Source organism: Acanthaster planci, linkage group LG08 (assembly GCF_054643075.1).
Source record: "Acanthaster planci isolate LZ-2023a linkage group LG08, COTS_SCS, whole genome shotgun sequence".
NCBI classification, from domain to species: domain Eukaryota; kingdom Metazoa; phylum Echinodermata; class Asteroidea; order Valvatida; family Acanthasteridae; genus Acanthaster; species Acanthaster planci.
In genome coordinates this window covers 5,845,867-5,970,113 of record NC_141784.1, presented here as the reverse complement: position 1 = coordinate 5,970,113, position 124,247 = coordinate 5,845,867, and the positions used below count along the sequence as shown (strand labels likewise).

The 124,247-nt window shown below is 41.1% G+C and overlaps 7 protein-coding genes and 1 pseudogene across 11 annotated transcripts; 4 read left to right on the top strand and 4 right to left on the bottom strand.

Moving 5' to 3' along the window:
* Nucleotides 1–7,611: 7,611 nt before the first annotated feature.
* Nucleotides 7,612–12,050, bottom strand: LOC110989650 (uncharacterized; annotated as a pseudogene). The gene is made up of 4 exons (XR_015426137.1): nucleotides 12,043–12,050; nucleotides 11,188–11,463; nucleotides 9,159–10,367; nucleotides 7,612–9,035 (listed from the first exon to the last, which is right to left on the bottom strand). The product of XR_015426137.1 is annotated as an uncharacterized LOC110989650 (transcript).
* A 9,024-nt stretch (nucleotides 12,051–21,074) lies between these two features.
* On the bottom strand, nucleotides 21,075–38,218 carry LOC110989643 (NADPH oxidase 5-like). 2 transcript variants are annotated; one of them, XM_087140172.1, is made up of 14 exons: nucleotides 37,693–38,209; nucleotides 35,857–35,977; nucleotides 35,351–35,501; nucleotides 30,893–31,103; nucleotides 30,579–30,778; nucleotides 29,612–29,815; nucleotides 28,859–29,049; nucleotides 28,489–28,683; nucleotides 26,903–27,035; nucleotides 25,111–25,640; nucleotides 24,642–24,854; nucleotides 24,234–24,446; nucleotides 23,296–23,556; nucleotides 21,075–22,112 (listed from the first exon to the last, which is right to left on the bottom strand). In XM_087140172.1, the coding sequence occupies exons 1-14, from the start codon at nucleotides 37,764–37,766 to the stop codon at nucleotides 21,981–21,983; spliced, it is 2,829 nt and encodes a 942-aa protein (XP_086996298.1). In that variant the 5' UTR covers nucleotides 37,767–38,209; the 3' UTR covers nucleotides 21,075–21,980. The 2 variants fall into 2 exon arrangements, with proteins under 2 accessions (XP_086996298.1, XP_086996299.1); XM_087140173.1 differs by lacking the exon at nucleotides 21,075–22,112 and having other exon boundaries at nucleotides 23,377–23,569; nucleotides 37,693–38,218.
* Nucleotides 38,219–55,496: 17,278 nt separating this feature from the next.
* LOC110989652 (alpha-1A adrenergic receptor-like) lies at nucleotides 55,497–68,590 on the bottom strand. The gene has a single exon (XM_022254197.2). The coding sequence runs from the start codon at nucleotides 60,653–60,655 to the stop codon at nucleotides 59,303–59,305; it is 1,353 nt and encodes a 450-aa protein (XP_022109889.2). The 5' UTR covers nucleotides 60,656–68,590; the 3' UTR covers nucleotides 55,497–59,302.
* A 2,251-nt stretch (nucleotides 68,591–70,841) lies between these two features.
* On the top strand, nucleotides 70,842–72,512 carry LOC147798324 (uncharacterized). 2 transcript variants are annotated; one of them, XM_087140157.1, is made up of 3 exons: nucleotides 70,842–71,430; nucleotides 71,804–71,896; nucleotides 72,040–72,512. In XM_087140157.1, the coding sequence occupies exons 1-3, from the start codon at nucleotides 70,866–70,868 to the stop codon at nucleotides 72,279–72,281; spliced, it is 900 nt and encodes a 299-aa protein (XP_086996283.1). In that variant the 5' UTR covers nucleotides 70,842–70,865; the 3' UTR covers nucleotides 72,282–72,512. The 2 variants fall into 2 exon arrangements, with proteins under 2 accessions (XP_086996283.1, XP_086996282.1); XM_087140156.1 differs by having other exon boundaries at nucleotides 71,801–71,896.
* A 10,236-nt stretch (nucleotides 72,513–82,748) lies between these two features.
* Nucleotides 82,749–93,897, bottom strand: LOC110989654 (methionine aminopeptidase 1D, mitochondrial-like). 2 transcript variants are annotated; one of them, XM_022254199.2, is made up of 7 exons: nucleotides 93,757–93,897; nucleotides 91,219–91,586; nucleotides 90,270–90,461; nucleotides 89,627–89,790; nucleotides 89,201–89,298; nucleotides 88,143–88,269; nucleotides 82,749–83,874 (listed from the first exon to the last, which is right to left on the bottom strand). In XM_022254199.2, exons 1-7 carry the CDS (start codon nucleotides 93,863–93,865, stop codon nucleotides 83,649–83,651), a joined length of 1,284 nt encoding a protein of 427 aa, XP_022109891.2. In that variant the 5' UTR covers nucleotides 93,866–93,897; the 3' UTR covers nucleotides 82,749–83,648. The 2 variants fall into 2 exon arrangements, with proteins under 2 accessions (XP_022109891.2, XP_086996281.1); XM_087140155.1 differs by lacking the exon at nucleotides 93,757–93,897 and adding an exon at nucleotides 93,392–93,725.
* Nucleotides 93,898–95,898: 2,001 nt separating this feature from the next.
* LOC147798323 (uncharacterized) lies at nucleotides 95,899–98,564 on the top strand. The gene is made up of 3 exons (XM_087140532.1): nucleotides 95,899–96,151; nucleotides 96,837–96,886; nucleotides 97,882–98,564. The coding sequence occupies exons 1-3, from the start codon at nucleotides 96,112–96,114 to the stop codon at nucleotides 98,077–98,079; spliced, it is 288 nt and encodes a 95-aa protein (XP_086996658.1). The 5' UTR covers nucleotides 95,899–96,111; the 3' UTR covers nucleotides 98,080–98,564.
* Nucleotides 98,565–105,371: 6,807 nt separating this feature from the next.
* Nucleotides 105,372–107,545, top strand: LOC110989655 (ovomucoid-like). Its single transcript, XM_087140464.1, has 3 exons — nucleotides 105,372–105,580; nucleotides 106,299–106,330; nucleotides 106,845–107,545. Exons 1-3 carry the CDS (start codon nucleotides 105,541–105,543, stop codon nucleotides 107,040–107,042), a joined length of 270 nt encoding a protein of 89 aa, XP_086996590.1. The 5' UTR covers nucleotides 105,372–105,540; the 3' UTR covers nucleotides 107,043–107,545.
* Nucleotides 107,546–119,005: 11,460 nt separating this feature from the next.
* Nucleotides 119,006–121,722, top strand: LOC110989649 (uncharacterized). Its single transcript, XM_087140520.1, has 3 exons — nucleotides 119,006–119,222; nucleotides 119,594–119,625; nucleotides 120,154–121,722. Exons 1-3 carry the CDS (start codon nucleotides 119,183–119,185, stop codon nucleotides 120,358–120,360), a joined length of 279 nt encoding a protein of 92 aa, XP_086996646.1. The 5' UTR covers nucleotides 119,006–119,182; the 3' UTR covers nucleotides 120,361–121,722.
* The last annotated feature ends 2,525 nt before the right edge of the window (nucleotides 121,723–124,247 follow it).

Sequence of the window (124,247 nt, the reverse complement as noted above, 5' to 3'; positions counted from 1 at the left end):
CTCATGTAGCAATACATGTACATAAACCTTAGTCAAAATCCATTATGATGAAATAAAGAAACGGTTGACTACACATCCCTATGGATAAATTTACCCTTACTATGTGCCCCCGTTAACTGTCTTACTGTGTAAATGCCAAATGACCTCGTGACTTATGATATAAGTACATGTACGTGTAAATCCGAGCAGTAGGGTAATCCATGAACCCAGTAATAACGGCCCTTCATAATTTACTAGCGTTACAACGTCCCATTATTCCTCCCAAATTAACCCTTATTCCCCAGATGACCCTTAAGCTTATTCTAATATCCCTTTATGACACATAATATGGGAGAATTCCTTTGTCTTACCAACTGTTGCATTCCTGGGGGTTTACTTAATGAAAGGAAAGATGTCGCGCATGTTCGTAGTGGATCATCGAGTGGATCTGGAAGAAGCGAACGGTGCATTTCACTAATCACCCGAAAGAGGGCGCTATAACAGTTTTACGCCGCTACAAGGGGTAATTAATAAAATTGCGTGCATCAGAAATTCCCCACTATGTGAATTTTATTTTTGCTAGCAACACACACACCAGGAATGTTTAAGGAAACGTCGTGATTTTACATTGTTTGACTGTATTTCTATGGACACTGCATGTGGAAAACAACCGTATACTCCAGCACACAGTCCTGATATAGGCCTGTATTGATATTCATATTTACAAGAATTTTTGTCGTTGTCTATATTTAGCCCTGAAAATCCCCGCATTTCTTTGGGAAAAGAACTTGCAATCAGAATGATAGATTGGATTGTATATATTTAGAAGATTGGAATACCATTTTATTTAATTTCACACACTGAATTTAGAGCTTCATACAATTTTCATTCATATCAAAACGTGACGTTAACCGCGTTTTTTGGCTCGTAACGTAATCAGTCTACAAGATGGTACACTAGCTCTGTCCTTTGGCCTTTTTGTCGACGATGTTTGTTCTTGTCTTGAGCAACGGTAGGTATTTATTTTCTGTCGACAAAATGCTCTCTTTCGTGTGCTTAGTAACAAACCAAACCAAGCAAATATTATTTGTCCGTGATATTGCAGCACAATGTGATTCCGACTACTGCAGTTTTTCAGCAGTCAGAGGAAGATGCATTGCATCGTCACAGTGGCATAAGGGTGAGTTGGTCTCTGCCCAAGAACAGAAATCATCATGCACGAAATGAAATCAATTTTTATTATTTAATTACATTTCCCCAACTTTGAAACGAAGATTTTACTCTACGCACTAAACTTGATATGGTCAGACCGTAGCCGAGTCTCATTGAAATTACGAAACTGAATTATTTTGCTTTGCCCCTTGTTTGCGGGGGATAAGTTTGTGCTCAATGAATTTGAAATTTTATTTTTTTATCTTTTTAGCGTGGTTTAAAACTGCAACATCAATTTTTGTTTTTTTACCACATAGACAAACCCTGCAGGAATTCGAGAATTCACCAACTTGTCGGGGAATGTTTGCGAACATACAATTGTAAGTTACATGTATCAGCTTCCTCTTTTTGGATCCCTTATGCACAGTGGTGTATGTAACCGAATTTGTATGGTAGCAGAACAAAGATTCACTCTGATTTTTTCCATTGTGCTTTTCAATAGGCACAAGAAGGCAAACAACATTAGACCAACAGGAGATGTCTACATTCAAGTTGTTCAATAGACAAACCAAAGTAATTGTTTTTTGTCATTTCAACCAGAGTTGTAATGACTCGAGTAGTGACTCGACTCGAGTCCTATTCGTAAGCTCCTAAACTCGACTCAAGTCCCAACGAGTAAGTGATTCGACTCGAGTCCTTTAACAAAAGATCTGACTCAGTAAAAGTTAATAAAAGACTGGTGTCCAAAAATAAAACCAACCGTCTTTGCGAACAAAAAATATTTGCAATGACTTCCAGTGCTGGTTTAAAATGGGTAAGATTGTGGTGTTACAAATGGAGAAAGTCAGAGGTAAATTGATGGGAAAATGATGACTTTCTCTCTAGTTTTGCTCTATTTAGCGTATTGTGTTGAAAAATCGATGATACGAGTTGACGCAAGCTAAATACTTGACTCAACTCGTCTGGAAATATGTGCTAAATGACTCAACTTGATTAGAGACACCATATTACAGTGACTCGACTCGATTAGAGACACCACATTACAGTGACTCGACTCGACTTTTGTAGCACCAAATTAAAATAAACAAATAAATAAAAAAGAACAGAATCATCCAATAAACAAAAGTCGTTGTTCAATAGGGATGGTCTGCAAATATTGCGGTATTATATTAGGGCATGTGGTTTATATACTCGTCAGATACGACACCAGCTGAAAATGACAGTAATAGTACTGGTTATGAGAAAGTAGCGAAGAAGTGAACATAGGCTTGTCTGTCTTAGTATTAAGACTTGCCTTTTTTTACCGCAGAAGGAAGCTCTGAAACTTTTTTGTGTAAACATTTTTGGTTGATATTATTCACAGGATGTAGATGACGTCATCGATCAGTTGAATGTCTTCCCTAGCTCAAAAGGTCCATCGGATAATGTGTATCAGAAGCTGACACAAGCATGGAAGGAACGGATGTTTAAGGTTAATTGACAACTTTTATCACAATTCTTCTCTTCATTATTCACAGCGTACGGGGAAACTTTACGATATAATTAACGATATTATTCTTTCACGTCACATGTGTGGTGTCAGCGAAAGTCCAAAAGACACTTCGTTTCTTATTTGTTCACGACTTATTAATCTGGTCGAATTATCATTCGTCTCAGACATGAATGATGTTCAAACTTTTCCAAGAAACCATCATTTTTGTAAGTACTCTTTGCAATTGGGGTAACTCAATGTTGCCTTTTGGAATTGCTTTTCATGAACGATCCAATTTTTTATTGCCTTTTCAACAGTTCCTGAAAAAAGCGGCAGCCAATATGGAAATACGGAGGAAATAAGAAACACTTTACATAATGCTGACGGTACGACGGAAATCCAAAGGCATTACTGGCTTAAACTAGTTCAACTGTTTATTTATTTGAGCTTTTTAAACTATTTATTATTCTCTCATAAATAAAAGTTTAAATTAATGTAAAGTGCCTGCTGTATTTTTATTCATATGAAACTCATCTAAGTTTTCGAAACTTCTCCGTATTCGATGTATTTTATGTCATATTTCTTATAACTCATTGTGAAGATTATTTTGTGGTAGAGTTTTGCCAGTTGCAATAAAAATAAACATTTCGTCTTTTGGTGAGACACAATGTATTTTTGTCTGGTTTTTCTGTTCATTTTTACTTTCAAGTGTCCTGAGGGGCAAACCCTTTGCACCTTATTTTATTACATTTCACACCAGCATAATTATTAAAAGAAAGAATTGTATAAATAATACAACACATGTAGATCTTGAAACGCACAACAATAAAAGAAAAACAAAATAATTATTCATAAATAAGGCAGATAGTCTCCTTATTCAACAATGTGCAACTTGACCGTGTATGAACATTTGATAATTCCCGCGGGAAAGTATAATGCTCACTGCGTAAATCATGCCCTGGCACATGGATACGAGACACCTTTATCGATTCTAATTGGTCAAGAGTCTGTGTGTATGCGGTTCGCCACGCACACACCAAGTTCATATAAGAATATTCTTTTGGACAACTTGCACACGGAATATACCATAATTTGGATTGGGGTGTTCGGGAAATATCCGTTCTCACTAACGTTCAACGGCTCAGGAGAATGAACACAAAACACACGTTTATGACCGGCCAAGCACTTTATTCCCTTATTAAAAGGCTATGCCATAGACATAAATTTGGAACAACTGAGTGTCAAACACGTCAACCAGGCAATCCTACCAAAGGAATAACTAGGCCCACCGATATACCAGGCTGATCCTGCCCTTAATTAAAAAGTAGGGGAGGGGCAACTGTAAAAGAACGTTCGAAAGCAAAGACCACTTAAACATGACAGAGGTGACAATAGCAACACGACACCCAACTGCAAACATATAATTGTACACATATCCCACGAGTGTCACCCTTTGTCAGCTAATCAATCTTTCTCTTGTGGCGTTGTTCAGGCTACAATGTCAGTAGTCCGTGTACTAATAACACGTCACTTCGTTGACTGAGAATATAGCCTGGTTTCTTTATCGACATAAGGAGACGCAGAGAGCATAGCTAATCAGTCTCTGATTCGCAATCACCGCGACGTTTCGACTTTGCCAACTCTCTGCGTTGACACGCTAAAGCAGAACTATGCATGCTGGCATGGAGTACAACGATGTCTCTCTTGTTTGTTACCACTAAATTCCATACTTCGTGAAAAAAAAGTGAAAAGGGAGGCATGACTTCGTTGTTTCGCAAGGCTGTCAAGCAGCATGACATGATCTGAGTTTAATTCTGAAAAGTGTACCTGCATGGTCCTGGAGTTGCACTGAAAGAAACAAGTTACAATTGTCATCTAAACAGAGATAAAAGCCACAAAATGAAACAGCTCTACTCTTTGCATTTTGTCAGCGTGCGAAATATTTTTTGATCAGCGGAATGGAGCAGTCAGGCGTGAAGGAAAATTGTCACTGGCTTGCACCAAGAGCTAGTAGTATCTGCACAATACATGTAAAACATTTCACAATTTACCTTGTTATTTGTTATTTGAAAAAAAAATACAATTTTTGGCGAATACGCTGGAGAAGGCATGTTCTCCCCGAGAAAGTTGAGTAATTATACAATTCAGAAATTGCCGCGATCCCTCTTATGTACGACGGAGACATATGTTGCTTAAAAAACCTTTTTCATTCTCACACGAAGATGCAGTTTGAATTGGCAATTTTGTAACTGGGTTAAATCTTCCTGGAATGTTTTATCTTTCAGAAAAACAGCGAGGTAGCAACTTGCCCCTTTAACAACTAGCCTCGACCCCTCTCAGCGTTGCAAGCTGGTGCCAGCAAGTACGTCATACCCTAGTGGTAGTAACAAAGTCTTTGGCAACAAAGGTACAATTCTTTAGGCGGAGTGGCTTGTAAAACTGGTTAATGTTTTTCTCTTATTTACCATGGGAACCAGTCAAGTCACAATCTCATAGATGATAGGTTATTTTTTTATTCGGAATAATATTTCCTTTAACCTGACCTAAATTGAAAATTTACATTTAGATTTTTTTTTTTTAAATATAATTACATTCCAGGCGAGTTTCCCCCAACCCTGCAATTTGATTTCCACTTCAAGCCCACAACCAATGAAATACACGTATATCAAAATGTAGTTAATCGTGCAATTGGATTTTATCTTCAAATAGAAATAAATCATATTTCTAGTGTTTGTCATTGTGTCACCCTCAACCCATTCGGGGGGAGGGGCCTTGCAATACCCAAGAGGGTAAACAAATGCTTTGTTTTTGAAAAATTATCAGTTAAAGGCTACTTCTTTCTGCAAGTTCATTCTTTTTATTCCAAAAGAGTGTGAAAAGCCACACCACTAAATATTTTCCAATTTTTTCATCCACCTTTACCTAAGCTACTTGCTGGTTAGGCCTATATCGATAACCATGCACCCTATCAAACTTCAATCAACGGGATGCAGTCATGCATATATATTTACTACAAGCTATCAACGTTTAAACCAGAAGCCACACCAAGTGCTGACTTTGGAATGCAGAGGCCTACTAATAACTCCTGGGTTGGATGGCAGAAGTCAGCGAAACGCTCAAAATTTAGTCTATACAGGCCTTTGGCGTAAGTGGATGTATACACAGCACTGGCGCCTATATGGGACATTAGAGCCTATACGGCCCGTAGACATAGTGTCTCCTGCATCTATTAAATAATCTAATCCTGATCAAGACTGGTAACGAGGTTGATAGTATAGCAACACAACGGGTAAGTGATGTCACCCTAACCAGAGAAAAGTTAATAATTGCCAATGCATCTGATCTATCTGCCAGAACATGGCCTAATTAACATGTAAACTGGACAGACTTTGCCAAGCTCACCGTGATTAATTTATGGAATCAAAGTTACCTTGATCCACATTTATAGTCTCACAGCTGAGCAGAGCAAAATACTTTGTTACCTATACCTTCCTTTACCTTATATTACAAAATAGTGTTTTTGAATCTCAACCTTTCATGCGTGTGTTTCAAACTTCTCTCACATGATACGTACAAAACCGTAAAATCAACTGCAAACTACTCATTTGAGTTTGAATGCTGTCAAACTTTCAAAAACGGAGACTACGGACTAGACATAGATGAATGACCGTTCAGGCAGTTTAAAAAGGAATGTGTTCATTTGAAAACTCGAGGGAAATATCGATCTGCTCCTTTAAAGAGCAGGCCCAACGGCTGAAAATGGAAGAAATCTGGCTGTAGTCTTATTGTACTTGGAACCCATTATACCCATCTATGTCACATAAAACCGGATTCAGCAATATTTTTGGTTAAAAACTCACTTTACCATGGCTAGCTTTCGTGAAAGAAGAGTGCCGTTATCCCTTCATTTACATATTATAAATACGGCTTTTGTCAACGTTGCACCACCGAAACGGTTGCCCGGCTGTTGCTTGTACACACTTTGCTGGCGCGGCCACGAAAATGCACATAATTATGGCAACGCGTGTGTCAGTTACACTGGCTCAAGCTCGCAGTCTAGTAACTGAAAGGACCGAGATATTCTCCTAAAAAACGGCTTAAACCGAAGGACCCGACATTAAGGGACAACTCTTGAGAGGGGTATAGTACTGATGAAGAAGTGATGAACTCGTCAGACAGCGGTTCTTCTTCAGACAATATCAGCTCACCAGACCAAGAAGAACCCGAGGACGACGAAGAATACAAAGTCCGTGGCGCTTAGCCTTACCTTCCAACCCACCGTGCCACCAGAGCGCCAACGGGATCCCGATCGGGCTGACGATGGGGCCACCGTTGGTGAACGAGGCGGTGAAGGAGACCAAGATTGTTTCATAAATACGGCTTTAATAGTGAGTTTAGAGTGGAGAACAGATGTTTTTTATGTTGTTATTTCATTCCGAAAAAAAAAGTGTCAGGCTAGGCCGTGCGCGAATTTTTTTACCAAACGGCATTGCAATGGAGTGTGCTTTGACTGCATCTGATTGGCTGGCCGCAACCATTACTTCATCCATTCATGAAAACGTAAACATCGCAGTTCTCGCGTAGTACGCAAAAGCTGTTCGCGATTACTGTCGCCGTACTAAAAATAGGATAAAGTCGCAATCACGACGCTGTGTTTCTTGCTTGTTTCAAGAAGTATAAAATGAAAGAAAAAGAAAAGCACACATACGTTTCTAGTACAAAGTAACGATACCCCTCTGTTATATGAATCCTATACGCACAGCATGCAGGAACGTTATGTTAGTCGCTGCACGGCGGCAAATTGTGATGTCGATTTGTATAGTTAGATTCATAACAGCTTTATTTAAAAAAAACTTCGACTAAGTCCGAATTCCTTGGCCATGCAAAAAATACGCATTTTCTCACTGCTTTATTTCCAGTATTTCATCGCTATTGTTTATATTTCATTCCACAAGCGAGATCTGAAATATGCTCAGTGCAATAAAATTTGTGTCACTAAAAATCTTGCTTGTATTAGACAACAATAAGCACACTTATATTTACATCATTCCTTTTTAAACATAAGAGAGGCCATGCTCTTGTTTTATGAAAATTGTATGCCGCTTTTATTGCATGTACATGTACTTCTATTCTAGTTTGAACACTGTTGATTCACCCCTGTATAATTTGAGTCTTCGAAAATACAAGAATCACAACAGGGAGGCGCAGCCTAACAGTTCCTATTTAATCCATAAGAAAGCTTTTCCACTGTGTCGCTGTTTCATTTATTAATCAGGAGACTCGCTGTCACGGACTCTAAAAAGCACACAGCAAACTTGACAGAAAATACTGCTGAGACAATCTGTCTTTGAGCCCGTTTCTTGAATACTTTGCTGCAAGAAAAAAAGGGAACTCAAAGTTCAGATTGGGCTGTTATATGGACTTACACAGAAGACAATCAATTTCCTTGAAATGAATAACACGAATTTTCAAGCACAATTACTAAAGTACAGGAATGGCCACATTTTGTTAAAACATTCCAGCATTTGCATTCCTAGTAAAGGTTGATGTGACTCGCATGCAATGGAGGCAACGGGTATATTGAATGTGCATGGGTAAGCATGAAAAGATCAACTGCCACTATTGTCCCAATGATTAAATTTGAGAGAAGAATTATTTGCAATTAGTACTCACAATACTAAGTCCGTGAAAACAGTACCAGTATGGTTATTATTTAACAAATGAAACAACTACTCTTGTACAAGTTAATCATTTCTGTAAGTTAATCCTTGTGACCATATTCTCGTATTGCTACATTTATCACATAATTGTTGAGTTTGTTGCTGGTACTTAAAAATGGTATATATTTTCACATTGTGGCAATTACATCTATGAAGTGGTATATGAATTGATAGTAATCTCAAATTCCAAAAGAACACTAATGCTCATGGTAAAATTACCATTTTGAGGTATGGTCTTTGCCAATATTTTCATTTGTTTGAACATACCTTGCCAGATTATGTGGTGCCCTTCTTGGCCTCTTTTTGGGGACAAGTTGGCCCTTGTCTTGTACTGCAGCTTTACATTTCCGACCGGTATGAAGACATCGTCTCCCCCCAAGATGTGTGCTTCTTCATGCAACAGCAGTAGGCTGTACCCCAATATGGACCCCTTTTCTACGAAAGTTGCCCCTCTGTTAATAACTTAATGACTGGGCTACTCCGCAGTATTTGCCGAATGACATTAATGCTGAAACTGTTGATGAGTGAGTTCTTGAGTTCTTAAACTGTCTGATGAAGGTGCGTACAGCTGGTGCAAGTTCTTCTGGGTTCTCCCTCATTTGGTCTGTGAGCTTTGATGCAAAGGAATGCAATCCTGCCTCCAAGTCATCTAGTCTAAACTCCTGTGCAGAACTCCCTAGGTCTTCGTGCTGCCTTGTTTCTTCAGTTTCATCCTCATTGGAAGGAATGTTCATGTTTACTGAGTCAGGCACTTGTTCCACTTCTTGCATTTCTGTTCTTGACATGGATCTTTCAGTGTGATCCATACGAAGGGGTGCAAATCAACCCTCAGGCACATGATCTTGTCCAGTAGCTAAGAAGGGTAACCTATGGCGCATGATCTCATCATTGATGGGGAAAAAATTGAAAGACTGCACCTGACGGAACTTAACAACTGCATACTTATGCTTATAAGGTGCACCGTTGAGGCCTGCATTGCATGTGCACATTGCCATTGACATGTCAACTTGATACTTCTTATCCGGATCTGACTCACTTTGAACCTCAAAGAGGGGGAACTCCAACTCATTCACCATCTCCGCAGTGATCTTACCCTTCCCGGGAAGATATCTCTTGGATATGGTTGCATCAATTCGTCTTTTGGCTAGATCAGATAACCGTCTTTCGTAGTAAGTGACCATTCTTGTCAACAAGAAATTCAAAAGCTGAACAGGATTGTACGCCCTTACACGCTGAAAGATCTGATCCTTTATGATTCGCATCGAGGCCTCCACATAGTTAGTTGTGTTATTCCCACGAAGAGGTAGGTCACGTCTGAAGCAGATTGCTCACAGCTGTCTTCGATCATACAGGTGTTTAGCATACTTCAGGAAGCAGCTGTATTTCTTGACAATGGCATCTCTGTTCATTTTGTCATACATCTCTTCAAGATGTTCAGTTGTGTCAGCATACACCATGCCTTTAACTAATTCCAACAAATGGGGTCGGTCTTCTTTACGGATGCTGTTTTTGCCTTCCCACAGAAATCACCAAGTGGCCTGAAGTACATGGAAGACACACAAGAGGGTGATTGAATTTGGAAATACTTCTGTAGACTCTGGCGTTCGCTGTCACTGTCATCAGTGAGGAAAACAACTGGGCCTTGTTCTCCTCTTCCATAGAAACCATCCTCTGGAATCATCCGCTGGTACAACTTGAGTGCTGCAACAACAGTCTCTTTAGACTCAGATGTGGTTATCAAACATCCAAGTGGCAATCCTCCAGCCACACTGTGTGTCAGAATCATAAACATTCTACAATCATATCTATCTATCCCACCTGGTGCATCCACAAATACAAGCTCCCCGCTACACTGATGTTTGGAGTGGATCCTTCGCACAAGGGGTGTGCACACTGCAATCACCAAATTGCCATTCACCTGATCCATTTTGCAGCACTCTAGACCCCGTTCCTGATTGTAAGACTTGATGGAAGCTTCAAGGTCATGTGTCATTTTCTCACCGGAAGCTGCCCCATAAGCCTTGTCAAAGATTTTCCTGTACAATCTAAATGTTGAAAGAAATAAGAGAAATAAACGTATGAAGTATAGTGTTGTTTGTCCGAATTACAAGAAATTTCGTAACGTTATTTGTACCTTTATTGTAGGTGTAGCGAATACAGCCTGTCCCACCAAAAACCTTTCAGTTGAAAATTTGACATGTTTGCAGAAAAGCTGGGGTAATATTAAAAATGTGCCTAATGTTATTGTCGTTGAGTAGAATAATTGGTCTTCCAAAAGCTTCTTGGTTGATTTGATTACAGGATGTTTTCAATGTTCATTAAACACACAGCCATCACAACAGTGTCTGACATGAAAACCAATTTGGGTCAATGATATATATCTCATGATCTTTCAGGAAATGAAAAGTGCACTTGCTTTAAATGCATTGGTTTCATTGAAATAAAGTTTTATGATTTTTTTTGGCTAGGTATAGACCCATGATTATTACTTTGTTTTGGACTGTTAGATTCCACCAGCCAAACTTGAACATCATCAAAAGAGACAGGTTTAATTATAAAGTTTTAGGTGCAATGATTGTTGTTCAGGGCTATGCGGTGTGAAGCTTGTTTTATTTTGGGATAAGTAAGTGTAAGACATCTCAACACCCTCAGGTGCATTGATATACCTTAAGCTGCACTCAAAAAGGGAGCATCATAATCTTTATCACACAAGACCTCAGAAATGTGTTGAACATGTTTTAGTCCACTTTGGTTCATGACCACTAAAGGTGATGACATTTGTAGTCAGCCAGTCAAAGTTTATGCCTAAAAGTGTAAGTTTTCTGGCCTTGGATACAAAATACCACATTTGATGTTGACAAGTACCTGTGGCAAAAATGCTGGTCAGGGCACTTTGCTCTGTTAGCGGATACATAGAGGTAGTCAGTTCCATGTTCCAACTGCAAGTCCAGCTTGTGGGTGTTCAGGGTGGATGAGGGTGAATGTCCCTTGGAGTACAGCTTAGTGAACTTGGCAATCACAGAGTCCTCAGAAACATCACGGAATTTGAAGGCATCAGCACAGACTAGCCGGTGGTTGTGGGTGTGCTGGATATTTATTATAGTAGCAAACCTTGGCAGATGAGGATCTTTGACTTTAGCCCTGAGAAATAAGATATAAAATGCATATCAAGTTTCGACAAAGTTTGCGATATGCACAATGGGATATTTCTTCAACCATTATGTTATAGCACAATAGTTGCTTTTTAAATCACTGGATTGATTTTTTTTAATATTCGGACTAAAAAATCATCTTTTTGTAGAGCTTCAGTTTAGAAAAATCATGAAAACTGTGTTCACAAACTTCACTTGATATGAGGTTTAATTAATAAGTTCACGTAGAGTCAACTTGTGAAACTAATTATTGTTTTGTTTTCTCACTTACAAGCATCTGTTCTGGTCATCTCGTTTTTGTTTGTAACATGTCGTGGTGGAAACATAGGGCCTTCGAGTTGGAGCTGGTATGAATTTATTCGGTCAATAGCCATGGGAGCATAGCATGAAAGCTCTGTCCTGGTACAGACTTCAGGACATCTGTCGTCTTGTCCGTGGCTAACATGAAACTTAATGCCTGGCTTACAGATTGTATACATTGTAGTATTCTTGGAAGGCATTAAAGGTCAAGGGTCACGCACTCCTCGTGATTGCAGTACAGCCACCCAAAACAGCGTGTATGTCTCACTCTCTCATTCTAAGCTAAACGCCTTAGGATATCACAATTGGCGACGAGTCCGGGATTTTTCCGTGTTGTGGAGGAACCCTACAACATTAGCAAAGTGAATTTTACCGCCGATTGTAACCGTGAACAGTGCATTTCCACGTCAGAAAGACTGAGTCAGTGAGTAACGTCAAAACGTTTCGTCTCCGTACATGTGTCTACGTAACACGCATTAACCAGTAGTAATATACCTCGCCGCCGTACAATAACTGTGATAGTCGACATGTCCGCAACTAATTTACCGTCATTCCCAGCCTTCCAGCCTCATCATGAACCATCTACTACCGGCGTACGGTGGAGGAAATACATAGTCAGGCTGGAGAATTTGTTTGTTGCATTCAAAGTCATGACGACCAACAAAAGCGGGCATTGCTTCTACATTACTCTGGCCCTGAAGTAATGGACATCTTCGAGACTCTATTGGACACTGGTTCTACATATGAATCAGGGCAAAGTGCTCTTGCAAAGTATTTCAAACCGAGCAAGAACATCGAGGACGAACGCTTTGTTTTTCGTGAGGCAAAACAACAACACAGCGAAACTGTCGCAGATTTTGCAACCCGCCTGCAACAACTCGCCAAAACTTGTGAATTCCATGACAAGAACAGTGAGGTGAAATCACAAATCATCCATGGTTGTACCTCATCAAAGCTGAGACGCTATGCACTTCGTGAAACAGAGCTCAGTCTCTCAAAGTTGCTCACCACAGCCCGAGCGTACGAACTGGCTGACAGCCAATCCAAAGACATGGAACAGCAATCCCAGCACTCGAGCAGAGACGCAGCCAACCGTATGACTTCAAAGCCTCATATGAAGGAACGTGAACCGAGAAAATCCTCACGGTCGTCCAAGCCCAGACGCTTTGAACCCTGTCGCAACTGTGGAGGTACGTTTCCTCACACACAACAATGCCCAGCAAAGGGGGTGACATGCCACTCGTGTGGTAAACTCAATCATTTTGCCAAACATTGTTTGAGTCGTGGCAAATCAGCCAAACCTCAGAGCAGAGCAAAGGAGCATCCAGTTGATCATACTGTCAGTACTACAAGCTCATCTGACAATGAGTATGTGTTCGGAGTATCGTCATTGCCACACACCAAATATCCGGTTATCACGGTAACAGTCCACGAAACTCCCTTGCCAGCCATCATTGATACAGGTGCGTCAGTTAATGTCATGTGTCTGGCTGTATACAACAAACTGTCCTCCAAACCGCCACTGTGCAAGGACAATGCAGCCAAAGTCTTTGCCTATGGTAGTTCAACACCCCTGGACATTGTTGGCCCATTTGACACTTCTATTGCTTATAAGGGGTCCCAAGTGAACTGCATTTTCTATGTCACCAAAACCATTGGAGACATGTTGATCAGTTTCCAAACAGTGTCTGCTCTCCGCGTCATCCATGTGGCCTACAACCTTCACCCCGACAACCCTCATAAGCCCATGGACAGTCTTGTGGAACAATTCGCAGATCGTTTCACTGGTATCGGTAAGTTAAAGAACATTCAGTGCAAGCTGCACGTGGACGAGACTGTCCGACCGATTGCCCTGCCACACCGTCGTATCCCGTTCCATGTCCGCAAGAAAGTTCAGAAAGAACTTGACAAGCTACTTCGCCTTGACATCATTGAGCCGGTAAGCAATGAGCCAACTCCGTGGGTCTCACCCATACATGTGGTCGAAAAACCTAATTGACCAGGTGAGATTCGTATGTGCGTGGACATGCGAAACGTCAATGCTGCTATTAAACGCGAACGCCACATAACACCCACCATCGACGATATCCTCGCTCAGGTCAATGGCCCTACCGTGTTCAGCCAAATGGACCTTAACGCAGGCTATCACCAAGTTGAGCTGGCCCCAGAATCGCGCCATCTGACTGTGTTTTCAACGCACAAAGGCTTATTCCGTTACAAGCGTTTAAATTTCGGTGTAAGCTCAGCAGCGGAAGTCTTCCAAAACACGATCTCCTCAGTACTCTGTGGTCTGGAGGGTACGCTAAACATCAGCGATGACATCCTCGTGTGTGGTCGCACGCAAGCCGAACATGACACACGACTTGCAGCCTGTCTACAACGTCTTCGCGAATGCAACCTAACACTGAACAGAGATAAATGTAATTTCGTTCAGTCACGTGTTGAATACTTCGGTCATGTATTCAGTTCCAGTGGCATCTCTCCCGACAAGAAGAAAGTCGAAGCCATCCAACAAGTTCCTGACCCCACCAACGCCAGCGAGGTCAGGAGTTTCCTGGCCTGGTAACGTACTAGAGCCGGTTTTCTACCAGACCTTGCCACTATTTCCGCCCCACTGCGCGAGTTGACTAAGAAACACTACACCTGGAACTGGGGACCGGAACACCAGCAAACGCAGATTCGTGAACGAGTCGTACACTGTTGTACCGTGGCATACTTCGACCCCGGCAAGAAGACTGAATAGCTCGTTGATGCTAGCCCGTTCGGCCTAGCCGGTATTCTTGCCCAACGCAACGACAGGGATGAACTGCCGATTGTTGCTCTTGACAGTCGATCTCCGACACCCGTTGAACAGCGGTATTCCCAGACGGAACGCAAAGCTCTCGCTATCACGTGGGCAATACTTCACTTCCACCTCTACGTGTACGGTAGTACCTTCACCGCCATCACAGACCACAAACCGTTAGTCCCACTGTTCAATAACCAGCACAGCCAAGCACCGACAAGTATCGAGCGCTGGTTAATGAAGTTGCAGGAGTACAACTTCACCGTTGAGTATCAGCAAGGAAAGCTGAATCCCGCGGACTATATGTCACGGCACCCCTATGGACATCCAAGAGCCACCAGCCGCGAACAACGCCTCGCAGAGGAACATGTCACTTCGTTTCCGTGAACGCCGTGCCCAAGTCGGTCACCCTCGGCAAAAGCCGCACTGCCACTCGCGACGACCCGGTTCTCCCGTCGACCATCGACGTGGTCGCCACCCATAGCTGAGACACACTCTTGAGACAACCCCACAACTAAGAGACTCTTGCGACCCTCAAGAGTCAAAGTGCGCAAAGAACTAACGGCAATAACTGACCGCGACCTGCTGCTGCATGGAAATCGTATCGTAATTCCACAAGCACTCGCACAATCGATTATCGACATTGCTCACGAAGGACACCAAGGCATGACAAAGACATTTCCATTGCCAAAGGTCCCCTATTGACAATCGTTCACAAAACATATGGGAGCTCTTCCTAAAAGGTTAATGAGTACAAACACTTGAACAGGAACGACGGGGGTCCTCGATTACAGGCAAATACATATTTAGCGTGTGTATGTGTAAGAAAAATTTTTATTGCTTCTACAAAGTCACTCACCTTAGGCGACGCTCTCTCAAGATTCTGACCCAATTTTAAAAATTGACAACTGTAAATTGGGAGAAAATGTTACTTTGAAGTTTGAATGTGCAGAGGCAGCGCTGCACACACGATGCATATTGCGAGTGAACATGGATATTGCGTGTGCACACATTATTAAAGCTGATTTTTTCTCTTTTCATGTGATACCCAACGATTCAATTCAACACCCAATGCTGTTTAAATGCCGAATCTGTAAACTACAGCATGGCCACAATCATATGACTTACCGATAGTGTATGATAGTTTTGAAAATCAGTCTGCACGGATGCGAACTGAGCCGCATGCATACAAGTCAACGCCTCCATGTTAGTTGTAAGAAAAATGTGGCGATGACTTATGTGAAAAAAATTGTACTGGATGTGACGTAATGGTGGCGCACGAGCCAATCAGATGCAGTCAAAGTACACTCCATTGCAATGTCGTTTGGGGAAAAAAATTCGCCACCGGGCGATGCGTGCCACGGTGCAATAGACCCTGCAAGGGCCCCGACCTCCAGCGCCTCTGGAGGGTGCACCACTACAAATAAATTCCCATAGACAGCAGTGATAAATCCCCATACTTCACAAATATTTTAAAAATACTCACAACTCTCACAGGTGTTCAGGCTGCACAGAAAAATGATGTTACACATGTCCTCTTTCATTTTCCTTTCAATTTTCGGGGGGTTGACCCATGAATTTTTGAGAAATTTTCACCAGAAGCAGACCACCCCTAAAATGCAGAAAATGTCCCTGTCCAGAAAAGTAGCCATTTTGAAAAACCCTCCCTCAGCAAAATGGCTCAAATAGTGCCACTTTCCTACCCGATTGCATCCAAATTGCTCAGAATTGGAAGCCCCGAGTCCGGCGCAGAGGTCCAGTCTCATATTTCTTGAATTCCTCAGTTCCATGGCTCTCAGGACCCTCTAATATAGAATATTTTGAGTGTATAACTTTTATTAATGAGCTCAGCGGACATACTTCTGGCCTAATTACCAAAGTGCACCCTTTAATAGCGGGCAACTTTCACATTGTGACACAACAGCACTCTTAAGAGAATCAGAATATATCCGAAGTCATTATGTAAAAAAAAATTGAAAAATATCGCCCCTGGGAGAAACCGCAGAGGTAAACGCATAAGGGTATGGCTATGCCATTTTGCACAATTTGAATAGGAAAACTGCATGCCTGTGTGCATGCCTTGTGCATGCCTTGTGCATCTTGAGGGTGCTTATTTCTCTCCTTCCCTCGCCAAATCTAGACAAAATTTCCCTCTTTAACACAAACATTCCATTTTGCGGTCAATCCGGGCTCATTGTGTTGTGGATATGCCCACTTTGGGGGCGGATCCTGGGTGGAAAGGGGGAGGGTTCTAATTATAAGTTTATACACACAGTTGGACTTTGGAAAGTGTATGTGGGACTTTCTGTATGTTACAGATGATAATGTGACATCAGGCTCTCTGGTATTTTGGCTCTTTCTCAATTTATTGCAACAAAGAAACACCAACAGAAGATCAACAGCTGTACACAATGGACACTGATGCTATGCATTGGTGTACGTAAAATCATACTGAAATCGGAGGATTCAGTACTAAATGTCAGGGTTAATCCCTGGTCGTGGCTGCCCAATTCTATAAAACTACAAGCCGAGGATATATGATTCCCAGGCCCTGCCCCGACCACAGCCTAGCCACAATTGTACTAGCCAGGTTACTGTCCTATCTTCCAACCCCCCCCCACATACACACCACACCCTAATAAAATAAAAGAAATCTTATTCCATGTCATGCTTGTCAAGTATATTTGATGTGCTCTGTGTTCATTATTATGGGGTTTGACAGTGAGTCTGTGTGGCCACATGCATTTTGTCATATGCTCACACACAGGAGAAAATTTATCAGACTTGCACAGCCAACTAGTTCTGCAGCAATACTGGGTTGATTGGAATGTACAGTCTGCAAATGTAGCAAAGGCTGGCGTCAGAATGGCCACAAATTGTCCCTGTCAAACTTACAGTCCATTTCAGATGAACTCACCAACAGTCTATATAAGGCAAACACAGGAGTAAATAGGAAGTAGTTGTTGCCAGAGATGAGTCTTCAAGGACCAGTCCAATGCAGTGCTGACAATTTAAGGATGTCACGCTGCTCCGTCCCGATGTTGCCGAGACGATTTCTCAGACAAACTCGAGTGCCAGAGTCCAACGGACAGTCACAGGGGTACGAGCAGCATGGCGGTTTGTTGACATCAAGCCTTCTGCAGTGGGCTTAGTTGCAATGCTGTCCTCATGCATACATGCACATGTACGCCACAGAGAGAGGAAATCCTGATTCTGATGGCCAGCCCACGTTGATGCCGACTGAGAAATGTTGGGGTTTGTACAACACAGAATTTCCACAGCTGATGGAAGGAGGCTCTTATCAGTAATGGACACAACTGTCCCTTCAAGGAATGTCCTGCAAATAAATCAACAAATGTCGTGAACATGGTGAAACTGTCACAAAAATGGGCACATGCAACCAGATCAAGAGCAATCGTGCAAAACCTACGTGAAGTGCAGGGTTGCAGGAAAGACGCCGCTTGCTGTGGCGAATGACAAAGTCAAGCGTCCTTTTGGCAAGGCAACCTTTGAAATTGTCCACTTTATTAGGCTGCAGACAAATTTTAGTGCAGTCATGTCAGTCTTAATGCACTGTGTGTTTTAACTTTCACCCCCGACATGCTGCCCGCCCTCTATATCCTCGACTTTATCAGCAGTCAAAATTAAATTTTCCCAAGCAGAAAATTGGGATTTACTTGATTTTATCTCACTACAAAACTTTGTATCTGGGTTTCCATCTCAATAATTATATAAATAAACTAGCCAGGAAGAAAAAAAGGACAGCAAGCAGAAACTAGAATGATTCGAATGACTCAATGTTGTCCATAGTGTATGATGGTTCACTTACCGGTAAACGTTTACTCCACTATGCTTGTTTTTTCTGCTCTTGTCAATAAAAACCTGGAATTCAAAAGTACAGAGTGCAAATTATTTTGTGTTCTGTTATATTTTGCTTCAATTTAATCTCAATGCGCCGAAAAAGCAGCAAAAAACATCTTTTTAAATCCCCATCAAAACAAAATGGCCGCCACCATTCTCCGGATCTATAGGGTGCACCACTACAAATAAATTCCCATAGACAGCAGTGATAAATCCCCATACTTCACAAATATTTTAAAAATACTCACAACTCTCACAGGTGTTCAGGCTGCACAGAAAAATGATGTTCCACATGTCCTCTTTCATTTTCCTTTCAATTTTCGGGGGGTTGACCAATGAATTTTTGAGAAATTTTCACCAGAAGCAGACCACCCCTAAAATGCAGAAAATGTCCCTGTCCAGAAAAGTAGCCATTTTGAAAAACCCTCCCTCAGCAAAATGGCTCAAATAGTGCCACTTTCATACCCGATTGCATCCAAATTGCTCAGAATTGGAAGCCCCGAGTCCGGCGCAGAGGTCCAGTCTCATATTTCTTGAATTCCTCAGTTTCATGGCTCTCAGGACCCTCTAATATAGAATATTTTGAATGTATAACTTTTATTAATGAGCTCGGCGGACATACTTCTGGCCTAATTACCAGGGTGCACCCTGGACGGGAAGACTAGCGAGGCCGCCCTCTAGAACGCCCAGAAGGAGCCCGCCGCTTGGAACTGGCGCGGGGCATTACTAATGAATTTGCTCTTGCAAAAACAGACACATTTTTCTCTTCTCCAACCAAACGCCGCAATGGCTCAAGCTAAAGTGACTGGAAGTAACTCTCTCCAGAGCCACTAACATCTTAAGGTCACTTAACACTTAGTGACAAGGGCCTCCAATGTCCCGCGATGATGAATTATTTGAAGCTGCAAATTATTTTGCTTCAAATTGATTGTGCGTCTATCTTAAACAATGACCTTTTCATGTTGCTAACATTCGCCATGGAACCGATTAAACAACATTCGTTTTATTTACCGACTGAAAGGTAACCTGAGCATTTTTCAGGACGACATCGTGTTCGTTTTGGTGACATTCTGCTGTACAACATAATTGTATATCTCCACAATCCATGTGAATCATGCTTGGCTTCGGAGGCCTATACGTTCACAAATAGAGTATACTAGTCTCAGCATACATTAGGTGTATTGATCATTTTATAAATGTGTTTTTCTATCCTAAACCGTAATACCAAAAAGTTAAAGATTAGGCTTGATCAAATATTCAAATATTGGCAAAAAGTTACCTAATGTGGTTTTCTAAATGTAAGTATATTGAACTAGAAATGGACTAATTATCGTGCAAATCGAGTTGTGTATGCTCTCTCATCGCTGAGATACACGCTAAAGTGCTTTGGTGCATGGATTGATGAATCAGTCACATGATGGTAACTTCCTGAGCTGTTCTATAGGCACCACAGGACGTGACTGGATGCTGTGGTTGAGTTCATCCCACACATGCTCCATTGGGCTTCGGTCTGGACAGAAGGCAGGCTATGGTTGGAGTTCAACTGACATTGCGCTCAAGATACTGGGTAATCACTGTGGTGGCATGAGGTTGTGCATTTCCATGTTGAAACAGGGTTATGTTTGGGTGTCCATTCAGAAATTGCGTCACTACTGACACTAAAATTTCATTCCGGTATCTCCTGGCATTGATGTTACTACTGATGACAGCTTGGATCTCAATTCCCACACTTCAGTGATCATCAACAGAATATAACCAGCAGCACAGTTGAATCGCATCAGTCCTGAAGACGGACAGAGCACTCACTGTCCGAAACGTCAAGTAACCGGTTCTTTTCAGAACCACATATACTCAAAGAGATATTTTCTACATGATGTATACGCAAACCCACTACCTTACATGTAGGTCATGTAGTAGTTCCTTGGTAACGTCGAAGGACATTCCTTTGTTATATTTACAGTGGCGCTTGTGTAAACAAGTGTGCCCTTCCCTGGGGAAAAAATTACACAGAAGGGCTAAAATGTACGAAAACGTGGATTTTCGATTCCACGAGCGGACACACATCTTTGACCACTGTGTTCATTTTAATTTCTTGGTTCGAGCAAACATTTACCTCTCCAAGATGATTTGAGGGTTTTACTTCATAAATTTGTTCCATATTGGTATTTTTGCAGTTTTGAAATAGAACAAGCATTTCGGGCTATTTCTCTGACACAACTTTTTCTTCAAAATTTGTATGTGTGGCTCTTCGTGAAAACGGTAACTAAATACGCCATTCCGGTGTAAGACTCTTCATGAATAAAGTACACATTGCAGATGTACATCTCTGTCATGTATATCGCCTAAAGTATAATGTCATATGGTGTCAGTCCCCCACCTGCTTTTCAACTCTTCATCTTTTCATGGCCATATTGTGGCGGGCATCCCCGGGCCTACCCTGAGTTGATGGGATCAAACCAAGCACTATTAGTGGCAGAGTTGATCTTCCCAACCTAAGGCTTTTCCCTAGACGAGAGACCACACAGAGCGACCTCAAGGCAAAGGGTGCGGGACCGTTTTGGAGGAAATATACCGCCGATTGTGACCGAGTGTTAATTAGTCTCTGTTGAATTACACAATCAACCTGTAAAGAAAGTAATCCTTGACAGAAGAACTGTCGGTACAGGACGTTCAATTTATTCAACAATAATCAACACAAATCAACAAATGAAATGTACAGTGAAGTGATTGGGAGATTGGTTTGGTTGCCTGTGTATTTACTTAATTGGATTGAACACTAATTTAGCGTAGGGCCGCAGCAGCAATACGCCAATGCATCAACTATGCACCATGCGCATCAGCCATTCACTGTGCACCAACCACACACAGCGCATCTACAAAGTCACACTGCGTCAGCAATGCACCACTGCATAAGCAACGCACCTCTGTGTAAACAATGCACACCGCTGTGTAAACCATGCACACTACATGCACTGCATCAACAATGCACACCGCGTCAGCAATGTACAACTTGTACAACTTCGTGCGAGCTTCACTTAACGTGCATGCGAGCCAGCGTCAGCAACGTACAGCTCTCACAGCTTTGTACTTGCAACGCGTCAGCTACACACACTAGTCAGCCACGTACAGTCTATACAATCAAGTACTTGCAACGCATCAGCACCACGCAACGCTTCGCACAGCGCTGACAATGCCTTAGCTCCGTGCCAACTCACCAACTTCACTCTGCGAAGTCCAACACGCAACCACCTATAATACGATCGCAGCGCTCGCTGCGGTAGCACGACCATGTGCACACAGCGCGCTGCGCTATGCCTAGCCAGCACACGTTACCAAGTCGCTAGCCAATCAGGTACGTGCACTGCAACTCATTAATAAAATTAGACTAGCTCTAGTCCTATACACTTTCCGTCACAATATCTTATTCCAAGGGGGGCAAAAGAAACCGTATGGAATGTCTCCAAGTCTAACGCCGGCCAACGCCGTTACCCTATCAGCACAATGTCGTTCACTGTTTTGAAACTAGAAACCTTATCTTGGAAAATAACACAATATAGCCTCTAGAAGTTCTCCTTGTGAAATATGAACCCAAATTTCTGGCAGTGCTTATTGATGACGATTCCTAAAGCCGGTGAACCACAGAAGAACACCGACACCCTTCCCTTATCCTCCTCCTGAATCTGCGTGAAGAGCTGCAATAAAACAAGAGATAAAAAACAATTTGGGCTTTATAAATTCCGCGTTTGAATATCGATATTGATTCCTACACACGACATTCCTCCAGTTACATCTCTATAGGATTTTCCGAGATTGAAAGTCATTGGCAAAATGTTATCGCATGTGAAAATAATGACACACTGATCTTTAAACTGATTTAGGCAACACTATTTTTCTCTAGTTTGATCACTTTTATTCGTAATTTATACCGCTTGTCATTTCAAGTCAAGTTGGGAAATTATAGAAAGTTAGCAGTACACACATTTGTCATCCAAACCTTATTTCCAACCTGTGCTGGAGTACTCGTACTCAATTCGAGCTCAGCTCAAGTACCAATAAGTATTTGACCTGTATGCGATCGTAAGTACTCGAAAACAGTACTCAGCACGTACTCGTAATTTTGTACTCGATCTCTTTTCTCAACTCGACAAAGTGCATAACTTGATCCCAGTCGCGCAGTACTCGAAAAGAAATTGGATTTTTTTCCGATACTAATTTTTCGCAGTATCGTTAGTGTACTTTAATGCAAATTTACATAATGCTTTAGTTTTACAATGTACTCGGATGTACTTGATTATCCTTTTTTGGCCCAGGACTCGATTAAAAAGTACTCGGACCCGGCCCGTATTCGGCACTGTGTGTACTCGGGAAACTCGGTATTCGAGCTTAGGTACTCGACTACATCACCGTTCCCAAGCGTAGCCCAATTCAAATTAATCCCAACTTACCTCACCCAGCCAAAATCATTGGTCAGATATGCCCCCAAAGGGACGCCAAGAAAGAAGCAAAATACACGCACAAACTCAATTCTGGTAAAGGGAGGAGCAGTATTGTCTTATTTTAAGATCACCATTGGTCCCTGAGAGTCCTTGTAACTCCATCGACAGTCATGCTGCTTGAAGCCAAAGTGAATTGTGACAAAAACAATCTTTGTCATTGTTCACTTTCTTACTTATGAATGGCCTTGTGAATGGACTTGTGATTTACTGAGGACTGGTACCACAAATCATGAAGTAACAACGAAAGTGCCAGGCGCTTAGTGCTTGCTGAAAAAAATCGCATACTTTTTAATGTCGCATGGTGTCCCTTTGGAAAGAGAGTAATTTGTACCTTGTGGTTCTAATTTTGTTTCTGTTTTGTTTTTGGTTTTTTTTTTACCTTATTCCAGTCTGGTCTTCCCGCCTGCAGCTTAGTTCGTAGTCCAGTCAACAAGTCCCTGTTTTCCCGCTCATGGACCAAGTCTAGCGCCATTTGGAGGCCAAAATTCGCCATGTCGAAGCGCTGAATGCCTGTCATGAATAGATGGATGTCCAAGAAACGATCCAACGAGTACTGACTCTGCCCCTGCTCCAGATTCAACAGCATGTCTACGAACCACTCAAAGGCCGTGTGGTTTCGATTCAGCCAAATAAAATCCACCTGCAACAAGAACCTTGCATTAGAAATATGCAAGCAAAATATTCATTGCTGTAATCAAATGTCAACGATTGAGTATGAATGGACCATGCCCGTTTTTAAAGTTACCATAACAATGATAACACGACGTCACATTTCGTCATTGCTCCAACGAGAACTGATGGTTAGAGTTGATTCAGTGCTGGTTCAAAAAAGAGGAAATAAGCATTTTCTCCGCCTCACAAATAAGGAAATTATATAATCCAAACTTTGTTGTTACATGCAGTAAATCAAAACGAATTAGTTTCTTTCAGAATGAAAAAAGAGAGAACAGCACTGGTTAGAGATATGCCGAAGATATAACAAGGTCATCTGATTCCTTGTACTTTATCTTTGTCAGATGAAGTAACACTGTCTGGGTCTGCGTTTTGTGAACTGTGTTAATGTTCACGGTTGCTGCTTTGACATCACAAACATATTTCTGGTTAAATGTCGCCCTAGCCCGACCCAGCATTTTCATCTTTACCGCCTCTATGGCGGTATACACTAGACGACCATCTGTAGTCGTGCTTCCTGAATCTAGTTTATGTATTGAACGCTATGGATGGGGATGGTGCCTGACTATTCAGCTTTAGTTGCAGTTTCTCCTAATTGTGAAAAATAGGTGGACGACCTGTAAATAAGTTAATGATGGCTCCTACCTTCTTGACCCTAAGAGCCTGTTTCTCTCGCTCTTCGTCCACCCAGGTGTGTTGACAGTTAGGGCAAGTCGTGACAATACTCCGATGTCTGCACATGATAGACTGCATGATGGAAGCAAACGGAGTGACACCGATACCAGCCCCGATCAACACGGCGTGCTCAGACTCAAAGACGCTGGTGCTTGGTGTCCCGTAGGGGCCTTGAATGTGGACCTAAAAAGAACCCCAACCAGTGCCTCTCAATCGACCTAGAATACACTCACTGACTAATGCTTAAAAAATCATTCCAAATGCACAGCAAATACCCTTGTTCAATTTGCATGCGCCTTACACCTAGGAAATCCCTAAAAAAAATCATTTGGAATACAAAAAAATACCCTAACTTTCTCACGTTCGTCTCTGACTTACTTGTATCTTGTTGTTAGTATTCATATCAAAGAGGATCTGTGGCCTGGGAGGTGCTTTTGAGTGTTTTCGACCGCATTGTTGAGTGATTGAAGTCATCATGTTACGACTGGTCTCTTTCACCAAGGCATTTGGCTTGCAGACAGCCTGTTTCCTCTTCTTCGATGTTTGTACAGATGACGTTGACGCTTCACAAATGCTTGAGCTACCTTCACTCTATATAAGTCAAATTAATCACTGAATGAAAGTAGACTTTTTGCATAAAAAAATATTAACTTGTTTATCAGTGACTTTTTGACTCTCCAAAGTAAAATTTTATTTAAGTGTTTCATGTTGGGATTACTTCGTTAACTAATTTCGCCAAATAACATTTGGCTAGAAGTGTTCAAGGGATCAGTCATTGGGCATAAAATTAATCAGATTTCTTTCACTGACCTCCTGACAGAAATAACGTTTAAATCTCCATTCTGACCTCATTTGTTGTTTCTGCGGCTACTTTTCCAACATGTGCTGACTGGTTTTCATGACGTCGGTCTTCCTTGATCTTGCATAGTTCCTCCAACTCCTCATCAACTTCTGGAATCCTGCGAGGGAGCGAGGTTTTCATCCATTGTACAACGGTTTGAGAATCAACCTCAGCGTTGAAGCTAACTCTGCGGATTTTCATGACAGGCGGTGGTTCTACCTCGTCCGTACTCGTAGGGGAGTAGTCGGTAGCGATCCTCACAACCGTGTCACTAACTTCACTTGCACATGGCTTGTTGGCATCACGTGACCGTGGTGTACCGTTGGAAGTCTTGCAGTCGTCTTTGGGTGACATCTCAAAGCCAGGGTTGATATGCTGACCGGCATCAGACGGCACTTTTCCTGCCATGGGCGGAAGACGGAGGGAAGAATTGACTCGCTGAGACTTCTTAATCGTGATGGACTGCATGTCATCGAAGAAACGGTAGAGACGCTTGGTCCAGTTACCAACAGACCGAATATGAAGAGACAGAATGTCTACGAAGAAAAGATAACATCTCAGAACTTAACAAAGAAGCATATTGCCGTGAAGGTATACCACACAACATCGTGTACGGAGTCCTTGGTATACAGTGACAAATATGAAAATTTTGTTTCATATCGAACTATCATCTCTGATTTTGACATTGCTATTTTATTGTCTGATTTAAACTCACTCTGCACATGGTCAGGTCGGTGAAGACTGCCTTTTAATATCAGCAACTTTAAATTTATGGATCTGTCAGGAAAGGTCAACCCCTATTTATATTATATTTATGGTTGTGTGTTATATACCACTACCTGTGAAAAATATCTAAGAATTGCGATAAGCGTAAAAATTAAACCGGAGCAAACACTGGCATGACATTTACATTAAGTCCATCAAAATGTTAGGACTCATTAATCGAAATTTCAGTAATTGCTCAACCGTCGTCTTGATGAAACTGTATACCTCTCTCATCCAATCTCGATCAGATTGCTCACGCATAGCGTGGGGGCCTTATACACTAAACGATTCTCGTATAGTAGAGCGTGTACAGAACCAGAGTGTTAGATTTATCTGCAGAGATTAGCATACAAGCTATACACTCTCGTCAATCATTTAGGCTGGACTGACCTCCGAACTAGAATGATGTTCTTTCGTTCCTTGCTTTTAATTTAACAAAAATTCATTAGTATTAATTCACTTAAAAAGTTTCATCCAGCCTCAAGAAATGGGCGAAATGCTAACAGTTTTGAACTTGACACACCTTTTTACTTTTGGCTTGTCTTTTGTATTTACCTTTATTTTTCTTGTGATCGTGTAATTTAACAATTTGTCCCCCTTTTAACCTAAATTGCCTTTTCTTAACGGTTGAACCTTATAGATGAAATCTTTTATATAAATTCCCTTATTTTCATAGGCCAACAGAATTATCATGTCTCTTCAATGTTTTCGAAAGGGATTCATGCATTTTGTTTTTTATCACCTTTTTTTCTTATTCACAAAAACTTTGTCTTATTTTATCTTAGTTATCTCAAATTTTACTCTGTTTTTATTCGGGAAGTGGTCTAGATTCTAACCTACTTGACTTGATTCATCTCCATTCGATTCCAGTACATAACTCTGACGCTAATCGATTTTACTTTCTTTACATTCAATTTTACTTTATTCTATCAGGTAGAATAGACTGCTTTCATTTTCTTGTCGATTTGTCTAAACTCTAATTCAATTTTATTCCGTTTCTTGCGGCAGTACTACGGTTGGTATCGATACTGACCTGCCTGTTCCGGAGCACTGCTAATCGTAAACGGGTGCCACTCGTTCCTCGCTATTTCAGGAATCTTGACAAAAACGTAGTCCCCAGCTTTGTACTTGAAGTTACGCGGCTTGGTCATGACTAAATGAGTCACCTGAAAAGAAAATACGCAAAAATACGCAGGTCGTTCCAAATACAAATATATAATATACATGCTTCCTGCAAGCTAATAGGTAGCCTTAATTAGGTGTGATATGATCTTGTACAAGTCACATTATCCCTTTAGACCACCCTGGAGTGTGGATACCTGTGAGGGCAGCGATGGTTATTGTGTTTGGCTGTTTGTGACTGAAATGGAGCATGGGCCATATTGTTCTGAGGGAGCTGAGATAGTTTTAGTCAGAAATGTTCATTTACTATGAGCCCGATAAGTAGTGATACTGAATGATAGATAGTGTTAGATAAATTTACGCCGTTGATATTATGTCAAAATACGGTGGCATTTTATGGACGACCATTGAGCTATTATACACAAGGAGTAAGCGCTTAAAGAGATCAAAAGATCAATGATGGCCACCGCCAGCACTGCACGTGCTGCAAGGACAAAGCAAATTACGCGCCGCTTATGGGCTACAAGGAACGCTCGGAGTTGCATTTGCAAAGGATTGTGGGTATCGTGCATGCATGTCCATAACATGTTCAACATGGCCGCCATTAGACGGAAACCACTGTCATTGGAGACTTAAATTCAGATAACTGTAGTGAATGTTCTGACATTTCAATGATAATGAAAGTCTGGTTACGTCTTAACATTCCCAAAAAGTCGCTCTTAACAATAAACAGAATTACCAACTAACACAAATTCTCCCAAAATACGCGACAACAAAACTGAAAGAATGTAGCTGGTCCAGAGGAAATAAAAAACACACAAACACATGGGAAGATTCATTGTTCTTCCTGTCATTGGCCACAATTGGCCAGGCATGAAACCTCGCCACGTTGTCAAATGCATTCCTGCGGCATGTTTCCACCTTCTTTAACCATAGGAACCACAAGGATTGCAACTTATGACAAAAATATCGCAGTTCATATTTTGGATATTTCTCTACCGCCAGAACCGCAAAGTGTCACAACCGACTTTATAAACGTCCGACTTTTGCCAAATAACCACCACCGATTCGGAATTTTCAAGCGCATCTGCGGGGATCACTCGCTGACTCATTAGGACTACTGAAGAGAACTGCGCATCTTCTTCGTGTAGTCTTTTCTACCATTTGTTTACTCCAGTATGCCGCAGCGAAACAGGGCGAGTCTGTGGGTTACGAGCTACCTGGTGGTGGCGATCACTGTGTATAAAGAATGTCTAGGGTCTTCAACACTAGGGCCGGCAACCGCGCTTTGTCAATGTAGCCAACTGGAGTGGTTAATCGGATTACGGTATGAAGGAGCTTCCTTCAAACTCCTTGTGTTTAATAGCTCCATGGGACGACTCACCTAACCACGCACATTGCAAAAAGCCATCCTTACACTCCGTTGGCAATCAAGATACAAAATACATGTACATAAATGAGTCTCCAGTGTAGACAGGCCAAGACGAAAAAACTCACCCCAGAGGGTAGCAGGTTTGCCTCCTTGATGTACGTCTTGCCGTGACGAAGGCGCCGGATGATTTGAAGGTTACTGAACTTCTCAAGAAGAAAGAGGATGAGTGGACAAACAAACCACGCCCAGAACACTGGACCGTGTAAGATTAGCAGGAACCAGAAGATAAAGTAGCAGATCTTGTGAGTCCAGTAGAAAATCTGTTGTAATATGGACACCAAAATATGGCTAAAATATAAATACCGCGGAGTCATTTTTAACGCCTGATAGACCTCGTAGTATGAAATCGCAATGTGTCATTTTATATTTCCTATTGCTTGTAAATGAGTGATCTGTCGAACTTATGGACTCTGGCAAAATCAGTGGCAGACTGACCTCAAAATGACCCGATCGCCTGACGTAGCTCAGTGACCCCAAGATGAGAACCAAGAAGACGATGTCTAGGATCCAACCTGTGATGAAAGCACTTCCAACAAGCTTGCCCACTCGGAGCCCGACTGGCAGGAGGGTAGGGTCGGTGAATAACAGTTCGACTGCCGTGAAATTCTTGTATGTCTCTAAGATCACTATCATAGAACCAATACAAATGTATTCATAGAGGTTTCTCATGTGAACGCTTTGGAAAGACTAGATATCTTCCGTGTGTAGCGCCCTCCAATAGGAACGACCGATTTTAACTTTAATTTTTCACAAGCACTGAGTGTACAGTTTTTATAAATATATACATACATATATACACATTCGCGTCATTTCACATTGAGACTTTTTTGTCAAAGACTTAAGAAAATACACAAAAAATCCAGGATTTCCTGATTAATACAGCATGTAAGGCCCTTAGATTCACATGGTGACTAACTTGTATTATTTGCTTATGCACAAGTGACTTTTTCGCTTTTATTTTGCAATTCGCTTCTGGGGGGTTCAAATCCTGTACAATGCCTAAGTCTATTCTTTAAGTGGGTCCTAACAACAATTTGGCGTGAGAGCCACAAAGCTTCAGCTGGGTACATATTCATAACAAGGTTTTGAACATTTACAGGACCTTTCAGGGCAGAAGTGTACCGGCACGCCTGGTTCACTGCCAGGGTTCCAAAATGCACCAGTGTACTTTAAGTCATCAGTACTCACATGCATTGCCGACATGACCCAAGGTGTGTGCGAGTGCTAGGATTGCAGCCAGGTACCCGATAAATTTGTGAAACATAATGTTGTCGTCAAAGGGTAGGATTTGCATCAGCAAGGTCGACGACCTCAGAAAACTCAGAGTTTTACGAAGCATCATGAGGACGATTATTGCGCAGTTGAAGTTCAAAGCCTGACCACAACCACGAGCTAAATGGAGAAACAAATGTTGAAAAAAGAAAGAAAAGAGCAAGTTCTTTATATATACAAATTAATATTACGGAACCACTGTCAATCATTTCATTGCAAAACATAATGATTGCTGCAAAGTGTCCGATATACAATAGATGGTTTTGATCGTAGGCTGCCAATAGACCTAAACCATAACAACATAACAAAGTGTTACTGCAGTGCATCGCGGGTGAAAAGGTTGGATAGCAATCAAAGATGGCGGGCACGATTGTCAGTCATGCGAGCCCCGCGCGATTTTAGACGGAGCAAGCATGCTGTCTCGCAGAAGCTTGAAAAAAAACAACTATGGCGTTCGTCGTGTGCTTGATACACACAATAACACATGAAAGATGACACGAACCATTATGGAAAATATAGGCCTTTACAATCTAAGGATCTTTTTGACAAGTTTCCAATGCTTGCTCATGTTGTTTCAGCCATGGCGCACGTGCTGTCGTCCCCAACTTTCACTCACAATGCACCATGGTAAACGTTGCACTACGTCATTATGTTTTAGGTCTATTTAAAACATTGTTTTACCATCAATTTGATAAAAATAGCAGAGTGTTCAACTTTAAAATAATCAGTATCTGAAAACCGAAGTTCAAAAACCGATCATTCAATATTCCTCTGTCCGTTAATATACCATTATTAGCGAAGAGATTATTTCTTATTGGTTCAAGGGTAGGCCTAGATTAGAAAGAAAAATAGGGATTCAATATGTCAATGTGACAACATTTACCAATCAGGAAACACCAGTTAGCATCAGGGTTAAATGAATGGCGGTAGGCGGCCTCTGCAAAGACCACACCAGTCACGAGGATTATGGTCAGAAGTAGTACGATTCGTTGGACATTATTCCGCAAGTAGTTGACCCGTAACCAGGGTATACCTCTGCAACCTCGTCTCTTGGGTCTCGTGTCTTTGAGCCAAGCTGCTGCACTATATCAGTGTTTGAAAAATATTATCAAAATGCCAAGTTAGATGAAAATATAATAATTAGGGATGTTCGGTGTATATAGCTTATAAGTCTGTCGAAAAGACCTTTGATTTTACCCGATGGAGAAATTTTCCAGTAGATCTGGGTACCGCTTCAGTGCTGTCATGAACTCATCGAATGAGATGGAGCCATCGCTGTTTTGGTCTGCAGTGTTAAACAGCGTTTCGGTCAGGTGATCTACTTTCCGATCACTGAGTTGCAACGAACTCTCCTCCACTCCCGTCTTCAACAGAGCTCGTAACTCGTCTTTTTCGATGGTTCCATTTTCTAGGAGACACAACGAGAGTCCACCTTTCAACTGAATAAAGGCCTTTTTTCTATTTGTGCCTACTGCCTGCAATATACTCTTGCCCAAAGAACGTCAATGAGCCGATTCAGTATTCAAATAATGCATGCTGAAACTAAAGTGCCCAAACAGCAGCACGCTCGCAATTGCCTGCCCTATCAGCACAGCCATACGCCGACTAATGCGGGGACTAAAGATGAAGGGAAGAGCAAAATTAGTCATTACTTTTTTCTTTCTTTTGAGGAGTCGACATGCTGTAAAACATATCATTTTTTTAATTAAACTAGACATTTATTCTCATAAAGCCTGAAAGTAAAAGGTCACTCAGCGAGCTTCCGGAACCCTTGCGCGGTCTGCCTATGGGGATTTTACATTGGGCCGTCCTATCACGTTATATTTTGAAAAAGGCATCTGGCCATGGGTAAAAAACGAATTTTATTAACGCTCTTTCACGTCCGGCGATATCGTACCTAGGTCTCCTTGTTCACGCACGTTTGTTTTCACTCGCCGTGCTTTCCTGAAAACGAGATTGTACAACCTTGCAAAGATTTACCTACCTGCAGTCGATGTATTCCAGATTCCGTTGAGTTAACATCACGCAGTTGTTGTCAGCAAAGGGTAGACAAAATATTAGAATCTTTCGTAAAAGTAGAACATTGCTTTATGTTTATTACTTTATAAATTATTAAAGTGTGTAAATATTTTGATTTGTTTTTATTTCGGCGTTTACCCACAGAATACCTTAAAATTTCAAACCGTAAAAGCAAAGCTTATTATTATGGGCCTTAAAATCAATTCATGGTTACTACTAATTAATTACTTTACACAAAGACAGACATTAGACAGACGAGACACTTACTCTGTATGTCAGTTAACAAATACCTAAGTTTAAAATAAAACATAAGAATAGTAAAAATGATAAGACATTCTGGGAGATTTAAGATATTTAGATTAGGCTAATCGATTCCGCAGTCAATAATTACCAATAGTAATCATGCAATGTGATTTTTTTGAAGTTCCGTTTGAAGATTCGTAAATTTTTCGAGGCTTTCAGATTCTCATTCAAACAGTTCCATAATCTTGCTCCTTCGTATCGGATTTTTTGTTGGCCAAAGATGTACGTATTAATGGCAGATGAAAATTTGCACTTTGGCGAGTATAATGAGCATTAACATCAAGATTCCTGGTGAAAAGCCCATTAACTGTAGATGGTACGGAACCAGCAACAAATTGATATAAGGGATCCCAACTGATGAAAATAAATGTCTTTGACTTTCAACATCTTATGTTTGGAAAAAAGTGGATCAGTAGGAGCATTAAAATCAGTAAAGTTGATCATTTGACTGCTTCTTTTTTGTAAAAGGAAAAGTCTATTAAGATTACTTAGGGAGCATGCTCCGCACGCAAGAATACCATTACTAAGATACGATAATATTAAAGTATTCTAAAGGGAAGTTAAAACTACAGGAGGGATGAAATGTTTGACTCTGTTGATAACTCCTATATTTCTTGCAATACTTTTACAAAGGTAATCAATATGTTTGACCCAGGTTGATTTAGAGTCAATATATAATCCTAGAAATTTTACACAATCGACTTTTTCCATGGGTACATTATTTACTTTAATGTGTGTCAGTCAAAATATTTTGAAGAGTTATAATATATTGACATGCGAGAGAGAAAAACCCCATCATATTTTTATAGGCCTCTTTGCATTGATCACTTGCTTAGTAATTTGAATAGCTGTCCAAATGAAGTGGGTTATTGGAAATTATCATATTCAAACTCTGGACTATAGCTATTGGATGATGATATAATCTTAATTTCTCTGAGCTACAACCTGAAAACCTTGGTTATCTAACGATCCAAAGGGAAACATATTTGCTCGACAAATAGGGCAAAACCAGGTACCATTACCAAGTGAATGATACTTATTTAACGAAAGTGAGGTACATTCTAGATGAATCCAACTGTCGAAAGCATTATAAAATATCCCATGTTGATTATTTTTAACTGGCAGAGTCCAAGACACACAAGGAAGCTCCACTGACATACAAAAGACGAACACGAAGAATGAAAATACTTAACAGGCCAACTGAAGAAATTTAAGTTTAGTTAGTTACACGCTACAATAATCAATAATACGGTGATTAAGTATACACTATACAAGGAGGGAATTATCATTATTGCGGACCGGAAAATCAACTCAGATCAATAGGGTGATCAATATACGATACTGCCCTGATGTGCTTAACTGGCTTCGGGTGCTGTGTATTTCCTCTCCTGGATGTACATGTCGCCATTACGGAAGACGAGTAGTGACTAGCGTCATGACGTCTCGCAGAGATGTTTTCTTGGCGACATCGGCAGCTGGGAGGTCAGGTAGAATGAACATTCCAGTGTTTGTCAGAGCTTCCTTGGCACCCATCAGTACAGAGTGGCGCTTGGTGCGGTACAAAAATCTGGTAATGATGTGACGGGGCTTGTCTGTTGTTGCTTTTGGGGCCCTGCCTGTGCGGTGGGCAGCCTCAATTTCCGCGTCCGGCAAATTGAAATGTTTAGTCAGGATCTTCTTGACCGTATCGTATCCTTCGGGTTTCTGGGATCCTACCAAACCGTATTAAACTTCTGGTATGTCGCTCCAATAGTCCGGTGGCCTCCTCAAAGTGTTTGGCTTTCGTCAGGCCTGTATTAATCTGTGTTGTCATTTTGGAAATCCCGTCAGACATGGATTTATTTTTGCTTTGGACTTCTTCGATGGTCGATGACGAAAACTGGATAGCCTCCTTGATCTTATTGTGCTTGGTTTCCAAGGTTTCGATTCTTGTCAGCATGTTTTCTCGATTGAAAATGAGAGAGTCCAGCTATTTGTTTAAATTTGCTGCCAGGGATTGTTATTGTGTCATCGTCTATGTCATTTTTTTCTCTTTCCTCGGAGCATATTTCGCGTCAAACTTGACAGTATATGGATGCAAGAGTTATACTTACAAAAAAGAGGTTCTTTGTTGACTGAAATATAGTTGGTTTTTTTATAGTTTACTTAGACGTGTCAGCTTATGTTAGCGCCCTCAAAGGTAAGGTTTTCGGGAGTGATGGGTCGATTTTTGGCAGGATATTTCTCTTTTAGATCAGGGTAGGTTTCAGTTTCTATAAATTGATATACTAGCAAATATTTTTCAAAGCCCTTTTTCCAAGTTGGATTTCTTAATTTTTAAGAAGAAACTGAACGAAAAATATTACAAATTCTAAAAACTTTACACGTTATTTTTCCTATCCAAGGGTTCCGGAAGAGCGCCTTCAGGGGTTAACTTTCAGGCTCTATTCTCTGCATTCCACACGGCGAGTTAAAACAAACAAAAGCAAATATCAAAGTTAAGAAACTCTTTCCTTTGTATCAATGGATCTATCCAACGTTGTTTTCTTTTTCTGATGAAGGTGGTGGACTTTGTCACCAAAAAACTGGGTCTAAAATAAACGGTTCAGTGTACGCAAAACTATGCTATCAATTTAAAAACAATGATAGGAATGCTGGTGCCCGTTATCATAATGGTACATAAGTACCACAAGGTAGATGGGATAGTAGAAACATTTCAATGTAACTTTTGTCCGCATACGCAAAATAATAAAACTCAAGTCAAGGAGCGTTAGGCTTTCCTGAATATCCTGAACTGTTTGTATCAAAATATTTACAAGTCCACCACGAAAACAGACTGCAGGAAGCAGACAAAACACTTCAGTTTGTAAAGAAAGTTGCTACAGTAATCAAGCAGTTACAATGTGTTGCATGGATATTATCAGGTAGTTGTGGCTACCAGGAACGTGCTTTCATTCTTGCTCTTTGAGGTGACAAATGTCCATTCTTCTGAAGCCGAAACTACCCGCCTACCAATAACGGGATTGAATGTGATTAGCGCAGCCAAAAAAAATTGGAGCATAAAACGTGCCAGGTTTCTTGTTTGTGGGGAAAATGCTATTGCCAGGTATATTGCCAGTTATTGCACGGTATAGTCCTGCTTACTTTGGGGGTTTGACGATTCTAATATATAAAAGAGCTCCCAACCAACAAACTGACTTAGTAGGACAAAGATGGAATCGGCTGCTCTTTTCCAGATATAAAAACTTACTTTTACGCCACGTTCTTGCAGTCCTTTTTTTTTCTTTTTCTTTTTTTTTTATCTTACCGAAACACATTGGAAACTTAAATTCTAGAAAGGTAGCTTGGCCTTACCGTCTAAGTCGTAGACGTCAAAGAAGAACCGGAGTTTTTCCTCTTTGGTTCCCTTGGTAAGAAGGAAAAGACCGTCCATCATTTCTTGCTGGGAGACCGTCCCACTGTGATCGTAGTCGAACATATCAAAGAACCGGTCGGCGAAAAATACCTGCCGTATTCAGACGAACCAAGAAAAAAAGACATCAAAATCTCTCTCAATTTAATTTCTTTTCAAACAAGCGTAGCAAGCAGAAAAGGGTTTAAACAAAATACTTTTTCGAAGGGGCCCAGGAAAGACGAATTCTGGTCAAATTATGATCAGTTCAGATCAAATTAGACTAGATTAAAGGAACAACTAAAACAGACTGGTATTTCATTATTTTCTGCATGTTACATTTTCGGTTGAATGGTTGCCAAAAGCCAATACAAGGGCTCCGTACAAACTACGTCCAAGCCCAGTAATTTTCTGACTGTCTCATTTTTTTTTTACCCTAAGATCAGAATAAAGAAATTAAACCGCTTACATTTCGTACTTCCAAAGCATTCTTGAAGCTCTCCCGGTCGATGTCCGTGTCTTTGCCCGCGATGGACGCAAAGCGCGACTCGGCCCACACCAACCACTTTGTGTCGGCATCCAAAACATTCCTACGAGGATAAAGAAGAAAGATTAACTAACAGTGGCTAAAAGGCAGTAGTGACGTATTCAGTATCGGTAACTTGCAATAATTCTGGCTTAATTCTAGTTTTGGTTTTATCTGCCTGCACAATTCAGCCAACAAGTTTATATTACATGTACTAAGATCCTTACACAGTCTTCTCTTATTCACGTTTGATACTCCAATGATGAAACAAAAGTAGCATATATGAATCTACAACTTTGGAAAATTGTTGATTTATTTCGTTTTAGATTTACCGATTTTTCAGCAAACATCGAATTTGTTCTTTGCCACTAAAAATGAGTTTATGAGCTTTAAGAAGGTCAGCAGATAAATTTACGAAATGGAGCTAAAAGAGGCCCATCAGTAGAAATATGTATTCAGGCTTGAACAAATCATTTCGTAAGTACTTATACTTGACCGTATGGTGCATATAGCCACTTCAAATAATAACAAAGGAACTATGCATCTGATAACGAGTGGTCAAGCGCTGACAGCCTAATTTAAGCTACAACAAAATGTGAAAAGAAGGCTTAAATATTCAGTGTTAGAAAAGAAAATAATTCTATAAAACAAACAGAAAAGAAAAAACTGATTATCGAACATTTTGAAAATACAAATAAAAAAACATAACATTTTATGTATGCTATATGATATAGGTAGAAACTGATCCCCGTGAGGGATTGATTGTTATCGTTATTCAGTTTTCAAAACCAACAATAATTAAGTAGCATGTCTACTTGAGCACGAATAAAAGCGTTCAATCTTTCCCTGGGCATCTTTGTTCATGCTTGTGTGTCAAATTACAGTCATTTGTTTAAAAAGTCAACAGTTTAAAACCACCTTGAATTTTATTGGTATTTTTGTCACTCGGCTTGCATTACACTGTCTCACTGAATGATTACTTGACATGATTTTACAGTGGTGCATAACATCGGTGTAGTGCTATATGCCCATTTGAATGATTGTTTTTGCAAAAGCAGGTCTTGTATGGCATTTTGTCCGCAAGGCAGCATGGGTAAAAAAAGCCAGTCTAAGTAATCAGAAATAAGGGAGGGCACACTGAATATTAGACTGTTAACATGTCAAATCATGGAAATGTAGTCAAAAATGTTCAACCAAGGTACCAAGGTTACACATTAAAAATAAAAATAAGTTGCCATGATTGATTGGTTTAAGTTTGGTTTTTCCTTCAGATTAATGCCTTTTCAGTGGGTGGTCCTAAACTTTTGCAAATGACTGTAGAATCTTCAAAAGCGCCCGCCCAGTGATTTGATGGCTTGGGAATTCAAAAGAAATCATAGAGGTCAACTGACGTCCCTCGACTTTGATGCTGGCTTAATTCAAGCCTCTACGCGATGAGGGTATTAAAAAATAAAGATAATTAAAAACAGCAAATTATCAAAACTTCTAGCTGTCACAAATCAATGCAATATTAACATTTTCTCAATGGAATGAAATTTTTTAAATCCACATCGAAATGAAACCAAAACTGAATTATATAAATAGATTTACTTCTAACAAAAGGAAAATTTAATGTAAGGTTCACTGAAGTTTCAAGGTGCATCTTCTAGAATTGCTGTAAAAACTGCATTGCATAAACCCCTATAATTCTTATGAACAAGTGCAACGTTGTAAGTGAAAATCTGTATCGAGTCCACTCTTACAGTCCCTAGCAAGAAAATTAAATTCTTGCACACTAACCTTCGCCAATATGGCGGTCGTCCGCTTAAGATACTAATCTTACGGAAGTGATCCTGCGATGTATATGGATCCATGCACGTGAAATGTCCCACACACACACACCAAAGTACACTGACAGTTGACCGACAAGAAATCCAGTTGGTGCACTTTGAGACTCTTTTCACAGCAAACAGGGTTCGGTCTCTTTTATACCCCAATAAAAGTCAGCGGTAATCACCGTGATCACCTTTCTAGATAACAACGTCTGAGCAGAATAATGAAGTCACCACCCCTTGGCAAACTTCGTTTCAGTGCCTTTTGACTTTCAGTAGTGTGTTTGGTCCTGTACACAGGTTCCTCCAACTCTGAAACTGCCTTGTAAGCCTGAAATTTGTCGATAAACAGTTTTCTTTGTCACCGGGCTTTGTAATCACTCCTCATAATCACTTATGCGGTCCCTCCGATACTATCAGACATGACACAGTCATTTATCATGTTGGTTGATAAATGGTGGATACTATATCTTTCAACGAAGTAGACAATGATAGAACTTCTGCACTGAGTTGATGCCCGCAAATTGAACAACAGTTTGGTAATTTTAATACACAGCAAGCTTATGAGGAAGGGAGGCGTGCCCTGAAGTACCACTGTGCTATGTTGGTAATTTCCCGTAATATTCAGAAGTCAACAGTGACCTTGATGATTTTGTGGCTTACAGAGCCTTGACAATGACATTCACCACTAAAGGATTACTGACTGCTCTCAAACTCTCCGGGGTCGCTCAATGCAATTTTTAAAATTCAAATCCTTCAAAATACACCATATGTCTTCCGTGAATGACATCACAGATTAGCGCCCTCAGTTGTCTGGGAAAGCAGTAGGCTATTTTGAATATCTGAAAAGTGCGGTGTTAACAAAGTGCAGTGTTTAACACTTAAACCTCAAGGCAGTATTGCCGAAATTGTTCCATGTATTAGCGTATAAAGTTGATAAAAACTGATTCTTCAAAGAAATCATTCCTGTCACAGTGAATGTTAATGTTAAACACGTCATTTGCAAAACTCGTATAGCAGCTCGCGGTTCCTGAGCGTTATGAGCTGCTGCTACTTCTTCAATTTACGACCCAGTAAATAGCTTTGCCAAGTCAACCACTTGGGTATAGTAGCTATATTTATCAATTTTTGTCGTTGGCAGACGCTGTAAAACTTCCCCAGTGGCAATTAATGCACTACTGACAATCCAATGAGCATGACTCAATCAACAAAAAGAAAGGCAAAGGCAAAAGCTTCCCCTTTCTAATCCCCTGCAATCCTCCATTGTTTTTGTAATACAAGAACCACCAAAGAGAAGCTTGGATTTGTCTTCGGGGATTTAAAACGCACTACATTGCAAGATTTGATATCCCTTATTTATACTCCTTTTCATGCCAGCTGTCCGCTTGGCCAAGCCACTGCATTTCAAATCTTCCCTGTGCTTATCCTTTCCAAATTAATCATTATAATTAGAAATGATAGGAAAAGTTTGTGTCGCATAAACAAAAGAAAATCACGTCGCTCCAAATGTAAAATTGGTTAGAATGATTAATGCTCCTTTAAGTTTAGAAGATATCGCACTATTTTGGGCAAGACTCAAAACTTCACATTCCAATGCGTTTTCAGGTTACGGATACGGAAGCGCAGTAAGTCCATGGGAATAAAAAAAAATGGGGGTTAGCACTTTGTTGTTTGAATTCATCCCCACTCTGTTTAAAGGGGCACTAGGATAGACCATAGAGTCTACAGGATGCGTGGTGTAATTCTGTAGAGTCTTCATCACATAGAATCTTATAGATAATTAAGTCACTCATTCATTAGTTTCATTTCTTACGGCACTTCTACACCTCCGTTTAATACCGAAACCAAAAATGGCATGAAACATTCTCTCTCACCTTTGTCGACGCGGCTTTTTCAAGCTGTTTTTCCTGAAAGTTACTGACATTTTCACAGTGCATCCAGTTGTGCCCGTCTAGCATCAAATGTACTGAACTCCCCGTTGTGAGCTTTTGGATGGGGCTTGCATCATTAAATCGTTGGGCCCAGTGAACCATCAGTCGTGAAAAATGCGTTTCTCGTCCACTTAAGCGGCAGTGTTGTTTGGTTGAGTTACCCTCCATATGGCATGCTCAAGCGGTCATCTCATTTCACATTGATATGAGTGGGCTTTAAGGAGGCTGGTCTACCAGACGGGAGTGAAGGACTTTTCTCTTTCGCATTACATGCTGCGAACTTACTCTGAATCTACACAAAGGAATAAAACAGGTTTTATCTGGGTGTTTCGATTTCTGTCAATGCAGTTTCCATTATACACTTTTGCCTTGTGTTTCTTCTTTGAGCTTTAAATAATGTTGTCTACAAATAGAATAAATTTAATTTTGAAAGCAGTAGTCTAGTCCAATCAGAAAACAGTTCTCATCGCTACAATCGAGTTTGATGTGCCCAGACTGATAAACATCTCTGTTCAAATAAACATTTTCGTTCTACGATTAATGAACAAAGTGAGTTTCGGGAGGTTAAAATTAATTTTAAAATCAAATGAAATAAATGCAAGTTTGACTATCCTTGAGCAAGCAAATATTTTTTCTCAACATGTTTTCCAATATTCGATTTGTGGACTACAAACCGGTGAACATTATTAATATTATGTTGACATAAAGAGCAGGTGGAAAAACGTATATTTTTGGTAATAAAAATTTGGAATAAGTGAGTGATTTTATAGTTTTGGAAACTTGTAGTTTTTGTTTGATTTGTGATTTATCTTGCCCCATAATTAATACTGACAATGTGCCATAAATTGGCTATTATATTTCCAAAATTGGATAAGAGTTTGAATAACAGAATGACCAAATTTGGGTAAATTAAAAGCCCAATCCTGTACCCAACTACTGATAAAAATAGGAAAATGGAGCAATAGTTGATTAAAAATTCCGCTTAATAATTGATCAACATTTGACCAGTTGTCAGAAATATTGACCGGGTAAATAATTAGTAAAAAATGCACGTTGCCCATGTATTGGTTTATTAACTTTGCCCAACTGTTGGAAGAGCTAAATTTGACCAAGACCTGGGGAAACCGTTGCGCCCAATAAGCACGGTCTACGTGTTGCTCAACTGTTGGTACAGTTGACTATCTGCTCTTATAGGTGGAAGGAAGCGAGTCGTGTCCGACCAAAAAGACGAGACTTTGCTCCAGAAGATATCCTCAAGACGCGAGAAGCAGGTCTAATTTTTATCATTTCAGCATTCATTTTCTTAATCAGCTTTCCTATAAAAAGACACCATTTCGGTAAATGTACATAGTCTTGGACAACACCTAGCTTTTTGACAGCTGTCACTTATCGCTTGCAATGGGCCGCAACAAAACACATGATGTTAAAGATTTGGCCTAGTGCAGAAAAAACTAAGGGTGGATCAGAAACCAAACTATTGGAGGGCATTGTTTGAGAGGGGATTTGATGTTAAGGCCAAAAAACCACTCCGGTTTTTGGTAGTGCTTGGTCCAAAAGTGGTGCCGTGATGCTTGTTTTTGTTTGTGTGTTTTGGGGTTTTTTTTCTTTTTTTGTTTTTAGTCCTCTTTTTTTCCCTTAGAAGTGATGTACATGCACATATACTTTAGAGCGCACGGCCTTGTTACTATGAGAAGTGTGAATTAACAACTCTGAATTAATAAAAAGACTATAAAATACGAAAAGAGGCGATGGCTTTAGTCATCTCATTAAAACAAGAGGCTTTATATTCTTGGCAAGATTGAGCTTGTTAAAATACAGTAGCACAACCACAATGGAAAAATTAGATGTGAAAAATAAATGTTCAGCTCTAGTTTCCGGTTTTCAGTGAAATTCTCATGAGGTAGCAGTATATGACATTCTCTGCACATTGTTTTTCTGTTTTAGCTTATAAGAAACAAGCTGCATATAACATATTGGTTAAAAAAAATCAGCATAGAAAATAAAATCTCCTCTCACTCTAATCTACCTTAGTTCTTGGCAAGGGACGATGCATGAGTTTTACATGTATCGTTGTCATAACGCAATGTCCATTGCCACTGCATGCGTATGTAACGCCACTGCCTCGCCGACACTGAAATAGACTGGCCCCTCACGGTTTGTTGCTTAAAAGCGTTTTTGATTTGTATACTTAAGCAGGATGCAAGACCACTTCGTTTGTCTGGTTCCGACGTGGGCCTCGGCTACGGCCAGAAATTACCACCGAGTATTTGGCAGCATCCGCGGCCAGTTCCCATAGAATCATGCGTAATATCAAGCCGCAGCCAACTGATTTGGACACGGCCTTTGTGTAAAAGATACACGAATGACATCATATGGTAAGAGTGCACGACTGAAATGTGTGGAGGCCTAGGAAGATTCCTTCACCGGACATATTACTCAACCCCACCCATTGAAAGCACATTAAAATTACGCGGTAGCAGAATTCCTGCCGATTAAGTAAGTTTGGCGGCTTTTGGAAATCGTTTTATGCAAAATAAAAAACTTCTTTATTTGCCAACGCGCAGGTCTACGGCGACTAGAAACCGGACACTTTTTTTTTTTTTGGCCTTAAAGTAATCTTTTTTTAGCCGGTCGTATAGAGGGGACGCTGTATGTAACCCACACTCACAAAACTGCCAATCCCACAGATCTTTCCTTCTTTTGATTAAACGCTTTTAATTCAACACTACTTTCTGAACCACAAATCAGTTGTTTAAATGTAATTACATTCTGTAATTCTATGATTATGAACACAAAATTCAACAAAGATGAATAAGGTGAATAAAATAAATAAGAAGAGCGCTCAATTTGTAATGAAACTGATATAGGTACACCAACCAGGATCCTGGATTTTTCTGAGTTCTTTCCGTGCTAGTCCTGAGTTCTAACACAAGGAACAGCCAGTCCAAAAAGATATCAACACGCACGTGTCACAGGTCAAGTTTCAGTTCAGTGTCCTGTGCTGTGGCAGCTAACGGAATCCGTAGACTGCCTCCGTGTACTGTGAGCCGCAGATGACTCGACCAGTCCCGTCTCTGAAAACAGCCTGATTATGGATTAGATATACATGCATAGTCCACACCACTTGCAACTGCACTTGCAGCTCACTTAATGGATACATGCAGGTAGCACCTGCTACCTGAGAGCCAAAGAACCCAAGCAGATATAGACATGTACATGAATAACATAATAAAAGCTCTAGAGAAATATCAATATATCATCAATGATTGACTTAAGTTCCGGCAAATATGCTTCCAAATGTAACGAGTGACAAAGTGCAGTAATCAAACTGAACTTTTCCTGCATCTAATTAATACCAAATTATGAATTATATATAACCCAAACTGTGATGTACATGTAGACATACCCCGTACATGTTTTTTTTTCAACCTTGTAAATATATATATACCTATGGGCAGGACATGACCTATGAACACAGGCATTTCCATTTACCGGCGGGTCCCACAGCTTCATTTGCAGCCACAAAAACAACCCTCAAATCCACTTAAATAATCTGCTTTATACCCCATGACACTGTAAGGCTTACCTGAGAGCCAACAGTGTCAAAACTTTACTGAAATAATGTTTGTCCGGCGAAAAATTTGGATTGCCTCAAAATCTCCGTAAAAACATGGCAGCCTCGCATGTTTCAGAGGGAAATTATTAACTGCACATGTCCCATTTTTAGGGTTGTTTGCATACGTAATGAGGGCTATGGCAATTTGTGCCAAGCAAGCAGCTGCTTCATTTCATGAAATTTACGTCTTATTTTCACTTTTTGGAAATAAAAATTCTTGCCCCAAAATACTTTCATGGTAAGATAAGGCCTTTTCCTGATGTGTTTTGTGAAAATAGAACTGAGAAATAGTACCAAAGTGGTAAAAACTAGAGATTTTGTGAAAAGTGCTTTTCGTATGCGGTAGTCAGTTAGTTTACGTTTCAATACGATTTTTGAAGACTCGAAGCAAAGAGTTGGAAGTTTTTCTGAGATTTTCAAAAGTGGGCCGTAGTGGAGTAAAGTGTGAGGGTTTTAGATTTGCTGACGGTTTTCTGCTAGATTTTTTTTCTCTTCTCGACCGGACGCGTTTGCATATCAACCTAACTCAGCACCGATTCCGTTTATCCCGCATAATCTTACGGCCTTACGAAAATGGAAATAGTTTATCATCTTAGTAACCACTCTGAGGCTAAATTTCATATTTATGTAGCATTTCTTTTCAAAATTTTGTGGTGTTTTATTCCGTTTTAGCCGTCTAGAGTACAAGCAAAGAGTTTCAATGTGATCATTTGTTAATAAGCTTTGTGCAAACGAAGTCTTCAAAACGAGAAGGCTCAACAGAGGATTGGCAAGTTGCTAAGGATACTTCCGTATGTTTCACGAGGGTCCGGTCAAGTAACCGCCGCGCACGGTCGAAGTCGTTGACTTCCACACGTCGAAGAGGAGTGAAACATATACGTACGTGCTCCAAGCACGCTTTTTTAAACTGCACCTGGTGAAAACACAAGAGGGCGCTATTACTTTTGCTAGGCTATGTGTATTGGTACTTTTTACACGCTGTTGGAGGGAAGGGAAATTACACAAACCCCATCATTTTGCGAAAGAACCCCCTCCCCATCCAAAATGGATCAAGCACGTGGCACAAGGTGTCCAACTGTTGGGCAAGATCTCTTGGGGAAAATGACCAACATTTTTACTAAAAACGACCAACATCTGGATAACTGAGTTTTACCCAACTTTTTGACCAATGTTTTTACAGTGTAGGCCTGCAGGCGTCTTTCCCTATGTGTCAACACCAGCTCCAAGCGTTGCGTATCCGTCAAAATCGCTCCTGGGGCAATTTTGATGGTCAAACGCAACGCACACATGCGTTATGTCAATGGAGTCAATTTTTATGTCCGCGAAAGTGAAACGCATGAAGGCATCGTGTATGTACGCAAAGGACACGAAACCTACTTATGCGCCTTAATACAACAGTTACATTTGGACTCTTCCTGCCCGTTTTCCTTTGCCTTGGCGTCCTTAAACTAATAATTTAAGCGGACCTCCTTAATAGATGGCCTGTCTTTACGCTATTTCTTCTTATCTAGATCATGAATAAAACTTTCCAAATCTTCATCAATAATCCTCAATTCTAGTGAGGCATAAACTGAGAATTGCACTTGACTCCTCATCATAATGTGAACTTAAATGGCTTGAAATTCGCATTCTTTAACAATGGCACTTCCTGCATTTGGTACACAAATTGTCTAACACTTGTTTTATTTTGTGTCGGGTACAAAACACTCAAACTTTAAAATTACACGTCCTAGCAAACTTTGAATTATAAGTGTTGTGCTGTACTGCACTGAGTGGAGACATAATTCTGCTAATTATATATCATTTCGGACCCACAACTTTTATCTTGGGGATATCTTTTACGAAAATTCCCAAATATCAGTTTACAGTAATTTCGCAAAGCGGTGCTGGGCTACAGTAAGACCGGGGCCCAGAGATTGGCAACCATTTGGGGGGTGATTGGGATGAGAGATTTATATTTGGAAATGGTGTTCCTACCTTTGATAAAAAAATACGAGAAACCTAGGCTGACATCGAATTACTTGGCTACGGCCGAAAATTACACACGACTGTATGGTAACTGGCCGCGGCGGCTACAACTGACTCGTGGTTAATTTCCGGCCGTATCGATTCAGATACAGCCTCACTGTTCACGAGGTCGTAATCTTTCCTGTCGTTGAAAACAAGTTGCCACCTTGCTTCATTCTGTCACGAGGCGGCGCTGTTTCTGTCCATTTTTTCCAGACAAAATATTGACTGAAACTGCGGCTGGCGCTGTGTTGGTTTGATAAAGTTGCAGAAATGAACCTCCTGAAGGTGCTTTCAAGTATAGCTTTCACGAGTAGACGAGGGTTCAACAGCGCCATCAGGGTTTAGCTTGGTTGAGTTTTGTATGGTAGAGCAATAAAGTTTGGAAGAAAGTACGATTCAACGGTGACCACACCTAAAAAGATGTAGAATCGGCCATATCAAAATCTGGGAGCCTGAGCGTAGAAAGGAATGAACAATAAAATGAATAGTGCCTATCACCTCTGATGAAAAAATTCAAATTATAATTGCTCGTTAGTGCATAACCAAAAAGGTAATTCAGAAAAATATCTGTGAATCCCACGAAAATTTAAAAAAAAATAAATACCGAAATGCAAACTGCTCCACTGAGGATGTGAGGCAAAAGAGTTTGCCAACCAAAGTTAAATTTTCTACAAACGTTGGCCCAGATGTTGGTCAAGATTTATAAACAAAAGAAAGGTCCGGAGCACCATCACCATGATGCCCGTAGTCCATTGCAAACAAAGTAATAAGGCCCCAGTTTTGTTTAGGAATACAAGCCCGTTGTCTGGTCCTGTCCGTGGCTTTTATTCTTCCTTTTTTACCATTCCGCTCATTTGGACTACATCAGAATTAAATAATCATCTTTGGCAGGCCAGTGGGGCAAAGGGAAGGGATATATGACAACAATCCAAAAATCCCTTGGCTGTGGTCAAGGGCGAAATCAGAACCATTTTTTTCACAAGCGGTCAATATTGGGTCTTTTTAGGCTTGAGCCAAAAATTTGGAAATTTTTTATCCCAGCTTATATGATCTGTCTGAAGAAGAGCAATTAAGTCGACACAAATATCGTGTTTTGTTATTTTTCACAAAAAGAGTTGTTGGCTCCTTTATGTCGGGGGGATGACCCCGTTGCCCTTTCCCAGACCGGCTGTTTGGCCCTGGTCAGTGCGTCCCCAACTTAATAAACACCCCGGCTCCTCAAATTACGCAAATGAGGCTGAATTTGCGCTAGATCCAGCCTTTTGGTTGGTTGAGAGGCTCGAAAACGGCGAAAAAGAGGCGTGGTTTTCTCAGGACAGGCGGGCTTCATTACTGTGGTCATTCGAGAAAATCGGGGTTGGGGACTAGATCTCACGTTACACCGTGATACAGATTGTGAGGACTTTCGCGTACATGCCAAAACCTTTTCGTCATCAGCACGGTATATTTACAGTTTCGACTCACTTGTGCCTTTCAGAACCACTCCTCTTTCATAAAAGAGACTTCGTTTTACACGGTGCATCCGAAAGCCTCCTACACTTCCTCAAACACCATGCAAAGCTTCAAATCTTACTGATGTGACCCCATCCTATGCTCAGCGCTCTCTCTCTTTCAAAAACACAAACGAAAACTCTCTTTTGTTCCAATACATGAAGATAGGTGCCTTCTATTAAATTTCATCAACAAACAAGTGTTTCAGCGGTGAACTCACTAATTGTTTTTTTTTTCAATTTACAACAAATAACATATGTAGTTGTATTTTGAAAATACCTGAGATCTCCATAAGGAAAAGTGTGCCCCCAAAAAATCCATTTCGTTAGCTTTATTTTCACTTTTATGCTCACAGTATACTCAATGTTGTTTTGGCTCAGTTCTGTTCGGTTCAGTCCGGTTCTGTCCAGTTCGGTCGGTTTGTTTTTGCTGTACTTTCCTGACAAATGGATACGACAGCTCTGTAGCTGGGATGTCATTACAGGAAAACACTTCTCAAGTTTTCGGTTCAAATCGTGAACCCAAACTCTGCTTATTACAATTTCTGGGTAAACTACGCTAACTGGCCTGCTGTCATGAACTAAAACAACCAAAGTGAACAAATATTTATAACGGCAAAATATGTAAGTTACTGGCAATTTCTAGTTGCCGAAATAAATGTAACACCAAGGTTACCTGCTGCTTCATCTGACCCGGACCAGCCAGCTGACCCTGGCAAGCTCGGTAGTTGAGTGGTTAAGACGTCTGCACTAGTAAGAAGAAGGTCGAAGGTTCGAATCCCACCCGAATAAGCTTGTGAATTTTTCATATGCTCTCGGACATGCATTGACATGCAGTGTTTATGAATATAAGTCGGTGTAAGGTCAAAAATAACCCGTAATTAAAACTAACACCAAGGTTTCTGCTTCTGATGACATCAAACCCTGCCTCATAAATAGGCAAATCTTTGTTAAAATGAAAAGTGATAAATTACTCAAATACTCTGTAATTGATAAGCTATAATTCTGACTCCCGTTGAAATACATTTTCTGTTGCCAATTATAATATTTGAGTTTACAATACGAGAAGACATTTGAGATTTCAGCAGCAATCAAACTGAATTTCTGCGAATATCAGACGACAGTAGTGTTGATAAATTATGATCGGCAGACGGTTTTCCCCTAAGGACTACCTTGACTACGCTTCGCAGAAAGGTCGTTAAAAGCCTGTCCCTTTGATTTAAAACATACATTGTATAGACTGCATATTTTTAATCAAGCTCGCACTATAAAGCAGAAAAATGTACCACTATAAACGCGCATTTTGGTTTTAATTGCTGATATATGATAGAAACTGTGTATTATTTTTATATATTCATTCGAATTTCTGGGGAAAAATACTTAAAAATAGACACTAAAGAAGAATCGTATATATCAATACTTTTAAAATGCAACATTTGGTAGAAAATTTAGCATTGTGAGGTTAAATTTCGAATTCAACGAAAATGTTGGGTTTTTCCGGCATAGGGCTCGCCTTGTAAAGTAGTTGTCTGGTGTCAGTATTCATTTTGGTTTGCCAGACACACTTCGGCCTACGCACGGGAATTTATTCCTCATGATTATAGCAGAAAATGGGAAGCACATTATGTTTTAAGTAATGAAATTAAGTCGATGGAAATAGGTCACGTCTGTGCTCATTCCAATTTATAACAGAGAAAAAAGACCCGCAAAAACCAGGCTAGATTTTCTTTTCTTTTTTTATTCGCTGTGCCAAAATTAGACGGAACGACGTAAACACTTCAAATGGAGTGCCTGTAGTCTCAGTCAACGGAATGTCTGGCTTTTTTCTCCTTCTTCCTTTATTTTTGTCAAAACCAGCACAACCTCAACAAAAAGAGATTGAAGCGGCTGCAAAATAGTCGTTTGAAGTTCTTTTACATATCGTGAATTACCTATTGTTTTGATTTGTTTTCATTCATGAGAAATTTTGCCTCAGATCAATAAAGATTTGAAACCTTCGTTTACTCTTCCCTGGGGTGACGAATTGAGTACCGTAGTCATCGTCCAGTCTAAATGCTAGTGGGGAAAATTAACAAGCGTCCTCCGACTGGATTCGAACCAACACCCTCCTCTTACGTATGCAAACGTCTGAAACAGTCAAAACCGTAAAAAAAAAACACTATGGTGTTACATTGATATGAATTTAACAGTCTGGGTATAAATGTTGGCCAACACCAGACTGATACCAACGGTTACTTCGGTCAAACACTGTTGAAGAAAAGTTTGGTCAGGAGGTGTAAATTTGAAAATCTGCCACTCCGTCCAGTTGGTATCACCGCCCATGCATCCCCTCCACAAAGACAACAACTGTCCAGATTAGCACGTCATTACTATTTCTTGGTTACTTTTTACCCAAAATGTTCACAGCTTGATCCAATTTTGTGCTGCACTTTTATTCAATTTGATGGGATATTACTGGGTTGGCCAGAACAAAATGTTAGATGGAATTAGGCCTATGTATGATTTTAAAAAATATTAATAAAAGTCATTTAAAGGCGGCAGATTATACTGTCGATTGAATGCTAAAACACTACTATGTTAGGTTTATACCATAATTAACATCCATCCACATTGGCGAAGTGTTTTGGTATACGTCTACAAAGTACAAGGCCACAAGGTACGAGACAGTATCGACAGTATTCATGCGTCTGCCATCTTGAGTTGAAAGTGAAGTTAAACTTTTTTTTATTTGGGTGACCTGAGAGTAAAATATAAAATTTCGTACAACTTCAGGCCATTTTTTGTTTTGAGTAAATTCAAAATTTGTGAAAGATTGTATCTAAATATTTTTAGCCACATGTTAACAAATTTAAGCTGAGGGTTGGAACCCGTAGAGTCTCGAAGCACTCTATCAGATTACATTGAATATGATAGATTCAAGGAACAAGATAAAATGACTTCCCCGAATAAGTTCTGTTCATCTTGAACACAGATTTTGCGGGTCACAACGCTTATCAAGAGGTAATATGAGTTCCTTACTATATTCACGTCGTTAATTCTTGAAAAAAATTAATATAGGCCTATTTCTAAGGTCAACGGCCTTTAAAACTGCATGGTATGGACGGTGTTAGGTTTGGAATAGTGGGCGTATCTGTTTGTTAACCCCCACCAGTCATGAGATTCCAGAAATCAACAACAAAATGAGGTAGCCTGTTTCAGTAACATGGATACATCATTATCTGGGTTAAATAATTACCGTCAAACTTGCATCTCGTCGGTCACGAAGCCGGACTCTGGTCGGCGCCTCTTGGCCAAACTGACAGCAATAGAGATTAATCGTCTGTAGAGTAAACATGTTTAAGGGTCTCTCAAGCACACAGACTGAATGCGCAATATCACGGAGTTGAAGTTCCACACACCTATATCATAAATTTGACTTTAAATTACTTACGTAAGAACGCACATCTGGACATCAAAGTTTATGTTATTACAAGGTTTCATAAACGTATCCTTGTTTGGACGATACTGTCCGTTTAAAGAATGGATATTAAAAATTTACCTGAAATTTTATCCTAATCCCAGAAGCAAAGACTTCTGCATTCCATACTAAATTTTCTTGCTACTGCCATCTAAATACATTTCCGTATTTGTTCCTTGGTTGAGGACCCATGGCGGTTCATCCCGGCTTTACGTTGAAGGTCACGATAAGGAAGAGGATACTCATTTTTTCCTACATAGACATAAGCCCCAAGGCTCCCTTTTCTCCCCTTCCGTCATGGCTGTGGATCCATTCAGTTGTTGCGAGCGCGCTGCTAAAATTGTAAGCTTGATCCAGAATGGCCATGTAAATCATGTAAATTTTATCTGTTCTCTCGAATTCACAATTCTGTTGTGTTTTAGGGCTATGGCGCTGGTAGAACTGACACCTTTGCAATCGCCAGTATACGATGCAAATTGGTGGTACTGCGTATATGTTTAATTGTGTGCCCATTATTGACAGCTCGAGCTTGCAGATTTCATGTTGTCCTAGTTAATTCTAAAAGAAGAGTGTGACTTCAATTTCAAAACAACATAGTGAGCAATACGGAGGCGGGCGAGTTCTCAGACAAGATGACCTTTGTGGAGTTCACCGCGTCGAAGGAGCGGCTTAAGTCCAATTAAGATTTGAGAGTCCTCGGCCACAGCAATTTTGATGTCATCGAAAATTAAGTGCAATCCTTCTCTGCAATATAAACAGAATAAGGTCCGTGCCTTAACTAACCTGATAATTGACAGTTACAGGCGCACAGTAGTGGGTGGGGTTTGCTGTACGCGTGTCAAGAGGAGGTGTGTTTTTTTAATGATAGGCCTACTTTGAATTTCAAAATTCACATCCAATAGCAGGTTTGGGATAACCGTTTTCTCGGTTTAGTTTCCACGGGTGACAGTTGATAAAAGAGATCAGCATCCTACTTAAGAGGAGCCCAGTTGCTAGTCTACTTGCAATCCTTTTCACGTTCTTTTACGGGGCACCTTCTTAAAACAATATGAAAATGGTTTTTCCCTTCCCCAGTATAAACGATGCCAGCTTCCGTCTTGTAAGCTTTTAGCTTATACGTTACAAAAAGTACGGGAAATGATGCGCTATGTAAATAGTTGACATAATATTGCATTACAAAAAGGTGAATTTAAAAATGGCGCAGAAGTTAATCCACCTCTTCTGTTTTACGTAAGCCCGATGCATGGCAATTAAGAGTCTGTCTTGGAATTGGTTCGTCTCTCTTTTCAGCTAGTAAGGGATGAACATGCTTTATTTGACAAAAGGAATGGCGTTGGATAGTTTTACAAGCCCTTAACTTTGCAACAACGGAGGCACATCGTTTGGCTCACTGATAATTTTGGCTGTTTTTTATCGAAGATACGAATTAGTAATTCTTTTTCATACACATCACAAGTTGTTTAAGTATTGGCCTATTTTGCGCTGAATGCCAGCGGAGATGGAGTCACATTCAACCAGCAGCTGAGACGGTTATGTTGATTCTAGAGCCGAAGGAAGGTTTGGCGTCTAAAAGCTCCACGAGGCGAAATGGCGGGAGTCGAAATATTAGATTATAGATCGATTTTGACTTGAATGTGGAGTCGGGGCAGGTGACTAAGCTTGGAAATGTCTTCCTTCGGAACTTCGTTACATATTTCCCCGAGAGGATTGATAGCTTATATTCGAAGGTAACATTTGGATTACTTGTCAGCGTTATTATATCTCCATTCCAGCTCTACATAGCTAGCAAAATCCTGTAAACATCATCCTTGAAATGCTGCAGTTCTGGACAATCACTCGAAAACACAGTCTACGGCGACAGTTTGTTTTCCTTTATCGGCATGACATGTTTTCCAACTTGCAGTCGCCACTAGTTCATTACAAAGCCACGTGCGAACATAAAAAAGAAAAAAATTGACTGCTAAATTCTTCGAAAATGAAGCGGAGAGGATTTCAATATTGATGCCACTCATCTATTCCAGGAGCACCGAGTCTTTGTCAATGAGGCCTGGGATTTCTTGGTATGGTTGGTACCCGCTAGCTTATCCTTTTATGGCGTTCGGTTACCGCTGGGAACCCGCCTCCCATCTTACACGCCTGAGGCGACCGCAAGATTCTCAATGTTCCCGCCAAAATTGTCACTGTGGATTACCGCTCACACATAAGCGTTCTTCTTGGTAGCAACCAGCCACCCCCCCTCCTCATCTGTCTTCCAATCAAGGAATTGCATACTTACATATGTGAAATATTCCACATTGCATACTCTGTGTTTTCCATTGAGTATAATTTGCGTAACACTCCAAATGATTCATTAAGTAAACGAACACTGTGTTGAGTGTAAAGGGGCAATATTGCCATTATCCAGAATATATGAAATTTTGCCACTGTTATTCATTTGTTTGGTATTTTGATCATTGTAACTAATAATTACATCCTGCACGATATACCAACGAAAAAATCACCGTTTGTCACGACATCTTCAAATTTCGGTTGTTCAATGACAGTGCCTTGATTAAAATGAGGAAAATTATCTCTATGAGGACCTCGCTGCGTGGCATACACTTCTGCACTGTCTGTTTTGATAAGGAATTCAACTCACAAGGTCATGCTGCTTACAAATCCAAAAATATATGAGTAGACAGGCAACACTGACAATGACGTCAGAAAAGGTTATTACGTCTTGCCATTGATGAAATTAGCTTCGGTAGTGCACTGCAAGTAACCGTTAAGTAGTTATGCTGAATTCCAAGTAAATCGTGCAGCGAGTCAAAATAGACAATGAAATAAGTCCAAACAATACACTGTAATATGATTGCCAAACCATATTCTGGTCAATAAACAGGACGTGACTGCTGTTAGGAATGTGCAAACAGGGAATATAAATCTAAATAGATAAAGCATTATCAGGATTACATATCGCAAAAGTTTCCTATGTGTAGAAATTAAGGTTTTCATGGTCGTGCTCGTGCCAACATGACCGACTCGAATGAAGTCTATTCTAGTAAGGTAACCGCAGTTCACCCTTTCTGGAGTAAATTGCCAAGCTCCCTCAATTGGTCTGACGTAATTCAGGAAGCGATTGGGAGGGCACGGTCCTGTCGCAAACTAATTGAGAGATTCGCCGGGGTTGATTACCACTGAAACTTCTCCGGATCCAAGCGGGCCGTCTGGACAGTCACTTCCCGTTAGGCGCCTTTCCCGCCCAGCCCGTTCTCATCCCGGGCGCTGTACTTGACGGCTTACAAAATGCAATGACCGTGAATGAATGGCCACCAATATAATACCACTTGGTATTCTTAAAATCAGCCATCAGTTGATTTAGCATGTCAGTCACAGGAGTCAGGTCATTGTGCGTTGAAGGCTCCGTTTACACGAGCAACTTAGCCAGCGCGATGGTGTGTCGACTTGATTTTTCTTTTTTGGTGTGTATGATAGAGGGAGTGATCGCCCACAGGCTTGCGTGTGTGAGAATAAACCAATGTTGAAAATATAATTTAAAAAATCGATTTATAAATAAATGATTCAAAATCATAATAAACGATGAAGTGTGCTAAAACGGGAAATAATCTCGCTGAATCGATGTGTATGTCAAGAAAAACTGTTTTGCAACTGCATGTGATTGGCTTGTGCGTGTAGGACTCCATTCGATAAAAGAACAGAGAGGTGTGAATGATAGATGACACGTAGGTGCTCCGTCGTTCCAAGCTCATCAAATTACATCTTTTAGTTAGATATCAGTCAACTGTTTCATGATAATTGGTTCCGGCAATTTCAAAAGGGTGGAACAGGAGAAACATTGCAACAAATGTATGGGAGTAAGGGACAATTTCCCACAACCCGAACTCTACACGTTCTCAATAAGTTACGCTCTGATATTTTGGGTGGAGTTGGTTGGAATTAAGGCTACTTTTGTCCTCTTCCTTGATTTGAACTTCCTTTTCGAGTTTACCTGAGATTTAAATTTAAATCCCCGCTGAGAAGAGAGGACAGTGTAATCGAAAGCGGCACAAAGATCCAGTCAGTCTTTGTCATCAGAGACTGTATACTGCCAAACAACCTATATCCTATCGACTACCTGCAGAGGGATACTGTTGGAGTCGTTTATATTTTACTTCCGCGTACGTCAAGAGACGGTTCATCGTCGGTATTTCTCCGTCGACTTCCTGACGAGATGAAATCAACGCGCTCATCAATTCGACTGCAGGGATTGAATTAGATTCGCAAATGCCTGACTCGAAGCTCTTATTAGCTGCACTAAAGCCATGCGCACTACTAAAGGAAAATAGTGTTTCCACTCTGAACTGGTGGGCTCTCTGCATGGCTAATGAAATCATAGGCATCTTGTAACAAGGGAGAAATGTAGAGCCTCACCTTGTGAATATATACACTGGGAGCTCGAATCTAGCTGAAAATAAACAGGGCGACAGGTTAGCTATCATCACACAACGTTGACGATGTTTGCGTTCGCTGCCAACTGCAGAAGATGGACATTTTAACGGGCGTTTCAATGAGGTACAGTTCGACGCAGAGTGGAGGATGAACTGCTAAAATTGTATGAATAACATCTCTTACGTGGAAATATCTTATGTATTGATAATTCCATCTGACTTTCTTTAGGGTTTTCTCCGAAGTTCGAAGGCAGATGGAGAACCCACATAAGCCTAAGTTTAATCCACGTGCTAATTATGCAGATCACAGTTTGAAGACCACTCGAAATCCACAACCCCAATATTTACGCTCCAAACAGTCCCCATTTATTTAAGATAACTGCAAAGGATATATTTTAATCGGGGAAAAACCGCGTCCCTGTTTTTCTTTCTTTAGTTGTGCAAACAGCGCCGCGCCCACTGGATCGCCTTGGGCTCGCTCCGCCGATTCCCACGAGATCTCGCGACTAGGGTGCCTTCCGGTGACATCGTCTACAAGAAAACAATAATTAACTACGATCCATGAGGAAATTCAGCGTCAACGTTTGACCGAGACTTGTTTTTCCTCTAAATTCTTCCTTTTCTGTGTTCTTTATATTTGTGATTCAGCATTTAGGGAATAAAAATTCATTTATGTCACTCGTTCGAGATATACTTCAATTTACCATTGACCTGTAAAATGATTCAGTTCACTGACTCATAATTCTACGCTGGAGTTTAAAATCGTCAACAGTTAAACCCAAGTGTGGGGGCTTGTTATCCATGCAACTTTACTCAAAACATTCAGCACTCACAACAAAAGTATGTTTCGTAGGTTATAGGTACAATTTATACACATTCATGCAGACCAATAAATCATCTAGTTATTGACTGCATCGCTCGTCCATGAAGCCTTTCTAAAATTAGATTAGCATAATGCATAATTGAAAAATTTCTGACATTGGAAACCATCCCCATAACAAACGGAAGCTACTATAGCATATATGCTCTAAAACGCCTTTGTAACGCGGGCAGGACAGAGCTGTCACTCTGACAACAATAAAGAATTTCCTTATATAATAATATTATGTTGCCACGATGGTTGTGCCAAGTACCCCGGGTGTACGTGTTCAAGATTAAATTCGTCAAGTTTCATAGGCATACATCGCATTAGGCGTAAGCCCTTGCATAGATGCCTTTTGGATGTTAGAGCACGGGCCGAACTGTTCAGTACCAGAAATGTATCCACATTTGCACCTGGTAATTCATGGTCCAAGTGAATAAACAAGACTTTATACAGTTACATCTTACAGATGCACCATTTATACACTTCACATTGCCGTTTTTACCAGTCTCAACCGAAAGAAGCTTTGTCCAACCTGTAAAAGCATTTATTTTCACATATTTCAGAAGACATGTTCCGAAGCGCTTCTTATCTTTACGACAACATTGTTATGCATTGTAAAATGACCACAGACACCATTATATAAGCGTTACACGCGATATTGTATACTTTTGGAAACTTCCACTTGTTTCAATAATTTATGTTTATAGTGTAATGCTGTTTCCCGGCCTCCTCATTTTATACAGCATATTCATCATGTTCCACATCAGCAGAACCAACAATCTTCAATCACCACATCCCTCCCCCGTGTACGACAACCTGAATCGATTCTCGGGAGTGTCAAAATGCTAATCACTTTCACGGGACCTCGTGCATTCTCGCCTTCCAAAGAAAAGCCACAGGAGTTACAGCATTCCAACTTTAATCATCATTTTTTCTTCGCTCCCTACTTCTTCCTCTCCGTGCGTTTTTCATCCTTCGTGTAATCATTACACTTCCACTTTCTCACGCCATTACATCCTTTCTCTCGTAAATTCGGCTGCCTATTTCTTTTCATTTTACTTCCTCATACATGTGCATGGCTATCCCTTGTGTCCCAACACATCATCGGTTGTTTACCAAACTGTGCCGAATGTCTCAAGCATCACAGAATAATTATGGGTTATTCAAGCACGGCATCTTTTTTCAGCATCGTCTAATTTTTCGCTCAAAAATCCTTCTCCCAAAGAGTCGCCATGCAGGATATATATTACGGTATACATCATTTGTGTCGAATTTTGGCCAAGTGCTCAAGATAATTCACACAGTGTGGGAACCACGTGAAACAAAATATTCCCTTATTATTAATACAAAAATGGCTTCATACAATATTCCACAAACTAAACACAACCTTGTACTCGCTGGGAAACATTTTAAAAAATGTTGGATTTTAACACCAATATTTAAGCCAATTACACAATTCGTAAAAATGACATATATTCTGGTTTTGTGTTCAGATTAACACTATGAGAGAACTGACAGATCAAACACTCTATACTGAATTTAACTCTCAGTTTCAACCTAAGATTTTTTAACATTTGTGACCCTTTGGGAAAAATTAAACAAACCAGAGTTACTATTTCTCCTTTTTTCTGAGATTCTAGGATTGGTTTACTTTCTTGACGTAATTGGAAACAAAATCAAAATGAAGACGCATATACAGGCACTTCGTGGAATTATTTACATTGCCTCAAGGTTGTTTTTAGAATTACTGCGACGACGATTATTTCAATCACAAGAGATTTGGTTAATTTCTAGACTTTCCTGTCTAGATTTCACAATCACGATTGTCTCGTTCCTGCTTTTTCAATCTGTATAATGGAATATTCACAGGTTTAGGAAGGCCCACATAAGTTGATATTTCATAATCTTACGATTAATTCCAGTTTGTCGCAAAAAAAATGAAAAGCAAGGTCTTGAAATTACATTTCTGTATAAATCAAAAAATGCATGCACATCTTGAAAAAGATAATTTAGAGGTTTTGAACCGTCATATTTTCGGAAATCGTAAATTATATGGGTGCCTGATTTCAAATATAAGGCGAAATCAATGCAATTATTACGGCTAATAACCGGCTCTGTGCTAGGAGACGAAGATGCATCGGCTGACAGCTTCTTCTTCTACTCTCCATGATTTGGTAAAGGCATATAACTAGAAAGTACTAATGGTGAGTTGTAATGCATTCGGTTGGGTCTATATCAATTCACACTTTGATACATAATGTTTCAGGAATAAATATTTCTTCAAGTCTTTATTTTGCAAAGAGGAATGTGTCTTTACAGCAATGAAAGGTTTAGAGGATTTATCATTCCAGGGGTAATTTTAATGACTGCAATCTTTCACAACAATTAATTTCGACTCATGATCTTCCCAATATAGTGCCTACCTATCTACCAATCAGAGAAATGAATGGATTTGTAATAACAAACATCCTTGTAAAACTTGGAAACAGAGTACGCGAAATTCAAAATGGATTACATAAGGATTTAAAACGCCTAAAAACTACGGGTTTTCTCAAAGCAATAATTTGTAAACGTAAAACCTGGGGATGCCATCACGTGTAATACGAGTAGATAATATTAGTGGATATCTCACGAGCATCTCACCGAAAATGTCGGGTTACAAATAATCCCTCAGTCTGCACAATCTATCGGTCTTTATCGTTATTTTACGGGGAGCGAGTAATGAAAAAAGCAGATGAATTGTCTGTGCGGTGGGACTGGCTTCCGTATTGATTTAACTTCAGCCGAACCGACTCAGAGTGCAACTTTCTGTGTAATAACTCACTGGAAATTCATCAACACGAAAACACGTGCCTCATCTTTCAACTGTACACACTGTGACATTATCATTATCGAGGTTGAAAAACAGGTGATCGCTTGTACACTCAGCAACTGACGATACATTTGGTTATGTGCCTAATGAACATTAGATGTCTCAAAATAGACTTGTAGAGAATGAAAATGACAACACCGCATCTTCCAGGCATGGTCAAATAAGCATGGCTGAGGTAAACATCATTGCAGATAATTGTTCGATCAATTGGTGATGACCATGTCATCTGCTTGGATGTGGTATGTTTTGATGTCGATGTCATCCGTTGACTTGCATGATATCTGTCAACACAAATCACGAGATGACTACAGTTGGGAAATGTTCAACTGCCACAGCCGATTCACTATCCGTTGCAACGCCGTTAATGTTTAAGCTGAAATTGTTCTTTAATTGCTTTATTTTGTCGTTATTCAACATTTCAAATGGAACTTATTACTCATCAATATGCCCGCTACACTGTCGACATATAAACTCACCAATTATTTCTTATTCTTAAAGATCATAGTTTTGATGGAAAGTTTTCATATTAATGTCACATTTATTTTTATGTTTTTTCATCTACACCACTAAACGAAATGAGAGCGTCTAACGTGGCCAATTTCCATCATATGCCGTTTTATCTTTATTTATTGTGGCTACACAAAAATAAGCCTGTCAAATAGAACAGTATAAGTTCTGTAGACAGACAGAGATAATGGTGACCCAACACTATACCCCGTTTCTTGCCCTTTTAAAGAGATCAAATACGATTCTTAACCATGAAGAATGTAGAATAAAAGTGTCGTACCTCAGGAACAAAGTAGACTACAATCATGAATCTTAACGTTAAAAAGCCACCTTAGAAAAACACAGACGCTGGAGATTGTATGGGGGAAGTTACGTCCCAATTTGAAAAACTCAGAGAGAAACGCTAAAATGACGAAGCTGACAGTGACAAACGGGCTTGATGACAACTTTCCGGAATGGACAATCTCTTCAGGTTGATACGCTCACAGTTCTTGCTATCACTGTTACTCCTGTCCATGTAGGTGTCACTCTCCACGTTCAGACGGTCCATGGTGGCAATCGAAGGCCTTTTCAAGTCATTGTCCCTGACGCCAGGCTTGGTCTTGGTACCCCACGACATCGCGGTGTTGATCACACTACGGAACGGGTCGGTGAGTAGCCCGTACACAAACGGGTTGACTGCTGCATGGATGTACATACAGATCTGCATGGCCACCCATAGACCGTGCACGGGATCTGAACTGAGGAAGGATCCTACTAACATGACGCTGACAACTGGAAGCCAGAACAGAAGATACGCCACGAAGACCAGGAAGAGAGACTTACCCAATCGGAGCTCCTCTGGTCTCATGTTGGCAATGACGGACGTGTAAGAGACTATAGACAGGCGCTTCTCAGAGCGGGAAGCCTGTATGATGCCCGAGTCCGAACCCCGTGGAGATCTGACAGGGAGAGGTAGGAACTCCACGTCTCGTAGAGAACAACGACTTCTCCGTGTCTCCCCGGACTCCGCTACTACGCTCTCTGTCAAGATGGTGGATGCGCGGAACAAGGCGTGTGCTGTGTTCTTGACTCGTTTGGAGCTATTCCGCACCGTGGCACAAATCCGGGCGTAGCAGAAAATCATGAGGACGGACGGTATGATGGTGGAGAACAGGACGAAGAAAACGACGTAAGAACGGCTGCTCGGCAGATCCAAAAAGCAGCTAGGCAGACCCACGCAGGCACGATACCTACCCCAGCCAACGATGGGCGGCGCACTGAATATAGCAGACAACGGCCATATCATGACATTGATACGAACCGTGCGTTTACGTAACACCTTTACAATTTCACTTCTGGCCCGGGATATTACGAAGTATCTATAGATGGCTATATTGAGCAAGATCACGACAATGACAGTGCACGCCCAGAGTGTTAAGAAAGCGACTAGAACGCAGGCGACATCACCGAATATCCAGGAGCCTTTGATCTCGCTAACCAGCGAAAAAGGCAAGCTGACACAGCAGCACAGATCAGCAAAGGCCAAGTTGATCAGGTTGACGTTAGATGCACTACGCATCTTGGGACGAATATAGACAATCACAATGACCATGATATTACCAATGAGTGCCAAGACAAGCACTACTCCGTACAAGAAGGAAATGGCAACTGCGACCCCTAAGGAGTTTTCTCGCACATCGCAGCCCTCAGTCAAGTTGGTGTACTCCTGCTCAATATCCATGGTCTCGGTATTCCAGCTCTCTACAGTCTCCATTGGGCCTATATCTCACTTAGTGTTCCCTGATGTTTGGTATCATTCCACCATCACAAGATGCCGTTGTTTCATGATGAGTTCAAGGTTTGTGCAGTCTGCAATCATGTCTCTCCGAGCGCAATGGTTAATCCATACACCTGTTCTCCAGCGTAGCGAATTGGAATTCTCATTTCCGCGTCGCCTTGTGAGCTTTCCACATCAGGAGCTCCTGACACTAACAAACGAAATGGGCCCAAATCTTGACAATCTCTTTAAGCCATACCAGCCTATGGTGCGAGCGACGGAGTCTGCAGCTGGCTGTGTGGAGCGACACAAGGGGAGACGGGTGCATGACCGTTTCGCAGCGTAGTGATAACGCGCGCATCAGTCAACCGTGATGGCGATTGTGCCGTGTCGTGTCTTCATTCGTCCGCTGGGGATAATAACGACGGCGGTAAGTGTGGGTGGGATGTTGAGCAGCAGCGTGGAACAAAGAGCTGACACGTGCGCTACCGCAGAACACGACTTGCTCCAATCCTGTGGCATTGTTCTCTTTGGTAATACAAACCGGTTCACTTGGGACAGGGCGCCTGATCAGTGGAATAGATTCGCCGAATAATTACAAATTTTCCTCGCTTCACTTTGTCAGAATACGGTGACGCTGTACGGTAGCCATTTGGACGTTTTGAGCCATATATTTAACTGGATTTCACTGAAACGAAGTCGCCAAATCGGCAGTAACAAACATGGGAAATGTTCGCTATAACCAGTATAATCATTATAATGTCTGGCTGCAGTGGACAAACAAAAATACTCGCTGAACAATATTTAATACTTTCCGACCGATGATGGTATACGGAGATATAAGCTGCAGGGACTTAAACAATATCTTTTGCTTTTATCATTGGATGGTTTGGTAACTCTCTTTTTCATACGAAATATTTATTTACCGTTTTTGTTCATAGTACAGACAAAAACGACGAGACGCCATTCTGAGGTGCCATTGACACTCACGCAGCTGTCTCAGCCTGAGGGTACGCGCGTACTTCGGCAATTGACTACTGTTTATTGGTCAAGGAGGAATTTCGCGCGCGCGCACCGCCTGCGTGCAAACTGAACAAGTTCTAATTCACTGCAGCGAAAAATGTGAATGGGTACATCGATAATATTGGCTAGACGTGAGTAGCAAAGACTGCTACAGTACCTAGACAGGCTGTTATACGCTGGTTCTTCTATTTGCGTTGAAGCCATGTCTGTTCCCTAAAACTCTGAGTGGTTTACTTCATGCACAATGCAGAATGACCAACAGCACATGCCAAAACTAAGCGCGTCTGGGGTCATTCAGGAATAGTTTGTCTTATAAGCTTAGCCACATCAAGATCAAGAATATCAATTATCTTACACTTAAATATTGACAAAAAAACTGGAAGTAACAAATGACAGTGCGCATGCGTCGTGAAGAAACGAAGGTGGCCATGATAAAAAGGTGGATTTTTCGTCAGGGCGCCTGCCTCACCCTCCATCCAAGGGCGTCAATCTGGTTTGGAAAGTGGGGGGGGGGGGACAATATTATTGATATAGTAAGTATCCCCCCTCCACGTCAAAAAAGTGGGGGTCATGTCCCCCCTTTCACCACCGATTGTCGTCCGTGCCTCCATCACGCATGCGCGAAAGTTACAAGTTGTGTATAAAAAAACCTGGTCGTGGCACAAGCAACTTCTTCGACGACTTCTCGAATGGTCTAGCATCGCGCAAAATGTAGCAGTGAGCGTATCGTGGTAACTTCTGCTCCCACTGCAAAGGCGAGGAATGTTATCGGGTCGAGCAGTTCCGGCCGTGTGCGATCCGGGTGATTAGTCACGTCGAATGGCTTATACGAAATACTCGTCCATTAATCAAGGCCGGGCCTAGACACGACGGGCTCCCCCCCCCCCCATGGCGCTCGCTGGAAAATCAGCTTTTAAACTTTGATATAAATAAAACATGAACTGTCGTTAATTCCGATGTCTTTTATAGATACTTCCACACTAAACACCAGCAATTGAGTATGCATGGTAGTTCGTATCTGTCGTGTGCGGCAGACCCTTCCATGTAATTCGTGAGAATTATCTGTGGATACCTAGACGATATTTGATTATGATGTAGAGAGGGAAACCGTAATTAAAGTGTTCTTAATATATTTTAATTTATAGTAAGCTGTAGCTCAGTGGTGGTTTGGAACATATTAGGTAGCGGTATGTTTGCTAAGCTCTAAATATAAACCACCTTAGCGGCAGCATCCTTTACATAAGTATAAAGCGGATTATTATGTACACCCTTCATTTTCAAGGTTTCAATGTGAGAAAATAAAAGGAGTTAACTATAATTGTTCAAAGTGGAGCACTTTTTAAGAAGGGTTGAGATAGAATTTTCTGACAAATTCAGCACCTCGCGAGGAGGTAAGCTTAATAAGGACCTAATTGGCTCAATGCAACACCACAGGAGAAAGGTCAACTTAAAGAGGTATGTTACCTTCCAGTAGATTATTTATGAGGGCTAATCGTGCGCGCAATTTCAGGAAAGAAGGCCCTCGGTGGATTTTCGTGGTCAGTGTGATTTTGACTGCATGACCCATGTATTGAACTCAAACTAGCTCCTTTTTACTTGTTTGAGTCATGGCAGATGTGACGTCACATAACGGACACCGCCATTTTCGTTAAGCCTTCTGTGCACTTGTAAATTTCATGCAACTGCGCATGCGTGGAGCAACCCTGTCTCGTAAATGGCTGTGCGACATGTCACTTTGTAGGATGAAATGCAGCGGATAGCGACGACGGTGGAGGTTTCAAATATTCCCGTACCATGATTAAGGCAGAATTACCAGCGCAGTACCTTTAAATCCTCGACATGATTGGAATGACCATTAGGCTGCGTTAACCGTAAATGTTGTTTTCTTTTCAATTAAAGATATTTGGAGACTAATGGCATCTCACGGAGAGACAGCATGACTCATATCGTTAGGCCATCAAGTGGTAGTCCCCTATGTGCCTATTTATCGCCTTTAGTTCCTGCGCTTCCAAGACCTAATGGGCTCGTGTCATGCGCTGGTGCCTGCAAAATCTTCTTGCCACATTGCGTTACCCAGGAACTTACCATTGCGACTGTCCACAGGGAAAGGACAGGGGGGTAAAAAAAACATCTAGATGATGTCTCGCGGCACGGCGAATACGTAGGCAATCAAATCCCGCGGAGTATGATTTTGGGAGCGAAGAAAAAATGCGTGCAATTACCTGGAGAGCTTGCAGCCAAATTTGCACAGTGCGATACTCCAGGTTGCAGATGTGGTAAATTAACGGGATAGGAGACGAAGCGCACTGAGGGAATCTGAACACACAACTGCAGAAGTCTGGTGATAAGGGGGTCCTTCTCGACTTGGAAACCGGGAAATTTGTCTCTGGGAGCGTTTGATTTATTTCATTCAAGTATCATTCTTTTCCTCTAAAATGAGACATGTCATGTGATAAACATAAATTATTGACGGCACGTATTTTGAAAAGCACCCAAAGGCGATGCACGATCCAGACGAAAAAGAATACCAAAGATGGCGACTGATTTGTCACGTCTGTCGATGGGAGATTTTCAGTAGGGAATTTAAAACTTAAAGACAGCAGGGATTTCTGAGGATGGAGAATGTGCGTCTTTATAAAAGGCTGAAGAGACAAACAGTATGTTTTGGGAAACGCATTCAGTTTTTGTGAAAATTTTAGTCAGAAAATGAGTTAAGATGACGTCACGGCGAACTGGAGTTATCGATCTGAGAAACAGTGCCACGGTATTATTAAGGTTACCAACCTTTTCAAGGCATTATCAAGGCCTTAGTAGGTACGCAGGCAGCTGAAGACATCCTTATGAAAATAGACTCTAATTTTCATTTCTACGGGATTGCACTTCACAGTTTTTCAGTGGTTCCACACCATGAGAAAAGGAATGGCTACCGACTACCAAGTGCAAAGAGACTATAAGGATTTTTTCCGTGTATAGTCTCGGTGTCGTGACAATTTTACATAGTACATCGTAATTTTATGGTTCATGGAAGGTTGAAGCATGAAAAATATTGCGCCACTTTGTGATATAAGCAAACCTCAAGCGCAAAATGTTCTGCTCAGAGGTTTCAATTACAAAAACCAAAGTCAGAAAGTTGGGCCTAGATCACATTGAGTATAGGAAGTTCCCAAACTATGAACCAGGATATATTAGGTTTTCTGGTCTGGGATTTTGCACGCTGCTACACGCCTACCGATACTGCCTCTGACATTTCATTATACAAGCACATGCTTTATAGGGTAACTCGTCTTTCAAAAGCTGAAGAATGATTTGACCTTTGGTAGACTGTTCGCTCATTGGAGATTACGCAAGCACAAACGCCAAGTAATGAGACTCAATTTAGACAAGCCAATTCTACCCCAATTAGTCTTGGACTGCAGTAATCCACGAGCCGCATTAAAGAAAATCTCATTTAAGATCTGTCACTCAACCTACAGGTCGACGCCATCACTGCGTGGGTCATCACTACCGACGCCCCCTCACTAATCGCAAGAGCTGTAAAATCCTGAAAACACACCCGAGTATGGCGCGCAAAGTTAACATTTAATCGAGTATGCAGATATTTCTATTCTTAAAAGAGATATCTCTGTTAAAGATAGAGATATCTCTACTAGGAATAGAGATGTCTCTATTAGAGTTATCTGTATTGTTAATGGAGATATCTCTTTGTATGTCCTGTTATAATAGAGATATTTCTATTAGGAATAGAGATATCTCTTTTATATGTCCTGTTATAATAGAGATATCTCTATTAGGAATAGAGATATCTCTTTTGTATGTCCTGTTATAATAGAGATATCTCTATTAGGAATAGAGATATCTCTTTTATATGTCCTGTTATAATAGAGATATCTCTATTGTGTTTCCAGTCCCGCACACTGGGTCAATAGAAAGGTCATTGTAACGTAACATACAAAATTTAACAGGGCAGAGGGTTGTGTAACGTTTCCAAATGTAAACAACCACGAGAGTACAAGTACTGAGACACGATCAAAGCCCCTCAAGATAATAGACAACACAAAACGTCGAGAGCAACCCGCTGAACTCGGAAGCGGAAACTTAATAGAGATATTTCTATTCTCTATTAGGTATAGAGATATCTCTATTAGGAATAGGGGTATCTTTATTATCTCTATTCTGCGATTAAATGTTAACTACGCACGCCATACCCGAGAGACTCTGCGATCTAAAATAGCAGCTAATTTTGATAGTGGCATGGAATCCCGAGTAATCGTCAAACCTCATTATAGAAACAGGGACTTTAAAGGCGTGCTTTGGTGTACGTAATTTCCATAATTAAATGATCAGATCAAATTTAACTTTTGGATGAATTGTTTCATTTTTTAAGCGTAAACAACGCGTAATAAGTGTTGCACGTTTGTGTTACCTAAGACCTTTTCTCAATCATGCTTGTTTGATGACACAAGCCTACGACCTTCTCCCAGCACAGACCTCTCAAACTATATACTCGACTACTGAGCATTCCAGTATGAGCAGGGGATACAAGAGATATTTATAGTTGATGACAAAGACATGTGAAGATCTTTTTTTTTTCTTTTTCTTTTTTTTTTTTGTAAAGGTCTTGCTTACAGTAAGCTTCGGCAACACTACTCACAAGCCATGAGCACACACTAAGACAGTAAAATCCCCGACGCCGCGTTTGTAAACGATCGACGATATTCATGTAGTTGTGTTTTACTATACCACCGAGGACCCGGCATTGTGTTTTCTACAGTTCCCGCAATAGGAAAAGCACAGGCACTGCCGAGGACACGAGACTGACCAACGAAGACATAAAAACATCGTTTGTTCCGTCTGTGTACTCTCCTCAGTGGTGGACTTCAATATGAAAACTGTAACTAAACACCTGTAGGCAAAATAAAGTATGATATAAAAAAAAACTGGGTTGGCCAAAGTTGAGTTTGGATCTTGCTATTTTATTAAACAAGTCCAGAAAGGCACCGAAGACTCTAAAACCTCATCACGGCCACCTTCTCAAATGTACAAATAAGTCCATACATCTCGTATGGTTAATAAAAAGGATCATAAAACAGCCCAAAAATAGCCACAATAGTTCGCATGTGACAGCAGTTGTTGGGTAGATTCAAGGCAAAAAACTTATCTTACAGTCTCTGTAATGGAAGGCATATTTCATGACGTCCGCAGAGTTTGTTGATGATTTGCAATATACAAACGAATCAGCGCCATATGAAGCATGAAGAAGGCTCTGCGTTCTAAACATCCGTGATGATGATAGATGCTTGGTCAAAAGACCCGTGACCAAAATAGGTCGTGTCAAGTGACGTCAGACGCAAAACAAGTCGAGTTCACGCCGGAGCGATGGGCGCGCTGTGGTCTCTTCCGCTTCCCCGGGTAATAAAGTGAAACATCCCGAGGCTTATTGTGAAACTGAAACATTGAAGAAAATCATTTCCATGAAAACAGACTTCCGAGCTTTGCAAGGATAATCAGTGATAAGCGATACGACCTTGTGCGGCTCCACAAATACCCTAGAAGGAATTGGTAACAGAACCTGGTTCTTAAGTACGGGAAACCCAATATACGGCGAACGCCAGGTCGCACCGCACTTTGCCGTCGATATTCCGGCTTGGATTTCATATGCTTTTCTTCGCGCCAAATTGTCGGTCAATTCTGTTGTGTGGATTTTGATTCAACTCGAAACACGCCTGTTTCCCGCCGGCCAGTGCTAAATTAAGTGTCTCAGTATTATTTTGCACAGAGAGGCAGGCCTACTTTCTACAGGATCTGGTTAAAATAACTGCTTCTTTGCTGAAAAGATGTCCATGTATGTAGGCTGAAGGCCGGCACTTCTTTCTATTTCGACCGTTCCGAGCTGGGGTTTAATGAAAGATTCAAATCATGTGTTGATCGTGTGTCCTCCCTCTGTTTGAATAGTCATGAATCTTTTATTCCGTGAACATGTTTGTGTTCCTGTCTGCTCGGCTGATATGTGCCTTTCGCTCCAGTGGGTGTGTTTCTGTATACAGTCAGGGGGTCAGTCACGATGTTTGCTTGCCCATCTGTTAGGTTCATGTCTATATACTGCGGTCTTCTTCGATCTGTCGTGCACATATATATGAGCCCGTTGATGACGGACACGAATTTACACAGACGTTTTTCGATTTCTTTTTTCAGAGAGATTTATAAAGCGATATATGTTTGATATGGCTGGTGTCTAATCTAAGAGTTTATGTATTCCCGATTGGCCTGTGTACTTTCAATGGCTGACTGAACTCACATGAAGCTGAACACGTTTTCGGGTAGGCCTATTTGTCTTACAAACAAGTTTATTTGGCCTACAGAAATCCTTACGTCTGAAAAATGTCTCAGGGTTTTTATGACTCACGTGTTATGAATGGAATTCTAAATGTAGTTTCACGAACATGGCGATCTTTTTCAAATGATCGCAAAACTCTACTCATGCATGCGTACCGTCTGTGTGATGACGCCAAGGTTCTGTTGAACGTCCACTCGACAGAAATATGTTACTCTTAAAGATTGCTTATTCTCAAGCAAAGGATGAATTTCTTATTTATACTTTGAAAACATATCGTGCTTAGCTTAAGTTTGGTAGACCGATTTCAGAGTTGGTTGATCATGATCAAGTAAACAACTGCGTTTTCAGGGAATCAAAGAATCTTTGCAATAGTTTCAAAGGCAGGTTGGTTCTTCTACTAGCGTTGTCATAAACTAAGGCAGCTCGTTTGCTCAGTTCAAAGCACACGGGTGGTTCGGTTTGTGCGTTATTTACATGTACATTGGTGCACACACACCAATGCTGCGGTTGCAAGTCGCTCCGGACACACCCTTCCACGTACATGTACATTGTACAGGTATGTGAACCACGCATGTACTTGTGAAAGGTGCAGACGGAGCTCTTCTATGTATTAACACAGTCACGAATCGAGGTCGGATTGTAAATCGAGGACGTCCTCAGTTCGCAATAAGGTGAAATTTGAGGCCGCAGTGAGCATTTATGAGGGTCAGCGAAATTTCAAGGCATTTGGAAGCCGTCCTCGGTGTACGCATTTAACACGCCGGGTGTTTAAAAACACCCGCTCGAAATGGACAGTTTCGGCGCATCCCTGGATGGAATAGCGCCCTCCCTAGCTCTCTTGCTACCCTGTCCGATCCGCATTGGTGAGCACAATAAACGTCGCCAAGTGCCGGGGACGCATAACCCCCAACAAATATAAAAGCCTCCAAACTGTCGAAAAGCATCATAGCGTCACCTTGCCATCACGCCTGTGGACTTCTGTAGCCGTTCTGAGATGTAGGTGTTCTTCTAGTGGAAAAATATGGTGAGTAAAAAACGATTTCATTTGAAGTAGAATGTTGAGCATGAACCAGACCCCATCTTGGTACGGTTTACTACATCATTAAATACATGGGCCCCCAGTTGCTGGCTATAGTAACCATGCTATTAGTTTAGAGCGTGGTTAAAGTTGGGTTGCTCCCCACCCCCCCCCCCCCCCAATTTTGTCGATAGGCTAATGTAGATCTTGCACCGCTGTTCGAGTGAATGTGCCAGTGGAATAGGTATACGTATGCAGTCCGAAAAGCTCAATCACATAATCCAGTTGAACAGGTTCCTTCAACACATTTTTCCAGCCGCAAGTGAAGACTTTTCTGTCGTCCATATGTGGTGGTTCTAGGCCTAATTGTGTTTAAAGTGTTAGTTCAGGGTGAGGGTTTTTGGGTGGATGTGGGCTCTTGGGAGCCCCGAGACCTGTCCCCCCCCCCCCCACCACCCACCACCACCACCAGTCCCATACCAAATTAAAAAGAAGACAAGCGGCTTAACGAAAATAATGTTCAATTTGTTTTTCTTGCCAGCTGACCTGCTCACCATAAGTGGAGACGTTTGGACAGTATGGCTGATTCGTCCCACCGGTTCCAGCAGTAGGGCCTACGTCATCTGTTGCTCCAAGTGATGACACGTCTGACGTCCAGCAGAACTGTGGTGTGACCGTAATGCAAACCAGTAATGAGGTTGGCTGCAGGAAATGGGACAAGAAACACTTCTGCTTTTACTGCGATGTACCCCAGGCCAAGCTCCCCCGTCATCTCCAGTCATGTCACAAGGAAGAAAGAGAAGTCATCGAGATCGCCGGTGAGCCCAACGCTGGTGTGCGTAAGAAACTTCTGTTGAAAATTCGCAATATAGGCAATCACAGGCACAATTGTCAGGTTCTTCGTGAAGGTCGTGGTGTGCTCGTTGTCGGGTACAGGCCAAATTGCAAGGTATCTCCCGATGCGTATGGACCATGCGTATATTGTTACGGCTATTATGTGCGTACCGATTTGTGGCGACACGTGTGCCCTTTGAAGCCAGCACCCACTCCACAGACTGACAGCACCGGTAAGAGGGCTCGTGTGGGTGGACGGGTCGCTCACAAGAGTGATTTGTTGAAACCTCCTCCTGTTGGCGTGTCGTTCCAGTTACACCAGGTTCTTAGTCCAATGAAGAGAGATGATGTGGCTTTGGTAGTCAAGAATGACACGTTGATTGTTGAATTGGCCAAGCGTGAATACATGAAACTAGGGCACGATGTAGATCAGCATGGCTACATCCGTAACAGGGTGCGTGAATTGGGTCGACTCGTCCTACAACTCCGAAAGAACACCCAGCAACCAAATGCATCACTCGAATCATTTGTCCATCCGCACCACCTGTCTGATATTGTGAAGGCCGTCCACGATATTGCCGGCTTCAGGGAAGACAAACAGTTGTACGATGTTCCGTCACTAGCGCTGAAGATTGGTTATTCCGTCAAGAAGTGTGCACTCGTCTTGAAAGGAAGTGCCCTAGAGTCCGGCCAAAAACACAAAGCGGAGCGTGCGGAAGAGTTTCTGCAGTTGTGTGAATTGAACTGGCGAGACCTTGTGTCCACACACGCACACAGAACGCTGTACCAAGGAAAACGCAACAAAGTCACCATTCTCCCGACAAATGCCGATGTAGTCCACCTGTCGTCGTTCCTTCATGAAGCTGGCAACCGGGAACTTCAACTCCTGCAGGGTGCTCGGGGCAGACAAATCAGGCCAGTTTGGCAGAAATTGAATGAGGTCAGTCTGTGCCACCTCATCATGTTCAAACCGAAGAAGGCAGGGGGAGGTTTCAAAAATGAAACTTGACGATTTCCACAAGCACAGCACCGCCAAACTGGAGGGGGAATGCCTGTTGAGTGATTTAGAGCGCCAGCTGTGCAAGATGTTCCGTGTTGTCGAAATAGTCGGCAAGAGAGGCAGAACTGTTCCCGTGCTCCTAAGCAATGAGGCAGTAGCGTGGTTGAGTGCCCTTGTCGCCAAGAGACATGAAGCTGGAGTAGCCCAAGACAACAACTTCTTGTTCGCACGGTGTTGTTATGGCGGGAGAGGCCACATACGAGGGAGTGACTGTTTAAGGGCATATGCAGATAAGGCTGGCCTTGACAATGCATCCAGCATCCGGTCCACCAAACTCCGTAAACATGTAGCAACTGCATCGCAAATTCTTGCATTAAAGGAACATCAGCTTGAAACTCTAGCCAACTTCATGGGCCACGATCTGCGGGTACATCGCGAATACTACCAATTGCCAGATACTGTACAGCGGGTCACCAAACTGTCCAGACTTTTCCTGAGTTTGGAGAGGGGCAACCTGTCTTCCCAGCAGGGCAAATCCTTGGATGATCTGCATGTAACTGGAGGTAAGGGCACCTTGTACTCAAACCATGTTTCCCATGTTCCGTCTACCCAACGCTTGGCTTCGAACCAAGTCAACCCAACCCAGACTCCCATTTTGTAGGGCATCGTACTGGGCCAGAAAGAATACCTCTCTTCCTATTAAATTTCCCCCCCCCCCCCCCCGGAAGAACAGACCAGTACAAAGAAAGACGGGGGACAAAAAATCCCCCCCATAAATGTATCTTGCGTCAAGAACTCCCAAAATAATGTTCCATTTTGGCCGTCCATCCCATCCCCCCCCCCCCATATCTCAACACCAAGCAGAGACTGCCAGACACCCGTGCATGTATGTGTGCTTTAACTGATTGATCTCAATTTCGGGTTTACTCTCAGAAGGCTTCACCAGTGAAGAGGACAGCAGCGAGAGTGGGGACAGCAGTGACAGCAGTGACAGCAGTGAAGACTCCTGCGATGGATCCGTCAAAAACGGTAAGATTTGGTCTGTCTGTCTGTCTGTCTGTCTGTCTGTCTGTCTGTCTGTCTGTCTGTCACTCTGTCTGTCACTCTGTGAGGCTGTCTGCTGAGGTGTCACCTACATTTCTAATGTCCTTTTCTTGCCTCTACATTAATAGGACAGCTTCCTGGTGTTGCTGCTGCATCTCGAACAAGGGAACCCTCTCCGCCATCGAGACGAGTGAAGCGGCGTCCCTGGACTACAGCGGAGAAGACAGACGTCCAAGAAGGCCTGCGCAAATTCTTCCAGTTGAGGAAAGTTCCTGGCAAGCTGGACATCGAAGCAGCTTGCACTGTGGCACTGCAGACCCGTACTTGGAGAAACATCAAAGACTTTTGTCGTAACACTATGAAGTTGTAGGCAAGTTCAGCTAGGATACGCCACACCAGCCATTCCCTCGAGACATTATACCACATTGATGCAGAACCCTATAGTGGTAGGCCAATAATGCACTCAAATTTTAGCGGCCAAAACAACCAAAAACTTGTGAGTGTTGTCCTCGGTGTTATAGGCTGCACTCACATGGACGAGAAGTCCTCCGTCTGATAGTTTGGAAAGTATGCCCTCCATTTGCAGTGTCTACATGTATACGTGTACATGTACAGTCATACGAACTTGCGAATTGCACGCACGTGCGCAATACACAATCTCTCCTATGCATCGTTCATTTCTGCATATTATCATTACGTGCGGAAGGTAAGTACGCACCAACGCATCCCCCACACCTAATCTGATAAATCGCTTGGACACTGAACGCATACTTCAGCAACCATCAACCTTGCTCGCGATTATTTTGCGTTCTGATTTTGAAACGATTCCATTCCCTGTCACTTCAGAGAATGCATCCGCAAAATACATGCCCACCATATAGTCCATCATGTCTGTAAATTTAATCATTGCCTGCGACCCTGTGCATCTGTTCCAGAATTTGTACGCATTCTTGCATCTTTTTGCTCAATGTATGCATTGATTTAACAGCCGCGGTCGACCAAAGATGAGAAGAGCACAAGATGATATTTATAACAAGGACAATTTTAGGTCCCAAGTCTTTGTTTTCCATTATTGATAATACAAGGTAACTATAGTAACAAGGTAATTTGCAAAGTTCCACAGACGTCGTTATAACACTACTGTGATTTTTTCCATTCAGTTGGTAGGTTATTCGAAGACAGACCATAAACAGGTACACTATCGTCAGGATTACTTATAACCTTCTCAAAGGAAACTCCATTTAGTTGAATTCTGGGGCCAAGTTCGAGCGACGACTATTGCCAACATAATTTTGCCTGGCACCAAGGATAAATAGGGCCTACATGTGTTTTGCACAGGTTAGAAAATCGACCAGTAGTGGACAAAATGGGCCTTGCTCGAACTAGAACTTACCAATGGATAGGCACCAAGATACGCACGGTTCACGTGGGTACTATGCTACGCTACACGGGGCATGGACAGCCCTGCGATTCGACCTAACGACATCACCGTGATTTGAAGCTGGGATGGTTCTGAACATTACCACCCTGCAAGGGTGGCTATCTTCAGCGAGATCAATGCTCGTTGAGAAGAGATCGCGGGTCCGTATCGAGTGGTCATCTATATCCATTGGTCAACCGTGACAGAAGCGCGGGCTGTTACGAAAGAGGGTGCTGGAGTACAAGCGGACTAAAAAGGTTCGCGTTAAAATAAGATACTTGACTTTGTCTCACTGTGGCATCAATACTCAGGAATGTGCCTGACACAAAATCTTCGAATACCTGTTACAATTTTAAATTTTTTTCCAAAATTTCCTGTCATTCGCTTACACGGTACTGTGTTGCACACGCATATCTTGGTTGTGTTTCATTGGACTGTACACGATAGTGTGGTTACAAGAGTAAATGAGTGTACACAAACGTGGTTGGAACATTCCAGTAAAGATCATTATAAGGTGTGCATAAAACAGAATCGTGTACGCAATTGTTATATGAAAGGGGTGCCGGATATAGGACTCTGGAAGAACATGGCGTCAGTAACGAAGCACAAGAGACGTATCCAAGCAGATTTTGTGCTGAAGTATTATCCATATAGGTCAAGAATTTCAGCGGAGGTTATTTCAAGTGGATGAAAGTTTTGTTGGAGTGGTGTCTAAAACAATACGAAGGTGGAAATTAAAAGATCCTGCAATTTAGAAATATAACGTATAGGAATTATTCACGAGTTCAACTAGGTAGTATTTCCATTTTTGCATTTCGCCAAGGTTAACAGCATAATACACACCCCTCAAATGTTTAAAGGTATGAAACCACGGGATAGGGAAAACCGAACGGTTTTAACTAGTTTCCCAGTTTAACTAGTCCCGTGACTGCAGATGCAATCAGCGGATAACCTCAACTTGTGATTTTTTAGATTTCTAGAGTTGAAATTGGGATTTTTTTAGATTTCGAGAGTTGCCCTTATTTCCAGTGTTTCTAGGTTTGAGTGCAACTTCTATGATCTTTATCAGCTCACACTTTTATTGTTGGGGTCTGCTGTAATTTAAGGCATCCACTTCCAGAAAAAAAAAGTGCCTCCGATTTCTTTAATACACACAAAATACATGAAGGGCTTCACAGATGGCATCTGCTAAAGCCAAGATTCCAAACAAAAAGGAGGGATATGAAGGAACGGACCACATGGCCGGTACATTAGCGTCAGTGACAGACTTCTCAACACACATCATCTTAATTTCGTGCATCCGCGAGGGCCGGCTTGGCGCGTGGTATATACATTACAACGCAGATGGAATTATGATATCAATATTCCTCTCTGCCTCGGCCGATCGGATTTCCGGGCCGATGATTAATGCGGCATGTGATACCTACTACGCATTGCATTCGATTAGTCCTCGTCGTTGACCTGCATTGTGTATGTTGGTCAGAACCTCCAACTTTACCTGCGGGTTTTTTTAATCCAGGGTGGCTGACCCCTTTCACAGAGGTTTTTGTTAATAAAGAAAGACTTTTTGGACGCAGGTCGAAAATCAGTTTAAACATTGGTGTCCACATGAGACAGCAATGAATCTGCCGGGTTAATGCAGTGTTACAGAACTGCACAAACCGGTGATAGTGGCAGACTCAATCATTCGGGAAAGGGGAGGGAACTGGAACTGAGAGTCAACGATGTGATTTCATGAACAGTACCTCCCAAAACATTCTCTGCAAGCCTTGTTGAAAGCCGCCGCACTTTGATTCTGGCCAAGAAAATGAACCGAGAAAAGAACACCTGCACGCAAACAACTTGTTCGAAAAAACAAAATTAATAACGGTGGGGTCAAGAAGGGGTGGGGTCGTGTCGTTTGGGTGTCTTAGCGTCTTACACAAAGACTACAGGGTAGTTAAGGAAATATTGAAAAGGAATAAAGCCCCCCCCCATCTCCAGCACCGTAGCGCCGGCGTTATGGAACTAATGCAAAAGTTGGGATTTGAAAAGAAGTTGTTTTCAGCACTGGTCTCAGTTAATAGTCGCCACGATATGACTGAGCGGGAAATCCGTCAGCAACATCATTAGAATGACGGGATTTTTCAGCTGTCACATTGCCTTCATGTCAGTCATAGCAGTGGTATGAACACAGTCATACAAACAAGAAAATGTATGCCTTTCGATAACTATTCTCAATATAACACACTTGAAATGTAGTGTTTACCCGCAAATCACAAACTCTGCCTACATGTACAAGATACTAAGTTTGATTTGCATATGAAATTCAGATTCGTTCATTTATTAATGAAGGCGTTGGCTTTACTGCTCGGCACGGCCATCGCTAGCACTAATGCACTTTCTTTATCCAAGTTTCTCTTATTGCGTTCTCCAAGGAGCCCAAATCTGCCCTATCCTTCTCGCTGCTCCCCACTCCTGTTTCGCCTCGACATATCCTCGGGGCCATTACGATAAGATTTATCAGAATTGATATCGATCGTGCAAGTGGCCCCTGGGGGAGCTAGCCAGGACTGAGGCGAACTGGATCGCCGCGACACTTCCGGGAGTCTCCCGCGGCCATCGATCCTGAAAGCTCCCTGTCCGTCGCTGAATGCTTCGTCTTGTAAATCTATCCCCGTAGGAGGGCGGCCACAAAGACGCTGACTTGTCCACGCGCGTTTCATAAATTATTAAGTATGCAATGGTCAAGTTATGTAGAATGCAAAACTTAAAACCTTCATGTTCGACGACTGCCCAATTAAGCGTGGATACAAAGCACAAAATTATTCAGGGAATTCAAAAACAACAGAGATCAATGAAATGAAAACAAAAGCCTTTTTTGTTTTTCATATAAGTGACGAAATCCTGTTAGACTCATGTATGATAGTGGTTTGTTTGTCAACATGAGGTGAGGCGAAAAATCGTGCATGGTTTTGACAGTAGATGTAACGCATCTCGCACGTAGATTCCCTGAATGAACACACTCCATTTGTCTTATGCATTAGCTTTCATTACATAGTCGCGCTTTCTACTTATTGTGCTCATTTCTAAGTATTGAAGTATTATACCATGCGTCATTCAGTCTAGAAATTCACCAAAACCAATACAACAGAGAGCAAGCCAACAAAACCACAGGCCAAAAAAAACAAACATAAGCAAAAAACTTAAGCCACAAAACCAAAGGCAAACAAAAACGCGACCACAAAACTGCAAGCAAACAAAACCACGAGCCAACAAAACCACACGCCAACAAAACCATAAGCCCACAAAATCACGAGCCAACAAAACCACAAGCAACGACGGAGAATTACTGATTTGAGTTCCTATTTTGATTTCCTGAAACATCATTAATTTTCTTTCGTTCTCACATTACAAACAGTCCTTCCTTTCCACGTACACTGCTACACTCCATTGGAAAGCGTAAATCCCCAATTTCATCGCAATTTATTACATGAAAATTTGACTTTTTTCTAAGTCACATAAAGGATATCACTTCCATCCCATGGGCCCCATTTCTTAAAAGTTCAAAATGATATTTACAAACATCATAACATTAATTGGTTGAAATCCAATTTTTAGCACGTTGCGGTTTCAGTCCGCGTCTTATTATGTTAATGAAAGCCAGGACAAAATGACAAAATAACTTGATCGGATTGTGCGACTTTGCAGCTCTGAGGACGGAAGGATGACAAACACAGCCCCTTTGGCTACAACTGGCGAAGTAAATCGAGAATGACCACCAACTGACCGGGAGGTCGTTCGACTCCGTTCGGTGCATTGACTGCTCTGCGATGGGTAGACCACCATCCAGGGGCGCCTAGCACGCACCCTAGACAGCGAGCTTAATGTGCGGTATAAATCACGTGAATGTAGGTAGGTGCTTCGAGCGAGAACGATCGGCGGAGACCGATGTGCTTGTCAACACCCTAAATGAAGGGTTATTTGCCGAGCATTGAACTTCTGTCTTGTGAACGTTTCCGTGTAAGAAAACTTCAGCTCTTTGCTCTTTAGGTATGTCTTTCCGTAGGTAAAATTCCATTGGGCAGTTAAGAACTGCTACCCTCATAAACCTGTGATGTTTGCTGGTACAAATGAACTAACCTCGTAATTAAATAGCAAGTCGGCGGTCCTAACAAATCTTCAAGTTGGCTAACATCACCAGCTTCCATCTCAAGCCTTGTATGTCCACTTGCCCAAACGCTAGCAGTTAATAGTGATCTCTATCACAAAACAAATCAGCATCAGAGGATGTGAAGGCACGAAGAAGAGGCAAAATAAATGGGGAAGACTGTACCGGAACACTGAATTAAACGATCGCACCAGGATTTGTTACATTACTATCGAACACAGTTGTATTGCAATCGCATATTAGCTCATCACCGAAAATACCAACTCTTATACTGTAAATGAGGCTATGGTCGGTGAGGGGAAGCGATCTTCGCAGAAATAAATTTAAAACCATTAACCTGAGACTATTCTTTCTGAGGATTCGACAACGATAGATGCAATGGCGTACATACATGCAGGCGACATATCAAATTGATAATCCTTATAACTCAAACTTTCATGTTGGTAATCCAAATTCGATATACTGCAAACCTTTGAGTGAGCAATATTTAAATTTCAATTTTAATATTCAATATAACAATGATAATTTTATATAACAGGTCTTGCCCTTACCCAACGTATATTAACAAGCACTGTATGCTCAGTGCTTGTCCGAGAGCTTGCGAAAAAAACAAAAAAACAAAACAAAAAAAATACATCTTGAAAATATAACAATGAGTTGTTGTCAATGAGAGAAGACAGCAGAAGCGATGAGTGAAGACAGCATAAGCGTATCAGCTCCGTCAGAACAGATTCCCTGGTGAAATCTTTACGTCATTAGGCCGATCACACGAATATTAATGGTCAAGCGGCCCTGGGACTGTTGGAACCCGATGTCATTCCCTAGCACGGTAATGATTTGCTGTCTCCAGAAACGAGGACTCACGAAGACCTCGTAGAATTGCGCTAAGTGACGGGAAGTTGTATATTAGGAACTTTTTGTCGTAACTAAGAAATTCGGACACAGCCTCACCGCGGTACACACAGTCTGGCTACATATGGTTATAATGCCCTTTTGAAAGTAAAAGATGATATATTGATGAAGATGAACTCTCAGCATATGACTTGTTCTTTTAGACCTCAATGCAGCCTTCGATACGGTTGATCGTGACATTTTGCGTGTCTATTCAAGGAACCCTGTCAAAAACGTTCAAACTTAACTGCGGGGTTCCTCAGGGATCATGTTTAGGACCACTTTTATTTACTATTAATGCTTCTAGATTATTTGACATCATTGAGCACCATCTGCCTAACATTCATTGTTATGCTGATGACACACAGCTTTATCTGTCTTTTAAACCAGACGATGATGTTTCCTGTCAGATTGCTGTAGCTGCGATGGAAAGTTGCATCCGGGACATAAGACAGTGGATGTTGCATGATAGGTTAATGGTTAATGATACTTAGAGTGAGCTCTTGATCATTGGTACTAGGCAACAGCTGCAAAAAGTAAAGATTGCTAACATCGCTGTGGGAGAATCTGCTGTCTATCCATCCACATGTCAGAAATTTGGGATCATGGTTTGACTCTGAACTTACAACGAATACTCATATTGACAAGGTTTGCTCAGCTGCATTTTTTCCTCTTCATAATATCAAACGTATCAGTAAATTCCTGTCAAGTGATTCCCTTTGTACACTAGTCCATGCATTTGTGACGAGCCGTCTGGACTATTGTAACAGTTTATTGTATGGGTTGCCAGGAGAACAAATAGCAAAACTCCAAAGGGTTCATAATGCAGCGGCCAGACTTGTTACAAACACACGGAGGTTTGAACATGTAACTCCTGTATCACGTCAACTCCACTGGTTGCCCATTCACTCAAGAATTCATTTCAAAATTATCCCAGGTACCTGCAAGATCTTATTATTGTTAAGAGACCTTGCAGGTATCAACTCAGGTCTGGAAACAAAGGTCCTCTTTTGGATTATCCTAGTAGGAAGATGCTATCCACTCTAGGTGATAGGTCTTTTTCTGTGGCAGCTCCCAAGTTGTGGAATGCCTTGCCACTTTCCATTAGACAGGAACAAAGACTTAGCATTTTTAAATGCAAATCAAAAACCTTCCTCTTTTAGACGAGTATTTTAAATGTATAATTGTATTCTGGTCTCCTTGTTTCATTACGAGGGTCACCGTGTCAGGTAGTTAGAGCGGAAATTATAGGGTTTGAGGCGTCCGTCCTCTGGAAAGGTCGAAACATCACCGATGTCGACAGGGTTTAGGCTTATTTAGTTAGTTACCCCGTTGACAGGACAGATGAATCCCCATACTCCGGTTTGGGCACTGGCATGGTGGCCTGTTTTTCTCTCTACTACTACAGTATAATTTGGTTTGGTTTTAAATAGTTTTTGTGTGCTTGGATTTTTAAATTGTTTTTTGTGTACTTGATTTTCAATAGGTTTTTAGTGTAATGTGCCTTTGATCACTTCGGTGGAAAGGGCGCACTATAAATTCTAAATTATTATTATTTATTATTAATGCAATTCAATAAAAAAGTATTTGCTATGATGTATCTATTTGACAACAACAACACTTTCTGGATACCGTTTAGAATTCTGAAACAAAAAATATTCGTGACAAATCCTGCACAAGACTATGGATCCATGCCTCACAATTTCAGTAACATCAGATGGCATACGTTTACCCCCTCAGTAATAATAAAACAGTTCTCAATTAACAGTTCACACCGGCGTGCTACGGTAGAGTAACTTGGACTACTGATGTACTAAGTACTATGCCGAAAATCGGCCTTACTTAAGTAAGCTACACTGACGAAACACTGTGTTATGGGAGGACGCCATGTTTGTTGATGTTTGATTATACCCACTATTATCACGTGACTTAGCGAGCGCAATTGGCCTATTCAAAGTCTGCTCCTTCATGTAACAAGCGAAGTGATAGCATCACAGCCGTAGACATCAACAGACATCAACGCCCCTTATCTGATGGTGGCGTGTTGCTGGAGGCGTTTCATCAATGGAACCCTATACCGTGCAGCAAAAAGAACTCCAATGACGGCCTACCAGCCCTAAATCATTCCCATATATCATCTTCTAGGACGTGATAGGAAAAGAGATTCATCTTGTGTAAAAATTTTCACATTTGCCCCATTTTGTTGGAGGCTCTTAGAATTAGAAACCGAGGAACGTGGCATAAATAGTGCTGAAACAACAATAAATGTACAAAAAAATCAAGGTTCGACGTATTTTCGTGACGCAGGAATTTATCAGGAAGAAAAGGTAAGAGGTGAAATCTTCTCTTGACTTCCGCCCACAAAAATCCTTTTTCGGCTGTGACGTCATCAGCAATCCCATAGGACACATCGTGTCTTACGGCGCTGAACATCAACAGAGCAAAATGAGTGATTTGTTCTATCTCACATGTTGAGCAGAGGGGAATGTGTAATTTGTGGGCGTGGCACAAAAAAAGATTTTTATTTCCAGGTCTTACACATAACCGGCAATATTCACACTTTGTATGGGTAATTCACAAAATTAGGGGTCAAATTTTTTGGTCGATGTCACATCTGACATATGATTTTGTAAGTTGAGAGTGCGTTTTCTATTTTTCAAGAGCGGTGAATTAATGCAAATTACCTGCTAAACAAATAGGCCTAGTAATGGTTCTAATTCAATTCTAGAATTACCATATAAACTCAAAGATGGGTAGAAAACGCGGCAATAGGAAAGTTTCTTAAACAGCGCCCTCAGCCGTCGAATGATGCCCAGAACCCTTTCAATAAATTACTCCCAAAGCTAACGGGTCGACGTCATAATGAAAACTCTGACTCTCTAGCTTGGACGTCAAGCACACCTCTACGTCCCTGCGAACTTTCATCGTACTCTACATCTTGCACAGTACGATCATTTAGACTGTTCGTCTACAGTCCAAAGCTTTTCGCATCGAGTTCTTAGCATTCTACAAAATACCCTAGAAGGGCCTAGACTGATGTGGAAATATTGAAACGGGTGTCACGTTTTCCCGCCGAGTTTTATCGCAGAGGTATGAAGCAAAACAAAACGCCTCATTTAATTTGCAATTGAACTCTTTTCCACGACAAAATCAATTTAATGTAACTCACCAGAATGCTGCAGCCTCTCAAATTGCCTATTCGTGTATTTACTGCAAATCGTCTTCAGGTAGAGAGTGATTGATGACAATGTTTACGCGGGAACGTGCTCAAAAAAGTTTCATTATTTCCTCGGTGAGGGGAAATCTTGTAGCAGGCGCATTAAAAGGAAATTCACTTCATTCGATATTTCTTTACATATTCCTTGAATACCACAATAGCGGTGCTTTGGGCGGATTTTTCTCTTTTTTTTCTTCTTTTTTTTTACATTTCCTTGCATTTTTTAACCGGTTTATCTTTTTCAGCCTACATGTAGTATTTTCACATAGTGTTGCAATGACTAGTAACCGTTCGTTATTACTGGTAAACCACGGCCAAAAGTTACAACCAAAAAAATTACCACAAGCCTCTTTCTGAAAAACCAAGAACCAGTCTAACTAATTTTGCTAGGGCAACTACGGTTGGGAGCTATGTAATCAACAGTAGCACGCACAACGCTCTTGCCAGAAAGCGGAAAAGAACGTAAATACAAATATTGGACATAGCACACAAAGTGGAAACTGCGCGCAATTAACATTGGAATTTTTTCACTATGCTCAATACTTAATCCCGTAAATATGATATTAAATATCATGCACTCGTGCCACTCGACAATGCCATCTTTCATACTCAGAAAGACAGCACTCACGTTGGCTATTTATAGCACCGTGTGCTTGCTCGCAGAGGTTAGAGCAGACCACATCTTTTGCGTAGAGTTCGTGCATAATGTTCCACCTGAACTCGGCAGACGATCTCGATTAGCATTTCTTTGTTCAGCTACTGGGTACAAATCTCATTAAACTGTAGACACCACTTAGCATGTTGAATTAACAGTATCACATTTTGATCGCTCGTAAATGGCATGGTTCATAATTATGTTGACTTTCAAAATGCATGATTAATGTAATCAATTTAAGAATTTGTTTTGCCCTTCGAATGATGCCATTTACTGCATATTTCAATGCAGAGAGGACCAAATTTCAAAGAAACGCTAAGCAATTTTACATGCACAGTGAAAACAGCCCGGAACCTCTCACAGGCAATATATACACCACGTGACAATCGTGCTAAGTAAATATTTCCAACGCTTAGCAAGAGCAATATTGATGAGCTAAATGTAAAGTCCAGAGAAATCGAGGACCAATCGTCGGATTCGAGAAAAAATTCAGCAGCACTAGGATTACAGAATTCTGGGGGTTTATTTGAGTTTATAGACGCAGTTTTCAAGAAGTTGCCACAAGTACAAGACATGGGTAAGTCGAAAAGCTTTTACGCCCAAGTGGCGCCAGTAGTTACAAATACTTAGGTTTATTGTGGGTATAAAAGGATTATGGGGAGATCTGAGAAGCACGGTTTCCCTATTCAATAAAGATAAGGCCTCAGTGTCGGTTTAAGCTATGTCTATCTTGTTCATAGGGAAAAATGTCCTTAACATGCACTTTCAAAATCTCAAGTATTAAATGACTATATATGTAGAATGAAATCAACATATAATCCTGATTTTCAGTCGAAATTCAGTGTTTACAATGTTTTAAGATAAGAATTACCTTCGGTGGATCTGTTTTTTTTATTTAGCATTAACCAGACATAGCAGGTGTCGTTCACAACTGTACAATGACATTTTCATGATATAAATCCGTCAGGCTTTTCCTTTTTGTAGGAGTATGCTAGACAGTAAAGGCATAAAATCTTACCGATACGGTAGATTTTGTGCAGCGTTGCATTATACCAACCTAACCTTCACTGACATAATTTGCAAAATCACAATGCCACAAAAAAAATTGTTCATGCAGCTCTTGACAGCTAACAAGATCGTCCGTGTCCATAAAAACATGAATTTATATTTATCTTTGCACACCTAAAGACTGAAGATCTGAGCATATCATGTTGATCACGATCATCGGATTATACATGGAAGATAATCCTAAAGAAGCCTGTAATCCATAGTCATTAAGTAGGTTCAACTGTGAAAATCCCTGAAAAGTTAGATGACAAATACTTTCATTGCTTTTAACACATGAATATTCAAGCCTCCTACCGGTATTTAAAACGAGCCCCTTGAAGTGGACTCCCGTGCCCCTCAGTCAAACTTCCAATCAGCCTTTCTTAAGTTCTTGGCTCTTCCAGTAGTAGTCTGGTCTCCCTCTGTGGATGGTGATTCAATCTGATGCAGATCGGATAAGGAAGAGCTGTCATTTCCTTCCTCCTCAGATCGGATCTCCCTTTCAAAATTCTCATCGGAAGATGCCGTTGGAACTTCCACTCCATTGTCTGTGATCAAGATTGTGTGTTCAAACTGTGCGGACCTAGGGAAAAAAAAACAGGTTTTGTATAACTTAATTGTGCGTTAATCTGTGGATGAATGACACTTCTCCCTTCTCGGGAATTGTGACATGTTAATGTGCATTGACTTTCTTCGTGTCAACAGGTTACATCAATCGTTGACAAGGTGCACATTGATAATACATATTCAAACACTTTCGAATTAAACCTCAAAAGCACCTGTAATTTTTGGACGATGGTAGCATTCAAAAGTTAAGTTAGTTCTTTGGCCATGCAAAGGACTTTGGTGTGAATTAATCAATCAATTACTTTTTTGCACATGATTTTATAAAGCAGCACGAACATCACTTATACATCATTAATTGGGATAACTGTGAACGGGTCCCTAAAAGCAGAGCTTGTCAAGTGGGCCGGGGCCCACAACATACCGGTATAATATTGCAAATTTCAACACACAATGACACTCAAACAAAACAGTAGTGCAGACAAATGAATATTAACAGAAATAAGGAATACATAAACCAAACCTGTAATCTATAACCCCATGAGTCTTAATGCTTTCAAACAGTCATTGAGACTAGCGTCACCTGTACATGTATATTTGCATTAAATCAACAGGGCCAGACTGGATGTACTTCTTAAAAAGTGTCCAATGAGTTCAAGAATTTAGGACCCTCGTGCTTAACTGTTTAGAAATTTGCTACATTGTCTGGAAAAGAGGTAAGGTCAATTATATGCCAAGCCTTTTTTTCAGTTGAAGTATTCCATTCATCCAGCTAATGCTACAACTTCCATGTGCAAGTAAGACTAAGGTGTTATGCAAATTCAATAAAATGTTCTGTGGGAAGAATCTTTACAGTTTTCATATTGTGCCAATATTTGATATGAATGAGCAAATATAATTAGGCCTAATATGCTTTGATAGGAACGATTTATGTCAATTTATAATCCCAGAAATTTACTGCATTCAAAGTTAGATTAATTGTCAGCATATTTGCTTTAATCCATTTAGAGACTTTTAAAGTACATTGTTAAATTTGGCAATAAAAATATGTTTATTACTATCATATACAAACAGACAGAAAGATATATAGAAAGCCAGAAGATTCATCAACAGCAGAACGCTTAAACAAAAATTGTGAATGGATCAGAGCTTTACTTATGGACTCTAATTGGATCTCCAAACTGCATGTAAGCCACATCTGTTGTGGAAAGGCCAAGTTTAAGGGGAATTATGAGGTACCTCATTTTCCAGCTGGAAGACAGGTCACATAATCTTTCTTTTGAATTCAGACGAGACAGAGCTCACCACTCTTTATCTTTGTTTGTCCAGAGCCATTTTTAATCACAGTCAAATTGTTGGCAATGTCCTGTTGAGATATCGTATGCACAGTGACTCATGATCATGATTATAAGGCAGGCAGGTGACTTATGACATTCGAGATTAATCTCATCCATTTGCTTAATGAGTTCTCGAAGCTAGCGTGGAACAAGTAACTCATATCATCGCCTGTTCATGAATAGGGAGTTCATTTCTGTTCAGGATTATCTCACTGAAAATAGACGGAGATCGCTGCATGGAACTTCGCTCCTGGGAATATGGCCTCTCAACCATTCAGAGTGCATTTGTAATACCACATCAGAAATGGGTTTTCTTTGGGAAGTGGTTCACAGAAATTCAGATGTTACAATAATTCTGAAACAGAACATCAACTGAGAAAGCAGTGTCCATAACCAATCGCTATGAGAACATTCTACATGTGCATTTGTAACACTGTGCACAAGTGTACAATTTGCAAGCACACTTGCTTAACAAACAAGTGCAATATATGCAGTTTGAAAAACTGCCTTCAACGTGTATCGTACATGTACATTAAAGTACTGTGCATGTACATGTACAGAATTTATTTCACTGCCCATTCAAAGAGTATTCCCCGGGCCATGAAGGCATCCACTGGAAATCACTTTCTAGACATGTTGGGGGTAACAACTACCTTGGCATTCAAGACACCCCCCCCCCATTCATTACTAATGGGTGATATTCCCAGCTGCAACCCCGCCAATGAGTAATGTGATCGACACAAACATGAAGACCAAGGGGGAAAACAAGGATAAGAAAAAGCACTTAGCTGCAACGAGGGCTGGTCCAGACAAGCTGTCTGTTTTGGAGTGCCAGACCAATGTTCTCCATTCTCAAAGCGTGGATGCACACTGGCATGTTTTATTGGAGGGGATGACATTTGCGCACCATTATCATCCGTTACCATAGCATTTTCCAGGCCAGTTTGCATCCTATGATCATTGATTTCTTTTCCTCTTTTGCTGTTTCTTTATCCTTTGAGTTTAGCACACATGTACATGTATCTAGATCCCAAAGCAAGCAAGCATGACTGATTCTACAAACTGTATTGAATTTTTTTACAAGAACATATTTAACTGTAGAGACAAAGACTTTTCCCTCCAAAATCCCTGAAAAACAAAGCTAGAAGACAAAAACCACTTCCAGAATTTCAACAGCACGTAGTAGATTTTGTGTTTAGAAGCAAACATTTGTAAGGGACATTTCATGTTTCTTCTCCAAAAAAAATTACACCTTACACTAAAACTTTATTCTTAAAGACATGATTTGTAGTCCAGCCAGAGGCTGAGAGTGATCGGATGAATTCTACGGTCTGGCTAAAAAACAAAGCTTCCTTTACACAGCTACTATCTATCCTATTGTCAAAGTCTGAATCAAATCCAAACCTTTTAACATGTCAAGCCTCAATGTTTGCTTTGGACAAGCATACCACAGCGCCCACTGTTTTTCCAACCCCAGCAAACGCTCAAACCGCAACACGCACTTGAAAAAAAGTCAAGCTTGGAAAATAAATAGACACAAGTGTCAAACTGGGGACATGCTCACATGTGAAACTGCCTTTGTCAAAACACTGCATGTAATGTGATTCTTCCATGCAAAGAGCCAGAGCCAAATCCATTCTGCGGCCTGGATTTGACGCAACACGAGACACAGGTGGAACAGGTGTGTTTGAGGCAGCAGATCACATCATTTCTGTTTTCTTGAGGAAACTGACTGACGAGCTTGTGTGATATGGCTGTATATGGGATGTGGTGATGTTTTGATCTTGTTTGAACAGGGCATGGCTTAGGGAGGGAAGTGATGGTACTGTTGCTGATGTGATGATATCAAACCATCAGGTTCTGATTGTGTTTCAGTCTGGGTAAAAGCCTAGGGTGGGTCCTGAAACAAGTATAGGGGAGAGGCTCAAACTGTTTTTGAAGGGCTTGAAAATTGGGACCTTTACCTGGGCGACATTTAAAAACCCATGTGTAGTAGCAGAAAATCTAGGAACTGTCGCCCAGGTGTAGTGTGCACTCGTGGTGGCGCCAGCCTAGCAATGATCTGTATGCATTTTTGTATGTAAAATAAATGTACACTAAAAAAGATGACGTGTTTGCATTTCAACCTTGGGGAACAAACAAATGTTCCTGGAAACAAATTAATTATGATGATTTATATTTTCAGACGTGATTAACCCTAACCCTCCTCAATCCTTCACCTGTCGGAGGACTGAGGAGTGTTAGGGTTAAATAAAATATGTATGAGGTATAGTTAAACAAATATGACATGGTTTATTTCGGTTGGACAGTTCGCCTTGGGAACTAGTTTGTCAACTCCCAATACCTTGGGGAGCTTACATCGACTGTCCAACCTCAATCCATGTTATATTTGTATACTGTCCAACACTCAATTTGAAGGTAATTAAGATTTATGAACCAAAAACTTGTTTTGTTCATGAGAACTCAAAATGAAAACACTTTCGGCAATGTGCATGCTTAAGCCCCTAAGCACATTAGGTGATAAATTGTTACCTTTGCATATGATCTGTAAGCTGAATTTTGTCTCGTCTTGAAAAGGAACATTCAGGATGGTTGAATTCTATGCTTCATTGCTTGGCATAATCTCTATGGACCACAAATTTGTCCCTTTGTTAAAATGAAAACTGTGGATTAGTTAAATTGATCCAACAGAGATTGTTGTGATTCAGCTGATTTCAACAGATTTGCCTGAGCGATGACTTCATCAAACTGTTGAAATTCAAAGTGATGATTTGGGGCCAAATTTGTCCCTGCATGAGAACAGTGATGCTAAATAATCAATATCAGGAACGGAACCAATGAAATCCATTAACACCAGAACTGTGCATAGATCCAACCAAAGAATCTTGCTGATGATTAGAAACAAAAATAAAAAATTATGAAGACGGACACTTGAACATCAAAAACCCACCTCGTGTGTCTTTTGGCCAAAACGGTCCAGCCATCATCGGCCATGATGAAAGAGTCTGGTGTTTCCATGACAACAGGCTCAATGGTGAAGGCCATACCTGGCATCATTTTCTCTGGATAGGCGTTAGCTGGGAAAGAGAAGAAATTGCCATGAGAAGAGGATGAAGAGGCCACTACGTTACTCAAATAAGATTATATGAGCCAGGGAGGTAAAGTTGGCACATCGGTTCTCTCCTCGCCTTTCACCTCCACAGTCTGCGTTCAGTTCTCGGCTTAGTCCACACCTGGATTGGGTCTTCAGTCTCACCTAATCCCGTGGGGTTTACCCAGAATAGTCCTCTTTTAAACTGTAACTTCTTCTTCTTGTCTCCTCTCCACAGATGTGAGTGGATGTGGGTCATTTGGCAGCCGCCTGAGGCGCCCTTATATGTAATCGGCTCGACCATGTCTAATATCACATTATGCAATTTCCTTTTTGGCTTTTGAGTCTTGAGCCAAAGCTGAATAAGATTTCATACCCATTTCAAAACACAGAGATGCCCAGCCAGTACAAAAGTAAACCATACATGTACAGCTGTAGAGGGCGCTATTAAGAAGCTGAACCAAATTCACACTTGTCGAATCAAGTTGGCATACCGGAGGAATTCTGAGCATACTTTGTGCACACTTGTGAATCATGCATGGGAAAGGCAAGTTATTGCACGTCAATGTGCGTGCAGGCGCTGAGTCAATATTGAACATGGTGTCACGCTTACTGAGGTGAAGCCCTTGGACAGATTGCAAATTCATTACCAGATTGTATTTTACATGGATTTTGCTGCCTAGTTGCCTGTAGCTGTTACTGTAAGAACAGCATCAAAATTGTGATTATTACTTATATGAAAATAGACAAGCCCAGAATTGAAATGTCGTTCAAAACTTTACAAATACGACTGGTGGTACAACGACGCTTCTTCGGAAGAAAAGAGGGAAATCTTTGAAGTCTGCGAAACAATTACAGTTATCCATCAAAAAAGAACTAGTAGAGAGGAGTGGTGGCACTCTTGAGTAAACACTTACCATAATGCCAAATATCAGGTTTACAGTGAAACTGTTTTCCGATGCCATGGCCAACGAAGGAAGGACAGACATAGAACCCAGCTTGTTGGGCCACTTTCCTGTCAAGAGAAAGGTGAAAGGGTGAAAAATATCAGGCTGTTTTGATCCCTCGTTTTAAGGTAAGATGCATGTATAAAATGCAATAGGTGTTGTTATTATCATAACTTAATGTTTTTCTGACTTCATTTCTGAGATACATTGCTCAAAGTCCAAAGTTTGATTAAAGTAAAATGTAAACAACAAAAGGTGTTGTCCACAAAGTTGGATTTCTGATGTTCATCAATTTCAACTACTCACTGAACCGTGTCTCCAATTTCAACTACTCACTGAACCGTGTCTCCAATTTCAACTACTCACTGAACCGTGTCTCCAATTTCAACTACTCACTGAACTGTGCCTCCAATTCTGGCAATGAGCGCCACTGGTTCACATACTTTGATTGCCTCATCTCGGCACCGTCGCGCTGTCTGAATGAGACGTAACCCGGCTTCATCCACTGTGCCGACAGCATAGGTCTCTGACACATCACCGTGGTAACCATTCATAAAAACCTGAAGAACAGGGAAAGGATATTTTGTTACACACACGTATATCGTCTCTCTGTAAACTTTCAGGCCAGGTTTGTAATAATTTCACCAGGTAATACTGAATATGTAATTTGGCAACAAATGCATGCAAGGATGACCCTATTTAAAAAAAGACAGACTTTGTTTCTGCTTTGCTCTATTTAATGATTTTGGAATGTTTAGTTGAAACACTGTAGATCAGAATTCTGATACTTTGGAAGAGTGCTTGCTTACTTGTTACAAATCCAGCCGATTTGGACAAAAGTTGATTATCCATGAAAGCATCAAAATTAAAAATGCTTATGAACTGTTAAAAAAGGCAGAATATGACCCCAAATCGTAGTTTTTACAACTTTAAGTATTTTTATAAGGAAAACCAGGAAACATAAACACGGAGTGTGAAATCATTTTCAAAAGTACCAAATATTAAGCCTTATCCACTTTTTTCTAACAGAATGTCTTACTGTGAAATCAATGTTTATCATATCTCCTTCTTCAAGAGCTCTGTCATCAGGGATTCCATGGACCATCACATTATTGACTGAGGTACAGACTGACTTGGGGTAGCCCTTGTAGTTGAGAGTGGACGGATAGACGTTGTTTTCCAAACAGGCAGCATGAATCGCTTCATCAATGCGATCAGTCGTTACACCGGGCTGAGGCATTTAGTGTGAAAAGGGAGAGCAATACAACAGTACTGACTCACACTACTCAGATAGGAACAATCTTGAAGTATAGGGAGACTGGATTCCGAGAACCTTGAGATGGGGGGAGATGAAAAACTTTGACCCAAAAAGAGGTCGGAAAGTGGCAAGGTCTTCAAGATGGAGCCCCCAGTAAGCGCAACTCAAAATACAATGAGAAACCACGATATTTGGTTAAGGTACATACATGTAGCAGGTTGCTTTGATAAAAACACACTGTCAAAATATATGAATGACTGGATCCCACAAATCAACTCTGAAACTGAGGCTACTTTATTCAGAAATTTTGTTTGAGATTGCATCGGAAACTTTCACAGGGGGTTACATGTACATGACTTCCCATTCATGGTTTAACTCAAGATATCCTCTAAGCATTCTTACCAAGAACATTCACGCATCATACAAAATCCTTTGGGAGGTTTGGGATGACTTCAGGCAGGTAATGCACAGTGTATGTACATCACTGGCAACTCCCTTTGAATGGAGCTGAGCAATGTATATCCCTCGAAATTTTAAGAAACTGTACATGGACAATTTAATTCATGTGCAGAGGATCTTTTCAGTACATTCATTCAGGTTCCGACTAGGAACCTGAATGAATTTACGAGGAACTTCCTAGCATGAAAGCCTTTGGGTTTACATCAGTCAAACTGAATTTTCAGACTAAAATCAGCTACAGGACACGTCCATCATCTTCCACGTTCTGTACCTTCACATGTGATGCGCCAATGTCCAATATCTTCCTCGCCATCTTCCCTGCCTCTCTCATTTTCTCCATCTCATCGTCCTGTAGCAGAATTGGCAAGTGGTAAATTGCCGAGGCCACACCAGTGAGTGCATATTCTGGTTTCATGATGTCCTTGGGCACGCTGCGTCTTGCACTTACATTCCCCAGCCGGACAACTTTATACGGAAGCTCGTCTTCCACAACTGGTGCAGGCTGAGCTGAGCGTCTATTTTTAAACAACCCAAAGAATGTCCTTGTTTGCTGGGCATCACGGTTTGATCCACAGGACGGGCAAAGTAAAGTCCCACTGGTAGACTTGGTTGATGAGGCCCTTGTTTCAAGACGAGCTCCTATATAAATGTGCAAGGCACAATCAATAGTTTTGTTTCATCGTAAGTATGAATACTGGCCAGAGTATTCTGTATTCTAAAAAGAAAATACACAGGCAGGGTTACAATTAAAGGCATTTTAAGTAGTGAATTAGCTCAAGTAGCTCAAGCCCTTTTGCTCATGACATCTGGAATTTGTGATTAGGACTGAAGACGAGTACATGTTTACATGCCTTTTTCTATGTAACCTTCCAGACCTTATTTTGGGTCTGAGTTTTTCATATACATGTACATGTAGTCTGTATATTGCACATTGGAAACCCCAAGGCAAGATCTTCCTGCAATGCACCAACTAGAGTTTACACGACACTGCCTCACAATGTTGATTCATTTCGTGCAGTTCAGCAGCAATAGCACAAGAGTTAGGCCGCAAGTGCCTGTTATTTTTCATGTTGAGGTGAAGTCTGGCACACTTTTAGGTGATTTTTTTTTTTTTTTGGCTTCTGAATGTCACCGGCAGTATTGCATGAGTGCTGGCATGGTTAAGATGTTGTTGCGTTAGATAGTAAATCTGACAATACAAAAAGACCCCATTTTCATATCCAGACAAAAATGGGGTCTGGATACAAACCCCATGCTCTGGGGGGTAGTCCTCATAAGGTCTGGAGAATTAGGCCTACATACAGTTTATAGTACAAACCCCATGCTCTGGGGGGTAGTCCTCATAAGGTCTGGAGAATTAGGCCTACATACAGTTTATAGTACAAACCCCATGCTCTGGGGGGTAGTCCTCATAAGGTCTGGAGAATTAGGCCTACATACAGTTTATAGTACAAACCCCATGCTCTGGGGGGTAGTCCTCATAAGGTCTGGAGAATTAGGCCTACATACAGTTTATAGTACAAACCCCATGCTCTGGGGGGTAGTCCTCGTAAGGTCTGGAGAATTAGGCCTACATACAGTTTATAGTACAAACCCCATGCTCTGGGGGGTAGTCCTCATAAGGTCTGGAGAATTAGGCCTACATACAGTTTATAGTACAAACCCCATGCTCTGGGGGGTAGTCCTCGTAAGGTCTGGAGAATTAGGCCTACATACAGTTTATAGTACAAACCCCATGCTCTGGGGGGTAGTCCTCATAAGGTCTGGAGAATTAGGCCTACATACAGTTTATAGTACAAACCCCATGCTCTGGGGGGTAGTCCTCATAAGGTCTGGAGAATTAGTCCTACATACAGTTTATAGTACAAACCCCATGCTCTGGGGGGTAGTCCGCATAAGGTCTGGAGAATTAGGCCTACATACAGTTTATAGTACAAACCCCATGCTCTGGGGGGTAGTCCTCATAAGGTCTGGAGAATTAGGCCTACATACAGTTTATAGTTAATGTACTCCGCTCAAGCACTTATTACAGATTTCCACTTATTCCAGACGTCACAAGTACTATGAGTAGAGTTAAGTACCAGGGCTTGAAGCTCAAGTGCTTGAATAGACCTCTGAATAGATAGGGGCTAATGCTACACTTTGTTAACGTGAGTGCTTTCCAGTCCTAGGCTAGTATGGTCAGATGGTGGTCAGTTTAACAGTGGGCCCCTGCGGCAATAGCTCAGGCCTAGTTCCAGTACAGTCATGACAGTAATCATGGTAGTACCTGTACAGGGTTGTACATGATGTAGTTAGTAGTACGTGTACATGTACAGTAAGTGCACATGTAAACAAAGTGTGATGTCATCTGTCACGTCAGTGCATGGACCTATTTTACTGGAGCTAGGTTAAAGTTAATTTCAAAGGCAATTTTTGAAAACTTATTATCAGGCCTAGCCTACCTGTTCAAGCTATCAAAGCCTAGACATCTGCAGATTTGGGCATGCATGGTCGTGGGATGAAATGTCTCGTTGGCATTCATCATATTCGTTTTGATTGTCTACAACCACAAAGCATAAGCCTTATTGCAAATACTGCATTGGTGATTTTGCACAATGGTAGAAAGGCATTGTGTAAAATCGTCCACGCGCTATTTGCGATAAGGCTTATACCCCCAGAGCAGTGGGGTCCGACGTCCGGGAGCGGGGCGGACCCCGCACTGTTCTGGGGGTACATGGACAGAGCAAGGAAACAGATGTTACAACCAACTAACAGACCAAAGCAAACCTTTTAAGAGACTGACTTAACAAATTTAACATAGGCCTACCAACGTCATACTCCACGCTTGTTTTAGAACGAGCAGCAGTAGTGTTCTTCACACTCTGCAAAAGAATTCCTCGTGCACGTCGGACAACTGCTTGCGTGGGCGCCGCCATCTTTTGGAATGAGGCAACAATAGACTGGCTCCAAGTCTCAAACAAGATTGTATAGCGGCGCGGCGCTACACAATCTTTGGTCTCAAGTTCAACATTAGCCCGGATGGGTACAGTCCACTAATTCAGGGTGCACCACTACAAATAAATTCCCATAGACAGCAGTGATAAATCCCCATACTTCACAAATATTTTAAAAATACTCACAACTCTCACAGGTGTTCAGGCTGCACAGAAAAATGATGTTCCACATGTCCTCTTTCATTTTCCTTTCAATTTTCGGGGGGTTGACCAATGAATTTTTGAGAAATTTTCACCAGAAGCAGACCACCCCTAAAATGCAGAAAATGCCCCTGTCCAGAAAAGTAGCCATTTTCAAAAACCCTCCCTCAGCAAAATGGCTCAAATAGTGCCACTTTTAAACCCGATTGCATCCAAATTGCTCAGAATTGGAAGCCCTGAGTCCGGCCCAGAGGTCCAGTCTCATATTTCTTGAATTCCTCAGTTCCATGTCTCTCAGGACCCTCTAATATAGAATAGTTTGAGTGTATAACTTTTATTAATGAGCTCGGCGGACATATTTCTGGCCTAATTACCAGGGTGCACTCTTCAAGCGCCATTGAAAACAGTGTAAAATCAGCACTGTTCAGGGGCCAATAACATGTATACCAACATCCCTCGGATTTCTGAAACACAAATTAAATTATTGTCTGGTCTGTAATCTTTCAATTTCTGTTGAATTTTTTTGTGGGTTAACCAATTACGTTTTTAATTATTCCCACAAAACAAAATAACCCCGGAAAAGTGATTTTGTCTGATTGCAGCCATTTTTCAAGTAGCAACCCTCAACTTTCTTGGGCACTTAGGACCATTTTCAACCGTAGTTTCTATCCATTCTGCTCTCATATGAAAGCTCAAGGACCCAGGAAGTTGATCCTGGTAAAGATTTACACAATCTCCTTTTTTCAAAAGATACTGTGAGAGACACTTTTAATGCTAATGAGCTGGCCGGAAATTCTCGCTTGAATTAGTGGACTGCACCCGGATGTCAGATGTCCAGACTTCAGTTGGTCTCAGACGTTGTATTCTCATAGGGGGCTACCCCCAGAACTCAGTGTGGAGTCTGACGTCCGCTCCGGGCCCCTCCCACGTTCGTGGGAGCGGGGCGGAGATCGACTCCGTTGTAATTCGGGGGGTAACTATTCCATACTTATTCCACGAGCAAGTAACAGCACTTTCACATCCCTATGTAATAAATTATCGTGTAGGTGTCGTAGTGCACCTATATCGTAGGCCTTATAGCATCATGAGGAAAGTATACGAGTCATTTATTTACTTAACAGCGTATTTTAATTGTTTAATCGTGTTTATACAATGAATTCGTGAATAAATGCCACAACACAATGCAACTCTGTTGAGTTTCTTATTATTCTAAAGCAAGACAAAGAAAGCGAAAATAAATCCTGCCATCCAGTCCCATGATGCAATGAGAATATCAACACGGTGGTTTATAGAACGCCGTTACTGTGTCTGGTAAGGCCTATGCCAGTCAGTGCTCGACGCCTCGTGTTACGGTGCGCAGCTGATACGTTTAATATGCTGACAACTAGCATACCGACCAGCTTAATTGGCTGATGCACCTCAAGAACATGGATTATAGGGATGGACCAGTGCTACCACCCAGAGTTATTCGTCAAATTCCACTGGTATGTTTTCCAAAATCAGCGGGTGTAGCCGAAGGGAAGGGGACCGTGATGGCACACCCCATCATAAAAATCGCCCCCATTGAAATCTAGAAAACAAAGAAAGTAATAATTACATAAGTATTAAGAAAATACTAGGGCTTCTAACCCCCCCAGCTCAATTTTCTCTACAATTTGCTCTCCTTGTTATTTTCGATTTCGCTAAATTTATACTGAATAGATGGGCTATCAGTCAAACATTCCGACGTACCAAAGTACAGTCGGTTGAAAAATCAGACGTTAATTTTTAATTTAATACCGATGTGACTAGTGGCACGTGTAGACCGTCAGATAAGCGTGTTTTCGAGTTCCAGATATCAGTTACAAGATAGTATAGCAAATACCATAAGAGCAGAATAGCGAATACAATGAGAGTTATCCTCGGTGTTCTGTCGTCATTTTAGCGACGCTGTTGTGAAAGTTGCACGGACTCTACAAGGTTTCATTACTACAGTTTGTATATGCTTGCATCTACGCAAAAGCGAGGAATCGTACTCGATCTACATCATGCGTTCGTTGGCTTCGCTATTCAGCTTTGGAATAGCAGGTAAAGCTTTTGATGCAACTTTTGTACGCTCAATAAGCAAGCGTGGATTTATCTGAAAAGACAGAATGTAAAGACTTTCTTCCAACTATCCAATCCAATTCTTACATAATCCCATCAACTCCACTGCATTTCTCTCTTTCCCTCATCACTCATAAAAAATTGTTACGAAGGTCTCAAAAGAGACGATTATTGTCACTGGTCAATTATTAGTGTAGCGTTCCGTTAAACAGACAAGACGGCATTTACCGTGTTTTCCGAATGGCATGTCTTTTTGAGATGAGATAAATATCGTCATTTCGGACACCCTTTCGTATATCCATGGCCGTTATGTCGTGGCTTCATTCGTGTTTTCATTGTTACGTATAAATAAAACCTCAAGTCCATTATTATTGTTTTGTTCATCTACTAAATTAGTTTTACTGTAGAAATAACAAAACACAAGCTTGTCGCAGCATGCAGAATTAGTTGGTAAGAAAAAAATGTTTAAAAAAACTTATACTTTATCGGTAATAGATTCGATCAAGTCAAATCACTTTTAATTCCTAAATTCCCTGAACCATTTATATGCTTACATGCAAATAGGTCTTGACTTAACACTGTTGCAAGGCATTGTATTATCTGTAATGGTTATTAGCATTTCCAAGCTTTCTTTTTTTTAGATCTGCTAACACTTTCTTAATTGTAGTTGTCGTTTTGATGGATTACTGCGTTGCACAAGTATCAGAACCGATGACGGTGAGTATTATAGTTGTTGCTGTTTCTGCTGTTGTTGCTGCGTTGTACTTCCACTGCTTCCGATGGTGTTGCTGTTGGAGGTGCTGCAGCCGTTAGTGTTGCCTGCTGCTGCTTCTCAGTTACCACTTCTGTTGCTATTTCTGCTGTTGTTCTGGTGTGTTGTTTTTGTTGCAGCTGTTGCAGCCTTTAGCGTTGCTTGCTGCTGCTTCTCATTTACCACTTCTGTTGCTATTTCTGCTGTTGTTCTGGTGTGTCGTTGTTGTTGCAGCTGTTGCAGCCGTTAGTGTTGCTTGCTGCTGCTTCTCATTTACCACTTCTGTTGCTATTTCTGCTGTTGTTCTGGTGTGTTGTTGTTGTTGCTGCTGTTGCAGCCGTTGGTGTTGCTTGCTGCTGCTTCTCATTTACCACTTCTGTTGCTATTTCTGCTGTTGTTCTGGTGTTTCGTTGTACTGCTGCTGCTGTTGCAGCCGTTAGTGTTGCTTGCTGCTGCTTCTCAGTTACTGCTTCTGTTGGTATTTCTACTGTTGTTCTGGTGTGTTGTTTTTGTTGCAGCTGTTGCAACCGTTAGTGTTGCTTGCTGCTGCTTCTCATTTACCACTTCTGTTGCTATTTCTGCTGTTGTTCTGGTGTGTCGTTGTTGTTGCTGCTTTTGCAGCCGTTAGCGTTGCTTGCTGCTGGTTCTCATTTACCACTTCTGTTGCTATTTCTGCTGTTGTTCTGGTGTGTTGTTTTTGTTGCAGCTGTTGCAGCCGTTAGTGTTGCTGCTGCTTCTCAGTTACCGCTGCTGCTGCTGCTGCTGCTGCTGCTGCTGCTGCTGCTGCTGCTGCTGCTGCTGCTGCTGCTAGTATCACCCAATGTCCACGAGACAAAGACTGGAGGAACTCCTCCAGTTTTCCGGAAATAGCCAAATATTCCAAAGTCGTCCCGTCCATATTCGGCATGTTCGGATGGTACCGTTGATATTCGGTAATTCCCTCTGTCTGTACTGTCCGCAGAGTCCCGAATTCTGCAGGGGCTTGAGACCACCCATGTGCCCGAGAATTCTCGATCCACAGTGCACCAGTGACGGGACCAAGTATGACAATGTGTGCTTGCTGTGCGGAGCCATTAGAAACGGCGAACAACCGGAGGACGTCTCCTACGAACCGTGTCATGAAAAGGAGGGACACAAATCTCCCAGACATTCTCAGTAATCATTGACTGAAAAGTTGAAAATTGATGTTGACTTATTGTGAAATGGTTAATTTTGATTTCTATCAATAAATAGAACATTGCGATGTTGAATTTCATCACTACGCTGTCGTGGACTCAAATGATATGTTGAGAAACCACAGTTATGGAAAAAATAGGCCTAGGTTTACATAATGAGGAAACCTCAGAGTCTTGATTATAAAAAAAGCTTTATACAAACCTAATTTGCAGCCGGTGCATCACTGAGGTCTGAAAGTTGGTCAACCGAGGTATAAAGCCAGGAAAAGGCTGGACGCGAAGCAAGCCCATCAAAACAAAACAATGGATAATTGATACCTGTATATGTAATGCAAGCTTCCTTGTTATCGGGGAAACTACATAAAATTTAAAAACACGCCAACAACCGACCTTCTTCTGTGTAACCGTTATGTGAACTTGTTAAATGAAGTATCAAATGTCAATCTAAAGGTTGAGGGATATTGAGTAATCATTTTGTAGTATCTTTTGCAGATTCTTTTGTTCAGAGGTCATTAATATTGCATTCATTTTCTTATTAAGCGCAAAAATACGATGTTCAAATGCGCTTCGGACAAATGCCAAAGGATCTGCCCACAGAGCAAAGACAAAAATGTTGAATTTTGCGGATGGAAAGAAACCGGAAAACCTGGAGAAAATGTGCGAGGTGCGAGAAGAACAACTCGATTCTCACACAAGTCATGTCCAAGGCTGGGAATCGAACCCGGTACCACTCTAGACATGACATCCTACTTGCTGAGATCCTGACATATTTTATCTCACTGTGACAATATGTTTCATATAAGATATCGACATCCCGAGTTAATTTATTACAGAATAACGATATTCTTAAAGTCGGAAGTCTAAATCCTGGACTGACCTCTGTACTGACTGAAGGGAGATCGTGCACTGATTGGCCATCTCGTTGTGAACTAGCCTTTATCAAGGCGCTTGTCATCAACTGCACTGCATAAGGTAACAAGTTATCGGTTTCCACATTGGTTTTCCTGTGCAGTGGAAAAATCAAGGTGAGGTGTAACCTCCGGGCTCAGCTGATTTACATATCGCTTGCTGCATGAGGTCGCTGTTCGGCTTGATTTTCCCACGCAAACGCGGTACATGTACACAATCGGCAGTACAGGATTACAGAGGAGGATTACGTCAAAAAGGGCTCCAAAAAGTAGAGAGTAACAGCTTGTTGGTAAAGGCTTCAAGTATTTTTCAAAGCCTACATTCATAACCTGAAGGGTAAGCAGGTAATTAACAGGATTTTTATCTTGGACCTTGTGTTGACGCTGCATGCATGCACCGTTAATGTCTAGGCCTAAACGGCCAGATGTCACCACGATCGAGCAGTTTGAAGACTTCTTGTCATGCAGCGGGTAACCTTTAATGACTGGGCTATTTCCTTTTGAAGTTCAGAATTCTCTAAATGCAAATTCGAAAATTGCAGATGTTATTTCATTATGCTAAGCGCTATCAATCATGGAGGAAGGAAAACACTGGATCAATCAAACTGCACCGAAGTGCAATAACGCGTACGGTGTAGGGCCAGTCATTACAATTTTTTATACACACATCTTAAGTGCACAAAGAAGTCATTTTAAAGTCAAAATCCACTTTGAATAGTGGCCCTTCGTCTCGTTTGATCTGAACAATCCATTTTTTCCGAAGGATCTTGCTCTTTGGCAATCGATGAAAGCTAATTTCTGGCGATGATCTTTGTTCGTGATTGCTACAACACGGCACTGAACAATGCCTCGCCATATTTTCCGACAGCGCAGATTCCCCTGCAGCCTCGTTTTCAATTCCGGTGCATAAAATTTGCTTAAATATTAAGATAGGCCTAAAGCTACAATCCTGGACAAATCTCGTTGGGCCTCCAATCCCCGACCCCCCTTTCAAATTAACGAAACACGTCAATTTTGCACTGTTATGGGCAGAAATGCCTTGCTGTGTCGTCTACGATGCACTCCTTCAAAATAGTTGTGACTGTACACTATAGAGCTATATGCTGTACACGCACAATACAAAATGGATAATTATCTTGCTTTTTCTTACACAATTTGCCCGAAATGCACATTTGTCTGTACTTAATCGTTGGCTGCCATTTTTGTTTTCCACAAACAGCGCCTGAAAACGCACGCCAAACGGCACGGTAGACACATACAGAACCGTGAACCAATTCAGACAATCCTGGCCAAATCTCGTTGGGTCCCCGCCCCCCCCCCGTCAGTGTTGGGTGTCGATGCGCGGTCTGCCCTCCGGTTCGACATGGCAACATTGAGTGGGGGGGGGGTTGGGGGACCTGGGGAGGGTAACTACACATGTATGTCTGTTGATACGTGTCCCAACAATTGTTGCAATGATTATAGCACATCATCATTCTGATCTATGGTGTGGACTTTAAACAAGTGACTGATGAGAAAATGCAAGTATTAATATACGAAGAAGCGCATTGGTGTCTTCACATCAACATTTCACACAACCAAAAATACAACGTAAGGTCTTCAATGTTGAAAATGAATTATAATATGACAGGAAAAGTGCTGCTTCAACCACATCTTTGAAGAGGGGATTTGCTGTAAAGAGGTTCTCTGCACAAGACAATGTGTCTGAAGAGATACACACCACACATCAGATCCACCACACAACACGTTATGTAGCAGAACTATTGGGTTGCTGATTCGGCTGTCATTTTATGCTAGTAAAGGAAACGAGAGAAAACGCACCAGCCCCCCCCCCCAGAAAAAGATCGGCAAAAATTGTGTGTCATTCTCATAATACTATTACAGATTTCAGACGTAGACAGGTGTATTGACGTGGTATGGGGACTTGCCCATATTGGTGTGCGTTCATTTAAAACAAGTAAAGAGAAACTGTCAGGAATTTTAATGTTGACGCCCGTCGTTTGTGTGAATGTGCATTTTTGCTACGTGCTGCATTATCGTTTTACTCACTCAGTGTTTACACAGTAACATTCTGTGCAGTAAGGTTACTGACTTCGTTTATCTCCTTAAAATGAATTGCGTAAAGCGTTATCTCTGAAATGGCCGAGTGGTTAAGCTCGCGGTTATCGGATTGTTGGACGGTGGGTTCGAATCCCAGAGGTGGCTTTTTATTTTTCCAACGCTTAGTTGGTCAGTAGCTATAAGAGACTCTAATTCACCCGAGTAAAATACCAGCAGTACCTTAGCCTACTGGATAAGCTCTGCGGCTGGCACTGTCCGCGAAGTCCAGGTGAGCGCCTTAGTACAGGTTCGAGACGTATGGCCGACTCGGCGGCCAGGGCTTAGGGGCCTGTCTCGTTCCTCCCTTGCATGGTCGCTCGAACCCTTTTGGGGGTTAAATGGATGGGCAGGGAGGAAGTGCGTTGGGCCGGGACCCCGAGACCCAGAAGAGTCCTATATGGAAGCCGGTAACTGCGATTCCTAGCGAATTTCAGGAGTCCGTGCGCCTGAATGCTTGGTCAACACCGCATAACTTTTTGATTTTTCCCTTTTGAATTTTTTCCTGTCCCTGGGCGTAGAACCCACAAGGCAATTTTCTGGGTTTGAATACAGTGAGCTAAAGGTTTGATGCTGATTTTCTTTCATTTATAATATTAATATGCAAATTCGACCATGAAACCGATCCCAACCGGCTTGGGTCCATTTCTTCTCAGTGATCTCATATAAAAGCCCTGTAGCAAATGATTGATGATTCAACACAACGGTAACAGATCCAGAGGTGGCATAGTCAGGCGGTACTCGCCTTCCTATTTTATCGATAGAAAACATTTTCATTTGTTTTAACAACAAATTTCGTTTGCTTTCAAATGCAGAATAATTTGATATTTCAAAGAGTAATTCTTGCAAAAGATATGCGTCCCATATCTTGGGTCGCAACAAATGCGTTGCAATGCCGCCCTTTCTTGTGAATGGATGATCCATCACTGGCCAGACAGGTTTGCCCAAAACGTACAAGCAGGAAAATGAAGAAATAACATCAAAAGAAACGAACAATCCTTAGTTGCTGGAATTTCAACAACAGAAACGACATCGAGAATGCAATGGATGTCAAATCAGTAAAGCTTTTAGTTTTACCCCATTGTCGCCGCAAAAAGGCGCATAGCCCATTCAGTTTCCCCCCATGCACGGTAACCCACGTTACATTTTATTTTGATCTGACTGAAACTTAATGTTGTCATCTAGTTATCTGTGCCTCATTGGCCATAGGTTTGATATCGGAATTCAGAGTAACAAAACTGGCACGGCAGAAAGTCACCATTACATAGTCAAAAAGTCACCATTACATAGTCAAATATGTCCCTTTTCGAACTAAAATAGAATACCTCCAAAATGTTTAAACCTGTCACTTCTCAACAGTTTCTAAAAATCAAATGCAGGTACTGACTATTTCATATTTCCAAAGTTTCCCCTTAAGTGTGTCCAGGATTGTAGTTAGCGCGGTGCGGATAATGTCAAACGCCTTGATCAAGGCTATTTGTAAGCCTATCGGGCGACCATCTTAATTCACGTGACAGTCGGTATTTAATTCGGTTTTTGTTCTCCACATGCGATCCACATGGTATTTGTATTTTATAAATGTATTTGCGCGGGGGCGTTGATTCCCTCGTCGGAGATAAGTCGAGACTTAACCAATTCTGTTTTTTATCTACCAGAGTCGCGCCGATCGATTTCGGCTTTCACGGTCATAGCCCAACTAATCTAGCCTCTTGGTCATGAAGTCTAACAACACGTGAAAAGCGAAATCTCGAAACAGCCTGCCGTACAATTTTGCTCCCGTAGCGCACGAGGATTTTGTTTGTTTTCTATTCCCAAACGAAATCGTCCAACTCTTTCGTTGTTCATGAACATACGCGTGGTATCGGTCACTCTCTGGGTAAAGAAAGATGGCGACCGGTGCCTTCAATTAACGAGGGCGCTCGTTCCATCCAGTGGGTATAGAGATCAGCGACATCGTGAGGTACTGTACCAAAGGATGAGAACATCCTGAAGCACAATGATGATTCTATCTGAGGATTAAACCATCTTGAAATAAGGATGATGGCAACCTGCAAGTTAGATGTCGAAATCAAAAGTAAGCGATAAATTATCTAAGGATGTTGACATCCTACTCTGAGGAACTCACCATCTCTTGAAAAATTGGAAGCTGTTATGTTGTTTCCAGGATGTTTTCATACAGCCATAAACTCGGAATGTCGTCATGTATCGTTAGGAAGTTGGAGGCCTCCATAGTAGGCATATTTCCAACCTTACAAACGAGTCCTGTAGTTTTTCACTACAAGTCCATGGACTTTCTCGATGTCCTCCTTCAATGGCGAAAAGCAATGCGTTGGGTTTTGCATGGCGCGGATGTCACCCGTGCTGCTCCAGTGACGGGACGGAGTATACAGCAACCTGCACATGTGCATGCTGTGCCAACTGATTGGCCAAGTCCCTAAAGACGTCTCGTACGGACCATGCCTTAAGAATTGTCGAGCTCCTGAAAGGAATTATGATGTTCTCATTAATCAGTGACCGGAAACTTGAAACTTGCTGTGGTATAGTTTGTATCATGCATTGTGAAACGGTAGCAGTGTGATCTCAGTCATTGATGAATATCGGAGATATCTTGCTTTCATCACGTCTCTAGACACCGTGGTCAGTCTGTCTCTGCTACAGGTCGTTGCTAGCAGTGTGATCTCAGTCGTTGATGAATATCGGAGATATCTAACTTTCATCACGTCTCTAGACACCGTGGTCAGTCTGTCTCCTGCTACAGGTCGTTGTTAGCAGTGTGATCTCAGTCGTTGATGAATATCGGAGATATCTAACTTTCATCACGTCTCTAGACACCGTGGTCAGTCTGTCTCCTGCTACAGGTCGTTGTTAGCAGTGTGATCTCAGTCGTTGATGAATATCGGAGATATCTAACTTTCATCACGTCTCTAGACACCGTGGTCAGTCTGTCTCCTGCTACAGGTCGTTGTTAGCAGTGTGATCTCAGTCGTTGATGAATATCGGAGATATCTAACTTTCATCACGTCTCTAGACACCGTGGTCAGTCTGTCTCCTGCTACAGGTCGTTGTTAGCAGTGTGATCTCAGTCGTTGATGAATATCGGAGATATCTAACTTTCATCACGTCTCTAGACACCGTGGTCAGTCTGTCTCCTGCTACAGGTCGTTGTTAGCAGAGTGATCTCAGTCGTTGATGAATATCGGAGATATCTAACTTTCATCACGTCTCTAGACACCGTGGTCAGTCTTTCTCCTGCTACAGGTCGTTGTTAGCAGTGTGATCTCAGTCGTTGATGAATATCGGAGATATCTAACTTTCATCACGTCTCTAGACACCGTGGTCAGTCTTTCTCCTGCTACAGGTCGTTGTTAGCAGTGTGATCTCAGTCGTTGATGAATATCGGAGATATCTAACTTTCATCACGTCTCTAGACACCGTGGTCAGTCTTTCTTCTGCTACAGGTCGTTGTTAGCAGTGTGATCTCAGTCGTTGATGAATATCGGAGATATCTAACTTTCATCACGTCTCTAGACACCGTGGTCAGTCTTTCTCCTGCTACAGGTCGTTGTTAGCAGTGTGATCTCAGTCGTTGATGAATATCGGAGATATCTAACTTTCATCACGTCTCTAGACACCGTGGTCAGTCTGTCTCCTGCTACAGGTCGTTGTTAGCAGTGTGATCTCAGTCGTTGATGAATATCGGAGATATCTTGCTTTCATCACGTCTCTAGACACCGTGGTCAGTCTTTCTCTGCTACAGGTCGTTGTTCAAACCAATTCTATCCACTGAAAGCTCGACGAATGTATAGCATGCAAGTGAATCACCAATACCTCATGTTGTGGTCAGATCTTTCCCTTGGCTGCAGTGGGCAACTCTGCTTTCACCCATTGCCATAACCAAATGCGCTGCACGGGAATCAGCTGATTTCCTTGACGTCTCATGGGGAAGACTTTGTTACTGCTAACCATTGGTACTGGTACGTTTTGGTAGGCACAACAAAGCTCTGGTAAGGTTGTTGATCCTCAAAGATATTTTTGGCAATTTCAATTGGTCAAGAATTGCAATGATGTTCAAAGCATTAACCAAACAGAAACAACCGAATAATTGTTCGTTATCCTGTCAATATAAATGCCAAAGGGTATGCGCAGAAATGAAGCGTACTGGTTGGGACAGTGACGATACCCACAGTGCTTTGCGCTTCCTTCATGAGCAGCAAACGTGCGAAGCCTTGTGTAAATTTTGATGACGTGTATAATTAGAAAAGCCTAATACGTGTAAGCCACAGCTCTCATTAGTTGATTCCACAGGACTGTAATAGACTTGTTAGGACGACGATCTTCGCTTCACCGTAATTTACCACCAGGCTGTTGTTAACGCTGTGCTTTTCTGATACAGATATACCTACGGCAAGGTTGTGTGGGGGAGTGTGTAAACTCCGCAATATGCGTTCATTTTTTTGGCTTCTCTACGTTGGACTGATTGGTAAGTAAAGTGCCGATCGTTGGTTCGTTGCAATAATGTAAAACACTGAGGGACCGTCGGTAGATGAAACATTTGATACTGCTCTTTTGACGTCAGAGTTGTGTTTTTGCTACCTTTCGCTGCTAAAACTATAGTTAGAGTTGAATGCTTGCATGATGAATCTACAATAAGTTTTTTTTACCTTAAAAGTACGCCCTATAGTTGGGCGTCAGTACAAAGTAACAGAAGGTTTCACCAACGTGTTAACAATCCCACGCAGGTATAATACACGCACTACTAAATACTAAATGACAGTACAACCATATCAAATTAAGGGGGCAAGTAATGTCCACTTTGAACGCGATTGAGGTAAAATCGAAACCGACCAAACAGGGATTTTTCTGCAAACTTTAGCAGCCCGTACAAGTTGTAGGCAAATCTAAATTGATCTATACTTCTATACACCCACAATGCTTAATTCTTTTCTCAAGTTCGTTTATTTTTACATATCCATGATTGTCTGCTATATAGCCTTCAGTTTTTAATTACTTTTTTCAGAGAAATACTAATATCAAAATTCCGTTGGGTCCGTTCTTAGCATAGACAGAAGTAAACAACAGAAAGCACCGTTTTCATCGACCATCTGTTATTTTAACATTGATCAACCTAAAACACAATAAGGCTCCACAAGCACGGTACCATGCTATTTTAGACCTGTTCTTATTTCTTCCGTTCACAGTGGTCATCACGATGGATTTCTGTACAGCACAGGTACGCTCAAGTTGATTCGGTATTTCCACCACGTTTCGTTTTGGACGTTAGCGGGTTGATGAATTTCCCACACAAATTTTAGAATAGTTCTCTTGTTGGCCTAGTGTAGACGCTTTGCTCGCCGTACCGGACTAGCAGAAGCACGGAAATAGCACGGCACTCTAACCTAATTGTCCAGTTTTAATTAGTTTCGGCAGTGAAACGTCACAGTTAATTATATTGCGTTCCTGTGCATTTTCACCTTCAAAGACGGTTAACTACGCGCTGATAGAGAACTACAAGTGATTAGATTTAACCTCGAAATGTACGCTGTATTTATATTCGATATGGAGTTCATAGAAGGGCCGTGCCACTACGTTCATTTGCGCTGCGAACGTGGCAGACACTGTCCAGCCAAAGAACGCTGCTGTGCCGAAGACTGGAACACACCGCGCTGCGTACCGAATGATAAACCTTACACTAGCCTGTTCAAGCCTTGCTTACGGGACACCTTCTCCCTTCCGTCTTTCCACAGGACTCCCAGTCCACAGCCTCCTGTGCGCAATTCACTACTATCCCGGGGTGTCCAAAAGATTATGACCCGATGTGCACCAGTGACGGGAACAAGTACGGCAACCTATGCCTGCTGTGCAGAGCGATCGAGAGCGGCAAACTCCCCGAGGACGCCTCCTTCGCACGGTGCACCGAAGAACAACTTGAAAATAATCAGTAACAGGAAACTAAAAAAGTGGTGGAAATTTATGGTGTATTATGTCAGTTCTTCTAAAATGGTTGAACTGTGATCAATAGAAGATACATATCTATGAAGACAACACAGTGGCCTTAATCGTTTCTGCTGAGTGGAGACAGGCTAGAGTCCTTTTTTCTTGGTTTTACCTGTATGCCTAGAGAAACTGCATAATATTCTTAACCAATCGTAATCAGTTAAAGCTCCCTTGAAAAGCTTCATTTAAGGATAAATCAGACTTTCACTAATCGTGTCAGTTGGAGTTGGAATGACGCAAATTGATCATTTACACATAGCAGTTTGCTCTTTTGCATATTCAAAATTCTTGAGTTATTTAAATGCATTAGCCTTCTTACAAGAAAGCTACAATTATACACGAGTTGCTGCTGAGTATTGCAATGCTGCAAAAAGGGTTGCTTTCCTTGAATTTCAATCTTTAAATGACTAATCATCAATTAATTCATTGGAATGTTATGAAGAAGCAGAAACTGAGTATGCTGTCAAAATCTCTTAAACTGAAAAGAATTGCAATTCCATATCACTTCCAAGGTGTTGATAGATTTCCTTCATTGTCTTTTCGTCGTTCTTGTTTTAATTAATTGTCTGAGTTTCTTTGCATTGCTGGGTTAGTTGATTGTTTTGAAACTAAAACAATCAGCGCAAACGTTACTAATCTGTTTAAAATCGGTCAAATAAACTAATATCGATTTGACAATGCATGGCTGAAAATATAAAGTGTGATAACATTTTCTTAAAAGCATGTGTTGATACCCAAAATAGCCTGTCGTGCAATTTTGCAGCGTGTCAATACGTACCCAGCAAGCGACCTTCAAATCATTGACGTGTTATTTATTCAGCAACAGCGCAAAATAATACTTTGGAGTGGATCTGGGAGGCAGGAAATATATGTCAGTATAACACGTCGTTGCCGAAGCCAATATAACTGTAACAAGGTCCCCTTTTACAAAGCTGTGAAGCAGAAAATATTGCCTGGTAAATCATAACGTGTTGGCAAAAAAGTAAGCAAGTTGTAAAATTCCCGCTAATGCAGAAATGCAGAACTGTCTCGGGTGGGTTAAAAATTTCATATTCAAATTGTCCTTAAACCCTGTTCAAGACAAAGTTCTCCAATGTTGAACCACGATCTTCCATTTATTTTAAGTTGAACTAAATACCTTTCTTTTAAGTTTTAAATTGAAATTTCATCATCTTTTTTGACGTTTCCATTGTCTTCTGGTAGCTTATAACGTTCCAGCGCTGTGTTGTGACTTCGTTTTGGTTGATGTAATTTGTTCTTGCCCTGTTAGGGGGTCTTTCAACATTTAGACGCAGGTCCTAAAATAAAATTAGTCATAAGCCCATGGGGTGACCCCCCCCCCCCATCCAAGCGTGGCACTGCATCGACAAGGGAATAAAAGTGCGATATGGGGCTTTTTGGAACTAATGCCTTGGAAACAGGATGGAGCCTGGTGATTGTATGCACCGTGTTACGATACGAAAAACTCCAAACTATTTAATTATTATGAAGCTTGAATTTTCTCTGATGCAACAAAGGATTCAAACAAGATCACACCGATATAAGGAACAAATAAACAAGTATGATTTAATGAGAAAATTACACTTAGCATAAAACTGCGGATTGGAACTAGCTTACAATGATAACGGTAAAGAATTATGAACATATCTTATATAAACAAGATGATCTTATCGGGGAGAGCTTGGCAGGCACTACAGTGAAGAATGTTTGACTCCATTGATGGCCAAAAAAAAAACAGTCCTTGACTGTGCAAAAATGAGCTGCGACGTGGATGAAGACCACGTCCAATCAGAATGACCGGGCTCAAGGCAGAACGGCAAGGGCGTCATAAAAACGGGAACTTGATGATCCTACAAACTTGAACTAGATTCAGTTCATGAACTATTTTTTTTTCGGGACAAATTTCAACTCTCGCCTCACTTGGTCTGGACAAACATGTCTCACAAGTACCACAGACGATTCGCCACCACAGGTTTAAATGGTGCAGACGTCAACAAGTCAAAAGGCTTCTCACTTCTCGCGTACGGTAGAATTGCCTTCCAAAATATCTTTTTGTGTCTGCCAGGGTCCGTCTTTTATAGCCTACGACTCTTCAATATATTTCTTTTCATTACGTAAGTTTCTAAAATAGACTTTTTGGCATTACTTAATCTTACAAGAAACGTCCAGAACGTACACTAGAAATAACGTTCTACATGAAACTTCCGTAACGTACCACTGGAATATTCTGGACTACAGTGAGGTTATTCAGCGTGGCCAGGGGTCAAATGCAGGTCACGAGCACAGTCTTGTGAGCTAGCTTTACATAATCTGAAACACATACTGAGGCGGCATGTGTACACGTAACAACCGAACTATCTTTCGAAATAATCACCCTTTAGTCTAGAAACCAGCAAATAAACATTCTAATTCGTACATTGCCACCCAAATATATAGTCGTCCGACAGTGTAACCCTTGCAATGACGTAATAAAAATCAACCAATAATGCAATACCAACGGATAACGTAAAAAATTACTTATAATTACTTGATCATCACCAATTGTGTTCAAAATACTGCTGCTGGATTAGTTTGTAAGCAACCCAAGTTTTGTCATATTACTCCGTGAATTTATCAATAATTGCACTGCAACACCTATTGCCTATCATCGTCATCAAAGTTATCGACAATTACATGATAATTGGTTTTGGTTAGGCGGAAGATACCCAATTGTTGCAATTCTTTTCCCCCAAACTGTGTCATCAAACTCATTCATTGCAAAATATTGAAAAATGTGTTGTTTCGTTTCAAGCATGGATGTTGAAACACAAGTTGAAACTTAACGCTGGAAAAACAGAGGTGATTTTGTTTGGTTCTCAACAACAACTGGATAAAATCCACATTAACCATGTTAAAATTGGTGACAACCATATAAAAATCGTTGACAATGTCTGGAGTCTGGCCGGATACAAGATTGTCTATTACTCTCATATCAATCATATTTGCAAGAGGGTGAATTATAATGTAAGGTAGTATTTGAAAATATACGAATCAAGGAGTTACTGAGAGCTTGGTTCATTCATTAATTACTTCTAAGCTGGATTATGCCAACTCTGTAGTGTATGATATATCTCAATCTTCGATCGTATAATAAACTTAACGACAGGACATTTGCAATTGCTGGACCGACGTTGTGGATTTCTTTGCCAAACCAGTTGAAAGATATTAAGAATGAAAACGAGTTCAAGCGTGCAATCAAGACGTACCTTTTTAATACATGTTACAATTAACAAGATCTTATTCATATAATTGTATGTTTTATTAATCATGTGGTAATTTACACGTAGTTTTGTAGTTCTCATTATAATTTTAATTATAGCATAGAATTGTTATTGTGTAATCATATTATTTTTGTCATTCGGATATGGGCGCTTTATAGAAATGGCTCTTTAGAAATGAAATAAATATTAAATGTTACCTATCGCAATTCAGTTCAAACTTCTATACATGTGGTTGGTTTTTACCTACAGATATCGTTTTCAGAAAACAAACCTTGCGACGAATCATTTTCAAATTAATATACCATTGCTGGTCCAAAACTCTGGAATGATCTCCTGATTGAAATTATGCAGCAACGGAAATCTCAGTTTTAAATCTAAACTTAAACTTTTTCTTTCGGAAGGCTTTTAATGTGAAATTATGAGTTATGCACGACTCACTTTCGTAACTTGTACAAGGAATGAACATTTTCCTTGATGAATAAATTTTTGGGTTTTTTCCTCTTTTTTTCTTAGAAGTGATGTACATGCTCATGTACTTTAGAGCGCATGGCCTTGTTACTATGAGAAGTATGAATTAACAACTTTGAATTAATAAAAAGACCATAAAATATGACAAGAGGCGATGGTTTTAGTCATCTCATTCAAACAAGAGGCTTTACATTCTTGGCAAGATTGACCTTGTTAAAATACAGTAGCACAACCACAATGGAAAAATTAGATGTAAAAAATAAATGTTCAGCTCCAGTTTCCTTAAATGAAATTCTCATGAGGTAGCTGTATGACATTCTTTGCACATTGTTTTCTGCTTTAGCTTAGAGGACACAAGTTGCACGTCAAATAGCCTACGAAAAAAATAATTGAAAACAGTTCAGCTCCTGAGTCAAAATGAAAATAAAATTCTCATGAGGTAAATGAGAATTTTCAATCTACCTTTGATTTTGGCAAGTGACAATACATGAGTTGCTACGTTCATACATGTATGGTTACCATAACGCGATGCCCATCGCCACTGCATGCACTGCATGCGTATGTAACGCCACTGCCTCGCCGACACTGAAATAGACTGGCCCATCACGGTTTGTTGCTTAAAAGCGTTTCTAATGTTACATACGTAAGCATGACGTAAGACTACTTCGTTTGTCTGGTTCACAGACGTGGGCCCGGGTCCGAATCAATTGGCTACGGCCGAAAATTACACTGAGTATTTCGCAGCATCTACGGCCAGTTCCCATAGAATCTTGCATGATATCAAGCCGCAGCCAACTGATTCCGACACGAATGACGTCATCTGATAAGAGTGCCCGACTGAAATGTGTGGAGGCCTTAGGGAATTCCTTTACAGGACATATTACTTAACCCCATCCATTGAAAACACATTAAAATTACGCGGTAGCAGAATTCCTGCCGATCAAGTAAGTTTGGTGGCTTTTGGAAATCGTTTAATGCAAAATAAAAAATCTTTTTCTTGCCGACGCGCAGGTCTTACGGCGATGTGCACGGTGATCAGAAACCGGAGACTTTGGGGGGGATCTAAGCTATGTATTTTCTCCTTTTCATGTATATTAACGGGTTTCCTTTCTACTGAATCCTCATTTAATTCTGACCGAACGAGTTTTGTTCATACTGATTTGATCAGTCTTTTAATGTCATTCTCAGTTGTTTATGCAATGTAATATGATATTTTATTGTAAGGCGCATTTTTTCAATTAGTTGGAAATCGTGCGGTCTATTTATTATTTTTATAGTGATCAGGTAATCAGGCTTGATGTGGTCCATCTTTGTCAAATTACATGAGATTTAGTTTAAGAAAACGACTTGCTTCCATCAGCCGGTAACTCATAAACCGATGGAGGTGCTGACTTCACATTTTGGGTTTTGACAGGCAACCATTTTGTTTGGGTTGACAAAGTCGTGCGACATTTGCTTCCGAGGTCAATTAAAGGTGAATTTCAAGTACATCATCAGTGAGATTTACATTAATGGACGGTTATTACATTACCGGCCGTGACGACGCTGAGTGGATGGAAAAATCGTACGTCTCCCCATTGCATAGGCCTAAAGGCATCTTTCCACAGGCGCTTTAACTATAGCGCCAAGCGCTGCGTATCCGTCAAAATTAATGGGTTGAATTTTGTGCATGTGAAAGTGAATCGCGTGAATGTATCCCGCACGCAACGAACCCAAAAAAGAAAGGCGCCTTAAGGAACACAATACATGGAGGATAGACCAATGAGAACAGGTTGTCCAGCATATCAGCATTATTTATGGGGCTAACAAGTAACGTTTATACTGTTTAAAAGACTTTTGTGAGCCTACCTGCAACTTAAGTCATGTCTAATTTGGAGTATATAGCAGATTTCATCATAGGTATACCCGCCCTCAAAATAATGTTGAATCAGTTCGTCTATTATGAAAACTATTAAGAAATCAAGCATTGTAAATAATTTATTATTTACATCCGTTCTGTGGGATATCGTGCAGGAACAGACAGAAATATCACATAGGCTATAGACCTAACGTCAGGCCGTAAACGAGTGAAGTTACGTCTAGAGTAACTAAGTTATCGAGAAAAACAATCTACCCTAACAAAAGTCTATTTTGTTAATTTATTTATGTAACCAAAAATGGTATTATATACACGTCACACTTCACATACACGTCACTTTACCGATGTCAGTCTTTAAAAATGAAAGGACATTATTTCTTCTTTCAAGTGGAGTTCGGCGCAACTGCCGAAACGAATACATCTTCTAGTTCTACTGCTAAAATGAGAGTCAGGCACGATGGATCGATGGAACAAGTACATGGACATGTGAAACGATCGAGGGTCAAAGTTAAAAATACCACTGCTAATCGAGACAAAAAAACGGATGACGTTCGACGCACGACGGGCGACGCACGACGGCAGATATGAATTCCATACAATAGAGCATGACTTGCAGACAAACTTGAGCATGTTGCATGTAGACTAAGAGCCTATCTGTGTCCTTATCCACGTAAGTTACAGGTCCTATATTCAGCAACGCTTGCCATGGTAACCACAACACTAAGGCCGAGGTAGGTCGTGGGATCATTGATAAAGTTGAATTGCTAAATGAATATATTTACATTGTATAAGAATTTGCATTGGGTTTGGTTCATGAAAACAAAACTGGCGTTCCATAGTCGTTCCTAAACTCTGAAGCAGTCAATCTCTCAAACATTTCAAACATTAATCTTTCTATGTGGTTAATACAAACCTCGAGGATCAATTTGTTCCACATGACTTTGGCACACCAGACTGATCCACGTATTAGTTTCGCTTGTCAGCTTTCATTTTTTTCGTGGCCACGTTTACCAAAACTGCAGCGAGAAAAGACATCTTGTACAACTATCAGCGAATAGTACAGTAAATATTTTCCAAGATGACACTAATGAATCTGAAAAATAAAATTGGCCCAAAAAAGGTACCCTAAGGCAAGCAAGATTTTTACCGAGGACCGAGAGAAGACATTTCCGCTATTTTGCACTCTGATAAAGTGTTGCTTGGCTTGGCTTGGCTTGGCTTGGCTTGGCTTGGCTTCGAAAGAGAGATTGTAGAATGAAACTAACTACCAAGGCCAGGAGAATTTGGGGAAGGTAAATAGAGACTTATCATCACAGGTAGGATTTTTATTTTTTAGAAGGAAAAATAGAGGCAACTTATCATAGCTGCGAGGAGGACATGTTTTAGAAAGGAAAATAGAGAATAATAACCATCATAGCTACGAAGATTTTTTTTCAAGGAAGTAGAAGAGACTAACCCTCTGGAGTAAGAAAATATTGTTAGAAGGGGAAAAAGAGACTAATTATCACGGCTAGGGAGGAAATATCTATTTTAAACTATTTCTGTGACGTCATCCTTTTGTTCAAACTGTGTAGTAGGCCGTGTCCAGCTGTGGACGTGGCTACAGCCGATGGCAGGACGGCCATTTTGATGTCGTGTCCAAATCATCCGGCTGTGGACATGGCTAGACGGCTGCGAAGTCGTGAATTTCGAGACACAAGAGAAGAAGACGAGATTTTTGGCAGCGTTGGGTGCAGCGCGCAAGGTCTACAAAAAAAGGGGGAAATGGCAGCGGACAGTAAAATGCCACCGCAAGTGCCAGTATCGGCACATGCGCTACCAACTCAAAAGAACCGAACCATAAATGTAAGTAAAGCTATTCTCAGAGGAAATGTAATGGTCTTGCCTGTGAAACCATCACTCAGTCAAGCTTACTCAGTAACGTTGAAGGCCAAAAGTTTGCCCATTTTTGTCGTTTGTCGAAGCTACGTGTAGACTAGGCTTAACTAGCGTTAGGCCTAGTCTGAGTAAATTGGACTCTACAAATCGCTTTTTTTTAAATATGGACATGGTCTTCGGACCATGTAAGGCCCAACATCTAAACATGTCCAACAACAAAGCTCAGTATGAAAAGGAGTAAACTGTAGCATTTGTTAATGTAAACCCTCTTCGGGCATTTCGGGCTGCTTTAGAGCAAGAATTCTCGCGGTCTGAGGTTGTTCCATTTATTGCACTCACGTGTGGGAAAAAGGGCAACTCTCCATTCACTTTGCATGTTTTCTCCATTTTTTTCAGCAACATGATAAGATAACTGAAACCCTTTTCGGTACAGTGTGGGAGATGTTAAGGATAACCCACGACATGTTTAGATATCTATAACGAAATGCGTTTAGGAACATGTTTAAATGCTAAACACGTTTCCATGGTAAACGAGTAGCTTTGTGAAATTGTTTAGCTTTTATTTCCCCTTTTTTCATACACAAAAACTAATGCTATTTTTGCTTAATTCTACTTGTAGAATTTTTGGTATAGTTATACCAATTGGTTTATCAGTCTGAAGCCATGGTAACATTCATATTGTTTCCATCGACATTTTACACTATACGAGTAACAAAATGGGTACTGGGAGTACAGTAATGACCCTAAAATAAAAATTAATCTGGTGATAGACGTCTGTCGCCAGTCAGTCATGAAAATCAACCTGGATTTTTATTCAGTGGTATCACGACCTGTTGTTTCATGCTTCCCATTGCTTTTTATTAACTGCTGGTTAGGAATCCTTGAAGTGACGGGCACCTCCCGTATTAATCCGTTGTGATATTATAATTAATCTGTTAATAGACGTCTGTCGCCAGACGGTCACTAATATTAATCTGGCTTTATTCTCTGTGGCGTCGGATCCTGTTCTTTTTACACTTTCGCGTTTCACTCCAATGCAAATCAAATGAACATTCTGCAACTTACGCCAAGCTTACGGACACGAGGCGCACTGAAAACTCGTTTATGGTAAGACGCCTCATAAAGTATGTACATGTTGATGCATTGTAGCACATTCAATTAAGGACTAAAGGATTTATTGCTGCAATCTGTTATTCGTGGAAATATTGTAATGGCATAGAAGGGTCTCGTCTTTGTAAAGCTTAATACTGACATCGCTCAGGCGCAAAGCCAGGATTTTGTCCCACGTTGCAGAATCAAATTTTCGTCCCATTGAAGTTCCATATTGTTCGGTTTATTATGAAGACTTAGTAAGGTAATATTCAAGTTTGGACTATTTTCCCCAATATGTAATGCTTTTATTGTCCATTCCCAGCACCCCAGAATTGTGTTTATTTTCAGCGGCCAAGTTGACAATTTGTCTTCAATCTTTTTTACTACCTGATTCAATTGTTAAATTGTCCAGTATTCAAATTCCAACCTTGTCTCTTATTTCACAAAATACGGTAATTACAGAAAGGTACAGAGAAGTCTCCAAACAACAACGAACTACTCTCACACAGTTTCCAAAATGTGTCTCAAGACACATCATTGAAAATGGCTGTCTTTATTGTTTACTTCAAAATAACAGTTTGCTACAGAAAGAATAATAACACATGTGGGTTTAGTCCGATAGTCTCTGAACCATGCAAGTAGGCTTTTCAAAAATAATTTCGTCAGTTACTTATAGAAAGCTGCAAATGATGGACCATTCCGTTGATTCAAACAATATTACGAATGATTCGGATTCCAATAAGTCTGGTGGTACTTCCAGTGCTCCGTAGATAAAGCTTTGACGGCTATATTGTAATCCTGGATGCAAATTGTCAATAGTGTCTTCTTAGATTTTGCCAAAGCTTTTGAAAAAAGGTTATGTTGACTTTCTGAAAAAAGAAAAAAATCACTTAATCAGAGTGCACAGCAGCGAAACTGTCTTCTCTTAGTCCACGGTAACAATCAGGTTTACCTCTGGGCACCGTTTTTGGACCGATTTCATATTTCTGTTTCATTCATGACAACTAGAAAACGTTCACTCTACTAATCGCTGATAATTATACACGACGTCTTCGCTGAGCTAATCGTTACGATTAAACATAACCTACATCAATGTTCAACAATATGAAGGGTTACCCTTATGAATTATATTTAGTTCCTACCATGTTCATTCGGTTTTGGACTTTCGACCGTTTATTTAGCTTCAGGTGAACATGTTTTTGCTGAGCTAATCGTTACGATTAAACATAACCTACATCAATGTTTAACAATATGAAGGGTTACCCTTATGAATTATATTTAGTTCCTACCATGTTCATTCGGTTTTGGACTTTCGACCGTTTATTTAGGTTCAGGTGAACATGTTTTTGCTGAGCTAATCGTTACGATTACACATAACCAACATCAATGTTCAACAATATGAAGGGTTACACTTATGAGCTATATTTAGTTCCTTCTATGTTCATTAGTTTTATAAACCACAATGTAGACCACCAGTGATATAATTTCTGCCCATTCTGTTTGGCCGTCGACTCCTTTACAGAGCTACTCGATGTTATATTGCACATCCTCATAACGTGGCATGTTTACGTGTGGTAGGAACTTGAGGGCGCATTTCGTGCGATTGCTACCAAGCGAGGCCAAGAGAGGGCGCTAGTTTCCTATAGTATGGGGGGTCCCTTTGGTGGGATCTGCACTTCGATGGTTCACATACAATTTCGTGTACAACGATGAAACGCATGCGTTGTGGCTGCGTCGCTAAATTACGTTACGGAAATTTGGCCCAAGAACAGAGTGACATGTTGCTTAATTACGCTACTTGCCCAAAATAGTTCTGCTTCCGATTATATGCCTCTCAAAAATAAGGTCGGTGGGTGGTAATTTTTTTCTTTGTTTTGCTGATATGGGTATTTTATTGACGGGTTTTGTCTTTACCCGAACACATATATTTATAAACACTGTATACGTAATGTTTGTCCGAGAGCTTGTGGAAAAAATGCGCAAGCCTACTCGGGTGGGACCTGAACCCACGACCTCCTGTTTTACTAATGCAGACGTCTCAACCACTCGACCACCGAGTTTGCTGGGGCACGGGGGGCGATAAACCTGGTACCGCTGCAGGAATTCTTTAGGAAACACGCTCGCTTCATGTACGGGCAATACAATGTCAAATTCAATTCATGAATACGGAAAATAAATACACAGAAAAGAGATCAGGTTCTGTGAATAAACTTGCGGATATCTTCTTGCAACATTGATGTTCTCTCGACGTGCAGCTGTGGAGTTGTGCGCGTGTACGGTGTAGTGGAAACGCTGGGTCATTCTTCACGCCAGAGCAAATACAAGTGCGAATTTATGAGGGCAGATCAAAATTCGCGCTGCGAATTCGCTAAACTTGAAATCATTTCAAATCGAGCGAAATTTCGCTGCAAATCCTGTGTGACGTCAAATTCGCTTCGCTTTCGCATTTGCCTGCAGTAAGAACCGGCCTTAACGTAACTTTTCTTTGCAAATTGCAAACAAGTTTATACACAACTTACCACACTATTATTCCCGTTCATAAACACCTTTTGGTAAGTAAGGGTCAAAAATAGCTAACGAACAAAAAAATGCAAACACCCCAGCTTCATTTGGCACTCTCGTTTCATAATTGTCATTTAAAATTAAAATTATTGATCAAAAAGCAAAGTGGCGTGTTCTCTTTCTGTTCTCTTTCTGGGGGGAATTAAATTTCTAATACACATGTACCATAAATAAACAGGTGAAAACACAGCGCGAAGGACAAAGATTAGCTTTATTATTTCTCATTTGCAGACTTTAAACACTTTCTTCGTAAGTGCGCCATCTGGAATACTATCAAGACTGAATAGGGAGTTGTGGGTTTTCGCGCATGCGTATATTTTCACTTAGCTGTACATATATCTTGGTTTGGAATGTAGATCATCTTGGAGATTATAGGACTAATGTCCTAGCTTAGAAATATTCCTTAACAAAAAATACTTAGGGGATGGGATCACATGAAGCGGGTTCGTTGGAATTTCGATAGATATATAGACACAAATGAGCTCTTTTCCATTCGTGTTAAGCGTGAAAATTTAGAGCTTTGTGAATTAAATCACTTTCCAATTAAATATTTCATAATAATGCGGTTGAATGGATTTACTGAGTGAATAGGTGCAATCTAAGGTAGAAGTTAACCAATTAACAAGAGCTGAGGAAAAAATTATAAACTTATTCGCAAACATTAACAGAGCTAACATCAAGCAAAGCTGCGTGACATATAGAACAATACATTTTGATAACACCCTGACATGTGCAACCTTTCATGTCCAGCAAACGTGTGAAGCATTGTGTGAACTTCGATAACATGTACAATTATAAAGGTCGAGTCAATATAAGCCACAGCTCTCTTTGGTTGACTCCACATAACAGTTAGAGACTCGTTGGGGACGAGAGTCTTCGCTTTTCCGTAATTTACCGCCTCACTGTTGTAAACGCTGCGCTCTTCTTGATACAAAATACGGCAAGGTTGTGTGTGCACGAAATCAGCAACATGCGTTCACTGTTTTGGCTTCTTTACGTTGGAATGGCTGGTAGGTAGCGCCGATCGTTGATTCGTTACAATAATGTAAAACAAAAGAGGATCCGTCGGTAGATGAAACATTTTGTGCTGTAAATTTCCAAAGGGTCATACACCCCCCCTCGTGTATTTTTTCAGGTTCTTTTAATAAACATCCATGATACTACGCTGTCTCCAGTTTTTAATTTACTTTTTAAAGGGAAATACTAATATCAAAGTTCTGTTCTGTTTACCTGATACAGGTAAACTTCAAGCACAGTTTTCATCAACCATCAATTGTTTTGACAGCAAAGGTGAACATAAACACAATAACGCCCTATCAGTACCATGCTATTTAGATACCTGTTATTTCTCATGGTTATACCTTATTTATTTCGTTCGCAGTTATCATCATGATGGATTTCTGCACAGCACAGGTACGTTCAAGTTGATTTAATATTTACGCTGCCATTTTGATGCAAGGGTCATGGATAAATGAAACATTGCAACGTTACCCCATGAATTTTAAAACGATAGTTCTCTTAGGTCCAGAGTAGACGCCTTGCTCACCGCACTAAACTGGCAGAAGCACAGAAGTAGCACGGCACTCCAATCGTCGAATTGCATTTTAGCGGTCAAATGTCACTGTTAGATTGGATTTCTGTGTAGTCTTGTCCTTGGGCTAAGCGCATGTGAGAGCCTGAGAACGACGGTGCGGAAATGTCACTTCCAATTGTTCTAAATCTACACTGTATTTATATTCAGTAAGGAGTTTGTAGTTCATAAAAGTGCCATGCCACTGTCGTTCAGGACAGTGATAGTGTGGCACACCCCGTCCAGCCAAAGAGCACCACTGTGCCACAGGCAAGAACACGCTGTTATGTGATAAAACACTAAACTTAAAGTGGCATACGTCTTTACGAACATTGTTGACGGGACCATTTTTCCCTTCCGTCTTTCAATAGGAATCCCAGTACACAACAGACTGCACGAGGTATATTACTTTACCGGGTTGCCCCAAAAATTACAGACCGCACTGCACCACTGTTGACGGGACAGTGTACCAGTACGCCAACCTATGCCTGCTGTGCAGAGCGATCGAGAGCGAGGAACTTCCCGAGGACGTCTCCTTCGCACGGTGCACCGAAGAACAACTTGAAAATAACCAGTAACAGGAAACTGGATAATTGTAGTGGAAATTCGTGATAGATTATGTCATGTCTTGTGAAATGGTTGCACTGTGATCTCAGTCAAAGATACATATCTGTGAAGACAACACTCTGGCCTTATTAATTAATTAAGTTGAGACATGCTAGAAATGATAGGATTCACTGCATCTCCTTTTTCCTTGGTTTTACCTGTATGCCTAGAGAAAAGTGCTGAGTAATTCAAATTAGTCATTGTAATTGGAAAGCTTCCTGGAAGGATATTAGTCTGTTTCACTAATAATGTCGGTTGAAGAGGGAATAACGCAAGTTGATCATTTAAACATAGTAGTTTGCTCTTTTGCATAGTACTAATCATTAATTAATTCATTGGTTTACAAAGTAGCAGAAACTGAGTATGTTATCACAATTTCTTGGAAAGAAAAGAAGAATCGCCTCCAGAGTTTTGATAGTTTTCCATCGTCTTTTCATTGTTATCGTTTCAATTAATTTTCTTAGTTTCTTTCCATCACTGGGTTACGGTAGTAAATTGTTGTTTTAAAGTTAGAACAATCAGCACAAACATCACTAATCTTTTTAAAACCTGTCAAATAAAGTAATATCGATTTGGCAAAGCATCGCTAACAATAGAAAGTGTGCTACCACTTTGTTAAGCATGTATTGATGCCCGATATAACCTGTCCTTGGTATGTTTTGCGGAGTGTCCACGTACACAGCGACCTTCATCCTATTGTTGTTTACTCAAGGACAGCTGCAAATTCTCTGGAGTGGATCAAGGATTTTTTTTCTGGGGGGGGTTGGGGAATTTTTGTTTGTACAACGCATAGTCAGGTAGTTGTCGCCGTTGGTGGAGCCATTATAACTATCACAAGGTCGACTGTTATAAAGCTCTGAAGCAGAAAACATTGCCCTGTGAATTAAAATGTTGACAAAAAACAAGCACTGAATCCATTGCAAGTTCCCCGCGGTTGGTTTGCCTGTTTGCAATGCAGAACAGTCTCAGGTCATCAAAAATTCATTTTCAAATTGCCATAAACTTTTTTCCCAGAATATACCTGACCCAGTCGGCCATTTCTGAACTCTCATCTTCCATTTATTTGAAGTTGAACTGAATCCCAGTTTTTAAGGTTTCATATTGAAGTGTCCTCATTTTTTCTGACGTTCTGGTTATATTCCTGCAGCTTATTACGTTCCAGTGCCTATTAGGGGTCTTCCTTATCCTTTACACGAAGGTCCTGAAATAAAATTGGCCGTGATCTCCCTCCATCCGCTCGTGATACTGCATTGACAAGGGAAGAAAAGTGTGACGGGTGGCTTTGAGCTAATATCTTTAAAACAAGTTGGAGTCTGGTGTTTGTATGGACCGAGCAGAAGATCTACAAATCTTTCAAATAGTCAGCCTTTGGTCTGCAAACCGTTCTAATTTGTACGTTGTCACTCAAATATATAATGCTCCTCGAGCTGGACCAAGAGAGGGCACTATTTCCCAAGAAAGGAAGCCGCCTTTGGTACTAGTTACACATCCCTGGTTCACGAAAGAACCAGGAAACCCAAGCGTTGCAGTCGCATCGCTACCAACAAACTTAACACTCCCAACTAACGCGGGGGTGCTTCTGCTCGACGGGTAATGTAATAAAAATCGCAGATATTAATGGCGCCCTTTTTATTAGTCAAAATGATTATTGCAATAGTTCATTACTTGAAATCTCAAATCGATAATCATAAATGTGTTCAAAATGCTGCTGGATTAGTTAGTAACCAAAGTATTGTCATATTACTCCATGTATTTATCAATACTTGAACTGCAATCCCTATTACCAATCGCAATTCAGTTCAAACATCTGTCCATGTGGTTTGGGTTAGTTTTCAATTCGCTTCATAAACTTTACCCTGACTCTTTTGTTGACACCTTCCATCTGCGTCATCTCAACCGGTACTTATGTCGTCGGATCAACTCTACCTGAAGATACCCTTTTCGCAAAACAAACTTGGCGACAAGTCATTTACCATTGCTGGTCCAAAACTCTGGAATGAACTCCCGATTGAAACTACGCAGCAACGAAAATTGTCAGCTTAAATATAAAGTTAAACTTTTTTCTTTCAACAGGCTTTTTATGTGTGATTATCGTGAGTAGGCCTAATGCGCTACTCACTTTCATCGCAACTTGTACAAAGAATGAATATTGAGCTAGGCAGTGGCTCCTTTCCAGGCCACTTAACAGGTTTCCTGTCAATTAAATCCTCATTTTATTCTCACAGTGCGAGTTTTGTTAAAACTGATTCGATCGATCTTTTCATGTAATTTCCAGTTGATTTATTTAATGTAATATGGCATTTTATTTTAACATTAACTTGTATTTATTTTAACATGTCATTTTCTGCCATATATTGACTTTCTTTCTTCATGAGAGCCTGTTTCATTGATCCACATCTCTAAGGATGTTGCTTGATTGGCGAGGCATTTCCAACATCCACATCATGCTCAGCATTATCAGTTTAGTAGGCGCATCAGAAAATAAATGCTTGTTTTTATTCAACAGGTTGAACATTTCTGATCTGAAGTCAGATGTTGCAGTTTTAGATTCGCCAAAATTTGCGAATCACTCAATTTAATATTGTCACCTGGCACATGAAAATCATCCATCTCATCAGAATCTACTGTTGTACTTACGATTTCATTTTTTGTCCTGATGGTCGAGCATGGTAACGTTTGAGCATATTTACATGGCACAACTGCCTTTTTTCGCCTATCAAGAGTCTTAACTGTAAACCCTAGTCACCTTTTTTGTTTTACTTTCGATTACATAAGGGTCACTATAGCGAGCCTGAAGTGGCTGAACTTGCAACGGCAATAACACAAGTACATGGTCTTCTGGGGCAAACCACGACTCAGAGCTTTACGATCATATTAGGTTTTCATTTCTGTTTGAACTTCCTGAAGGTGAATTTCTGCAGGTTTACAAGCACTCTTTTGACGTTAAGTTTTACAACGTAGCTCAGAACCTTACCAGGGGTTTGATCATCTACTATATCCACTTCTCTTTCACTAGAGCTAACAGACCTCTTGCACTGGACCCAAAAACCAACTCAAATGGGCTAAATGATAAGATAACGTACCTCGCAAATAGCAAAGAGGAGTATCGAGAAACCTTCATTCCAATCCTCGCTATGTCCCACAAAATAGGCGCCTATCATAGAGTTACGGTTTGAGAGAAGTGTTGTAACCAAGTCATTACTTCCCAATTCAAGTCAAGTTTAAAGTCATTTTTCCACAGTTAAGTCGCAAGTCAAAAAATAGTGACTCGAGTCGACTAGCACTATCGGGGGAAACGCTCAAGTGCACCTTAACTTTGAGGGGGATAGGCACTAGATGTTACAGTAGCAATACCCAATGTAGACCTATACTGAGTTATACTACAACCTACATACTACATACATACTACTATACTACCACCAATATCAGTTGCCATAGCATTACTTCCTGCATATTGGCTGAGCATCTAAGGGAACTGCCCCCTCAAGAGGCAAAGACCTTAATTAAGGCCCCTGTGTCTCTGAGTATTGATTGACAATTGATACTTTGAGCCACCAATACCACTAGCTTCTTGTTGTTTGGAGTAAGCAAAACACCTAGATATTCCATGGCCTGTTTTCTTACAGAACAAACAAATTAAGGTTAGCTTATTAGATGTTTCCTTTTTGCACAAGTTCCTGAATTTGTACCGCACGGTCGAGTTAAACAGTATCTACATTGTATTGACTTGGAAGAACGCGGAGAACAGGGAACTTCTGTGACTTTTAAGTGAACAATGAAAGAAGACCATTTCCAACGATGCGTCTTCGGACACATAATTATTGGAAATCTGTGTTAGGGATTCGTTATTATTTAGAGC

Coding starts and splice junctions, on each gene's coding strand:
- LOC110989643 (XM_087140172.1), bottom strand. CDS start 37,766: ATGGATCCATATACATCGCAGGATCACTTCCGTAAGATTAGTATCTTA. Junction 29,816..30,578: donor TAACTGGTGTTTCCTGATTG/GTAAATGTTGTC, acceptor TTCTCCATTTAG/CTCGTGGTTGTGGTCAGGCT. Junction 28,684..28,858: donor GGCGATCGGGTCATTTTGAG/GTCAGTCTGCCA, acceptor ATATTACAACAG/ATTTTCTACTGGACTCACAA.
- LOC110989652 (XM_022254197.2), bottom strand. CDS start 60,655: ATGGAGACTGTAGAGAGCTGGAATACCGAGACCATGGATATTGAGCAG.
- LOC147798324 (XM_087140156.1), top strand. CDS start 70,866: ATGAAACTTGACGATTTCCACAAGCACAGCACCGCCAAACTGGAGGGG. Junction 71,431..71,800: donor TGATCTGCATGTAACTGGAG/GTAAGGGCACCT, acceptor GTTTACTCTCAG/AAGGCTTCACCAGTGAAGAG. Junction 71,897..72,039: donor CGATGGATCCGTCAAAAACG/GTAAGATTTGGT, acceptor CTACATTAATAG/GACAGCTTCCTGGTGTTGCT.
- LOC110989654 (XM_022254199.2), bottom strand. CDS start 93,865: ATGGCGGCGCCCACGCAAGCAGTTGTCCGACGTGCACGAGGAATTCTT. Junction 91,587..93,756: donor AAGCGTGGAGTATGACGTTG/GTAGGCCTATGT, acceptor ACATTTATATAG/GAGCTCGTCTTGAAACAAGG. Junction 89,791..90,269: donor TGATAAACATTGATTTCACA/GTAAGACATTCT, acceptor CCTGTTCTTCAG/GTTTTTATGAATGGTTACCA.
- LOC147798323 (XM_087140532.1), top strand. CDS start 96,112: ATGCGTTCGTTGGCTTCGCTATTCAGCTTTGGAATAGCAG. Junction 96,152..96,836: donor ATTCAGCTTTGGAATAGCAG/GTAAAGCTTTTG, acceptor TCTTAATTGTAG/TTGTCGTTTTGATGGATTAC. Junction 96,887..97,881: donor AAGTATCAGAACCGATGACG/GTGAGTATTATA, acceptor TACTGTCCGCAG/AGTCCCGAATTCTGCAGGGG.
- LOC110989655 (XM_087140464.1), top strand. CDS start 105,541: ATGCGTTCATTTTTTTGGCTTCTCTACGTTGGACTGATTG. Junction 105,581..106,298: donor TCTCTACGTTGGACTGATTG/GTAAGTAAAGTG, acceptor TTCCGTTCACAG/TGGTCATCACGATGGATTTC. Junction 106,331..106,844: donor TGGATTTCTGTACAGCACAG/GTACGCTCAAGT, acceptor GTCTTTCCACAG/GACTCCCAGTCCACAGCCTC.
- LOC110989649 (XM_087140520.1), top strand. CDS start 119,183: ATGCGTTCACTGTTTTGGCTTCTTTACGTTGGAATGGCTG. Junction 119,223..119,593: donor TCTTTACGTTGGAATGGCTG/GTAGGTAGCGCC, acceptor TTTCGTTCGCAG/TTATCATCATGATGGATTTC. Junction 119,626..120,153: donor TGGATTTCTGCACAGCACAG/GTACGTTCAAGT, acceptor GTCTTTCAATAG/GAATCCCAGTACACAACAGA.